Consider the following 144,179-nt stretch of genomic DNA (forward strand, 5'->3'; position numbering starts at 1 on the left):
ATCCAACAAAGGATTGCTATTTAGGATACATAAACAACTATCAAACTCAATAGTAATAAAACAAACCAGTTAGAAAATGGACAAAAGACATGAACACTTCACTGAAAAGCATATACAGGCAGCAAATAAGCACATTAAAATATGTTCCACATCATCAGGTATTAAGGAAATGCAAGTTAAAACCAAAATGAGATATGATTACTACATACCTATCAGAATGGCTAAAATAAATGATAGTAACAACACAAATGCTGATGAGGATTTAGGAGGCCATCATCCATACTTTGCTGGTAGAAATGTAAAACGACATGGTCACTCTTTACAACAGTTTGGCAGTTTCTCTTGAAACTAAACATGTAACTACCTACAACCCAGTGATCGTACTTGGGGACATTTATCTGAGTGAAATAGTACACAAAGCTCAATATCAGGGATGATGCTGAGAAAGAGACAGCGTGTTGTCAACCCTACCCATTGTACCTTTCTTCTTAAGCTCTAGTTCAACCCGAATATTTTTTATTTAAATGACCTGGACAAGAATATGTGGATGAAGAAGTGAGAAAGGAGAGAAGTTAGTTTTTTCTTAGATTGTTCAACAAATTTCAGAAACCTCTGTTTTCTATAACACATATCCCAATAGTTCAGTAAATAAAATATTACATATGGAAAAAAGTTAAATTTTAAAATAACAAGAATGTGTATAACAATGTTGCTCTTTGTAAAATAAATACTTTTCCTATAATTTTATTAAATAACATGCATAGTTTAAAAACTATACGACTTCAATTACATAGGATATTGCACATGTATGTTATTGAGATCTGCTAATATGACTGTAAAACATAACTTTATTAATTATTACAATGATATGGTATATTCTAAACAGATTTCAAAGGTAAATTCCCTCGGACAAGTGCTGTTTTCGAAATTGCTACCCAGTGTGAGAGGCAACAAATAAAATTATGTGAAGTGAGTCATATTTGGTTAAGGTAATACTTTTTATTTTGATGATACCCAGTTTATACTTTGCCTAAATTTAGTTTCAGAATAACCTGTATTTCTTTTGTATGTTTTTGTAGTATCGATTCTAAATAAGTCAGTTCTGTGAAATGTTCTGATTTTTATTAGTTTTATAAATATATTTTTCTAACAGTATAGTTTTGAGTTTGAAAGTGGTTGTGGGGGAATTTTATACACTGCCTCATTGTGTTTATAAAGAAACCATTCTCTTTTTTTAATTTTATTTATTTATTTTTAGACAGAGGGGAAGGGTGGGAGAAGAGAGGGAGAGAAACATCAATGTTTGGTTGCCTCTGGTGTGTCCCCTACTGGGGACCTGGTCTGTAACCCAGGCGTTTGCCCTGACTAGGAATTGAACCAGTGACCCTTTGGTTCACTGGCCAGCACTCAACCCACTGAACCACACCAGCCAGGGTTAAAGAAACCATTCTTATCAATAGTTCAGACAATGGAAAATGGGATAAACACTAATCAGCCACCTATCAATTAGTTATCTCTCTCATCTGCTTAGATAATTATTAATTACTTGTAATCACTTCATTGCCTGTCACCATATCCTAAATACTCATAAGAGACAAATTAATGAGCATTGTTTCCCTTATTACCCTTTGCAAATTGCTCTTATGAAGCTAATGATCCTTTTATGTTTCTTTTTTTTCAAGTAATAATGTTTATGTTATTAAACTCCCATCCCTCTTACATAAATTTTATAAATATTGGATAATGGGGTGCTTATACACAAAAACATTTTAAATAGAATTCCAACCTTGAGAATTATGCTAGCAAAATTGATAAATTAAACTCCACAAGATTAACTCATCTTTGAGCACTTGGAATGCCAAGAGTTACACTTTATTTTGAAAAGAAGTGTGTTTTTAAAGGCAGCAGGGCGGGAGGAACGGAGCGGCAGCCTGGTGAGGCAAGTGCTAAGAGTTTGACTGTCATCTCGGCCCTGGTGACCCCTTCAATCTCTTCCCTCAGCTTCAAAAACACAGAGAGCCGCATTGTCCTCGCTTACCCAGGGACATGAAAAGGAATCCATGCGATAAAAATGAGTGGAGGTCGGACCAGGCGGTGAAGTCCCGTGAGAAGAGGGGAGCTGAGGCCTGGAGGACCTGGACACTGGTTTAAACTCATCGGGACTCTGGGACCACAACGGGTCAAGGCTTTCATGTCTTTATCGCGAAATCGCTGTGATCCCAACCAACGAAAGTGACTGTGAAGACTTTTGGAAAAAAGGAATACTGTCAAAATTAGTTTAAAATCTAAATAAAGGCTGAATTAATTTGATGTATTATTATAATTACCAAATAAAAACAGAATAAGGTCCGACTCATAATTTCTTTTTGTAAGTTTAAATAGAAATCAAATAATGTTTAAGTCTTAAGGCAAATGTCCTTTAGTCAGAGGAGTTATAAAGTTTTACTTAATAGGGAATCAGATTACAAAAAAAATAAAAATTAAGTTACATTAAAAGAGCCTTTTAAGGGACATTCGTTCCTGGATATCAGATAATCTCTAAAACTGAGGTTGTGGTAACACACTGCATTGAAGTGAATCAGAGCCCTGTGGACTGTGTTCTGTCAAGTGATCGCAGGAAGAGGAGAAGTTCAATGATTGGAATTTCAAAAAAGGCACACAGAACTTCATGCCACATTTCTGGTATTGAGTTTGTTGTGATGAGTTGAAAACTGTGTTAAATAAATGAGAAAAGGCTTTAAAATAGCCACCACTAAAATATAACTATTACTTTTAACTAGATAATAACTACTACTTAGTTTTAGATCATTTGCTCTGTCATTTTTCAAACTCAAGAATTTGTAATGACTCCAGCAAACCAGCAGCTCACAACACATGTATTTATATGTACTGGAAATTTCAACACAGAACACTTAAAGTCAGTGGGAGGTAAAACCAATATCTGAGGAAGCTTGGAAATGGAACATCAATGTTTTCAACTTATCTACCTCTTTTCTTGATCAAAGACTACAAAATGCCACCTAAATTTTTGTCATTCATTCTCAATATTAATAATCATTATATCAGAACATCATCTTGGTTTTGTTTTTTCTCCTAACTACTTAATGAGTTTTGTTCTCCCAACTACATAAGGCTCTAGCATGTTTAGTATGAATGGTATTCACATTATATGGGTATATTGACATGAAATCGTTTTCAGGAAGAGTTTGATTTGAAATGAAAACAGAGCTGAAAGGGAAGGACCTGCTAGTTTTGCCCACACCCTGGTAGAGGCTGATCTTGTAGTTCTTTTTTCCTTGCTGAGCCATTTGCTCTTCCACTCCCAACATGGCCCACAAACCTTCCACATGTGCTCCTGTATGTTCTTTTTTCTCCGTCGATTGTCATAACACAACAAATATAGCCCTAGTGGGTGCAGATAGAAGCTGTACAAGCTGGAAAAGACCTTGTCTGCTGAAGGATTTTCTAGGCAGTCATAATCTGGACCACCCACTGACTGTTACTGATCAAGAAATAAACTTCTGTCCTTGTCTAGCCATTACTAGATTAAGTTCATTTTTTACCATAGGTTAGTGTATCCCAACTAAGGCATAGACCCTTCTGAGTTGATACGTTAATTAACCATTAGTTTCTATTCTATAGTCCTGATGCCTCCATGTGTCCTCAAGGAAGGAAATACAGTTACAGTTGCACTCCAATCCCCCAGATCTACCTGAAGTGCCTGAGTAACTGCCTGAGTTCACTCAGGAGAGCTGCCATCTGTCTCCCCTTTCTAAAGAACTCCCATTTTTTTCCTTGTGATACTTCTCCACTTTACTTCCCTCTTTCCTCCAGCTCTAGAAATCTTTATGGTTTTTGGTGGCAAGGCAGAAATTTTTCTGTTATTCATCAAATTCTCCTTTTTAAAATACATGTGGAAGAGATGAGAATATCATTAATTAAATATTTTGGAAATAAATAAGAAAATAAGTAATGCACTAGCTAGTAACCACCCTACTGTTGTCTGTTTCTATGAGGTTTTATTTGTTTTTCTTGCTTGTTCATTTGTTGCTTTATTTTTATATTCCATGTATAAGTGAAATCATATTGTTCTTGACATTTTCTGTCTGACTTCACTTAACATCATATTTTCAATATCCATCCATGTTGTTGCAGCTAGTAGTATTTCATATTTTCTTATGGCTGACTGGTATTCCACTGTAGATATGTACCACATCTTCTACATCCAGTCATCTAACAGAAGCCACTTGGGTTGTTTCCATGTCTTGGTTAACTGTGAATAATGTTGCAGTGAACATTATTCAAATTTTTGTGTAGATACCCAGAAGAGGGTTGCTAGGTCATATGGTAACTCTATTCTTAATTTTTTGAGGCAACTCCATACAATTTTCCTCAGTGGTTGTGCCAGTTTACATTCCTACCATCAGTGAATAAGGGTTTCTTTTGTTGCACAACTTCTCCAGCACTAGTTATTTTTGTCTTATTGATAATAGCCATTTTAGCAGGTGTGAGGTGGTGTCTCATTGTGGTTTTGATTTTCATTTCCCTAATAACTAGTGAAGTTGAGCATCTGTTGGCCATTTGTATGTCTTCTTGGGAGAAATGTCTGTTCAGTTCCTCTGATCATTTTTTTAATTAGATTTTTTTTGTCATTGACTTCTATGAGTTTATTATACATTTTGAATGTTAACCCCTTGTCAGAGCTGCTGTTTACAAATATCTTTTCCCATCCAGTTGGCTGACTTTTTGTGTTGATGGTGGTTTCTTTTGCTGTGCATAAGCCTTTTAGTTTGATACAGTCCCATTCATTTATTTTTGCTTTTACTTCCTTTGCCTTTGGTGTATAATTCATAAAATCCTCCCTAGAACAAGGTCCACAAGTTTAGTAACTATGGTTTCTTCTACATAATTTATTGTTTCAGGTCTTATAGTTAGGTCTTTTATCTATTTTGAGTAAATTTTTGTATATGGGGACAATGAGCAGTCTAGATTCATTCTTTTGCAAGTGGCTTTCCAATTTTCCCAGCACTGCTTTTTGAAGAATTTTGCATCTGTATTCATTAGAGATATTACTCTATTGTTTATGTGTGTGTGTTACTCTGCCACATTTCAGTATCAGGGTTATGATGGCTTTATAAAATATGTTGAGAGACATTATTTCTTCTACAATTTTTAAAAGAGTTTGAGAAGGATGGGGATTAAATCTTCTTTGACTGTTTAGCAGAATTCACTAGTGAAATCATATGGTCCTGGACTTTTACTTTGGGGGGATGTTTCAGTTTCCTCATTGTAGATTAGTCTATTAAGATTTTCCAGTTCTTCCTGATTCAACCTAGGAAGGCTACATAGTTCTTGGAGCTTATCCATGTTTTCTAGGTTATTGAATCATGTGGCATATGGTTATTCAGAGTATTCTTGTAGTATCCTTTCTATTTCTGGGGTGTTTTGGGAACTTCTCTTTCATTTTTTATTTTGATTATGTAAGTCTTTTTTTCTTTTTTCCTTAATGAGTCTAATGACATGTTTGTAGCCTGAAATTTGTGTTTTTATTTCACTTAACTCTGCAATAATTTTTATTATTTCCCTTCTTCTGCTGACTTTGGGCTGCCTTTGTTCTTTTTCTAGTTCCTTAAGGTGTAATGTTACGTTGTTTATTTGGGATTTTTCTTGTTTCTTGGGATAGGTCTGTAATGATGTAAAGTTCCCTCTTATTGTCACTTCTTTTGTCACACTCCAAGGGTTTTAATATGTTCTACTACCATTCTCATTTGTCTCTGTGCATCTTTTGCTCTCTCCTTTTATTTCTTAGGTCCAGTTGTGTTTTAAAAGCATGGTGTTTATTGCCACAAATTTGTGGATTTTTTGACTTCCATTTTTTTTGTAGTTGATTTCTAATCTCAAAACATTGTGGTAAGAGAATATGCTGGGCATAATCTCAATCTTCTTGAATTTGTTAAGGCTAGTTTCGTGTCCCAACATATAACCTACCCTTGAGAAGGTATAACCTGGTATTCTGGGATGAAAGTCTCTGTAAATATCAATTATGTCCATTAGATCTAATGTTTCATTTAAGGCTGAAATTTCTTTATTGATTTTCTGTTTGGATGATCTATCTATAGCTGTCAGTGGGGTATTTTTTGTTAATTTCTCCCTTTAGTTCTGTTAGTAGTTGCTTTATGTATTTTAGTGCTCACTTATTGGGTGCATATATACTGAGAAATATTATGTCTTCTTAAAGTAATGTCTCCTTTTTTATTATAAAATGTCCATCTTTGTCTCTTGTTACAATTTTATCTTAAAATATATTTTGTTAGATATAATTATGCCACATCTGTTTTTCTGTGGGTGCCATTTGCTTGGAGAATCATTTTCTACCATTTCACTCTGAACCTATATTTATCTTTGCAGCTGAGATTTGTCTCCTGAAGGCACCATATTGCTGGATTTTTGTTTCTTTTTTTCATTCTGCTACTCTGTGTCTTTTTATTGGTAAGTTACGTAAATGTAATTTACATTGGTAAATGTAATTTATTGGTAAATTACATTTAGGAGGATTACAGTATGATGATTTCTTAGTAATTTTTTAATTTTTTCTGTTAGCTTTGTGTTTTCCATTGATTTTTTTTTCCTATGTGTTTCTGTTAGTTGCTTTAGTTTGGTGATATTCTATAAATTTTTCCTCTGTTTTATCTTTAGTAAGTGATGTGCTTAAGGGTTTTTTTTGGTTAGGTTTCATTTGTGTGTGTAGTTACCATGAGGTTTATACAAAATAAAATGTCATATATTTGGTAGTCCTTTTTCTTCTGAATACATTACATTGCCATTCCCCCTTGCAAAATGTATCTCATCTCTATTCCCCTTTGCAAATTTAGACTTTTACCTCTCCCCTTTTATGTTTTTGTTATCACAAATTATCTCTATTTATACTGTGAGTTCATTTCCAAATTGCAATGGTTTTTCTTCTCTCCTATTTAATGTTTTTACCTCCTTTAACCTTTATGTGATATTTAAGTGTATAACACTTTATTTTTTCTGAAAAAGGGTTGCAATCTCCTGCTTCTGTCTGTTAGTAATCTTATTCATCATTCCTTTGTTTCTTTGTTTCTTTCCTTCTTTTCTGTATCTTTTGTTCTTTGTTTTATATAGCATTACTTCCTTGAGTATTTACTATAATGGAGGTTTTCTGGTGGTAAATTCCCTCAGCTTCTGTATGTCTGTAGAAAGAAAACTTTTCTGGATGTATTATTCTTGGCTGATAATTTCTTTCTTTCAGTAATTTGAATATTTGATTCTACTTTCTCCTTTCTTGTAGGGTGTCTGCTGAGAAAGCCAATAATAATCTAATGGATTTTTTAATAGATTACTTTCTCCTTTTCCCTGATTACCTTAAGTATTCTTTCCTGGTCATTAATTCCTGACAGTTTTAATGTAATGTGCCCTGGAGAAGGCCTTTCTGTATTGATATCATTAGGTGTTTTGGTTGCTTCTTGGATTGGAGGATCTAATGCTTTCCATAGGTTAGGGAAGTTATCATCATCTATTTGTTTGAATAGGTTCTCTGTTCCCTTCTCATTCTCTTCTCCTTTTGGTATACCTATTATTGTTATACTACTCTTTCTGATGGAGTCGGTTCTCATAGAGTTGCTTCATTCATTTTTTTAATTTCAAACCTCTCTATTCTTCCATTTTCATCATTTCTAGATTTTTATGTTTGATATCACCAATTCTTTCCTCCATTTGCTAAGTTCTATTTCCTAAGCTAGCTAGTTCATTCTTTATCTCTTTTACTGACCTCTTCATCTCCAAAATTTCTATTTGGTTCTCTTTAAAGTTTTAATCTCTTTAGTAATATACTTGTTTGTTTGTTTGTTTTTATTGAATTTATTTCTGAGTTCATTAAACAGACTATTTGTGTTGTCTTATATCTTGTTGAGTTTTTTCAGAACGGCAATCTTGAATTTTCTCTCATTTAAACTACATGCTTCTATGTCTTTAGGTTTATTTTTTAGATATTTTTCATTTTCTTTCTGAGCTGCCTCATCATCTTGGTTATTCATGATATTTGATGGATTCCTTCTCTGTCTGGGCTTAGGTTGAAATCTTTCTTTTGTTTCCAGTAGAGGGCACTCAAGCATAAGTTTGTTTGGGTTTTGATTTTTGTTTTTGTTTTGTTTTGTTTTGTTTTGTTTTTGTTTTTAGTTTTTGTTGCCACCACTCTGGCTTTTGGCATCTCTGTGGGGTGATGGAAGACATCCTGTGTTCCTTGGGTAGGTGGGTGCCTTCTCTGTAACCAGGTCACCTTGGTCTCAGGGCACCAACCCTGTAAGAAAATGTGATGAGCCATGGGGTTCCATGTCTGTGAAATGTGAGCACTAATGGTTGCAAGCAGAGGCTGCTGGCAGTGCAGCAACAAAAGGTGGGGGTAGGGTGAGCTGGGAGAGTCTGGCTTGTGACTTCGTGGCTTTGTTTTCCCAGTAATGGTGACTGGAAGACCTCAGTGGCCTCACCTCTGTGTCTCCACCTGGGATCAGTCCAAGTGCATGCCTGTTGCTCAGTGTAAAAATATTTCTGCAGCTCTAGTTCTCAGGTTTGCAGATAATGTGTTCTGAAAAGGCAATACTCACTGACACAGCTTCTTCTGGGATCTGCTATTAATTCCGGAAGAGTGAGGCTCTGTGGCTTTGTTTTTTCTTTCTAGAGATGGTGGTTACCAGTCTTGGCCACACCTCTGGGTTTCATCACTTCTTGGGTGACTGGGTTCAGCCATAGTGAGTACTAACCATTCCCATAGGAATGCTCTTTTTAGCTCTCTGTCCCTCCCAGCTGAAGAGAGCACCAGTGTCTCCCCTGAGACCCACAGTGAGCTCCAGATTGCATCTGTGGCACCATCTCGGCTCTTTTCCCTTGTCTCCTCACCAGTTTTTTCCCACTCACCCACCTTTGGGTTTTTCTATGCGCAAATCTTTCAGAAGAAGGTAATCTTTTGTTAAACTAAAAGTGCTCAAATTGTTATAATTTCAAGGCGAGAGGCCAAGGAGACTTCTGGTGTTACTTTACTCAATATATTTTGATAGTGCGGTTATCACTTAATGCACAAATGTTTATTTAATACCTACTTTTTAGACCAGTCACTATCATAGGTATTGAAATCTTGAGAAGAACAAATATTTGTAGTGAATTACCAAGTATCTCTAGATTCTCTCAAATGCAAGTGTCTAATGGAAGTATACCCTCTCCTTCAAGAATGACCCATATTGAGACAGATGGTGGGACTAGACAGAGACCATGGCAAGGTTTTCTAATTCTTTCTCCACAGATGTCTTTATGAAGTTTCTCCCATGTCTCTGGACATATCTAGCTGTGTCAATATGTGTCAGTATGTCAAAATATGAATGTACTTCTCCTTGCACTGCTCCTAGAAAGTTGGTGCCATGGGCCTCTCAAGTTCAGTTCTTGACTTTAGAAACATTTCCTTATCTCTCCACCTTGTGTGCAAAGTACTCACAAGATGTTGTGATTTAGGACTCAAATAGCTGAGAAAATTGTTCCTTCCTCAAATCCTTCTAGGGCTTGCTTCACTCCTTAAACCGGAACAAAGGAGCACATATTCGAACTGTATACTCGACACGTGCTTGGATAAACCATAATTTCTTGATTAAATATGCAGAGTAAATTCCAACACTGGTCCCAGGTGATATGTTGGGTGTTAAACTCCCTAAAATAAATTTTTACTGGTTTCATAGTTGTGATTCTATCTTGGGCTTAAATGTCAATCCATATTGTACAAACTCTCATCCCATCTGGCTAGGCTGAGAGAGAAATGAAAGCCAGATATGATTTTCCTGTAATAATTATAATTATTACAATAATTATCCAATTGTGAATTGGAACACTGGAGAACTGAAGGTTAGGGGATTTTTAGATTTCTAGAGAACTCCTTTCTTCCAAAAACAACCTGATTTACATGAGATGGAATATTTTGAGGTTTTCAGCTGTGGGTTAAAATAAAATCTGAGGGCTCGAAAGTCTGGTATAAAACCACAAAATTCTGTCTTAAATGAAATGTCTGGCAACACCAAGCTTTGCATGTTTTTCCCTGAAACCATAATGAGAGAAGTCAAGTTTGAATATGGGCAGAGAAAAATGAAAATAAACAAATGATACTTGTTTATGATATAACCAAGAAAGCAGGCAGTCACAGTGGTGCTGGACCTACCCAACACTTAAGCATGAATCCTGGAGAAAGTTTCAATGATCTACTATTGCTTCAGTCAGTGTCTCCCCCAAGATTTGAGCATGCACATCTAATCATTCTTGGGGAGGGCATGGGGTAAGTTTGCATAGTTGTGGACAGTGTGGCTGTAGTTGGGAAATAACATTGTGGGAACATGCTGGCAATAATAGCCAATGTGCAGTTTTGCCATATTCAGTCAAATTCATCTCTATCTGTCTCCCCCTCCCACATTTTTGGCTTTCTTATTACCTTACTTTACCCCACTCCCACGTGGCATTTTTGTTCATTTGTTTTCTTCAATATCTTTACTTTTTATCACTAAAATAAATCATTGTCAGTTTGGAAAGAAGGAAGAAAGAGATTTTTCCTCATTTTTCCCACTCAGTACAGCTAAATGCTCTGGAACATATATCTGAAGGGTGAAGAGAAGAAGACAGACTGGCAGAAGACTGTGGACCAAGGGGTGACAGGACAGCTTGGTCCCCAAGTTTTCTTTCTGCCTCATATATCCCAAATTTCAAGCTGAGGGAGCCAGCCAGCAGGAAATGTTAATGGGACAGACAATGAAATCACAACTAGAATCATTTTTTTCTACCCGGAGGACCATAAAAGGAAGAGCCTAGACAAGAACAACTCAACTCTTAAACAAACACCACAGGAAAAACAGCTCCCCTGTGCACACTTTACCCTTCACAAGTCAGCAAAAGCTGAGTGGGAAGCCTGGACTTCCATCCTGACCCATCAGCAAAAGTGCCCCTCCAAACCCTTCCCCTTCTGGCATGGTCTCAGAGAGGGCTGAGTGAGGAGTTGGGAAGTCTGTCTCCATCAGACAATATTTAATCCTGCCTTATTTGGCAGGTATCAGTGGGTACCACATGGGTAACCTGGACTTCTCCCCCCAGGCTATGGTAACAAGACACCCTTCCCTGTTCATGCTTCAGTGATGTCAGGTGAAGCTTAGTGAAGAGTCAGAACTTTTACCACTGCCCAGAGGTAATAAAGCTACCCCTACCTTGCCCCACGTGTAAGTGAAGACCGCATGGAAAGAAATAAGGAGGCATTCTAGCCAGAGAGGTATCAGTGAAGGTCTAGTGGAAAGCCAGAATATTTACCTTCAACCAGAAGAAATGAGGTTCCCTTCCACAAAGCCCCCACACTGAGGTGTCCACAGAGGCCCGATGGGAATCCTGGATCCCCACCCTCTTCTGGCGATATTGAAGGGAACACATACATCCCCCGCAGTTTTAGAGAAGGCCTGCTGTAACAACAGATTTATATAAGATCCAATAACATAAGACTCAAAATGTCCAGGATACAATTGCCTCACTCATCCTACCAAAAGCCAAGAAAAACTCAACTTAAATGAGAAAGGAGAATCCACAGATGCTAATACAAAGATGGCCCAATTGGTGGAATTATCTGACAAGAAATTTTTATCATTCTTAGCAGACTTACTATTACTGTTAGTTTCTCAATGAAGTGTGTGGCTCAGTTAAAGTATGTTTAATAAGTTATAATTCACATTTAATGAAATGTATTTGTAAAAATGGTCACCTAACACCAATAACCATTAAATTAATGATAGCAGTTGATGATGGATTATTACAAAATGAGATAAAATATAAGTGAAAATTTAAGAATCAGGGTAGTGAATTATCCATGTTTCATCTTATCTACATAAATTATTACCAAACCACCTTCAACTGAGTAACAGATTGGAGTTTTTGTCCACAAGTGTTTACTTCCATATTCTTACCGTCCCTCCCAACTCTTGCATATATACCCTACAGTCACTTAAAAGTGCCTGATACCTAATTGCTCATAAATTATAATTATTCAAATCTAGGCAAACATAATTATGAATATTATTTGTGAGATGGAATCTAGTGAAGATTTATTAGTCAGGATTCTCTAAAGAAACAGAATCAATAGGAGATTATCTATCTATCATCTATCTATCTATCCATGTTTCATTTATAGCTATATCTTGATCTTTACCTGTATCTTTATATCTTTATCTGTATATGTGTATACATATAATATATATACCTCTATAGCTATCTTTTTATCTGAAGAGATAGAAGGAAAGAGATTGATTTAGTTTGAGTAAATTAGCTCACATGACTATGAAGCCTGAGAAGTCCCAGAATCCACTGTCTGCAAGTTGGAGACCTACTGATGTAGTTCAGTGAGAGTGTGGAGTCCTGAACACCAGGGAAATCTGTGGTATAGGTCCAGCCTACAGGCAGAAGAAAGCTAATGTCTCAGCTCAGAAATCAGAAAAGGCAAAGTCTCTTTTCCTCTGTTATTTTTTTTCTATTTGGTAGGTTGACTGGTACTCATTCACATTGGCAAAGGCAATCTGCTCTACTGGGCCCATCATTAAATGTTAACATCATCTGGAACCAGTCTCACAGACACACCCAGATATAATGGTTACCCAAATATCTGGCTACCCCATGCTTCCATTAAATTGATACACATCACAAATGTCAAATGGCCCATCAAACTTTAATTTAAATAATTAATTTCCAATTTGTTTTGAACTACTTTCCTTTTTTAAGATTGTCATTATCTAGTTTCTTGAAAACAAAACTAAAAGTATTTCCTTAAACTTGATTGTTTTTAAGATACTATTTCATAGCAAATACTGTTTCTTCTCTCTCTCTTTTTACAGACAAATTTTGTCTTTATTTATGAGATAATGTCATGGTTCAGATGCAATACAAGGCTTTTTACAGAATTTTTTTTCTTCCTGAGATAAGACTATAAAACTCCTCATAAACCATTCCACTGTTAAAAGCAAGACTTGGCAGACCCTGCAAGGGTTTCAGAACCATTGGATACCTTCAACTTCATGGTCATTGACTTTCACATGATATCTTTCACCCGGGTTTTAATCTCAAGAGAAAAATGTAGATGACTAACTTTTCCATTTATACAAATGTAAAAAGATAAATTTGTCCCTTTCTACTGTTATTGGTTTGATTTAGAGGTTTGTGAATCTCATGGATAGGTTCTGTTAGGGTAAAAAGGGATGTGAATCATTTTGAATATAAAATAAAAGAAAGAAGGAAGGGAGAGAGAAGGAGAAAAGAAGGAAGGAAGGAAGAAAGGAAGGAAGGAAGGTTCATTTTTCTCTTATTTTGAAGCTCTAACATGTTGCCATATTTATAAGGAAGTGTTCCTCATTAAACAAATAAAACCAACTGACTACAATGAATGAGAGTTCTGAAAATGTTCCCAAAGACAGAAATGGAACTTTTCTACTGTGGACTCTGTAGTATTACAGAGTTATCTGGAGGAAAGTACACCAACTATAATTTTTTTTTACATTAATAAACCACAAAAAATGTTGCAAACTGAAAATACTTGCAAACAAAATGAAACCAGTATTTGCAGTAATTAAGAGATGAGGAGTTAACTTGAGGAGGGAGGAACCTCACTATGTGATTAGATGACAACACTATCATAGTGACTTCACAAAAACAAAACGTGTTAAGCAGCCCATGCTCCACTCTCTAGTATCCGACACATCTATGCTTTCAGCTGTACAATTTAGATGGAAATAAGAGATGCAAATGCTTTAGCTTTACCCATGCTGTATTTTTATTCTGTTTCAATTACAATTAATTGTTCATCATTGGAAAACACGGTAATGATATTCAGAAACTCTTAAGCTTTTATAAATGAACTCTGAGATACGGTTAATTTTTATGTTAGTTGATAAACTCTAGAAATCTAAGCACAAAAATAAGCTCAACTATATATAACATTCTGTCTGATATTTAAGATTTTGGCATATTTTTGTGTAACATCCTAAGAAATTGCAAAACTTTGCCCCAGTTTAGTTCTTCTTGGATTGGTTCTGCAACTACCACAAAACAAACTCTGGATAATAAAGATTCAGAACATTGCAAAAGTAGTATGTCATCTTTGAAGAACTTCCTGGGGTGAACAGCTGTCTGAATTTCTAATGATGTTCAGATACACTTGGGATAGAATTAGTTTTCCTATAGATTATGTTTAGAATCTCTTATTTTATAGCAAACTCCAATAGTCTCAGAGAACTACAAAGAGTAAATTGTAGATTGGCCCGCCTATTGAGTTCTGCAATATCACTTTGACGGTTTTTAAGAACCATTTCTACCAATGGAGTTGGAAAAATTTTATGGGAGTTAAATGACATTAGAAAAAACACAGTCAAAACAAAAAACCTTCTGGAACGTTTTTTCCATGCTAGTTTACAGTCTGTGATGTGTCGTACGTGCAACCTCAGCCAGTGGCCTGGGTGTTCCTGTCCGATCATGTTGGATGGAGTATGGTTCTTGTCTTAGAGGATTCAGCAGTACATAAAAGTCAGCTTGGCCCTAACCACACGAATACAATCTGAACTCAATTTTTAAGACACCACAGATTTTTTTTCTTAGGAAATGGACTGTTGGTGGGCAGGCTGTTTCTTTTATAAAAAAAAATTATTTTCCAACAGAGCATTTTCACAGGCTAAACCTGAAAATTCCAGTACTTTCCATGCTTAAGAACACTTAAATATTTCCAAGGAATACTCTCAAAACTAAACATCAGTGATTTTTTGTTTGTTTTTGTGGTTTAAACACCTATATAAAGTTCTACTTAAAATGATTTCAAGGACCAGTTTTCCTTATTGGATGTATCAGTGAGTTCCAAATCTTGCAAAGTCCCTTGCTTTCACTTAAGAAAAAGGAACCAATCTTAGCTAACTTGTGTCCACTGTCAGTTGTATACCTCTCATCTGCAAATCCACCTTCACTATCCTGCTTGTGATAGAGGAGCTGAAGCCTTAAGCATTTTTCTTTCCTCAGATGACATAATGAGTGTTGTCAGCAGATGGCTCTAGAGAGCTCTGCATGAAAAAACAGTGTTGTTTAGTGTGCTTTTCTCTGCCTGCTCCTGTCCTGCACAAATATCCAGCAGTACATGGGACACCCAGGGGTGCTCCTTCCCACCAGTGAGTTCTGCTGCTCAGCACCTCCCCCACTGGGCAACTTTCTCTGGCACTTTCGAGGGCAGCTTCACAGCAAACTCCATAGAGCGACATTTCCCTAAGGTCAGTTTTCCAAGTCTTCAGAAGTGTCTCCCTGGCACTTTTGGCTGGCAGTATGCAGGGGACTGGATGAAAGAAGGGGAAGAGAGTAGTCAAAGAACATACATGCATGACCCATGGACCCAGAAAACAGTGTGGGAAAGGCCAAGGGAAGGGGGCTAGGGGCTGGGGAGCAGGGGGAAAAAAGAAAGGAAAGTGGGGAGCATTTGTTATGGTGTCAACAATTTAAAAAAATCATTTTTTTTATTTTCTTAAGATTTTATTTATGTATTTTTAGAAAGAGAGAAAGGGAAGGAGAAAAAGAGGGAGAGAAACATTGATGTGAGAGAGAAACATTGATGGTTGCCTCTCACGTGTGACACCCAGGCATGTGCCCTGATCAGAATCGAACCTGTGACCACTCACTTTGTGGGATGATGCTCAACCAACTGAGCAACACCTGTCAGGGCTTGGAATCAAAACCTTGGAATATTTATCACCTTAACTGAAAGAACTTCAAATGTGTTTCAATGAAAACGTGATTGTAGAATGACAGTTGGAACAAACAATTGTTTGATAAGAAATATCAAACAATTATAAGGATTAATGAGCTGATTTGTAAATCATCTTGGCTATATAAGTTACTATTACATGTTAATAGTAACATGTAATTTTGAAAGTTAGAAAAAAATAGAACTAAACTACAGAGTAGCTATAGCATGTAAGTTGCCAATTATTAAATTTGAGGGTACACTATGAATTTAGATTCTACCTTAAGTACAGCAAAAATATGGCTGAGGATGTCAAACAAAATAAGTAAGTGAATAAATGAATAAACAAATAAAGTTATGAAATACATTGTCTCTTTCAACAAGCTATTCAAGTAATCAATGAAACAAAACAAACTAGCCACAGGAGCTGGTAGGCGGAGAAGGAATGCACTATTCTAGGCCGATTATTTGGCTGGACGTTCTGTATTTTGCCTATGGCTCTTGTTTATTCCTTAGCTGATCCTTTGTTCACAAGTATTCTCTACCCATGGAGCACTGGATGGTCATAATAACTTCATATAACTGTCTGCAGAAAGATCAGGATGTATACTCTGGAGAGAGGCAGGGAGGTTTGCTGTTCTAGTCTCTTAGATGGCAGGCTAGGTACTTTATGTTACCTAGGGGATGGGGTATATTTGATATGCTTTATATTCTATTGGTTCAAATTAACATGAACCTTATCAGTGCCTTTAGACTCAGTAAAATATATGTAATATAAATGTGTGTATGGTATTTTCTTTCAATAAACTTACAGTCCACTTGAAAAGGCAAGCATACCAATTAATTAAATTTGGTTAAGAGTTATAATTAGGGTATGACTATAAATCCCAATTTGTTTAGTTTATATACATTATTAATATTGTTTGTTTTACTTTTAACTGTGAATGATAAATTATATTACTAAGTTGTTTTGCTTATGGAACTCAAGGACAACTGCAACATAGATGAATAAAAATAAACATTTTAATAATTAAGTTTATAATAGGCTTTGAAATGAATACTTATGCTATCAAGAGGTCCAAAATACTGTCCTGTACTTTTATTAGACCCATGGTAGGCTTGAAGTCTATCACTAAAATTACTTCCCCTGAGTACTGACCCCTTAGCGATCAGCTTGAGAATTGTGGGTTTGTGGTGTTGTGACTGCTCATTTACTTTACAGGTCCTGAGGCGTTACACAGAAATCTCTCGTCCTTGCATGTTTAAAGAACCTGCAGTTACCCAACTTGATGGACAGGTTCTGGCAGGCTCTCAGGTTGCAGCTGGTACAAGTCCAATATTTTCACTTGCTATTCCTGCCGAACTAGGCTGGATTCCTGATGTAGATTAATTTTAAAGATTCACCAAATAACTATATGAACAAAGTCTATGCAAGTCTTTAAAAAACAGAGTGCGTTCTGGGATACTTGTCCTTAGCCTTGGGATGCTTCCATCTATTATAAAGTTTCAGCTTCATGAATGATGGAAGTTAGACAAGACCCCACATCCCCCTATTACCTGACCCAAAACTCCACCACCACAAGGAGGGTTTATTAACATGGTTAGTAATCTATGCTAATTGCATTAGCCTGGATTTTAACTAAGTATAAACTTCTTTAAACTTCTTATGAAACATTGTGACCAACCAGTCAAAAATTCATGAGTTATTCATAGCTCTCATTTAAGCTCTGATTTAGGTCACAGCAATAGACTTGCTTTGAGCACCCTGTGAAACCAAGATAATGGTATTGCAGGGTGAGGAAATACTGTGGGAGCTTTTAATTGCATCCTAGTGAGAGAGGCATGGACTGACAACGTATGTGTGTCTCCCAATCAGTGTAAGTGCAAGTTTCTACTGATATTGTAATATTTGGCTTGATAAGTAGTTTGGGGTTATTAAGAAATTCATATTACCTGAAAAGGTTCTCAGTCTACCCTTGTTCTGCTACTTATTACTCAGTATTAATGGAGATAGTTTAATCTTAGCACTGTGACAACACTGGAAAAAGGAATATGACAGGGTTCAAAGCTCTCTGTCTGGGCCTGATTTGTGTTCTCTTTGCCATTCATATTCATGTACCCATACCAAGCAACATTGAAGAACGCTGGAAAGTAATGGCCTTGGATGCAGTTGCTAGAATGTGTACATTTATGGTAAGATTATCATTTTTTCTCCTGAATATTGGTGTGCCTTGTTAACTGAAAACCAGTACTTTTGAATTTTCTATTAATTATCTTTTAAAATAAATACTGCTTGTGTGTTTGAATAAGTCATCTACATGAAGTTAAGTAAATTAAAATTGTTGCATCTGTACCAAACAGAGTGAGACAGAATTTTTGTTTCCAGAGTTTATGTCTAAATATAAAGACTCCATATGTTGTGATAGGCATAAAATAAATGGTATTGTTGAAGTGAAAATTTTTAAGTTTATTTGATAACTTGACTTACATTTGAGTTTTCAGGGACAACCTAGTCCTATAAGTACCTCGTAGTACAGAGATAAATGTGATTGATGTTTATACCTGTTTGATGTTTATACCTCTTAGTATTTCAGTGCCTTCTATTGTCCATCTTCAATTCTAAATTACTGCGTTTCAGAGATTGTCTGACTTGAAATATGCATGGTAGGTTGTGAGTTCTAGCAAAAATAGCTCCTTGGTAAGAGGGAAATATAGTAATAAACATTTTTGAGGTTTTACAATGTATAGACTTGTTATAATGTATACCTCTGCTCATCCCCACTATCTTTCAATTATTTTTATAGTTTATAGAGGAGGAAAGGGAGGTTCAGAAGAGTTTGTGCAGCTAGAAATATGACAACTCTAGAATTTGAACTCAGGACTGTCTTATTTCAAAACCCACACTCTCGCTGCAAAACCAAGAGGCTCTCGAAAGGTCCTCTGATGATAGTTACGTTAGGAGGCTGAAAGGAGAAGGCGACAAGAGCAGCAGATGATTAGAGAACAGGGAGCACTCCCTGGTATAAGAGGGAGAGGCTTTCCCATGGAGCTTTATAGAGTGGACAACAATTCTCTGAAATGCCAGCCAGTTCCTGTCTGTGTCTGCTAAAGCCTGATTTTTTTCTCTCATATCACGTCCAGAGGCTCACTTGCACCATAACTGTCTTTTCCCAATGCTCTCCTTCCTTCACTTCACATAAAGTGAAAGAAAGTGTGGGATAGCAAGTGCCAGTTCCACGGAGGAACTGCTGTTATCTTACTTGGCTATTTCATGTGTATTTAAACCTCAGAGTGACTGATAGTGATATCATCATTTAAATTACAACATTAACAGCACTGCCTACTCTAAAGTGCTACTTTTACTTTCTCAGCTACAAACTATTCTTACCCATTTATAATAAAATAATGTTTTATGTAAAAAGCATTTTATATTTTTGATATCATAATGTATTCCCCTTTATTTTTTAAAAAATTAAGGAAAGCACATATATAATTACTTTAAAGATTATTCTAGTAAAATTAACAGTCTAGCTGTTGTAGGACAATTGTATTGTTGTTAATACTAAATTTTGTAACTCAATGTTGTACCAGTAAGAAAAATTATATTTTTAACATATGATATGGAAGTAAAAAATTAAGTTCTTGGTAAAATGGCCTTAAAAATAAACACATTTCTATTTACTAATATGTTAAATTGGAAGACATAATTTGGTAGAAACATGCCCAATCCTAAAAACTTTCCTTAATTCTTCATGTAATTTTTTACTGTTAAAAGAAAATACTAATAATAAATACTTTGCAGCATTGCTCTGAGAATTGGAGATCTCATATGCTAGAAGAGCACAAAATAATCTTTAAAATGGTAGGTTTTGTTATTGTTCCATAGATACTTAAGTATTCATTAAAACCCAGGAAATTTCTTAGAAAATAAAAACAAGACATTTTGCCAAAAAACTAATTTTTAAAAGCCAGAACACGAAATGAAAATTAACTTAATTTAACCATTTACCAAAAACTTGCTTTAAGGGACTTTTATGTGACTTTATTCAAAAATTCATCTTAGTGAGGAATACTTAAAAAACAGCAAGACAAGATGTGTTGGGCCAGGGACTCTTCTCCAGCGAATTGAAAGTCCTAATTCATTTAAAACCTTCTAAAATTCACTGAGGAGTTTCATTATTGTTGTTATTATTACAGTTTTGCAGATCAAAGATATTGAAGTATACAGAGTAATTTGCTTAGGTCATAGCCATAGTAAGAGGTTGGTCTAGAAAAATGGATTCCAATTTGGCTTCAGTATTTACGGACTGTAATTTATAGTTTCTGTATGCTTCTTCATCATTAAAGTACAGAGCTTAGATGTTCTCTAAGATCCCATAATACCTTAAACTCTTTGGAATAATTGTAGTGGCAAAGGCTGTTTAATGTACTATTGACAATGTACTTTTTAAGGTTTTTCATTTGAATAAATTGTCAAGAGATAGGTCACAAGGATCCAGGAGAAGCTGGTCAGAAATACCAAGGAGAGATTTTCTCCCAGTGATATCAAATATGGGATTTGCGAATTGGGAGAGTAGATGGGCAGTAAACAGGAATCTATTTGTAATTGAAAACCAGGACATTTGAATCATTTGTAGAGTAGTCATAAAATGACACTTAAAATTCTGGATCAAATAAAATGAAAAATAATAAAAAAGCAAAGATGACAGTCAAAAGAGAAAGAAAAGAGACAGAGAGAGAAAGAGAGAGAGGGAGAAAGAAGAAAGATGTTATAAGACCTCAAAATTTTTCAGATGAGAATTTACAATTAAGTAATAATTATGACAGGCATAAAATAAACTGTCAGTAAATTGCAACTTTTGAATGAGATAGTTATTTATGAAAAATATAATTTTTGAGATTTTCAAAGGCAATCATGTTATGCAATAAGAGCTATGGAGCATTGTTTGGAAAGAATTTTATAAGCATTCGATTTCTGTTTATTTTGCTTATGTTTTCATTTTCCTTTTATATGCATTTGATATTATTTAAAGGTGAAAGTGTTTATTTTTGTTCTTATAGGGTATATGTTTTGAAAATATAGGTATTATGACATATGAAGAGTTTATTTCTATGATATTCAGGCTGGATTATATCCAACCACTCTCAGATGAACACATCACAGTGACGGATACGGTGTTTGCTGATGTTCCAGTACGTTTGTATTTGCCAAAGAGAAAGTCAGAAACCCCAAGACGAGCTGTAATCTATATTCATGGTGGTGCTTACTGTTTTGGAAGTTTCAGTAAGTTGATCATATAGGTAAAAAGTATAACTGTCTATATGTTTTTGCTATAAGAACTATCTTATATAAATATACATACTTAAGTGTACATATATGTATACATACTTATATATGTACTCATATACTATATGTAAGTATAGCTTTAAATTTTAAGTATCTAATAGAGACACAGACATGCCTAACAAAATACATCATGGAGATTGTCATCTCCATTTTTGTTTTGTTTTGCTTTTTGGTAAGCATTTTCTTCTCAGCTTTTTTTTTAATTGAAAGCATTTATCTCAAATGAGTAGGACATGAACAAGTCAATTAGTAAATTTTTTATCTTTGGGATCAAATTATATTCAGGAGCAAAAGCATGGAAGTGGTGCAGATGTGTTAAACAGTAAATCAAAAGCAAATGTTGTTGGTTGCTACAAGAATAGTTTGTGGTTACTGTTAATAATAATGCCAACAGTCGAAAAGCCTAAATAGGCTTTTTTTTGGCTCAATTATGAAAGAAACACACAAAATAGAACTATGTAATAATAAACTCTTCTCATGAAGTCCAGTGTCCCTACTTATATCTGGTGACGATTCTATGAGGCAAATATTAAAGATTCAAAACAAATACATGAACAAATTTACCTTTTTGAAAACTTTGGAAAAATCATAGAATGGTGGTAGTATATTAGGGGGGCTGTGTTCTATTTAATTGAAATAATAACATTAAACAAATGAATAGAATTGAGGACAAATAAATTGCTCATAAATGAATTCTTCACCTTTTGTCTTTCTCTCAGCCTCACTTGATTCTAAGTAGTTTGAGAATCTTAACATATAAGCAATATATTAAGCAACACTTAACTAAATATTAGCAATGAGGATTAGTCAAAGAGAAAATAAGCATGAAAAATTAATGAAGCATAAAGGCTTTGGTTAATATGCAAAATGCTAAAATAGTTAAGCTGCAATTTTGGCTTTCTAGTTTTCTCCTCTTCAGGTTTTTGACAGTTAACATACTGAGGGGGGATCCATAATCAATTTCAAACTTTATAGCGACTTGTTAAAATAAAATAATTTAGATGAGTCAAATAGAGGATAAAGACTTTATTCAGTTGAGCTTCAGGAAGCAGTTAAAGACCACATGGCTTCTCAGTGTACGGATTTTTTTTTTTTTAATAGGCTGGGAAAAGTCAAATATGTGCCCTTGTTTTAGCTCAGGCAGCGTCATTCAATTCTAACGAAAACCAGTGATCGAGGATCAGGCATGTATGTGCTCATGTCCCATGCTTGGTTTGCTTGGTAGAATCATGAAAACCAACATAGTGTATTGCTTTTGCAAGCCTTATGTTTTGTCAACTACTCAATGTTTACAGGGTAGGGAAGATGGTAGCAGTACAGGAAAAATAAGGAGGGAAATGTAGAAGGCCAGAGGAAGCAGGGCCCCTCTCTCATGTTTTATTCCTTTCACAGTCCACAAAGTGGAAACCAAACACAATATAAAACTAAACAATTTCCAAAATGAAATGAGCAATTCAGTTTTTTCATCCTAAGAAAAGACTTTCTATTATATGAAGAACATATATTGATTTTTATGATTCTCCTTATAAATATATGCCGGGGGCATGCATAACTATAGGAATATAAGTAAAAGCAATTTTAGGAGCAGGTAATAGGATGAAATAAAAGGTAAGGAATCTGTTGGGGTGTGATTCAGAGGTGACTTTTATCATAGCCAGTGAAGCAGGTGTTCTGTATTTCCTTTGGGAAATACTAGAAAAATTGTTTTCTTAAAGATTTTGAACAAGCCCCAAAAAGTGAATTCAAAAATACTGTGACAAGGAAGGGGACAACGGTCATTTTCTACTGCTAGTAAGATATAAAACCTGAAGACAATGGTACTCCAACTTTAGTGCCTCAGAATCAGCTAGAAAGCTTGTTAAAAGATTGTTGGGCCTCACCTGCAGAATTTTTTATTAAGTAAGTAAGTCAGTGGGGGCCCTGAGAGTTTGCTTTTCAAGTTGATTTCTAGTTTATGTCGATGCTACTGATCTAGACACCACACTACGCTGGGAACCACTGCCACCTGTTGTCCTGCTGTGGCTCAGACATCCTGTCCCAGGTAGCTCATCAATTCTGTTTCTCTTCTTGTCAATGACTCTTCTGAGTCTGTGTCACTCCGGGCCTCTACCTATGGTGTTACCATAGGTAGTTAACTAGTTATTAATAAGCCTCCAAAGGGAATTAGACTTTGAGTTTAACAAACTGGGAAGCATGCGACTGTTTGCTTAACCATGAAGCTATAGTTCACATGCAGGGGATCATAGCATTGCTCCACGAAGATTAACGCTCCTTGTTGCGTGGGTCACTGGCCAGCAGTGACCACGGAACGCTGTGGATGGCTCGACGGAAAACACCTGAGAAAAAAAACACACATGCACAGAGACAGACTAGTTTCTGTGGGGAAGTAGGGACGAAATGGCCACCCCCCCTAGTGGGGAGCGCACCGATTTACAGTCCATACCTGCTTTTATTGGGCTCATTTTGCATAATAATTCAGGTAAAGTACAGTACTCATTAGGGGGAAGTAAGGAATGATAGAAAACAAGGAACTCTGCTGGTCTATTTTGAGTCGGGGTAAAAGAGCTGTAAGACTTCAAACTAACTTCCTCCTTGGACCCTTCTCATTCAACTGAGAGCATTCTAAACAAAGAAGGTTTCACAGTAATTTACATATTCTTTCTTAGGCCTGATCACCCGGGGAATCCGCCCTTTTCAGCACAGAGCTGCACCACCCTGTCATTGTTTCAGGCTTAGGTGGAGCAAGGGAACTAAGGCAACCAAGAGATAAGGAGTTTTTCTCCCAGCCAATGAAATCTCATGCTATGTCAAAGCCGAGGAGCGAGGGTCCATCACCACCTTTTGCTGCAGCCCCCCAAGTCCTTCTTTTGGGGGGCCTCCCAAAGTGATCGTGCCTGTCTTAGGTCCTTCCCTCCTTGGGGAATCTTACCCGTCTTTGGCTAACCGACCAAGCTTTTGGGGGTTCAGTCATGAATAAAGCAGCAGAAGCAGCATTCCTGCCAGGAAGATAAGCTTTTATCTCCTTGCTGGCCTACGGTTCCAAGGGCGTTCCCTTAGCCTTAGCTAGGCGGGGGTTTCAGCTTCTGATACCAGTCAGGGCAGTTCCCAAGAGCTCCTCCCTTCTCCCTTCCAGTACAGGACTGTTGGAGGGCGCAGGAGGAGGCTCTTGACCATAGAAGCCTGTCAGTATAATTAGGGACTTCTACCAAAAAGCTCACAAAAGCTTAGGAAGTGATTAGCTATTTTTAAAAGGCACTTAGTCCATCCCAAATCCAAGCTAATACAATCCCAGGGGAACGAAAATACACTCTCTCTCCGCATCTGTGACCCACACTTGCCCTGCACATTGTGCACCTTCTCGCCCAGGATCACAAGACCATGAGGGTCTAGCAGCTACCAGGGCCAGCAGTAGACTATGTGGGGTCCAAAGGACTAAGCTTTAATATGAGGCAGAAACTCTGAACATTGGCTTTTGTTTTGGCCTTGCTGAGGACACAGTTGGACTTTTTCCATGGTGAGACGGAAACAGATGGGAAATTGGAAACCCAAGGGGCCGCTTCTATTTCCACCTGAATAAACTTTAAACATCACAATCTCCCATGTGTGGGTCCCTGGAATGCTTTTTTCATGATCCTGTGGAAGAGCTTGATTTCACTGGCAATATCAGCTCCTCCAGTTAGCAAGAGATCAAACTTACTGCAATTTCAGATGAAATAGAGGACATGAGGGAGTGTATATCCTCAAACTTTTGAACTCTTCATCACTAGCTCAATTACCCTTTTCTGTAAATTTGTTATCAACCAGACCCAATTTTTAGCTTACCTCTTTCTAATACTCTCAGAAGAGGGTTAACCCCTTTCACGAAATTAGTCTTTCTACCTTTGCTTTCTATCACAGGGCTCTTACCCTATTATTTGGCATTAGTATATCTATATCAATCCTCAGTCTTAAGGTTTTTGTTTGTTTATTTTTAATTTGTAAATGACTTCTCCTAAGTATTTTATGGTCATTTTTACCTTTAAAAAATGTCCCTATTTGACCGTGAATTCCTCTTTCGAGTCCTTTATCATTTTCCTTTCCTTTTCAGATTAATTTCTATGCACTCTAAGCTCTTGTTCTTCCTTATGTCCTTGTTTTTCCACCTTTAATTAGTTCCTCAAGCTCTATAATTCACTGCACTTGATGATGACCACTCTTTTCTTCTTTTTGATATTCACTGATCCTCCTTTTGTTTTCTCTGATAAAATATCTCCTGCATTTTCTCTGGCATTCATTGTTTTCTCAATCTCTCTTTTCCATCTCTCATTTCAAAAACAAACAAACAAAATGGCTGGCTGTCTATGTTTACTCCTTGTGTGTATTTTTGTCCTCCAGAATTTAAACCCTACCTTCCAGTTCCAACTCTACACACTCTCTTTCCTAATTTCTTATTTTCTCCAAATACCCACATGCTACTGACAACCAGCCTGGATCTGCTAAACAGCAATTATTGTCAATTCTTTACAGTTCCTTAGTGCTCACATTAAATTACAACATCCCATACATACTCTTTTTGAATTATTTGACCTCCTTGACACAAGTTAGTACTTCATGATCTTTTGCAGATGTTCCTTTCTGATATCTCTGCCTTTCTCCTACTCAACTTTGTTTCATCTTCTACATTTAGTATCTGGAACTCTCTAACATGCAAATCTGATTATATGATTTCTTTGCTTCAATTTTCAGGGACTTTCATCTTTGAATGAAGTAAATCTAAACCCTTTAGCATAGTGCTCAGTTTCCCATGTTCTTATGTTCTTTAACGTTCTTGTCCCTGCCAATGCAATGCTTCCCTTCATAGTTTTATTTCTACTATACTGAGCTGCTTTTAGTTCCCCAAACACTCCATGCATTCTCATTTCTCTCCATGACTATGTGTTCCTAGAATGTCTTTCAGATCTTACCTCTAGAAAACTCTATCTAGTCTTTCCGTATTTAGGTAAGATACATTTTCACATTTCACCTTACCTAAATTGTGAGCACGTGTGTGTGTGCATACATGTGAATGTGTGTATGCATTTGTGTGTGTGTGCAGGCTCCCCTGGTTCTAAAAGATTTTAGCAATCTTCCTGTGTGTCTTCCTGTGCAGCTTGTATAGGCTTGCTAGGGACAATTCTTGTTGTTTCATAATTGTGTTACATGCTTGTTTTAGCATCCCCCTGTAGGTGGCATCATCTCTTAGCATCTAACAAAGCACTCCCCATACAGTAAATATTCAACAAATGTCTTCTGGGAACAAAAAATTGAATGATTGAATGGACTTCTGTTATTATCCAAAATTTTTCCCAGTGCTTTTCTCTAATGTCTTTTTCATCCCCTTAACGTTTTCAGCAAATTAGATTTTATCTATAATCCAATCTATATAGGGCATTAAGATGGTCAAAATAGCCTGCTTCCTTTTAAGATATATTAAATGCCAAGTTAACTTCATTTGACTCAAAAAGAGAAAAATTAATTCTGCAAAAGTTTTGATAAGGTCTGTGAAATGTCCAAGTGTTCACATTCATATTATCTGGGACTCCCTAAGAGAAGAGAAATGGCCACAGACGGGAAGACATCACTTTGGAATTTGAAATTTGAAAATAACAATTTGAAAAATATTTAGAAGTATTCCTCATTATTAGGTCAATTTCCCTTTCATTTTCAAGGGTAGTAATTGTGATCAATAATTTCTAAAAATGTGAGAATTGTTATTATTCAAGAAATAACATTCCAACATCCTTCTCAGCTAAATTCCAGTTGTCTAGTTTTTGTATGTCTTTGTTTTATATGTGCATATTAGTTGTTTTGGGGTCTCCCATAATTCATATAGGCAAACTATAAATGACTTAGATACATTTCATTTTTTGAAAAATCAGGGCAGACACACAACAATTTTCTGGTACTTACAAATGTTGATTTCTCTTTTTTCCCTTACATTTTCTTTTTTTTTAATTAAAATCTGCCAAAGTTGCTTTAGGAATTAAGAAATACTTTTTAAATTACTCTACTAGAATTTTTACATACTTTTGTGCTTGGTTTTCAACATTTATCCTCATGTGTTCTTGTTTCTAACTGGTCCTAAAATTGCTATAAATTCAAAGTGAACATAGAGAAGAGGAAAATATGATCTGACAACTTATATCAGCAAATATTGTGAGCGTTTGGACAGTTTAAGATACAGAATGGAAAACAAAAATTAAATTGACTTATTGTAAGGACAAGAAAGCATTGGGAGATAAAAATAAAAATACGTTTGAAATACATCATTGAGTGACTTTAAATGCAAGTGTCTGAAGGTCCTTCTCTCTTGTACATTTTGGTCTTCATCTACACATTGCCTTTTCTCCATACTTATCACTTCCATCTTTAATGAAAACATTATTTTTCTTCCTAAAATGCTAGGTGATTCGCTTTTCTGATTTCAAGGTTGTTACATACCCAGTATTTAACTTGAAATTTTGATAATGTGCAGCAGACACTTTTAAAAAGTTTGGAATTTAATTACAACTCTAGAATTCTCTGAATTTCTAGAATCTTGTGATAAATAAAGTAATAGCAGATGTCACAGATTTGCCAAAGTGTTATGGTCAGGGCACTGGTAAATTGGGTTTGCGGGTACATGGAGATAGATGTGGGGGGTGTGTGTGTGTGTGTTCATGGGAGAGGAGATGGCCAAGCATGCCAAAACCAGTATGTACATCTAAGTCCACACACTGACTCGCCAGAGGAGCTCTCAAAATCTAGTTGCTTTTCCTTAGATCTGGTCTTAAAAGCCAAGGTTGTTGGGCCACTTCATTATGTGACGTATTTGGAGAAAATGAAGGTTTTAAGGAAACATGGTATTGAATGTTATAGTTTTAGACAGTATATACATCCATTATGTTGTTGTTTATCTGAGTTCTAAGTTATACACAGAATTCAAGTAAATAAAAGTCAAAACATAACCACTGTTTTTAGTGAAGCTTGGAGAATGTGTGTTTAGGTGTTGATGAGTCAGAGAGATTAACCCACCCGCAGTGACCCGCCCTGCTGAGCAATCCACACACCTCCCGCCTCTGAAATTTGCTTCCTGGAGGAGCAGAGCACCAATCCACGGCAGGTTCTTAGGACGATCATTGTGTGTAAACAGCAAATAACAAGAGAAAAGTAGAATGGGTTGCGTGTGCTTCAACTTCCCAAAGCACCAGCGGATGACTGGAGGGAGTGACTGAAGACGCACTCCTGTAGAAGGCCTCCTGTTGATTCAGGTCCCTCAGCATAAAAATGGGGCAGGAAAAGAGGTTGCTTGTAAGACTCAAATCACATTCCCCACCCCCACCCCCCAGTTTATAGCTATAACTTTTCTGTTGCTTTTTCATTACAGGGAGTACTTTAACACTGATTTCTTTATTTCAGAGCAGACGGGTTTTGACTCCCTCAACAGATGGACAGCCAACAAACTCGATGCCGTTGTTGTAGCAGTGGAGTAAGAGAATGATTTTCTTTGGCTACTGTGATTTTTGCTTTTAGAAAGTAGAGGTTTGATTACAAAATCAAGTCTGCTATGCCTCAAATATAATGTTTTTAAGCTAATGTATTTTATTTGTCACCATTATAATGTTAAGCAGCCTCAAAGGATTATCTCACCAACATTTAATATTAAGTGCAGATATTTCAAATTTTTACTTTTTGAAGAACCAAAAAAAAGTTAGCTCTGAGAAGTGTTCTGTAGAGGTGTTCTCTTGTTTTTACTTGTCCACATGTATGAGGAAATATCTATTTGTATCTATTAAAAGAATTTGGTGATGCTGTACCTTCTAAATGTGTTTACAAGAAACTAGCAAGGTTTCTAGCATATTTAAATGTCATTTTTATTTCAAAGTTTTTATCTAGATTCAACTCCTGGGCATTATCCATGATGAGTTAAGTGCATTATGGTGTTTAGAACTTTTATCTATTGAATAAAAAGACCTTGAAAAAATTCAGATCTTCTGCCTTTAAACATTGATGGTGCTTTACGAATATTTTTTGAAGTTTAGATCGCCAATTACATTGAGAATATGATGTAAGCTATAGAGTATCATCAATCCAAAATGGGCTAAAATTTATGGTTGCAATATCAGGCAGTTCATAACACTCCCCTTACCCCTCACATGCAATGCCATCCATGTACCTGAGATATGATGTTGCAAACTTTATGTAAGTTTTCATTTTTTCATATATTAAATAACTCAGGCTTGATTTTTGGAAGATAAGCGATAAAACATGGTGTTAAATTGCATCTATTTGGTACTTAAAAGCTACATAGACAGATAGAATCATGATGGTACTTTATTAAACTGTTCAAATTTTTTTTCTTTTTTTCTTAAAGCTATAGACTAGCTCCCCAACACCGCTCTCCAGCTCAGTTTGAAGACAGCATCGCTGTAGTCAAGTTTTTATTTCAGGATGAAATTCTTACAAAATATGGAGTGGATCCCACCCGAATATGTATTTCAGGAGACAGTGCTGGAGGCAGGTTAGCCACAGCAGTGACGCAGCAGGTACGTTACACTATTCTTTTTTATATATATTTTTCAATAAGTATTTTATTTATTTTTGGTTTTTAACTGTCTTTTTTTATTGTTGTTCAAGCACAGTTGTCCCCATTTCACCCTCACCACTCCCCTCCTCTGCACCCATGCCCTCCTCCCACCCTCAATCCAACCCTCCTTGGCTTTGTCCATGGGTCCTGTATACATGTTCCTTGATGAACCTTCCCCTATATTCCCCTATTACCCCTCTCCCACATCTGCTCTGGCTACCGACAGTTTGTTCTTTATTTCAGTGTCTCTAGCTATATTTTGCCTGCTTATTTCTTTTGCTGATTAGGTTTCACTACTTGGAGTTTTGGAAACAGTCTTTGAAGAATAGGGGTTAGCTCTACCTTAAATGTTTTGTAAAATTCTCTTCTGAAACCGTCTGGTCCAGGGCTTTTGTGTGCTGGAAGTTTTTTTTATTACTGCTTTGATTTCAGCAGCTGTTATGTGTCTGTTCCGGCTTTCTGCTTCTTTTTGATTCAGTTTTGGAAGGTTATATTTTTCTAGAAATTTGTCCGTTTCACCCAGGTTTTCAAATTTCTTGGCATATAGTGCTTTGTAGTAATTTCTTACAATCCTTTTTATCTGTGTTATATATGTGCTAATCTCTTTTTTTTTTTCATTTCTGATTTCATTTATTTGGGTCTTTTCTCTTTTTTTCTTGATGAATCTGCTTAATGGCTTGTTGGTTTTGTTAATATTTTCAAAGAACCAGTTCTTGGCTGTATTGATCCTTTGGGTTGTTGTTTTAGTCTCTATGTCGTTTAATTCTGCTTTGATCTTGGTTATTTCCTTCCTTCTACTTGCTCTGGGATTTGTTTGTTGTTGTTCCTCCAGTTCTTATAGATGTAGGGTTAGGCTGTTTATTTGAGATGTTTCTATTTATTTCGGTAGGCCTGTATTGCTATGAATTCCCCTCTCAGGACTGACTTTGCTGTGTCCCGTAAGTTTTGCACTGTTGTGTATTCATTTTCATTTGTTTCCAGAAACTTTTTTATTTCTTCCTTGATCTTATTATTAACCCATTCATTGTTTAATATAGCATGCTATTCAATCTCCATGAATTTGAGTGTTTTTTAGTTTTTTCTTTGAGGCTGGTTTCTAATTTCAGGCCCTTGTGGTCTAAGAAAATGCTTGATATGATTTCAATTTTCTTGAATTTGTTGAGGTTTATTTTTTGTCCTATCATATATTCTATCTTTGAAAATGTTCCATAAGCATTTGAAAAGAATGTGTGTCTTGCTTCTTTGGGATGAAGGATTCTGTAAATATCAGTTAAGTCCATCTGATCAAGGGCATTGTTCAATGCCACAATATTCTCATTGATATTTTGTTCGGAAGACCTATCTGTTTTTGACTGTGGGGTGTTAAAATCCCCTAGTATAAGTATGTTCCTGTCTATAGCTTTCTTGAAGTCCTCCAAGATTTTCCTTATATATTTAGGTGCTGCTATGGTGGGTACATATATGTTTATAATGTTTATGTCTTTTGATAATTTCTTCCCTTTAGTATTATGAAGTCTTTGTGTGTCTCTTTTTTTGACCTTTTTTTTGAAGTCCATTTTGTCTGATATAAGTATTGCTAAACCAGCTTTTTTTTTCCTTCTCACTTTCTGGGAACATTTTTTCCAACCCTTCACTTTCAGTCTATGTAGGTCTTTTGTTCATTTTGTCCAATTAATGTTCATGGTATGTCATATTTTATTCAGACCTTTCAACTTCTTTAGCAATGTTTTCTTTTCAGTTTTGCAAATATTTTCTCTTTGATCTTGCAAATATTTTCTCATATTTATTCTGGAGTTACTTTGGAAAATTCCATTTAAAATAACATTTTACAAAGGTTTATTGATAGTATGTAGAAATGCATTTGATTTTTAAATTAGCCATTACAATCATATTCTTGAAAAATTTACTTAGCTATTTTGGAAGATCTTTTATCTTTCCTATGATTTTCTATGCAATCATATCTTCTGAAATCAGAGATAGTTTTAAATCTTCCTTTCCAATTTTTGTGTTTTTATTTTATTTTCTTAATAAGTGCACTAGGTAAGGCTTTCAATAATATATTGAATAGAACTGTCTTGCTCTGAATCTTAGGAGGAAATTGTTCAACATTTCACCAATAAATATTATGCTAACTGAATGTTTTTCATAGCTGGGTTTTGTCAGATTGAAGAATCCATTCTATTCCTAGTACACTAATAGTCTTTGCATAAATGAGTAGTGAATTTGCTAAATGTTTTTAATGCATCTATTCAGATGACCATGCGATTTCTCACTCTAATTTTTTAACGTGGTAAATTCTGTCAATTGACTTCCAGATACTAAATTATGTGTACATTCCAGGCATGAACTTCATTTGGTCATGATGAATAAAAATTTTATATATTGCTTGTTTCCATTTGCTAAACTTAAAGATGAAATGTTGTTTGAAGGATTGATTTCTATTTTTTAATGTCTTTTTCAGATATTAATATAAGGGTAATTCTGGCCTAATTAAATCGTTTGGGGAGAATTCTGATTCCTTTTTTTGAAATGTCTTTTCTCTTAAATATGAAAATAAATTAGTCATGCTGGGAAACTTAAAAGAAGATTGCACATATGCACACAGAGACATACACATACATATGCATACTTTTACATATACTATACACATGTAAACATACATACACATATATGCATATGTACTTATGCCTGTATATATATACTACCTGTAAAACCATATACACACCTCTATATAAGACCCTACTGCGGGACCAGTATGACAGTGGCAGCAAACTTCACCTTTTGCTCTGTACCCTGGGCCTCTTTTAACCTAAGATGTGCCACTTGAATGCCCTTCACGTTTAGAGGACTTTATAAATTTTCTTAGGGGAAAAAAGAAAGTTTGTAAACCATTAGACTTGTATCCTGAGGTCTCTTTCAACCTGAACTGATCTGCTATGTATTTGAAATAATATGTCACTTATTTGAAGGGTGTTGCTGGTGCGGGTGGGATGTATGATGGGGAAAGAAAACTGGAGACTGTCCCCACCTTCAGATTCTTATACTACTTACTATGCCAAATCATGTAGCATTCTGATCTTGATTCTTATCAAAAGCTGGTTTTGTGGGTGTGGACATTCTGAAAATTGTCCAACAATTATCCAATAATTATAATGATTGAGCAACCCTTGCCACACCTATAATTTCTACGTATATACAATGGAATGTTTCCCTGGCTGTATAAGTGAAGAAAGGTTTTGAAATGATGATTAGATATAGTCATAGAGAGTTATGAAGACATAAAGACCCACCTCATAGCTATTCAGCAGGGTAATCTTAAATATTAACACAGCCACCCGAAATAAATGCAATTCCAAGTAAAATTTGTAGGGCAGTACAAATTGTTCTCTTGACGTACATTAAAATTTGGCATTATTTTATTCTTTGAATTAATTATATCAGAATATAGTATACAGTTAAGATTCTGACCTATATGTTCAAAGAAATTGTTACAGCTGACAATACTGCATAAAAAACTTAGTGCACTTTAATAATTTAAAAAAGTGATTTCCTTCACTCTTTCTGATATATTTTTTTATGATCACACTTTAAGTTGCTTGTCCTTCATGGTATGCTAAACTTTCTACATCCATTATATTTTCATTAAAAAAAAGTTTTATAGCCCTGGCTGGCATAGCTCAGTGGGTTGAGCTCGGGCTGTGAACCGAAGCACTGAAGGTTCGATTCCTAGTCAGGGCACATGCCTGGGTTGCAGGCCACGGCCCCCAGCAACCGCACATTGATGTTTCTCTCTCTTTCTCCCTCCCTTCCCTCTCTAAAAAAATAAATAATAAATAAGATCTTTAAAAAAAAGTTTTATTTTCTGAACTAGGTTTATCCTTTTTTAAGATTTTACTTATTTACTTTTAGAGAGAGGGGAAGGGAGGGAGAAAGAGAGGGAAAGAAACATTAATGTGTGACTGCCTCTCACGTAGCCCCCACTGGAGACCTGGTCTGCAACCCAGGCATATGCCGTGACTGGAAATCAAACCAGTGACCCTTTGGTTTGCAGTCCACACTCAATCCACTGAGCTACACCAGCCAGGGCTAGGTTTATTCTTGACATGGGTTAACAGAACTAACTTTTACTTTATAATTATTCTAAATTTTTTTTCTAACTTCTCATGAACTTGTAGCTAATAATATGTTTGGAATTACACATTGAACATCTCAGTTTCAATAAGAATGCAGCCCTTGAACAATGATTAAAAAAAAAGACAAACTAAAAAAAAAATGCACCTCAAAGAGATTATTATTGTTGTATACTTTGAGAAGACTACAACAGAATATGTTAGATTTATTTTCCTGCATGCATATAAAAATGACTCAATATTTCATATAGAATTCATAATACAAAAAGATGTTCTCATGGATTAGGTAGTTTCTTCTGTAATTTTCTTTTATGAACATTGTCTATTTTTTAATTATGTTCCCATTATTGAAAGTAAGTGAACTTAACACCATAATTCTGGGATTTTCTGGCAATGGCAAATTATGTATCCTAAGTCATTACTTAACTTGCCAATCACAACGATTTGGAAGTTCACAATAATTAAGGAAACTTCTCTGGACATAATTCCTCAATCTTTAATTGATTTAATCAAAAGGAACAACATTTTTTAAATCTAATCATAGCATTTAAATCTAATTTCATAGTCATCTCACCCAATTTTATTTTAAAGTAATCTGTGCATCGCTTTTTATTAATCTAGAGTTCTAAATATCTTTTTAACTTCAGAAAATAATGTGAATTTATTTATACTTTGAAGTAATTGCTAAGTCCCACTCTCTTTAATTTCTAAAAACCATATATTCCAATGTAGATAATTTAAAGAGGAAGCTGGATATAAAGTAGATGTATTTATTAAAGTTTGTAATCTCAGTCTTTCTTAATATAGCATTCTTACTAATTTGGATCATTTGTCTTAAGTTGGCAATGTGGCCTTGTCATATGACTTGCCACAATTCTCTGTGGCCTCTCCAGGCCACATTTCTACAGCCACGTATGATCTTACATGTCTGACACTTAAATTTTTAAAATACTTCTTTACAAAACAGCCTTAATAGTAAATAGTTATCAGAAACTGTAGTTAATGATGATATTTTAAAGAAAATTTGACATTTAGCACCCTTGGATATGGGACACTAGTTTCTGCCATTTTTATCTCTGCAATAACAACAACATCTCTGGGTTACACAACTACCTGACATCCATTGTAAACAAAAATACCTGTCTTCTGTTACTTTGAATCTTGCATCATCTTTGTTCTGGAAGCTTCTATCCATCTGTCCTAACAGGATCAAGATGAATTGCAGAGGCCACTGTACGTATAGTCCCAGGATAGCCCCTGTCACCATTAGTTAGATAATTATTTTGCTAAAAAATTCAGGCTAATTGAGTATTTTAAAAAAAATGTAATTGGTTACATCTTGAACTGAGTAACCCTAAGACCAAGAATGATTCCTCAACTCTTCTATCATGGATCAGTTAGCTCCCTCTGTCTGCATCTGCCCAATAGATTACATGTCTCGGGAAAGCAGCTTATCTTGGGATGTATATCCTCGTCTCAGAGAAAGAAATATCTCAGTAAAATTGCTACATTAAAAAAATTGGCTAACTTCTCCAGTCTGTAAAACTGAAATACCTTTATCAATAGTGCTGATGAAGGCTGAAATAAATAGGGCTTTGAAAGTGTTATCTTTTAACGTTAGAAAGCTATTTACTGACACACTATGATGGAGATCAGTTTGGCAGGGAAAAGAAAAACAATTATTTTGCTCCAAACTGACATTAGAAATTCAACCATCATAATTTTATTTTTCTTTTCAAATTTAGGTTGTTTTCTTCCTATGAATGGGACAATAGTTCACAATTATGTAATTAACAGGACATTAATTTACATGCTTACTATTTGACATGAACTCATAAGACATGAAGGATCTATATATTTTAATGCCACAGAATGTTAGATTCCAGCTGCTTCATAATTATGTTGAACATGTTTTCAATGAGACATTATTTTCTTTAAGTAGCCAGTTTTCTTTATATTAAAGTGTAAGGGTAAAAGACATTGAGGTTAGCCTGATAAAGAATAATTACGGAAAGAATTTCTCCCTATTTCTCTGTTTCTCTCTCTCTTTCCCTGGTCTTCCTCTTTCCCCCAAGAGACATCCAACTTGAAATTAATTTGATTCACACATTTATTTTTAAGTCAGTTGAGTTAAAGCACACTTTTTTTAAAAAAGATTGTGGGCAAATGGCCTCTAGTTACACACTCTTCCATAATTAACAATATAGCAAAATTCCTCTGCATGTTTATTGTCTTCTCCATTTATTTTACCATCTGAAATTATCTCACCACCTCTGCGGCATTACTTGCTTTCCATCTCCCATCTCCTTAGGGACCTTTCTCTAAAAGTTATTTTCTTTCTTTGCAATATCTTCAAGATCTCTAACTTTATTTGCTCTTTTACTTTAATATATAATCATATCTAAGCTTTTGTATCTTAAAATCAAAACAAACAGAAAAGGTTAATAAGGTTTTTATAACCCTTGTAATCTGCTCTATCACTAACCATTTTTGTACCCAACGTCAATTAAAAGCAAACTTTACTCTCTCTCTGCATACTTATAATATCTACTCTCCTCAGTTCATCACTTTGTGTCTGCCCTACAGATTCCTTTTAACTTTATGTGGCTAAGTGTGGCAATCAATCTTTTTTACCCCTAAAATCCACAGGAAATTATTGTTGTTGTTTGTGTATAATGTCTTTTCATCATTTAAAACACTTGACAACTTTTATCTGAGAAAACTTTTTTCTTCCCATGAAGTTGAAAATGGCATTCTCTCTGTTCTCTTATTTTTCTTCTATCCTGTTTTATGTGAGACAAACTCTTTGTTACTCTCCCTGGTATTTTCCAAGGCTCAACTCTTGGGTGATTCTGTCTTTTATCCTTCTGTCTCCATGGTGTCATGGCTCAACTCTGAGTTCTGATTGATCTGCTGAAGGCTCTTGAATCTATGTGTTCCACTGCCACTACTGTCCTGAGCTCAAAACCTATATACCTGGATAGATTTCTCCACCTGGATATTCCACACACTCCAGAACATCTCCAGGAAGACCTCCTCTATATACCTCTATATTGCCTGCAACAGTTTGCATATAGTTACCATATAGAAAATATTCCCAACTAAACTCAGAGTATTTTGAAATCTAGGACAATATCTTTAGCCTGTTTATTTCTAAATGCTGACATCATACCTGTACACCTCCTGTCTTCTTTCTTCGCCTTTCAAAATACCTCAGGGTTTGGCCTCCACCTCTCTTCACCCTGTTTTACCTGATTAACTGCTTTCTCTAGCCTGTCCCATTTGCAACAGCATAACACCATTTCACAATCTCCCCTCCATGTTTCTTTGTGGGGAAAAAATGTACAAGTGAAATAAAGACACTAATCCTGCACACCACTGGAATGAGCAGCAACTGATTACTCATCTTTGGAATGAGGTTGGTTTTGCCCTTTGCCTGAGAAGAGTGTAGGTGGATTCATTTTGTCCCCTACCTGTTTACATAGTCACTGTTTCTTTCTTTGGAACTTGGTAAAAAAGAAAATGGAGGAAGCCCATGAATGTTACATCAGAGGAAAAAGGAAAGTGTGGCAAATGATGAAGTAAGAAAGTTTCACAAGGGCAAATCATTGAGAGGTCTTGTTATTGGCTGATTTTTTACTTAACATCCAGAGCATTGCAAAGTCATTGAAACGTTTTAATCCCAGTTGTATTTTTTAAAACTATTGTCATTGCAAAATGAAGAGTGGATTGGAAGTGGGGAAAGAGTGGAAAGGAGATCATAAGGAAAGAACTTGCAGTGTTTAAGTAGAAAAAAGGGTGTTACAAATTAGGATGGTGGCTGTGGGAACAGAGAAAAGTGGATGAATTAGTGACATAAAAAGAGGTGACATCAACAGGCTTAATTTGATTTGGGGGGGAATGAAGAAAGAGGAGTCAAGTAGGGGTGATGAGAAGGGGGTGTTTTGTGACATATACAAGAAGAAATTCAATATGATTCACTAGCAGAGTACCCCACCTGTTCCAACTGCTCACTGAATATTAGTGATTATGATTTCTCAGAAAGTATATGGGTTCTGATACAAAGGAAACTTCAGGCAGTGAGGCTTGTGTTTGAAAGTAGAGGTAGGGGTGGTCAAAAGAAAATCTATTCAAGAGAAACAAGATGAGTGAAAATAAGGGAGAATTAGGTAGCAGACCAGATTAAACAAGTGATTGAAATGGTAAGGAGAAGCAGTGTATGACAATGCTCCTCTATTGTATAGTAATATTTAAATAGAGTTGAGGGGGAGGGTATGTTTTTCAGGAGACTCTACAGTCTGGGCCATGATTTATTCAGGAGTTACTGAGATGTTTGTTCAGTTCCGGCACCATCTCTGGCATCCTCAAACAAAAATGAAGCTGAGCATGCATTTCCTGTGGTGTGCCTGCTGAAGATCAATACATATTTTTTGAAGCATTCTTAGAATAGACTGTTGGGTTCCTTTTACCAATTTCTAAAATTATCTTTAATTAATTTATTTTTCAGTTATGGTTGACACACAATGCTATATTTTTTCAGGTGTACAACATGGTAATTAGATATTCATATATGAGTATTTTATGAAGTAATCAACCTAAGGCTAGTAGTTATCTAGCACCATATATAGTTAGTACAATACTAAACCAAGCTTGTACCTCAGGAAAAATTCCCACTGGTGTATGATCTTTTTAATGTATTGTTATATTCGGTTTGTAAAACCAAGTTGGCTGTAATTTTGGGGGTAGTCTTTTTGTGTGGTTTTAGTATCAGGGTAATACTGGCCTTATGAATTGAGTTTTAGAAATTTCCTTCCTGTTCAACTTTTTGGGATAGTTTGAGAAGGATAGACATTAATTTTCCCTTGAACGCTTGGTGAAATTCATCTGTGAAGCCATCAGGTCCAGGACTTTTGTTTGTTTACTGATTCTTTTTTGTTACTAGTTATTAGTGTGTTCAGATTTTTTGTTTCTTGCTCATTCAGTCTTGGATGAGCATGTGTTTCTTGGAATTTATCCATTTCTTCAAGATTGTTCAATTTGTTAGTATATTATTGTTCATAGTATTTTTATAATCCTTTGTATTTCTGTGGTGTTCATTATCATTTCTTCTCTTTCATTTCTGATTGTATTTATTTGGACCCTTTTTTTTTCTTCATGAGTTGGCAAAAGGTTTATTAATTTTGTAACTATTTTGAAGAACCAGTTCTTGGTTTAATTCGTATTTTCCATTTTTAAAAAAATTTCTATTTCATTTACTTCTACTCTTCCTTCTATGCACTTTGGTATTTGTTTATTGTTATTATTGTTGTTATTATTTCTTTCTGGTTCCATTAGCTCTAAGTTTAGATTGTTTATTTGAGGTTTTTCTTATTTCTTGAGGTTGGCCTGTATTAATACAAATTTCCCTCTTGGGATCATTGTGCTTTAATTTTCATTTGTCTCAAGGCATCTTTGATTTCTGCTTTCATCTCATTGGTAACCAATGCACTGTTTAGTAGCATGTTACTTAGTGTCAGTGTGTTTGTTGTTTAGTTTTTTCCTGTATTGAGTTATAACTTCATACTATTGTGACTGAAAAAGATGTTTGATATGATTTCAGTCTTCTTAAATTTATTGAGACTTGTTTTGTGGCTTAACATGTGGTCTATCCTGGAAAATATTCAATATGTACTTGAAAAGAAGGTATATTCTGCTACTTTTGGGTGACATGTTCTAAAAATACATACTAAGTTCATCTGCTCTAATGTGTTGTTTAAGGTCACAGTTTGCTTGTTGATTTCTGTCTGAATGGTCTATTCATTGATATCAATGGAGTATCAAAGTCTCCTACTATTACCGTGTTACTCTGGACCTCTTCCTTTGTGTCTGTTAATATTTGCTTTATAGATTTAGGTTCTCTGATGTTGATTGTATAGATGTTTATGACAGTTATGTGGCTTGTTGGATTGATTCCTTTATAGTTACAAAATGTCCTTCTTTGTCTCTGGTTATAGCATTTGTTTCCAAGTCTTAATGAAGCATCTGTGGACAAGTACTCACAACTTACTCTTTTGTCCTCCCTTAGGATTGTTTCAACTATTTATCATGAGATTTAAATGGCTGTGGTGATTGGAGTAGCTGAACTGATGAGATATTGCAAAACTACTATTATGTTGAGTTAATATGGGACTATGTATGTTAGCCTTACTGTTGTGAGTTGAGTATGGGATGTCACTTTGTCTAATCCCATGAAACCAATATTGGTCATTAAATAAATAAAATTTTTGTGTATGAGTAAAAATAATTATTTTAAGTTGATGATCACTTCAGTTTGAACACCTTCCAAAATCGCTACAATCTATACTCACCTCTCATGTTTGTTTTTAGTCATTTTTGTTTTGTTTGGTGTATTTGTGTATAGCCTCTAATTTATTGTTGTAATTACACACACCCTTCTTACTTTTGTCCTTTAATCTTTGTACTGGCTTTATAATTGGTCAATACACTGGTTTTACAAAATTTTTACTTTTGCCAGTGAGATTTTTTTCTTTGCTATATTTTCTTATTTATATTTTTTTATCTTTTCTTTGCCACTTAAAGCCTGTGACATTTCTTGTAATAGTGGTTTACTGGTGATGAATTCCTTTTAGCTTTTGTTTGAGACAGTCTTTATCTCTCAGGTCTAACTAATAGCCTTGCTGGGTAGAGTAATCTTGGTTGTAAGTCTTCGCTTTTTGTCACTTTGAATATCTTATGCTAATCCGTTCTGGTCTGCAAAGTTCCTGTTAAGAAATCAGCTGACACCATTGTGAGAGCTCCCTCCTACATAATTACTTTTCTCTTGCTCATTTTAAGATTCTTTCTTGTTTATAACCTGTGGCATTTTAATTATGATGTGTCCTGGTGTGAACTTCTTTGTGTTCAGCTTGTTTGAAATTTTTACGTACTTCCTGGTCTTGTATAGCTATTTCTTTTGCCAGGTTAGGGAGGTTTACAAGTCATTATTTCTTCAGAAAAGTTTTTAATTCCTTGCTGTTTCTCAGTATTAATAGAATGACCTTATGTAGAAGGTGTCCTGTAGAGCTCAGTGGCACAGTCTCCCTGGTCACCTGAGCTGGGTGCTCCAGGGGTGTCACCTGTGTGTGCCCTCCTTTTGTACTTGGGCCTCAATTGTTGTCTGTATGTCAGTGGGTGGGGCCAACTCTCAGGCAAGGTGACTGTTAGGACTGTCCGTGACTACCGTAGATGAGCTGTTGTGCAAGGGCTGACTCCATGGAGTGGGAGTCACTTTAGCAGGGCCTCTGGTTCCAGCCCAGTCTGCTCTTTTGGTGTGTCTATTGTGAAGTTCATTGGGTGGGACTCTGATGCAGTCTGAAGTCTACTCCTGCATTTGTTGGGTCTGGAACCTCTCGGGAAGAGCTCTGGTGTAGAACAAGTCTAGCCATTGCTTGTCAGGGCTTGAGACTGTTTGGTAAGAAACACAAAGTGACGTGTGTCTGGTTGCCACTTGTGCTGGACTTGGAGGCTCTTGGAAAAAGTTATACTGCAAACAGAAGCTGGCTGTGACTTGTGCTGGACTTGAGATCTTTTGGTGGATGCAGTGATGCAATCTGAGGCCTGTGGTCATTTATGCTACGCTTGCAGTTGCTTAGTTGGAGCTGTGTTACAGGCCAAGACTGGATCCATTTATGCAGGTTTGGGGCCACCTGATAGGAGTTATAATACAAATTGAGACTGATCGTCACTTCTGCTAAGCTTGTGACCACTTGGCAGGAGTTAAAATTTAAGCAAAGCCTTTTGCTGCTTGTGTGGGATTTTTGGACCTTTGAGAGTCTGTAGCATGAGCCTAAAGCAACTACTTCCATGGAATTTGTGCACTTTTAAAATAAGAGTCTTCAGCAGAAGCCTAGGGGATTCCCCACTCTTGTGGAGTTGGCAGTCCTTCGAGTGTGTCTGCAGCATGAGCGAAGATAGGCCATTCCTATCGAGGAACTTCTGGAAGAGGCTCAGGCCAGGCAAGGGAATTTGATTGGGTGGGGTCTCAGGGAGTCACAAGGGTAGGGTTGAATTATGTTTGCCAGGTTAATGGAGAGAATGGTTTTGGGCATTCTTCTATACTGGCCACCTGCTCATTGTTCAACAAAGGAACAATGGTACCTGCTAGTGATTCTGTTCCTGGAGAGAATACCCCAATCCCTGCACCTCCAGCTGTAACCCAGAAGTTAGTCAGTTTAGCTCCTTTCCATATATTCCTGCACTTTTTGAGTGGCTGCCTCTGTGCTGGAACTTAGAGTAAATGAGTTATTGCACTGGCCCTTTAAGAGCAGCACGTCTTAGGCCCCTGCAGACCTTTGTCTCTCTGGTATGCAATCGCCATTGGTTTTTAGAGCCAGATGGCATGGTGACTCCTCTTCCAAGCTCTGAACTTGGGAGCCCAGACTAGGGCTTTGACTGAGATATCACTCCTGTGTCTTACTCACCACATGTGGGCGTGGGACCTGCCCTTTCTGCCTCCCCACCCTGCCTGCCTGTCTCGATATGACTTCTTCATATCATTAGTTATAGGAATTCTGTTCTGATAGTCTTCAGGTGTTCTCAGTAATGGTTGTCCTATAATTTAGCAGTAATTTTGATGTGATCATGGGAGGAGGCAATCTCAGAGTTTACCTACTCTCCTACTCTGACATCCTGACTGAAAGTTTAAAAAAAAAGAAGTTATGCCTAAAAAAAATAAGAATTTTTACAAAGCTATAGTATTTAGTGTTTTCTCCCCTGATGATTTTTGACAAAAACAGTATAATATTTCTCTCTCTTGCCTACTCTACTGAACTCATTTTGTGCACTAACTCAATTGATGCTGAGGCATCCAATTTGCTAGAGCGAATCTGGCAATAGGTTGAAGCCAGGTTGCTGCTATTTCTGTCATTATCTCAGCTTGAAGATCTCACTGTGGTTGATGCTCCCAATCTTTCAAATCCCTCTTTGATACAGCTCAGTAGTGCCTAAAGTCCTGCCTTATGTTTTAGTTTTTTTTTAATTGAGACATAATTGACATATAACATTATATTCATGTCAGGTGTACAACATAATTGTCCCCACAATAATGTAGATATTGTGGGATGATCACCACAATGTCTAGTTAACTCCCATTACTTCACATAGTCAACTCTTTTCATGTGATGAGAACTTTTAAGATTTACTATCTTAGGAACTTCAAATGTACAATACAGTATCATTAATTATAGTCACCATGCTGTACATTTTATCCTCAGAATTTGTGTATCTTATAACTGGGAGTTTGTATCTCTTTCTCTTTCTCACACACAGTCTTAAAAACTTCACCATTAAAATTAGACATTTTTTTCATGCCACTGAAAGACATTATTCATGCTGTGAAAATAATTACAATATAACATTAGTTTATGTAGATTTGTTTATCTCAATATTGCTTAAACTAATAAAATAAAATATCCTCTTCCTGGTATTTTGAAAGTCTTTGCCTTACAAAATATTATCATGTGTTTTCCAGGTGCAGAATGATCTTGAAATAAAACATAAAATCAAGGTACAAGCTTTACTTTATCCTCACTTACAGATAATTGATTCATATTTGCCATCTCTCAGAGAAAGTGAAAACAGTATAGTTGTGACACGGGAATTAGCCATAAAACTATTGGGTTTATATCTCAGTGAGGATAAAACATTGCCCGAGGCAATGAAAAGAAACCAATATATGCCTCTGGAATCAGGACATTTGTTCAAGTTTGTTAACTGGAGCATTCTCTTACCCAAGAAATACAAGAAGGACCATGTTTATACAGAACCAATTTTTGGAAGAACTAATTATTCGATGCCAGCACTTATGGATGTCAGAGTATCACCATTGTTGGCCAGTGATTCCCAGCTACAGAATTTGCCATTAACCTACATTCTGACCTGTCAATATGATATTTTGAGAGATGAAGGACTTATGTATGTGTCAAGACTTCAAAATGTTGGAGTTCAAGTTGCTCATGAACATATTGAGGATGGATTCCATGGAGCCTTATCATTTATGACACGACCTCTGTATTTACATCTAGGTCTCAGGATAAGAGATATGTATATTAGTTGGCTGGATAGTAATTTATAAGATATATACAACCATCACTTAGTTGGTTGTAATTAGTGATATTTTGTAGTTGTAGTGCAAAGAACAATGTCATTTTTGTTGTCTAAATCTATATTTGAATCAGTTGTTATAATACTGCTTATCCTTGAACTAGTAAATTTTTTGACTCAAAAAAACCTGCATATGTCAAATGTTTATAATCCTGTCTATTTTGCATTACTTATAGTTATTATAAATATGTTTGTCTGAATAGAGACGAATGTTTACTGGAAAGTTACAGAAGACAATTCTAGGCAAGCACAGAAATTGTAGTAATAAATGGGAAGAGAAAAATAAGGGAAAAAATGCAAAGTAATTGTATTAGTTTCCCATGGCTGTTACTACAAACTTTGTGGCTTAAAACGACAAAAATATATTCTCTTAGATGTACTGGGTCTGACGTCCAATATTAGTATCACTGGGCCAAAATTAAGGCACTGGCAAGAGACATGCTCACTCTGAAGGTTCTACATGCTGCACCCTTTGCACTGTCATTCAAAAATACCCCCTTTTTAATCCCCATATAAGGTAACATTCAAAGGGATCAGGCTTTAGGTATTTTGAGGAGGCTTTTTTTAAACATTTCAGTCAAATTTTATTTTTTAAAAAGCAACACATCAATGTTATAATTCAACTTATCTAAATATGCATTTGGCAATGTGGTACATAGTGAAAAAAATTCTGCAAACACCCTCAAACATATCATCTCAAAATACCCAGTAAGTAAATCACGTCTGCAAGCCTTTTGTTAACTGGACTCATATAACTAAAATTGAATATTTATTGGTGTGAAAAATATGTGTAACACAGTAGTATGAATCTTGGGTATTGAGCATAATTGATTGAAACAAGCTAAGAAGTTAAAAATAAAAAGGTGGAAAAAGCGAGTGTGTGGGGGAGTGTGTATACCTATGGGAGGGGGAGGGGCGGGTGAAAATGTACAAGCCAATCGACCTAAAAGCCATGGAGATACATAACTTGTTCAGCTGAGACCAGACATTATGTCATTACTACCTTTTTCAAAAGGCAATTACAAATGACAATTTCAATAGTCCATAAACCATGTACATTTTAATGTAGAAAGAAATTATGTGCAAAAAGCTGTTTTTCTTCAGCTCAATTTCAGCACCCAAAAGATGAAAGACGCATTCATGATCATAGCAAATAAAAATAAAATGAATGGCATTGGAATCAGTTGTTCTTCCCCATTGAGATTTATAAAATCTATAAAGAAATTTGATATTAGAACAATCAAGTCATAGTTCTGATTTAATTTCCTTTAAACTCTTTTAGAATATTTTTTAAATTATTTTTTTTCATGATACTGAATCTAATTCCAGTCTTTTTCATCATTTAGTATACTGGCTACCAGTTCTAATCAGGGAAAAATAAAAAGTTCTTGGAAATGTCTTTGTTATGACAGCATGTTCAGCAGGAGTAACTGATGTGCAAGCAAACCACAAAGGTGCAGCTCCCCCAAAAGCACATTTTGTTGATTGTCCTACTGTCAACATTTTCCATAGTGATCTTGACAGAAGACTGTCGATCTTGTGAGCATTAGTGCACAGCCTCATTAGCATGCATTTTCACACCTTGGAGAGGAAGACTAGCTCACAGCTAGAGAAAACTTCTAAGACTTGAAGTCTTAACTTCCGAAAAACCTTACATCCTGCAAAGCAAGAAAACACTTTTCCTTTTTTTGGGGGGGGTGGGGGGAGAGGGGGCATCTTAAAAATATGTCAGAAATGTATGCTAAAGTAGCCCACTTAATCCTCACTTATTTTTTTTGCAAATTTGTTCCCAAAGTATTTCTGGAAGAGAGACATTTTCAAGGAGCCACCACTGGGCAGGCTTTCAGTGCAGCTGCTAACAGAACGAAGGCAGCTGGCTATCCTGTTCCGTGGCTTTGTCCAGGCACTGGTTACTGTTCACACACCATAGGGTTCATTTTACAGGGCTGTACCCCGGAAGGTGGTTGTCTTTTATGTTGTGGATTTGAGCATTGTGATAGAGGCATTAAGTTTGGAAATATCCAAATAAAAGTAATCTGTTCTAATTTCTTTATTGTCAGCATATGGGATGATCCGATTACATCCCACAGCTATACAGCTAAAAGTTCCAAACTTTCTGTCCTGTTTTATGGCTATACTATTCAGACATTGATTTATTTCCACATGTTGCATCTCTCCCAAAGATAGATAGTGATGCAGCATTTGAGAATCAGGATAAATATTATTTAGGTATCAAGAGGAAGATTTGCATTGTAGTTTGTGTCTTAGACCACATCTTGTTGATATATCTCCATAATCTACCCCTGTAACACCTTGGGAAATTATACAGAAGAAACTCTAGACTTCATCTATCCAAATTTATTCAAGACATCTGAATTTATTCTGTCTTGTACCTCAGAAACATAGGAAGCACAGATTTCCAAAATGTAAATAAGTAGCAAAATGTAAATAAGTAGCAACTTACAAAGTATGACTGCAGTGCCCAACATATAGAAAATTTCTGTGTTTACTCCTCCTCAAACACCCATTGTGGCATTGCATCAGTTGCTAAGATTGCCATAACAAAGTACCACAAACCAAGTGGCTTTATACAGCATGAATTTGTTGTCTTACAGCTACGAAGGGTAGAAGTGTGAAATCAAGGTGTTCATGGGGCATTTAGGGGAAAATTGAGTGTAGCTATACTTCCATCAGACGAAGAAGATTACAAAATAAAAAATGTAACAAATGACAAAGATGGGCATTCTATCATGATAAAGGGGCAATGCATTTAAAAGGCATAAAACTTATAGTATATATGCACCCAATCAGGGGGCATCAAAATATATAAAGCAACTACTAACAAAACTAAAGAGAGAAACTGGGAAAAAAAGCAGTCATAGCAGGGGACCTAACTAACCCATTGACAGACTGATATGGGTAGAGAATCCAAACAGAAAATCAATAAGAAAATATTGGTCTTAAATGACATATTAAAACAAATGGGCATAATTGATATTTACAGAGCCTTTCATCCTGAACACCAAATTACACATTATTCTCTAATGTATGTGGAACATTCTCAAGGATAGGTCATATGTTGCAACACAAAACTAGACAAATTTTAAAAGACTGAAATCATACCAATCATATGCTCCAACCACAATGCTTTAAAATAGAAAATCAACAGCAAAAAGAAAGTGGGTAAAGCTACAAATATCTGGAGATTAAACCACATGCTGCTCAACAACAACTGAGTCAAAGAAAAAATCAAAGGAGAGATCAAAAGATGCATAGAGACAAGTGAGAATGCCAACACAATGTATCAAAACTTTTGGGGTGCAGCAAAAGCAGTAATAATAAAGTTTATATCATTGTAGGCCTACCTCAAAAAACAAGAAAAATTCCAAATAAAAAACCTAACATTTCACCTTAAAGAACTAGAAAAAGAACAAAGCCAATAGAGAAGAAGTCAAGCAATAAAAAGCTGGTACTTTGAAAAGATAATAATATTGACAAACCTCTGGTTAGCCTCACTAAGGGAAAAAGGTAAAAGACTTAAACAAGATCAAAAATAAAAGAGAAGTTAAAGTGAACACCACAGAAATACAAAGAAACATACAAGGATAATATAAAACCAATGTAACACAAAATTCAATAACCTAGAAGAAATGGGCAAGTTCTTAGAAATATATAATCTTAGACTGAATTACAAAGAACTGGAAAATCTAAATAGACTGATGAATAGTAAGGAAATTAAAACAATCATCAAAACCTCCCAAAAGTGTAAGTCCAGGACAAGATGGCTTCACTAGTGAATTCTACCAAACATTCAAAAATATTTAACACCTATTCTTCCAAAGTTTTCAAAAAATTTGAAGAAGGAGCAATGCTTCCTAACTCATTTTATGAGGTCAAAATTACCCTGATATCAAAACCTGGCAAAGATAATACAAAAAAAGAAAACTACAGATACACATCTCCGTTAAATATAGATGCAAAAATCCTAAAAAATATATTGGCAAATCAAATACAAAAATACTTTTAAAAAAACATAATACATCACAATCAGTAGGGGTAATTTCAGGGGCACAGGGATAGTTCAACATATGCAAACTGATTAAAGCAATACTCCACATAAAATCATATGATATCAATAGATGCATAAACATGCATTTGACAAGATACTACATTAATTTATGATTAAGACACTCAGTAACATGGATATAAAAGAAGAGTAACTCAACGTACAAGGGGCACCCCCCCAAAGCAGATTTTTCTTTTGGAGGGTGGGCCCCTTATAGTACAGGCTTCCTCCCACTGGGTGAGTGACCTAGGAACCTACCTGTATCAGGGTACCAGATGGCATTGTTGTGAGAGGCTGTGTTCAACTTCAGTGAATTTCTTTGGACTCTTTCAACACATTTGCCCATTTCACGGTGGGTGATTTACGAGCACACCTGCCTACACCATACTGAGTGTTCGGCAGTTTTTGACCAACAGCGGCATGACTCCCATGCCCTACTCCCTATTCACCTGGTCTTGCCACAGCAACTTTTTTTTGTTTGTTTCCATGGATGGAAAAGTCGTCAAAGGGAAACATTTTACTGATGTGGAAGAGGTAAAACAAAATTGAAGGTGTTCTTCAAGTGGGCGTCAGTGGAGTGGGGGAGAGTGGTAGTGGGGGAATGGAGACCACTGCACTTGAACAACAATAAAAAAAGAGAAATTTGAAAAAAGCACAGTAAAATTCATTGCTGGCCATATGTACATGGAAAATAATAGATGAAAATTTGTTAACCCGGTAAAGCCTAAATTAGCAAACACAACAGAAAAGATTATTACAAATAATGAATGACTAAAACATTTTGAATTGAAATTGTAAATAGGAAAGGAAGTGATACCTATTGTCATTAATAGTGTTTATTCCTTGATTAAAATAACTCATGAGTCGATACTGGTATCTCTAATTCAAAGACAGGACCATAGGGTGTTTATCAACATTTCTATCTTACATCTTTATCTTCTTTTCTTGACACTGAACCTTCTGATTCTTGTATATACTGGAGATGAAAGAATTATGTCATGTGATTGTTCACCTGCTTTATCCCACATTACACAGAAATCATTTTCAGGATAATATACTACCAGTAATGTAGTTATTGAAAATGTTTGACATTTTTCTATGTACTTGTCCTATTTGCTTCCCATTTTAAAAAATAACCCTAACCCTAACCCCAACCTAGCCTCTCAGTTATCTCCACAACTGCTGTCTGCCTGCTTTCTAAGAGTCTGACTCTATTTATTTTGCTTATTAGTTCATTTTGTTCATTAAATTCCACATATAAGTGAAATCATATGGTACCTATTTTCTCTGACTGGCTTATGTCCTTTAGCATAATATTCTCCAGGTCCATCTATACAGTCACAAAGGATAAGGTTTCCCTTTTTTTACAGCTAAGTAGTATTCCATTGTGTAAATTAACTATAGCTCTTTTATCCACTCATCCACTGATGAGCACTTGGGCTGCTTTCAAATCTCTGCTAGCATAAATAATGCTGCAATGAACATAGGGGTGCGTATGTTCTTTTGATTTAGTGTTTCAGGTTTCTTTGGATAAATTCCCAGAAGTAGAATCACTGGTCATAAGACAGTTTTATATTTAATTTTTGAAATAACTCTAAATGGCCGTACCAATCTGCATTCCCAACAGTGCACGGGCATTCCTTTTCTCCACATCCTCACCAACACTCACTGTGTTGATTTATTGATGTTAGGCATTCTGAGAGACGTGAGGTGATATCTCATTGTGGTTTTAATTTGCATTTCTCTGATTATTAGTGACATTGAGCATCTTTTCATATGTCTGTTGGCCATCTATATGTCCTCTTTGGAGAAGTGTCTATTCAAGTCTTTTGCCCATGTTTTAATTAGATTTTTTTGGTGTTCAGTTGTGTAAGTTTTTATAAATTTTGGATATTTCCCCTTTATTAGATGTATTATTGGCAAATATAGTCTCCCATTCAGTGGGTTGTCTTTTAATTTTGTTGATGATTTCCTTTGCTGTGCAAAAACTTTTAAGTTTGATATAGTTCTGTATACCTGAGGAGACATATATCAGAAAAAATATTGCTATGTGAAATATCTGAGATTTTACCACCGATATTTTCTTCTAGGATTTTTATGGTCTTGAGTCTAACATTTAAGTCTTTAATCCATTTTGAGTTTATTCTTGTGTATAATATAAGAAGGTGGTCTAGTTTCATTCTTTTGCACATGTCCAAGTTTTTAAACACCATTTTATTGCATAGACTATCTTTATCCCATTGTATGTTTTGTTCCCTTTGTCAAATATTAATTGATTATAAAGATATGGGTTTATTTCTGTTCTCTCTATTCTGTTCCATTGATCTAGGTCTGCTTTATACCAGAACCATGTCATTTTGATAACCATGGCCTTGTGGTATAGTCTGATATCAGTTAGCATGATTTATCCAACTTCATTCTTTTTTCTCAAGATTGCTGTGAATCTTTAGGGTCTTCTGTTGTTCCATATAATTTTTTTGAATATCTCTTCTAGTTCTGTGAAATATGTCATTGGTACCTTTATAGGAATTATTTTGAATCTATAGATTCTTCTGGGTAGTATGAACATTTTAATGATGATATTCTTCCTATCCATGAACATAGTATATGCTTCCACTTATTTGTATCTTCTTCAATTTCTTTCTTCAGTATCTTATAATTTTCTAAGTATAGGGTTTTTACATGCTTGATAAAATTTATTCCTAGACTTTTTATTCTTCTTGAAGCAATTGTGAATGGGACTGCTTTCTTAGTTTCCTTTTCTAATAGTTCATTATTGCTGTATAAAAATGCCATTGATTTCTGGATATTTATTTTGTATCCAGCTATTTTACTGAATTCATTTATCAGTTCTAGTAGGTTTTTTTGGTGGGACCTTTAGTGTTTTCTATGTTCAGTATCATGTCATCTGCAAATAACAGTTTTACTTCTTCCTTTCCAATTTGGATGCCTTTTATTTCTTCTTCTTGTCTAATTGCTGTGGCTAGGACTTCTAGTACCATGTTGAATAGGCATGGCAAAAGTGGACATACTGTGTTGCTCCTGATCTTAAAGGAAGCACTTATAGTTTTTGCCCATTGAGTATGATGTTACCTGTGGGTTTGTCATATATGGCCTTCATTATGTTGAGGTTTGTTCCCTGTAAAACCACTTTGCTGAGAGTTTTTATCATAAATGGGTGCTGGATTTTATCAAAAGTTTTTTCGGCATCTATTGATATGATCATGTGATTTTTTTATCCTTCATTTTGTTTGTTTTGTTTATTACATTGCAGATATTGCACCAACCGTGCAACCATGGAATAAATCTCATTTGATTATGCTGTATGATCTTTTCAATGTAATACAGGATCTGGTTTGCTAATATTTTGTTGAGGTGAGCTATATTATATTTTTGGCACTCAAATTGCCTTGGCATTGTTCATTGGAAGCTCTTTCAGGTTGGCTACCCTTTAAACATATCTATCCTTTTGGTGTTTGAGCACCTCCTTAGTCCTGGGACTACAAGAAGCTCCAGGCTCATCTTGTATTTATCCTTTGCCAGTCACTTAATAAGCCATTTATTCAGGGGGCCCTGATTTCTTTCTTAAGTTAATGCTATTTAGAAACTAACATCTGGGGATTGGTATGCTCATTAGTACTTTTTAAATAGTTGTACTATAGCTATTTCTAAGCATGAAAACATTACTTGCCATACTTCCTCATATCCCTTATTTGTTCTTAGTTTCTCACATAAATACTGTATATTTAATGTTCACCACCAGTTTTTATTTTGATGTCTCTTTAGTATTTGGCTGTTTGATGAATTCTCAATGTTGTTTGATGTGTTCACATTAACATTCCAAAGGAAGAACTCAGAGGGATAATATTTCTTGGGTTTGTTGTTATTGGTGGTAGTTTTTCTTCAGCCTTTATACTTGAAATTAATTTAAACAGGCTATAAAATCATTGACATATGTATATACAATTTTATTTTGGCTTAAATATTGCTATAAAGTATCTGAAGACAATTTGACTTTTCTTTCTCCTATAAGTTATTTAGTCTTTTTCCTTCATATGCAAGAGATTCTTATTTTATAATTGAGAGTCTAATAATGTTTCAGTGTTGGTTATTCTGGTTTGATTCTTCTCAAGTATTCTCATGTACCTTATCAATATCTAGTTTCCATTTTTTTAAAAAATTTCAGGGACATCTTCTTGAATTATATAATTTTTTGTACTTAATTCCATTGCTTTAGTTTTTCTTCTATGGAAAAATTCACCGTATCGATCTTTGATGTTCTTTCTATGTGTTCATTATTTGTTCATTTAAAAAAAATCACTTTAGCCCTAGCTGGTGTGGCTTAACAGATTGAGCACTGGCTGGTGAACCAAAGGGTTGTCAGTTCTATTCCCAGTCAGGGCACATGCCTGGGTTGCAGGCTGGGTCCCCAATGAGGGCCACATGAGAGGCAACCACACATTGACATTTCTCTTCCTCTCTTTTCTCCCTCCTCTCCCCTCCATCTAAAAACAAAATAAATTTAAACATATTTTAAAAAATTAAAAATCATTTTAATCTTATTTCTAATCTCTTCTTTGCATTCACTTTTTTACACATATATTCTTTAAAATTAATTATATTTGGCATACAATCCTATGTTCTTGAAAAATGCTCACAATCACATAAATTCTTCTACAATGAAAACACTGAACAGCTCCATAAGCTGAAATCATAGTATTTTTCCTCCTAGCCCCTGGCAATTACTGATCTGATTTCTATCTCTGAGAATTTGGGACCATATAGTATGTACCATTAAATTCTTCATTTATTTTAAACTTTTTCCTAGTTTTCAAACCATATTTCCCCCATGATGTTATCTCTACTCCTTGGTCTCCCTTGTGTTCACTCTGCAAAACTGTTCTGTTTTGTTTTTGTCTTCTGAATTCTTTCTTGGCTGTTACTAATTAATTTCTGAGTTTTGTGATTCAGGTTTATGTTGCTTTTTCACATTGTAGATCATTTTCCTAATAACCTAAAGTGATCTTAAAACAATTCTTTCTAGTTTTTCATCTCCTTTGTGGGCAAAATTTTCTATTATTGTTTCATTGCCTATAGATAGCTTATTCTGTTTCTTAATGTGCTTACTCTTACATTAACTCTGAGTGATCTACTTCAGTCATTTTCTGCTGCTCATTTTCATGAATTCATTATCTTAACTTTCACTTTTTGCATATTTTTAAAATTATGGTTCTCGAGTTCCCTCTTCTGTTAGTGTGAAATATTACATTGTGTACTCACCATGTAATCTGCATCATCTTTTACCCTGCTTTGCTCAATCAGATTCAATTTTCAGCAGTTTCTTTAGTCTGGAGCTCTGTCCTGGCAGCAGTTTTGATTGGTTAATGTTGTGGGGTAATAGGGCCCAGACTGCTTCATTCCCTTCAGATCTAATTGCTGATAGCTTGTACTCACTCACCAACAGGATTCTCAAATTCTTGTTGGTTTCAACTGCTCTCCAATTTGTTACTAAGACTTTTGAATACGTGTCTGTAAGATCTTCTCTGCTGCTCTCCTCTGCTTCCTCCAGGATAAGGGGGCTTGCATGGGTGTTGAGGCTGTTAGTGGGCTGTCCCCACAGCTCATCCTTTGAGATCCGTGCAAGTTCTGTACATTTTGGCTTCTATTTGCTTTATGTTATGTTGCCCACATTTTGGGGGTTGTAGTATCCAAGTTTCTCTGTGGGTTCTCATAGGGAGACTGAAGGTTTTTTAAAAGCTAAGGACTCATTTTTCAGTAACTAATAGGATAAACATAAAAATTAATAAATAGAGGAGATTTTCAAAATATAAGTAATAAAATTGATTTAAGTTATACATATTGACCACAGTAGCAAATAATGTCATAATACACATTCTTAAGTACACATGGAAGTTTTAAAAACTATTCTTGGCCATAGGTAATTATTTTCAAATTTAAAATGATTGAAGCCAGGTAAAGAACATTCTTTGGCCACAGTGGGACTAAGCTAGAAATTAATAACAACATGATATTTAGAAAATCTCCAACAAATACCATATGATCTCACCTATAGGTGAACTTAATGAACAAAACAACCAAGCAAGCAAAATAGTACCAAAGACATGGAAATACAGAACAAACTGACAGTGACCAGAGAGGAGGGGGAAGGGGGATAACAGGGAAAAGACGAGGAAGGGACAAGTCAAGGAACATGCATAAAGGACCCACGGACAAAGACCACAGGGTGGGAAGGATTGAATATGGGAGGAGGTGGGCCAGGGAGAGTAATGGGGGAAATGGGGAAAACTGTGATGGAACAACAATAAAAAAAATGTTTTAAAAGAAGTCAAAAGAAAACCCCCATGTGTTTGAAAAAATAAATGTATTGCTAAATAATTTATGATAAAAACGATTCACTATAAAAATTAGAATACATTTTTATTTGAATGATAATGAAAACACCACATGCATAGCAAAACTTGTGGGATGCAGCTAAACCTGGCCTTAAAAGGGAGTTTACAACTAAAGCACACACACTAGAAAAGAAACAGGGACAGTCATCAGTGAGCTAAATACCCATCTGACTAAGCCTTCAGCTTGTATTTTACAGAATCCTCTTCTGCATTCCAAGGTCTACTCATCAAAATACCTTAAAACCTCCCAGTCACACCAAACTAGCATGCCTATAGACCTGTGTTCATACATACCCCTCTGCCTAGAAGACTGTCTTTTTACCTTATCTGTGCATCAGAAATCAAACCCCTGTTATGAATCTAATCTCAGGACATGATTTGCTCATACCGTTTATCAACTGACCATTGCTTCCATTTGGACTCCATGCTTGCTGTATAGACTTCTATCAGTGGCTATAGCATTTTAACTATTTGTGTAAACATATGAATCTCATTTAAATAGTTATATATGTTTAAATCCCCCACCATTGGGAGCAAGAGGAATAGTTCAAATGAGCAGCACAGAGTTTTGGGGGTGGGAGATAGCCTATGAAAATGCGGAAGGCTATGAATGGACTCTATGTCTTTTATATATATATAAATACGTATATATAACATATACACACATATGTACACATATATACACATATATGCATACATGAGTAGAATTGCTGACTCATAGAAAATGTAGTGCTACATTATTTTCTAAATAGCTGTAACAGTTTACATTCTCAAAAGCATTCCCATTAATCTGTATCTTTTCCAATAATTGCATGTTAGACCTCTTTCTTTTTGCAATTAAATTTGGGCAATGCAGTGTCTTTTGTGGTTTTAATTGTGGTTTTCTAAATTCGAATGAGCTTGGTTATCTTCCTATATTTACTGGTAGTTCTTTTTCATGAAGCACTTCTTCTTGTCTTCTGCTTGGTTTTCTGTTGCTTATTCTTTTCTCATTAATTTGTGCAGTGCACAAACATATTTCCATACACAGACATATATGTATATGTAGTATTCTGAATCTGGTACTTTTGTTCCTTTTCTTCTAAATGAGATCCTTCATGAGTAGAAGTTAGTAATATTAAAGTAGTAAAGTTGACCAATTATTTTTATGGTTAGTAGTATGGGTCCCTCATTTAAATAATTATTTAGAACCTAAGTTCAGAAATATATACTTTGTTTTATATATTTGGCTTTCTTTTTAATTTCAACTTCAGAAGTAATTCAAACACAATGTACCTGCATCTGGACAGGACTCCAATCCATGTCCGTGTTCCCCCAGGGACATCCGGGCCTTCTCAAATACTGTCACCACTGACAACATTGTCCTGGTAAGTACTGAGGAGAACAGTTTTTTATATTAATAATACTAGGATAATGATTCTCTGAGGAGAAACCCAAAGATTATGTCTGTGTGCAATACATGATTAGCTCGTTTTAATCAAACTAGCTAAAATCCATGAACTGGCTTGATCAACACACATTTGCTAAGAATAAGTTTGTCCAGGACCTCCAGATAAATTTTATAGATGCACGAGATAAAACTCTGCTGGGTGGACAATAAGAAATGCAATGTCTGTGGACTATATTGATGGATATGTATATAAACTTTGGTCCTGGTCAACTCCTGTACTTTGGGTTGCTAGAAATAATTCCACATTTGAGCGGAGTCTAGAACAAAAACAGGGCTGTGCAGAGGACTTCTGTGTTATCCCCTGCTCAGACACTTGTAGATGAAGTCAAGCACTGCCACCCAGTGGTGCTTTTGGGGATTTGGGATTCAGAATCTATAAGAAGCAAAGTGTTGCTTTTTCATAAAACTTTTTTATTGAATTTTGTGGGGTGACATTGGTTAATTAGATTATATGGCTTTCGATGTACAACTTTATCATATATCATCTGCATACTGTATTGTGTGTTCACCACTCCAAGTCAAGCTTCCTTACATCCCCATTTACCAACCCCATACCTTTTTCTACCTCCTCCCATGAAGTACTGTTTCACTGAATGTCAGTTGCTAGTGTATTATTGGGCCTTGGTGCAAACAGCTTCCATTACAGAACCCACCAGGTGATCCTTAAGACCTGAAAAATGTTTTGAATTGCATAATTTCAGAGAGAGATGTCTGGAGAAGCATATGGGTGGGTTTAAGTCATCTTGCTATATTTTCTATTTGTTCCATTTGTTCATTGCTGCAACATTTCCCTGGCTTTTTTTTTAAATAGATTAATTTGGTATTTTAAAGATTTAATTGTATCTCCATTATTGGGATATTGGCTTTATTATTTTTAGTGGTTGCTTTAAGAGTTTACAGTACTCATTGGGGGGCTAAGATGGCATCCCAGGAAGATGGTGGAGTAGGAAGGAGCAGAATTGGCTTCCCTCTGCTCAGGAGAGAAAATCCTGACCGATCTATGGAGTAGAGAAGCAAGCAACCAACATACTTCAGCATATGTGAAAATAGGGGACCAAGGATTGTGGTGGAACCGAAAAACCGAACCCTAAGAAGAGTGCTACAACAAGATAGGGTCCCGGGGACCAGTGTGTGGTCGGGGGGCTGCAGCCCCAGGCCCAGGGCCAGCTGCTGGGTTTGCCACAGAGTCCTTGGGAGAGAGCTGGGACAACTGCTCCGTCCCCAGCCAAACAAGGTCTGAGCAGCACTGGGAGGAATCCAGGTGCTAGCAAACACACAGGGGCTGTGAGCATCTTTGGAGGCTGTGGACACCAGAGAGGCTGGGTTGCACAGCAGGCCCCAACCCCCACAGTCACCGGTCTGGCTGGAGAGTTTGGTGGCGGTGGGAGAAGCCAGGTCACTGTGGGGAGCAGCAGGCTTGAACAGGAGGAATTTCTCAAAAGGAAGGAGTGAATAGTCAGACACTGTTTGGGGAATTCTCCTAAAGTGATCAGTCTCTCCAGCCTCACTGCCACCCAGCCGTGGGCACACACGCGTGTTCAGGGAGAGCATCCCCACCCCTCAGTCCACAGCAGTAACCCTGGGGAAAGACCTGATTCCCACGCCCAGGGCGCAAGGCTGAGGAGCCAGTGTGAGCTCCGCCAGCAAAGGAAGAAAAGCCATACCAATCACCCTTCAGCCTGCCCTGGCCAGCAAGAGCAGAAAAACCAGTTTGGCCACTTTGAAACCAAGAGGCTTTTTAACTTGATTCTATTTTTTTAACAATTTTTAATTTTTAAATTTTTATTGTTTTATTCTCTTTTGATTTCTTTTTCCTCTTTCCTGATTTCTTGTTTTATTCCTTCCTCCTTCCTTTCCTCCAATTTTATCTCTTCTTCCTTCCTTCGTCTGCCTTTTCTATTTTTACTTTTTAAATTTTTTTCTAAATACCTACAAGTGAGACAAAATCCTGAATCTGTGAAAAGACCAAAGTTAAATCCAAAGAAGGGGCATCACAATAGCTGGGACAGTGAGACACATTTCACTCTGCTATTACAGAGAACCTGCAAGTTATTGCATATTTGTATTATTATTTTTCCAGTATTCCTACATCTTTTTTTAATAGTATTTTTGTATCCCTCTTCTTTTTGTATAGTCTGCTTTGCTAGGCTGGATATATTGTATGACCTGACAGTTTTCCCCTGATATCTCTTTCCATACTGTATTGCTAATCTACTGTCCTTTAACTCACCTGTGTCCCATTAGTACACTACTCAAGGTTCTGTACTCCCTATTCTTGTTACCTAGATCTCATAGATTCTGTCATATGATTGTTGCATAATATTATTGTAAATAACTGCTGTTCCATGCAATTGTAATTACTTCACAACACCCCCCACCAGATCTTAGCCCATTTCAAAGTTTCCTGAACTCTATTATTGTAGTGGTTAAACCTATTCTCTCACACACTACACCTATTTACTATCCTTTACTCTCACGTTACCTCAGAATCTGGCCTCCCACAACCTCCCTGCTTTATAGATCCAGCTCACAATCCTTCCTTCCCCAACAAGAGTCTTATCTTCTTTCCATCCTTTCTAAAAATCAGCTAGCTGGGTGGAAGATCACGGTTAACACTATACATAGACAAAGGATCTCCTATCTGTTCCCTACTTGCTACTACTGTAAATATCATAGAATTCTCTGTTGCTGTCTTAAACCATTTTGCCTTCCCCCTCCAACTGATGACAAAAAAGAATAGATGGAGGTGGTGAACACCAGGATACCCACTGGAAGAGGAAACCCAACAACAAAGGAACCACTAACAGATAACAACAGAAGAAGGTGAAGGAGGGAGTGGTAACCACACAAACCTCAATCCAGGACCTATCTGGAAATACAGCTAAACAGTAGAGACAGTACCCAATACAAACAACTGAACAAGAGCAAGAGAGAATTCTTTAAACCTTATGCACACGGAAGAACCAGCTTCAACACAACCTGCCCCCACCAGCACAACAAAATACAGGAGGTGGTGGACAGAGTGACCCTCATTTGTCCAGCTGGTGGGAAGGAACCACCAAAGAAAGACTCAACAACAATCAAAACTCAAAGGCAAACACGAAGCCAACTTAAATGACAGCCCAAGACCAGTGAGCTTGGGAGATCAAGGAAACTACACCACTGAATCTCACTGCTATTCTACTAAAGAAGTTCACACCACAAACCCAGGGAGCCAGAACTGATCAACTGAAGAAGCTGAGGCTAACAAGAAGAGTCGCACAAACAATGGGAAGACAAAGAAACAATCCCCACATGAAAGGAAAGGAGGAAGCCTCAGAAAGAATGCTAAACAAAATAGAGGCAATTCAACTATCAGATATTGAATTCAAAGCAATGATCGTCAGGAAGCTCAGTGAGCTCACAATGAGCTACCAGAAACTACAGGGAAGCTACAATGAACTCACTGAAAACTACATCAGCATGAAAAAGGAAATAGAAACTCTCAACAAGGGCCAAGAGGAAATGAATAATACAATTTCTGAACTGAAGGACACAGTAGAAGGAATGAAAAGCAGGATCGATGAAGCAGAAGATAGGATCAGCGAGCTAGAGGACAAAGTAGAAGAAAACACCCAGAAAGAGCAAAAAAAGGAGAAGAGGCTCAGAAAGAATGAAGAGGGATTAAGAGAAACGCAAGACAATATGAAACATAATAATATCCATATAATAGGGATTCCAGTAGGAGAAGGAGAAGAACAAGGGATAGAAAACCTATTTGAAAAAGTAATGAAGGAAAACTTCCCTAATTTGATGAGAGAAAAAGTCACACAAATCCAGGAAACATAGAAAGTCCCAATCAAGAGGAACCCAAAGAGACCCACCTCAAGACACATCATAATTAAAATGGCAAAATTTCAAGACAAAGAGAGAATCTTAAAGGCAGCGAGGGAGAAACAGGAAGTAACATACAAGGGAGCCCCAATAAGGCTAACAGCTGACTTCTCAATGGAAACACTCCAAGCCAGAAGAGAATGGCAAGAAATATTCCAAGTACTGAGAACCAGAGGTCTGCAACCAACGCTACTTTACCCAGCAAGGCTGGGTAAATCAAGATAGAAGGCCAAATAAGAAGGTTCTCAGACAAAAGAAGTCTAAAAGAATACACCTCCACTAAACCAGCTCTGCAAGAGATTCTAAAGGGACTGCTTTAAGGAAAGAAAGGAAAAGAGGGAGTGAGAGAGGAACACATGTACATAAAAGGCAATGAATAAGTACCTATCAATAATAACCTTAAACATAAATGGATTAAATGCTCCAATCAAAAGACATAGAATAGCTGATTGGATAAGAAAACATGACCCACACATATGCTGCCTACAAGAGACCCACCTCAGGATAAAAGACCTGCACAGGCTGAAAGTGAAGGGCTGGAAACAAATTTTCCAAGCAAATGGACAGGAAAAAAAAGCCAGTGTAGCAATACTCATATCTGACAAAATAGACTTCCAAAAAAGGGCCATAAAGAGAGACCCAGAAGGTCATTTCATAATATTTAAGGGAAGAATCCACCAAGAAGACATAAATATTGTAAATATATATGCACCCAACATAGGAGCACCCAAATACATAAAGAAAATCTTAGAAGGCTTCAAGAAAGATATTGACAGCAACACAATTATTGTGGGGGATTTTAACACCCCACTATCAAAAATAGACAGATCTTCCCAACAAAATATCAACAAAGATATTGTGGCATTGAACAATACCCTAGATGAAATGGGCTTTACTGATATGTACAGAACCCTCCATCCCAAAGAAGCTAAATACACATTGTTTTCAAATGTACATGGAACATTTTCAAAGATTGACCACATGATAGGACACAAAACAAGCCTCAACAATTTCAAGAAAATTGAAATCATACCTAGCCTTCTCTTGGATCACAAGGGGCTGAAGCTAGAAACCAACCCCAAGGAAAAAAACCCAAAACACTCAAATTCATGGAGATTAAATAGCATGCTATTAAACAATGAATGGGTCAAGAATGACATTAGGGAAGAAATCAGAAGGTTTCTGGAAACAAATGAAAACAAACTCAAAACAACACAAAACTTATGGGACACAGCCAAGGCAGTCCTGAGAGGGAAGTTCATAGCGGTACAGGCCCACCTAAAAAAGTTAGAAACATTCCAAAAAAACAACCTAACCCTACATCTACAAGAACTCAAGGAACAACAACAAAGACAGCCCAGAGCAAGCAGAAGAAAGGAAATAACCAAGATCGGAGCAGAATTAAATGACATAGAGACTAAAAGCACAATTCTAAGGATCAATGAATCCAAGAGCTGGTTCTTTGAAAAGATAAACAAAATCCACAAGCCTTTAAGCAGACTCATCAAGAAAAAAAGAGAAAAAACCCAAATAAACACAATCAGAAATGAAAGAGGAGAGATTACAACAGATACCACAGAAATACAAAGGATTGTAAGAAATTACTATGAAGAACTGTATGCCAAGAAATTTGAAAACCTAGATGAAATGGACAAGTTTCTAGAAAAATATAATCTTCCAAAACTCAATGGAAAAGAAGCAGAAAGCCTGAACAAACCAATAACAGCAAAAGAAATTGAAGCAGTAATCAAAAAACTCCCAAGACACAAAAGCCCTGGACCAGATGGTTTCACAGGAGAATTCTACAAAGTATTTAAGGAAGAACTAACCCCTATCCTTCACAGACTATTTCAAAAAATCCAACAAGATGGAATACTCCCAAACTCTTTTTATGAGACCAACATCATCCTAATTCTAAAACCAGATAAAGACACAACAAAGAAAGAAAACTTCAGGCCAATATCGCTGATGAACATTGACGCTAAAATCCTCAACAAAATACTGGCAAACCACATCCAACAATACATTAAAAAGATCATACACCATGACCAAGTGGGATTCATTCCAGGGATGCACGTGGTACAATATTTGCAAATCAGTAAATGTAATACATCACATAAACAAAAGCAAAGACAAAAACCACATGATCATATCAATAGATGCAGAAAAGGCATTTGATAAGGTACAGCACCCATTCATGATAAAAAACACTCAGCAAAGTGGGAATAGAGGGAGCATTCCTCAACATAATAAAGGCCATATATGAGAGACCTACAGCCAACATCATACTCAATGGGCAAAAATTAAAATCTTTTCCACTAAGATCAGGAACAAGACAAGGCCGTTCACCACTTCTATTCAATATAGTACTGGAAGTTTTAGCCACAGCGATCAGACAAGCAAAAGAAATAAAAGGCATCCAAATCGGAAAGGAGGAAACAAAACTGTTACTGTTTGCAGATGACATGATAGTGTACATAGAAAATCCTATAGACTCCACCAAAAAACTGCTTGACCTAATAAATGAATTTGGGCAAAACAGCGGGATACAAAGTCAATATCCAGAAATCAAAGGCATTTCTGTACACCAACAATGAAACAGCAGAAGCAGAAATTGAGAAAAAAATCCCATTTGAAATAGCAAAAAAGAAAAAATAAAATACCTAGGAATAAACCTAACCAAAGAGGTAAAAGACCTGTATTCAGAAAACTACATAACACTGAGGAGAGAAATCAAGGAAGACACAAACAAATGGAAACATATACCGTGTTCATGGATTGGAAGAATTAATATCATCAAAATGTCCATACTACCAAAAGCAATTTACACATTCAATGCAATACCTATTAAAGTACCAATGGCTTATTTCATAGACATAGAACAAACACTTCAAAAATTTATATGGAACCATAAACGACCCCGAATAGCTGCTGCAATTTTGAGAAAGAAGAGTAAAGTAGGAGGGATCACAATACCTGACACTAAACTATACTAAAAGGCCACTGTAATCAAAACAGCCTGATACTGGCATAAAAGCAGGCACAAGGACCAATGGAACAGAACAGAGAGCCCAGAAATAAACCCAAGTCTTGACAGTCAATTAATATTTGACAAAGGAAGCAGCAACATAAAATGGAATAAAAATAGCCTCTTCAACAAATGGTGTTGGGAGAACTGGACGACTACGTGCAAAAAAATGAAACTCAAGCACCAACTTACACCTTATCCAAAAATTAATTCAAGGTGGATAAAAGACTTAAATATAAACTGTGACATCATTAAAGTCCTAGAAGAGAACGTAGGTAGGAAAATCTCAGATATTTCACGCAGAAACTTTTTTACTGACATGTCTCCTAGAGCAAGGGACATAAAGGAAAGAATAAACAAATGGAACCTCATCAAAATAAAAAGCTGTTGCACAGCTAAAGAAAAAAAGTATCAAAATAAAAGGAGAACCAACTGTATGGGAAAACATATTTGCCAATGATACCTCAGACAAGGGTTTAATCTCCAAAATATATAAAGAACTTACACGACTCCACTCTAAGAAGACAAGTAAACCAATTAAAAAGTGGGCAAAGGACTTGAACAGACACTTCTCCAAGGAGGACATACAGAAGATCCAAAGGCACATGAAACAATGTTCAATATCGCTAGCTATCACAGAGATGCAAATTAAAACCACAATGAGATACCACTTCACACCAGTCAGAATGGCCATCATAAACAAAGCAACAAACAACAAATGTTGGAGAGGTTGTGGAGAAAAGGGGACCCTAGTGCACTGTTGGTGGGCCTGCAGACTGGTACAACCACTATGGAAAGCAGTACGGAACTTCCTCCGAAAACTAAAAATGGATCTGCCTTTTGACCCAGCAATTCCACTGCTGGGACTCTATCCTAAGAACACTAAAACACCAATACAAAAGAACCTTTGCACCCCGATGTTCATAGCAGAACAGTTTACAATAGCTAGGTGCTGGAAGCAACCTAGATGGCCATCAGTAAATGAATGGATCAAAAAACGATGGTACATTTACACAATGGAATTCTATGCAGCAGAAAGAAAGAAGGAGCTCCTACCCTTTGCAACAGCGTGGATGGAGCTGGAAAGCATTATGCTAAGCGATAAGCCAGGTAGTGAAAGACAAAAACCATATGATCTCACCTTTAACAGGAACCTAAACAACAAAACAAAGAAACAAGCAAAATATAACCAATGACACTGAAATAGGGGACAGACTCACAGTGACCAGAGGGGAGAGAAGAGGGAATTTCAGGGGAGAATGAGAATGGTTTACAAGAACAAATTTAAAGGACACATGGACAAAAGCCAGAGGGAGGGTAGTAATGGGAGGGAATTGGGGAGGGTTGGGTGGGTGGGCTGGAATGGGAGTAAAAGGGAGAAAACTGTATTTGAACAATGATTAAAATAAAATTTGAAAAAAAATTTACAGTACTCATCTTCATGTTATGGCTTCAAATGTTATGGCATGTCAGCAGTAAGAAATTTCCAACAGTATAGTGCCATTTCTTCCATGTCTTCTATTAGATTATTATTGCCATATATTTCTATTTTATAAGTGTGATGAACCCAACATAGTATTTAAAATATTTTTGCTTTAAAGAGTTATTTATCTTGCCCTGCTCAGTGTAGCTCACTTTGTTGGAGCATCATCCTGTAAACTGAAAGGTCGCAGGTTCAATTCCCAGTTGGAACACATGCACAGATTGTGGGTTTGGTTCCTGGTCAGGGCACCTACTAGTGGTCCCTAGTCTGCAAGTGTTTAGAATAAGTGTTCACTTTTGTGAGAGATTTTCATCTGTAACTGGCTTGTTATTTTTCTGGACTTGTCAAAATTTGGGTTCAAGTCTGCTGGTATCATAAAATGATTTGTGAAGAATTCCATCAATATTTTTTCCTTCTCTGGAAAGTGTGTATAAAACTGGTATTTTCTTCTTTCAAAATTTTGAAGAATTCAACAGCGAACATCTTACCAGTGCTTTTTATTGTAGGAAGTTTTTTCAAATTGCAGATGAAATCTCTTTAATAGTTTTATTAGCAACCAGTTTGTTTAAAACTTGTTCTTAGATGACTTTACAGTTTTTAAGAGATTTATCCATTTTGTCCAAGATTTTAAATTTATTGACATAATGTTGTGTATAATATTTTATTTTTAAAACTGACATTCGAATCTGTAGTGATGTCTTATTGCTTATTTCTGTTATTTTTTTCTTGATGAGTCACTTAAGGATTTATCAATGGACTGAGCTTTTTAAAGGTGTTAGGGTTTTTAGTGGATCCTCTTTATCTCATGTTTATTTTTATTTCATTAATTAATGATTGTATTTTTTATTTCCTTCTACAGACTTTTAAGCTTTATTTACCACTTGCAACTTATTGAGGTGGATGATCGGATTATTGATTTTCATCTTGAGGAGTAATATCAAATGCACACTTTAAAAACATGTCTCATATGGATGTGAGGGTGATGTGGCTGCAACATCTGTCACCCCAGCGGTCACCAGGGCTGACTCGGCTGATCCCCCTGGCTAGGCCGGTGTCCCTTCCTCCCTCGCCAATCCCAGTGTGTCCTTCCCAGAGCTGCGCATTTGGTTGAAGAGGACGGCCTCCCCAACTGGAGGAGAGGATGGGTCTTTGGTCAAGGGTGTATACCAGGAGCTGTGCTCCACTGCTGGAACATCCAAACAAGCTCTCCAGAACATGTATCATTCATTTAGAGATACAGGTAACTGAACACCTTTCCAACATTTTAAAGTTTGGCAGCAATGTGGATTAATGAGGAATGCTTTCATGATATTATACTTATTTCCTTGTCAAGTGGTTTTCAGGTCTTATGATGAGTAAATGAGTGACTTAATAATTAGAAGAACATAATGTTGCTACATCTTTCATTTTGTGTACAAAAAAATAATTTAGCCTCCTGAAAATTAGCAATTCTACTGACTTTCATCAGAAAGAAAGGAGGATTATCAGTCTTGAGTCAAGAACAAACCAAAGCCCTGGCTGGCATAGCTCAGTGGATTGAGCTCGGGCTGCAAACCAAAGCGTACAGGTTCGATTCCCAGCCAGGGCACATGCCTGGGTTGCAGGCCACAGGCCCCTGCAACCGCATATTGATGATTCTCTCTCTCTTTCTCCCTCCCTTCCCTCTCTAAAAATAAATAAATAAATAAATCTTAAAAAAAAAAAGAACAAACCACCTTATGTACAACTAAGGGAAATGGCCTTAACAAGAACTTACACGGTAATTCAATTGAGACAGAATGATGAAACTGCATGTTTAATCAGCACTTTGACAAAAGATATCCTTTGTGTTATATTTCACACATAAAAATATCATATTGTGTTCATACTACCAACCAATAGTTATGTAAAGTCAAAATAACTTGTTTGCTAGGACTTGCTGAGCAAATAAGAAGTCTCATATGCCTTTACTGTTTAAACATGTGTACATAGTATTTACTATAAAAACAACTTTGTCATTTACTTTGAGGAAGACATTAAACTGATGTTAATACAAATCTGGATTTTACTTTGTTTAGATTTTTTTTTCTAAAAAAGCCACTTAAATATACCCAACACTTGGACAAATCTCAAAGAGGGTATGCTTAGTATAATAAGCCAGTCTCAAAATATTATATACTGCATGATTTCATTTATGTTCCATGCGAAAACAATCATGATGGAGAGTAGATCACTGGTTGCCAGGGTTTAAGGATGGAGAAAAGATGAGACCACAAAGGTATAGAAAATAGGGGGTTTGGAGCTAGTGGTTGTGTTCTGTGTTCGAACTGCATAGTATAGTTTAACAAATGTACCAATTTGTTCACCTCCATAAGACTATTCAACAAAAAGTCAACTTTAATGCATGCTCATTTAAAAAATAAAGTAATTTGAGTGTCACTTCTAGCATTAATGGGAAGAAACTTAACTTTTCCTCAGAGGCACAGGATTCTAAATGAAAACTATAGAAATGTGATCATATGACTTTGGAATAAGACAGCCTCTCATAATATTAACTCTTACATTTCACTGTTGATATGAGGGCTAAGTGATACAATATACTTAAAGTGATATAAAGATTAAATCACACAACACTTCACATTTGGCATAATATTTACTTATTGCTCAAGAAAATTCTATGGAGTTTGAACAACTGAACCCTTGGGCCCCTTCATTCAAGTTACATATATTTTGTGATTCTACCATTGCAAAAGATAGTGTGCAGGTCTTCTGGATTTTAAGTACTTCTGTCTGGAAATGGCATGTTAATTTCTATCAGGTGCGTTTGGCTAATACTAGTCTTAGAAGTTTACTTAAGTGCTAGAGAAGCTATCTAAAAATCATAGGGGCACATGTATATTCAGTGGACCATAATATCTCCAGCACAGTTACTTGGTTTTGTATGATGTTGGCTAGTTACACTGAATCTTAATCTCAGTTGCTTATCTATAATCTGAGACTAATCAAAGAACTGGGACAAGTGAGGTCTCAGTGTGCACTCATGGAGGACAGTACTGGCCTCACTCCCCACTACTGAATGAACTTGTACAACTTTATAAACTTTCCTCAGTCTGTTTATTTCTCTCTCACATGACAATAATACTATTGAGGATTAAATGAGATTTAATTGTTTGAGTACACCACCTGGGGTACAGGGTAAGTGCTCAAAAACTGTTAGTTATCTGTATGATTATTGTATAATTCTAACATAATTAGCATTACTTATTGGGATAATTATAGAGAGGCAATAAAATGTCATAAAATGCATGTGAGCATATTCATTTTTACTTTGTAAATGTTCTCAATACTTTAAAAATACTCATTTTCTTCCTTTCTGACATCTGTTAGTTGAAGCACATACAAGGTTTCTTGTTTTTTATTTTGGAAACTGTTTGTTTTAAATAAAGTATTCTGCACCTAGTAATTATACAATGAACTGACTGCCAAGCAATCATAAGGAAACTGGACGTGACAAAACCTGCCATCAGTAAGTGCCCTATGTTCACAGAGATCTTTGCACTCGTGCTGTTTATTTCTGAACAGCCAATGAAATCACACACTGAACAGGGGAATTTGTTTCCAGGAAGTTAGATAAAACTTGGGGATAGAGTCAAAAACTGCATGCAAAATTTCAGTCTCTGAAAATGTCAATGTGTTTGCTGTGCTGTTAAGCAGCTGGAGCAGAAGAGAAACATCATGGGAAAAAAGAGTGTTCTGCTGCTGCTGCTGGGTGTCCTCGGAGCGTATTATGTTTATACACCTCTCCCAGACAATATTGAGGAGCCATGGAGACTGGTCTTGGTGAATGCACAGTTTAAAACTCTACAACGTTTGGTAAGTATAGAATCTTATTGACTCAATATTTAACAGTTTAATCAGGAGAGAATACCTATTTTATATTTTTCACATTCTCCACCCTCTTGGTAGTTATGCTCTTTAACTTGCTCATTTTAAAGCTTTTTTCATGTTTTAAATATTGCTTAATGCAGACCACTAACAGAATGAATATGGAGGGAGTAGTCAAGGAGTTTTGATTTTAAATCGTAAAGGACAAAATGTGCTGGCTGAGAAAAACAGTCTTATTGTGAGTTTCATTGCATGAACACTGCAAGAATAAAGTGTGTTAAAGTATGAACACCAGAAATGGCAGGACTGAACCATGTTGTGATTCATTACAAAATTCTATGCAATAATCTTGTATTCAGACATGAAAATGAATTTTTACTGAGATATTTGGAAACAGGTCACTGGTAAAGGTCATGGAAGTGGGACATGTATGGTGTCCAGTGGACAGATGAACTGCTGGGGTAGCCTGGCCACTGCCCACATGGTGACCATGGCTGGCCTGCAAAGACCTGTGGTTCTTTCCTAGTGATGTTAATTGCTTAGAAATCAAACTATTGGTTATCTTCTTTAACCTCCTCAGTAGCAAATTGCCTCTAAAATCAAAGAAAATTAATTCAAGGTCCATTAGCCTGAGTAATAAAACACTTGGCTTTTTGCCTCCTTCCTGGTCTTTTTTTTAAAGGTGTTGTAACTCTCTTTTGTCATTTAAAGTGGTTCTGAACAAGTACAATATACAGGGTCTGGCTCAAATAATGCCAGTTTTTTTAAAGATTTTATTTATTCATTTTTAGAGAGACATGAGGAGAAGGAGAATGAGAGGGAGAGGATTATCAATGTGTGGTTGCCTGTCTCGTCCCTTGTACCAGGGACCTGTGCCAGGGATCTTTACCAGGGAGGGACCTGGTCCTCAACCCAGGCATGTGCCCTGATTGGGAATCAAACTGGCGACCCCTTGGTTCTCAGCCCATGCTCAATCCACTCAATTACACCATCCAGGGCCAAATAATGCCAATCTTTAATACAAAATCATAAGCATGTAATTCTGTAACATAATAATATCACACTTAAGCACCCTAGATGACATTTTAGGTGAAATGTTCAAATTAAAGCTACAAATTATTGCACTCATATTATTACCCTACCAACCACACTCAGGCAGGTGTTGCTTCTGCCGGACCCTGCATGCCTTACATTTGATCATTTTTAGTAACTTCATTAGCACATATTTTGTTGGATTTGGGTCCATTTTACTAGAATGTAGTTTCAAGTTTTATTTATTTAGGTTGTTATTGAATTTTGTCTAAAATGTTCATTTTGTTTTACTGTTTTGATTTCTGTTATTATTTTGATTAGTTATGCATGTATACCTACATACACACATTTATACACACACAGACTTCTTTGCATCATTTTCTCTCCGTACTTTTTAATCTTTCTCTACATTTTTCTTCCATTTGTTTCTGTAATTTCTATTAAATATAATGCTTTGAGTTTCTTTAATTTGGTATTTATTTCTGAAATTGCTTTGTCTTTTTTTCTGAGTTCTATCAACATCCGTTTTTAATTCTCGCATCTTTTGACTAGCAATGACCTCCAATAATCTCCCTATATCTTCCTTGAATATGTGGGGTTTTGCTTTGTGATATTGCTTCTTATGTTATTTTAAAATTTATCTTACAATATTGTGTAATGTATTTTGTTCGCTTTGCAGAGACTTTTTTCCAGTTTGTTTTCTTCATCTGGTGGAGACTTACTATTTTTCTTATTGTACCCAGTATATACTGCAATACCAAGTATTGGATATACTTGCAATATCCAAGTATGGCACTCAGTATACTGCAGTAGTACCCTGCAGTTTTGCAAGGTACCACTACCTTGCACGAATATTAAATAGACAACTATTGTATTATTTCCATTTGAATTAGATAAATTTTCTTGGACAAACTATTTTAAGAATGTCCTGGGCAACAGAGGTAGGGTAAAGACTTTTTTGTCATTCAGTTCTTGTGCTAAAGGACTCCTATCACTAATGCACATACACACACACATCTTTGTAAATGTGAACCCGCTAAATTCTCTCCAGCCCTCCTGAATGCTGAGTTCGCTGGTTCATCCCTGACTGTTGTAAGCACAGGGCACAGCCATGCTCTGCCAGTGCTGGACTCCACCCTAGAAGTTCTGAACGCACTAACCTCTGGACCTTCCTGAGTGATTTGTGAGTTTCTTTAGCAACCTCTCTCTAGAATCAGGTTTTCTCATGTTTCCTGCTCCTGGAGCCTTTGATCATGCAGAGGCCCTTTCATTCTTGGAATGAATGTTTGTGATCGTTTCCTTTCTTGCCTTTTCTCTTGCCCAGCACCATGGTTTTCTGTGCAATTCTGCAGGTTGCACTTGCCTTAATCTGACACTGCACATAATTTGTAGTTCATGGGTTTCCTATGACTCTTAGTTCTTGGAAGAACTAATTTATCTGTTTCATTATTGATTTGTTTTTTTCTTTCTCTGTGTGCTCTCCTACAGATAAAAAAAACACATAGATTTATCCTAAAACCTTCAATCCCATTTAAAAAAATAACAACTTATTTGCTAAGTACACCAGACTACCATATAATGGTATCTTTCCCAAACCTCTATAAAATGTATTATCCATTAAGCAGCTGAATCTCTACTAATTCTTCTTGCCTGCCAAAGAAAAAAACCTTAACACTTTTTTGCTTGAATTTAATGCCATCTGGTACTATTTTGTGCTTTATCAATTGATTTGAGCATAAAAACAAAAAATGGTAATTCAAACTTTTAATAATTGAGTGATGATGATAAATGGAAGGCATTGAATGGAATTAATTGTCAGCTGGTCTGCAATGCAGACTATCTCTGAAAACAGGACTATCAAACGCAGGTGCCCACTCTGAGGGTTACATTGCTCAGCAGTATCCTAAAAGGACTCTGAGGCTGCATATAGGCTTGGGAAGAAATAACACCACAGTCAAATAACACTATCAGACTTACCTGTGTTCAGGATTATATGCACTTGTGAAAAGTGTTTTTTACTCTTAAACAAGATTGTAAGGTTTTCCTGAGTCGCATTGAGACAGTTTAAAGCTTCCAAACTTGACATGATTTTTTAAAATATTACTTTTGTAATAAGTTGCAGCCAAGAGGAGGGCCCAGATAGGGCTTTAGAATGGGGCCCAGAACGCGGGGTGTCCAGGAAATATTAAAAAGACACATAAGATGCCCTCACCCCTTCCCCCTTCAGTTGTGGGGGGAAGGGACAAATGGAGCAGGGCCATTGAGAGCTGTTTTGCATAGCAACAGCTTTGCAGCTAACCTCTGGTGTGGTCATTGAACATATCTGTAACTTTTAAGTGGTTGCATAGATATGTTAAATAGCTGTGGCCAAGCTCTGAGCCAGGGGGATGGAAGTAACTTCCCCCTAAGACTTACCCGGGGAGGTAACTCTCCTGAGTTATAGAGCCTGCATGAGAGCTTGGAGAAGATTGGCTGGCTGCGTGACATGGGGCCACACCTGCCCAGACTCATATGGCAGCCCAGTAAAGCTGGAAGGATATGAGAATGCTGGCAAGTGTAGCCAATTGTGAGAGGAGTCAGAAATGGGACTGCAGAGGAAGATTGGCATGGGGATTTAAACCAAGATGTGGCAGCCCTTGGAAGGAGAGCCACACAGTTTTGGCAGAATGCAGACTCCCTCAGCCATAGTGCAGGGAGAGAACCACTCAGTCTTTAGTAGAGTGGAGACTCTGGTGGCCCTGTGAGAGAGAATCACCATGCGGCTTTAGCAAAGAATCACCACTGGGCTTTGGCAGAGTGGCGACCCCCACTCCTTGCAGCCATTGTGGATGGAGAACCACATGGCTTTGCCAGAGTGGGGACTCCCACGGCCATTGTGTAGAGAGGACCACTCAGCTGTGGCAATAGAAAGGGGAGCCATGTGTCTGTGGACATGTAAGAGACCCACGTGGCTTTGCTAGAGGGGGGACCCTGCAGCTTTAGAAGGGGAACCACCACCTGGCTTTAGCAGAGATCCTGGTGACACAGCTAATGGTTCTGGGAACCATGGAAGGCCTATCAGTTAAGCATGGATTACTAGGAAGAAGTGGAGGCTGCCTGAGCATCGGACTTCTATTTCTTTTCCTGAGATATGGTACCCCAGACTAGCAAAAGGGGGAAGGAATGACTGTGTGTGTTTGTGGGTGTTTTCAGGGACTTTGGGATTTTGATGAAGACATTAGGTCACTACTTCAAGTATCTATAGCATTACATAAACACTTCCTTTCCTTTTCACAAATCTCTGGCATTGAGAGATGTCTTTCCTATAAGGCGGCGGACATAAGAAACCTGGGGGTTCTTTTCAGTAATGCTATGTTGCCTTTGACCCCCCCCCTTGTGTTCTGTAACACTTTTATCATCTTCTCTTCTCCTTTTTCTGCATTTTTGCCATTGAGTCTCCCAGCCCTGCTTAGTTCTTTTTGCTGCTATGGCTTTCTCAGTGGTACACTGGTCTGTCTCCAAAAGATGAATATTTTGAAGTCCAATGATTACTCAAGTCTCCAAATTGCCAAATAACCACACTCTATATGCAGAACTCTAACTTGGGTGCAGTCAGTGGCACTGTTTCTCACCTTTGAATGAACAGAAATTCAACTACTTTTTTCCTTAACTGATAAATCTTTGTAGGACTAAGATACAAGAAACAATTTTGTCCACACACCAAAGGATATAAATTTCAGAGTCAGTCAAATTTTCCTTCTTTATCATTGGATCCTTCAAATTTACATCAAAAATTGCATTTAGGCTTTAAAGTCAGTATAAAGAGAGTAAGCTGATCTGAGATGATATGTCCATTATCCTACTGGTCTACCCCACCACACTTTACCAAAGGGAACATGGTCAAAGACATTTTAAAATTGTGATAATTCAAATCAGAATGCAGGGACGCTAGGCAATGGTTTTAGCTCACTGCTGATTTTTAGTCTTTTGTTTTAAGTTTACTACACTTCCTCATAGAATTTAAAGACTTATGAAATTATAAACTCATGTTAAAAATTCATACTTAGTATCTTACATATTACAATTTCTGTTTTCTTGACTAAATCCGTCTCTCTAATTTTTATAACATAGTACCATTCTCTAACATTTAAAAAATATTTGAACCTAAGCATTCTTTAATTCTTTGGAAATAAAATGCTAGAGTCCAGTGATTTGCATTTTGAAGAAAGGACTTGTACTTGTTCTTAACTTTAATTTAAAACCAGAAGGCCAACTAAATTGGTATAAATTACTTTTGTGGGAAAAGTTTTGACAGCTAGTGTATGTCAAAGGTTGTACAAATTTTAAATGTATTTGTTAAAATTAAGTAAGTAAACGTTCTGACCTTAATACCACTTTTCTATGTTAACATTTAAAAGCAGCAGGATTGATATTGATGTGATTTCTTTCAAGTCACATTGTTAATTGGTGGGAGTGCTCATACAAAAATCACATGCAGCAGAACCACGGGGAAACATAAGCAGACACTGTAGGAATAAAGAGGACAGAAGATGGTCTACTGTGGGTAGCAGTCTCCAGCCTTTTGTAACTGCAGAGGAGCAGGTAGGGGACACCCACTGTGCTGAGGCATGACCAGCATGTGAAACAGGCCACATGTGTTCAAGGAAGTGGATGTCCACAGGTTGAGAAGATCCATGAACATCTTTATAGCTGGAATAGCCTGTTTCCCAAAGCCTGTCAGATAGACTAGCATTGTCATGCTCTCATTTGCATGAGTTCCACCCTTCTGCTGGCAATTGCAATGTGAGGGCAGTCGTTTCTTTGTGGTGTGTGCTTGCTGTGCATCTAACTTCTGAAGTCCCTTTGGGATAGCTGCCAGGCAACAGAAGGAGAGGTATTTGTTTGCTAACTGAACACTTCTCCAGCTGTAGCATGACTGGGTTGGGAAGCACAGCTAACCTGGGGGAACAATACCATTCCACTGGGACCAGGACCGTAGCCCACATATTCTGAAATTAAAATTGGAAAACAATTCTTTTTACTTTTTGGAATCCCAACATTATAAAGTTCTTCATGATTGCTTGACACTCACTTCAAGGTTCTTTTTATTTGGTGCATCCCTCTGTAGACCTGACTTTATAGCTTTGCTGCACTACCTGCCTTTCTCTGAGAACTTCCCTCTCTGTATTCATAACAAAGTTCACATACTTGCAACCTCTTCCTCTAGGTGTCCTGTCCAGGACAATAGTTTACCTCCCTAATGACATTCACCAAAGTTCTTTGTCCATGTTTATGAGACAGGCAGTTACGTTGTTTCATAATTGCTTACATATCCATTTCTCCCACTTGACGCTGAGCTTATTTAGAATACAAAGAGTACTCTACTTCAGTGTCTTTGGTTATATTTTGCTTGTTTCTTTGTTTAGAGAATAAGCTGACAGTGTTCAGAGAGGAGAGGGGAGGAAATTTCAGGGGAATTTCTGGTTAAAGGGGAAAGGTTTACAGGAACAAGTATAAAGGACACATGGATAAAAAACTAGGGGCAGGTGGAAATGGCAGGGAGGAGGGGAGGGCTGGGTGGGTGGGCTGGGATGGGAGTAAAAGATAGAAAATTGAACTTCAACAACAATTAAAATAAAATAAAAAAAGAATACAAACAGTACATTGTTTATCCGTGTCTCAAGGCCCGAGGCATAGATTCTGACAAGTTGCAATACCTTAAGAATTCTTCATGTATCCTTTTTTAGACTGAGCCAATTATTATGGTAAAGATTCTGAATCTTGATATTGCTGTGTCATTCAGATTTACCTGTGATAAATGACACAGGGCTGTGGGGAGCATACACTCATACTTCTATGCTATAAACAACATTGGCATTTGCTGTTTGAAACCTGGTATTTGTTTTTCTCTCTACTTTTAGGCTGTGTTTGCCGAACTATTGGGAATCAACCATTTCATGGACACTTTAATGTTCTGTATGAGTTTTCAAGAAGTCCCACCCACATCTGACGAAAATGTCACTGTGATGGAGACCACTTTCAACAATGTTCCTGTCCGTGTCTACATTCCAAACCGAAAGTCGCAGGCACTGAGGAGGGGCTTGTTTTACATTCACGGTGGCGGCTGGTGTTTAGGGAGTGCTGGTATGTGGCTCTGGTTACAGAATTTGGCTTATCATGAGGCATACATTTTATTAAGATAGTTACTGTGATGTATCTGGTAAACATTATCACAGATAATGGAACACGTCAGCCAACTGAACTTTATTTCTTTGGAGCTATGTTAGTTTAAAAAATTGTTTTAAATTTCTTTCTGAGAAGAAGTAATACTGACAGCTGTAGCAAATCTCAGGTAAGAGGAAAAACTGTTTCATGAATGCAGAAATTTATGATTAAAATTGTGAATTGCCAGAGTGATGGAATGCTGTAATGAAGGCCAAGATGAAGTGAGTTGAATAATGGGTGAAAAATGAGGTAGTGGTGATGGCGACTCCAGTCTCTCAATATACTTAGGTAGAAAGGAAAGACACGGTTTGGGTTTGAAAAGAAGCACAGAGTGGATTAAGTACATGGTATTTTTTTAAATAAAATGTATGTACATTTCAATTTATTTTCTGTATTTCCATAAATGTATCTAATATATACCATTTTATCACATATAAAATGCATATTATATTTATGTATAAATACATATTTTCTGTTTATATATGGAAGGGCTGTGAACATGTTTATAAGCCGAAGGTAAGGCAGTTAACAGAAGTATGTTGAAGAAATTTGGGGAGGGGGAGCTGGAGAATGGGAAGAAGTTTGCCTGACCTACAGACTGTGGGAGGAAATTGGACTTTGTACAATGGTGAAGTATTAACAGCTCACAGCAGTAGGAACTTAACTTTCTTGTTGTTTTCTTTCCATGTTTTCAGGAGAAAGGGGTGTTAATGAGTATTGATGTAGATTGGAAACATGAATTGCAACAGTGAAGTGTATAATCCAAACATTTTCTATAAATTCAGGTAGTAAAGTCATCAGCTGGCAATGAAGCGATATTTTAAGACAAAATCGGACTATGCCATGTTTCAATTATTTTCCATGCATTCCTACTTCCCAAAGCAGTTCACTTAAAAAATCTTTCCATCAAGGTATACCTGAAGAGATGGAGTACGTTCCCCAAGGAAAAGGAACTAAACAAGAATAAACTCTGAAACAAAATAGTATTTACCTGATGTTTTCTCTTTCAACATTAAATAAAAACATAAAAATATGTGATTAATTTAAAATGTAAGCATGATTTCATATGGTAAATGTTAAATAAAAGTTGAAAACTAGTGTGTATGTACATTTTAAGAATATTCAGCACCCAACTTTGGGAACATCACAACAAAATATCTACTCCTCTTTCCACGGCCCACAGGATGTGACCTCTGTGACAACTTCTCATCCTGGTAGTCCACTGGTAGTATTTTATGATCTCTCCCTGCTCTTGTTACTGGCAAATTCTATTTTATTTTCTTAAAATGTTTGTATGTGCAGAAGAGTCTTTTTCCAAGCACAATAGCAAACATGTGTGACCTATCCCCACCCCACACACATGGCCAAAAACACCCCAGAAAACACAGAGCTTCTTGTCTGCCTAGAAAATATGAATATATAAATCAGGTGTCAACTCTCCCTATTTCCTTTTTACTCTTCTTTAACTTCCTGTGGCAGTCTTTGTAAAGTCTAATACTATTTCCTAGAGTACTTTCTCTGCCTCTCCATTAAAGCATGAAAGCAGCTACTGTATTGCACTATTGCTTTTCATTTCTATGCCTGCCCCTCCCTGCTCCTGTCCCCAGTACACTGTGACCCCCTCAAAGTCAGGGAGGTATATTTATGTTTTTTCTTTCAATGCCTGACATCTGCTCATTAGAGGGAGCACCGACTAATCTTGAAGAGAGACATTGGCTTAAGTTACACAGTGTGAAATATGGGAAGGACAAGAAAGTTGACCATATCCATGTAAAAGAATTGCTGAGCAAAAGACTTCATTTTCTATAGCTATGATGAGATATTAGAAATATTTTCCCAGAACAATTTTAAAGATTTTATTTATTTATATTTAAAAAGGAGTGAGGGAGGGAGAAAGAGAAGGGAGAGAGAATCACCAGTCCGTTCCCTGTCGCAGCTCCCCGACTGGGGAGCTGGCCTGCACTGCAGCACTGTGGCCTGACCAGGAACTGAGCTGGCCACCTTTCCTTTTGCATGATGACTCCCAAACAACTGAGCCACACTGGTCAGGGCATTCCCAGTACATTTTAATGAGGAAAAAGGTGCAGCAGTAGGCCATTTGTGGAAAGAAATATCCATCAGTTTACTTGTCAGTCTCTGATTTTATTTTCTTTATTTCAGCTTTGGTTGGTTATGACGTGCTCTCAAGACAAACAGTTAATAGCCTTGATGCTGTTGTCGTTTCCACCGAGTAAGTGCACTGTTGGTTTGTTTGGTTTGGCCAGGCCCTTCATGTAGTGAGCTGTCCTGGTCATTTCTGGGTTATGCCAGGTGTGTTTCAAATGAAAGTGAGGTGGTGAGAATTGAGAACGTGAGCTTGGCCATGGCCAGTAAAAAGACAGAGAGAAAAGAGTTGTATAGTTGGGTCAAGTGGGAAGTTGTTACAGTGAAAGTAAACTATTGAATTTCATGGGCAAAGGGTCTTTGCTGGATTTCTAGCCTATTGTTAATGAACAGAGTGAATAAGGAGGGCTTCCAAGTCAGAGAATCTGGCCCAAAGTTTGGTTTTTGAATTAACTGAGTGACTGTGTGCCAGTTAAATCTCTTTGTAGCTCCATGTTCTCATATGTCAACTGTGAGTCATATAATATCTTCCATATCACAGAGTTGTTTCGAGAATTAAGTGGTAAAATACATTTAAAGCAATTAGTGTGGCATATTTCATGGTATGATCCTTCTTTAAAAGCAATTAGTCACTAAATAACATGGAAATATAGGCAAAATCAATTCTAAAAATCATTTAACTTGATCAATAAATTATGTTGGAATACAATAATTCTTAAGATTTATTTGAAATTTATTGATTGTAGATAAATAAAATAAATATAAAGAAAGAGTAACGATTACAAAGGATAACATTCTTGGAGAAGTTTACTTAATTATCACTTGTGCTTTTTTTTTCTAAAGTCTACTCCAAGTTTCCCATTTAAGCCTTTACTAGTATGAAAATAATATTCGTGAAAGTTTTTATACCAAGCACTGTCTTTAAAAATAAGTCTGTGTTGTTATTCGCTAGGATTCAAACAATGTTTGTTTAAAATATTTACTTTTGATTTTAGTGTTACAGCATGCATGCACATTTTTATTAAAAGTGTTGACTGAAAGAACATGTTTTCCCACCCACAGTTATAGATTAGCACCTAAATATCATTTTCCCACTCAATTTGAAGATGTATATAATTCATTAAAGTGGTTCTTACGCCAGGATGTTCTTGAAAAATATGGTGTAGATCCTAAAAGAATTGGAATTTCTGGAGACAGTGCTGGAGGGAATTTGGCTGCAGCAGTCACTCAAAAGGTATGTTGCTCAAATTTGTCTCATTATATAAAATGTTCTACACATAAATGTATTTATTTAAAATACTAAAATATCAGTGTAAATATATTACTATATTAGAGTTACATAGAGATCATATTAGAGAAAATTAATATACCTACTGCTTCTACTTCTATCTCCTGCTGGATGTTTAAAAGAAAGAAATAATTAAATCCTCTGTATATATCATTGGTTTAAACATAAAGGATATGGTCAGGTAAGTAACATAGTGTTTTGTTATACTAGGGGATATATTTGTGTAAGCAATTTGTGTAAGCAATGGTACCAACCACCATCACTAAAGAATGAAATAATTTCAGTTGTCTTCAATGGAGCATGCTAAAACATGCATTAAAACTTGTTATCGGAATAATAAAATTACCTATTGACAAAATTGTTAGCGGGTTCATAAATATTATTTACTTAAAAAGGAACTATTATTTTCAAATATCAATTATTACACTATTTCTATGACATTTTGCTAAAACTGGACACCTATGAAGTATTGATTTTCATTGGTAATTAGTCCATAGATTATGAATAATATTATTTTTGATACTGGTTTATCTAACCTAAGAAATAAACTTGGCACTGAGGGCTTAGAAACAATATTCCTATATGAAAAAAATTATAGTGTATTTGCAAATAAATAATAATTTAATAGCAGATATTATCATAAATATTGCACATAAATTTATTGTGTAATAAAACAGGCCATTTGTTTTTATTATTTGTTTCCATACACACTTTAAAGTATATAAAGTTTGGCGATTGGTATTTTTAGGATAACCTTCTCATTATTTCCAGGTAAAGGGAAGATAAAAATCCTGTGGTTTTTCTTAGTGTACTATAGAACATATATTTGTTATTTGCAGAAGTTGAGTTCTATATCGCTACCCATTGTCTCTCTGAGAGGTACCTCGATGTACTGCAAAGAACAATCAGGAGCCATGGATTTTTGAAGCTAAAGTAAGGTCCAGCTGTGACCTTGGACAAGCCACTTCAAGCATCAATTCCTTTTCACTGTGTTGCATAATTGGCCCTTTGTTGTATGCAGTTCTGGTTTCTGCCATGGTGCACAAATTAATTCTGACCCATAATTATTAAAAATTGGGATAAGATATAATAATCTGAAATATATCAAAAAGTTCCTAAGATATGAGAAATTTCTAGGCCAAAAGTTTTTTTAAAAGATGAAGAAAAAAACCTACAAAAGAAACCCAGTACTCAATGTCCTCTTTACCCTAAAGGATTATGGCACTCAAAAAGAAAGAAAGAGAGAGAGAGAAGAAGGAAGGAAGGAAGGAAGGAAGGGAGGAGGGAAGGAAGGAAGGAAAGAAAAATTTTATAAGATACCTTTTGGAAGTCTTTCAGGGCTAGAGTGGAAGTCAAATGTGAGGACACCCCCGAACCGCTCTTCAGGTTAACTGAGGCCCTTCCTAGAGATGCTCTCAGGGCCAAGGTGAACCTGCTGTAATACAAACCTCACATGCATTTTTTTAACAGGAAGGTAATGCATATAAAGTTTTATTGTTGTTCTTCTTGCACTTCTAAAATTTTGTGCTAAGATACACATAACATAAAATTTTCTGTCATGACAATGAAGTGTATAGTTCAGTGATACAAAACACACCCCACTGTTACACAACCACGTGAATTCAGAGTCCTGCTTCACACCACCTGGATGGTGGGGGCGATCTCAGGCCTTCACTTCAAATATGAATGGCGTGAGTGGCTGATCCTCAGTTGTGCCTGACAGAGTCATATAAAAAGCCTCCCAGGAGACACACAGTACCATCATAGACTTTAAATTGTTCCTACAAATGTTTTTAGAAATTCAGTATCTAGCACAGAATAAAACATATCCAGGAAAACTAGTAAACAAAACAGCAATGAAGGAAAGCAAGCAGAATCAGCAGGCAGAATACTTGGCCGTATTCAAATGCGACAGTTACGGGCCACAGAATATTTAATAACTACCCTACTTTCTTCAATCCATTCACAACCGAGATTGCAAATTTCAGTAGAAAAGTGGAGTTTTAAAAAAAAAGAAAGTTCTAAAACTCAAAAATAAAATTATCAATATCAAAACCTTTATGAATTGCTTTACTGACTTTCACACAGCTGCAGATAATTTATAAACTGAAAGATGAGTCATATCCAACTCATACATAACTATGCAAAATGACGTATAGGGAGCCAAAAAGTTAACAAATATGAAAGAGAAGAGAAGAAATATAGCAGACATAGTCTGAAAATCCAACAGAATTCCTGTTGTCATACCAGAAGTAGAGGAGAGAGAATGAGATAAAAGAATGTTTAAAAACACAATAGTACAGCATTTTGTAAAACTCATTAACAATATCAAGCCACAGATAAAAGAAGCTACCTGAACCCTAAGAATCATTTTTGAGAAGCTTAACACTAAATCGATAACTAGAAAGGAATGTACATATAGACACAAGGAAAAGTGCAGAAGCCGGCAGAACAAAATGAAACAAAAAGAAACAGAAAAAATTGTAAAGCAGAAAAAAAGTAACTTCACAGAAGTACAAGCCATAATGGAAGCTTACTTCTCAATATCAAAAATGTAAATCTGAAGTCAGTGGGATGATAGCATAAAAGTGCAGCACAAAATGACTTAACCTAATTCTGTGCTCCACAAAATTTTTACTTAAGAATAAAGGAGAAATAGACTTATTTGGTTAAAACTAAAAGGACTTGCTATTAACAGAACACACTAAGGATTCTTTAAGTGAAATGTTTTAGATGCAATGAAAATGCAAATAAAAGTTTAAGTTTCAGGAAGAAACTAATAGCAAGAATGTGGTAAGATGTGGGTAAGTCTAATAAACTTGAATAATTTAAAATAATGAGATATATAGAATGAAAATATGAAAAAGGTCAAACTATAAGTTAAGGAGACAGAAGAGGATAAATTTCCAGTCTTATGAGGGTTTTTTTTTGTCTAATAAGAAATAAAGATTTGGAATTATGTTTCAGTAAGTTCATTAGTCTTTGAGATCTTAAGAATACACATTTTATGGGAATCACTTAGGGAATATAAACAAGGCATAACATAAACTACTAAAGCAGAAAATAGAATAATTAAAAGCTTAATCAATTTGAAAGAAGGCAAAAATAGAAAAAAATAAATGAAAGAGGATGGAGAAAATAAGGCAGTAGATCACCAATTATTTTACTAATTTAATATTTGGGGTCTAAATGATCTTGCTATAAGACCAAGATTGTCAGATTGAAAAAATAAATGAGCAGATTATTTGAAAGTAATTCATAGACAATATATATACCTTGTAATAACATCGGAAAGAATTGATGGATTAAGATCACATCATTACAGAAAAGGTTTAAATGACTAAGAAAATACAACAACTCTCAATCTGTATGGATTTAATTACATGGGGTTAATACATGAAGAAAATATTAACAGAGCTACAGGAGAAAACACAAGTTTATGTCCATATCAAGAAGTTTGAGAATACTTTTTTTAATAAGTAAGAGAACAAGTAGGCAAAAATAAAAAGTAGATAGATGACTGCAATAACAATCAATACATTTAACTCAGTGGAACAAGGATATAGCAAATGCACATGATCATTTTTAAAACTCAACCAAGTGGTGGGCCACAAATTTAGAATTTAAATTGTACTGCATTTGGACTCTTACTAAATGCAATAATGTAGGAAGTCAATAAGAAAAAGACAAATAATATGTTTTTCTTTGTATGGACATTTTAAAAAATACACTAAGGACCTATCAGTCACTATTTAAAAAGAATGTATATCTTTTATATGTTCTGTATATTTAAAAGAAATTGTATTTTCTCCAAAGCATATGAGATAAGAAGAGAGACTGAAATAAGCATCTGACTCAAGATAAAAAAAATAAAATAAAAAAGAGAAAAGATAATAATGACAAGAACAGAAATTCTTATATTCAAAACAAGCTTAGAGTAGGTTTGAACAAAAACAAAAAGTTAATTCTTTGACGGGACTAATACAATTTTAATTCTCTAAAAAGACAAAGGAGAAAAATCAAAGTTTAGCTACACGTGTCAAGATTTAATCACATCGTCTGTTTTCTATATCCATGAGGAAAGTAGTGCAAATCATTTTGTTTACCTTTACAGTATTTAAGTGTATACACCGAGTCTTACATATAATGTTGAAAATTGGAAAGTTCTTTGAGATATATTTTTTATTGTTTCTGATTACCTTTTTGAAACTTTGAATTTATCTCATATCAGCCTCATAAATGAAAGTATTTACTATCAATGAAAATTATTTCAACAACTGATTTTAAATTATTTCTCAGCTCATAGATGACCCAGATGTCAAGATCAAACTCAAGATCCAGTCTTTAATTTATCCGGCCCTGCAGGCTCTGGATATGGATTTACCATCTTATCGGGATAACGCACTATTTCCAACTCTGACCAAATCACTCATGGTCAGGTTTTGGAGTGAATACTTTACCACGGACAGATCACTTGAAAAAGCCATGCTCTTCAATCAGCACACACCAGTGGAATCAGCCCAGCTCTTCAAATTTGCTAATTGGAGTTCTTTGCTCCCGGAGATCTTTAAGAAAGGGCACTTGTATAAGAGTCCAACTCATGGTACTTCTGAGCTGTTTAAAAAGTATCCAGGGTTTCTAGATGTGAGGGCAGCTCCCTTGTTGGCTGATGACAACAAGTTACATAGCTTACCTGTTACCTATGTCATCACCTGCCAATATGACGTCTTAAGAGATGATGGAATCATGTATGTCACTCGACTTCAGAAGGCTGAAGTTAGGGTGACCCATCATCACTTTGAGGATGGATTCCATGGAGCAATTTCCTATCCTGGACTTAAAATTAGAGATAGAATCACAAATCATTATCTGAGTTGGCTAAATGAAAATCTGTAGTAAAATTATAGAGTCATCAAACTACATAAGCCTCAAAATCAGAAACAAATTAGTGAGAATCAAAAGGTTTGTTTACATTGATTATGTTCATCATCTGTGAACTTTCAAGGGTCCTCAGAGCCATTGTGTTGTGTTTTGATAACTTAATGGAACTGTGACAGGACATAGCTGAGCAGTAGCCATTCTTATGTAGGAGCTGACCAGCAGCCATTCCCAGATAAGCAGTTATCTCAAGGTCGTAGACTAACCCCCGTTTAGCAGCTGCACTCCTTCTCCTCCTGCTTCTGCCTATGTAACAAGCATATAAAGAAGCGTTCAGCTTAAGCTCCTTGCCCAGAATTTGGATTTTATCTCCTCTGGGTCCGCATGCGTGAATAAACCCCACTTCCTAAACTCCCAGGCCGTCTGAGTCATCTTTTCCGTAGCATTTTGGTTCCCTGACTGGAAACGACTCACAAGAGCAGGCTGTTGTCCCCGGTGAAGGCGGCCTTGGGGTGGCTGGTGGGGCTGGACTGTGATATGGAGGTGCGCACGCCCCGGAGATTTCGGGTCCTGAACATCCGGGGCACCGCAAGCTTGGCCCCCAGACCGCCCCTTGACCGGGGCTGGTGGGGTGCGAGCTGGTGGTATCTGGGAAGGCGCCAATCTGGAATCTGGTAAGTGCCCCGCGGGGACCAGGAGCCCCAAAACCAGGCCCACTCTTGGAGTGGAAGGAGGGACTGATCACCCCTCAGGCTGGAAGGCCCAGGCAGGGCTCCCACAGTTCGGGCAGGTGGGAACTTAATAAACTCGGTGTGTCCATGTGAATGACCATGTTTGTTGCTCCACGGGTGGAAGCCTACAGAGTGTGAGTGAGCCCTAACCTGCAGTTCCTCGGTCTGTCATACGGCATAACGGCTGGGGGTTTAACCCGAATCCTACATAGGCAGCCTTAGCTAAGACGGAACCCAAGTGCCCCAAGAGGGGTGAGACCAGGCTGGCGACCTGAGAGTCCCTTCCCTTGTCTGTCAGTGCCGATGGGGAGAATTCAGCATGGGGGTGGGGTGGGGGCAGGGAGGCGTTCCTGCCACAGTACTATATTGCATGTATGTTAGAGATCGGACAGCAAGCCATGTGGGTGCACCGGCATTTTGGGTAAAATAGAGGACGAGCCACGTAAGTGCCCCCCCATGGAGGGTGGAGCATACATGGTTGTCCTCCTCTTGGATGATGGGTCATGTGAGAGCCCCTCCATCTTAGAACTGGGCAAGGTGCCAGGCTAAGGGCTCTCTTCAGGTTATAGGCTGTGTGCTGCTGCTGTGTGGGCACCACATCAGTCTGGTTCTCTGTGTAACTGGTTCTGGTAAGAATGGCTCTGGTTCTGAAGGACATGAACTGAGGTCCAAGGGTGAACATCTGACCTATAGGGTGTTTGCAGGGTCTGACCTTCAGAAAACTGCAGGATGTCCCTGCAAATCTAGGGAATTTTAGTGGAAGGTACCTGCAGTGCCAGGGACTGTCGGCTGCCACATGCTGAGTTTAAGTATAGTCCTTCCCAGAGTGGGAAAGGAACCAGGATTAAAAGAGAATGATGGTTAAATCTGAGTGAGTAAAATTATGTATAAAGAATGTGAGGTTTTAAACCTGGAGTAAAGGAAACCTCAACTATTTGTTTTCTGGTTTTGTGGGAAAAGAGCAAATTTCTAACATTGGTGTTGTTTATGATCAGAAACCCTCTGTACTTGAAGACCTGTTTAAGGTCACCTGTAAGACCTAAGAGAAGTCGCCTGTAACTGGTTGGGGAGAATGCCTTTGCCACTCAGGACCCAGGAAGGGTCATTTGGGGCTGATGACTGCTTCAGCCAGAGGCCAAGCAGCATGTCTCTGCCAAAAGACTGGACCTGAAGGAGCATGTCTCTGCGAGGCATGGATAGATACATTGGTGCAAGAGAATGTCCCTACTTGTGTATTTTTCTGGAATTCTGTGTTTTGGATTTTGCTCTATATCTGCTCGAGAAAGGAAATTGAGGATTCCAGGGAAGGTTGAAACTTCATACTCTGTAGGAAATTAAATAAAAAATATAATATATATATATATATATATTTATATATATATATATATATATATATATATATATATATATATATATATATATATATATATATATAAATGAAGAAGGCCCGTGGGAAACTGCAAAAATAAATGGAAAGGTAAAAGTTTTAGGAAGGGACTATGTGGTGTTAGTTAATAATAGCAGGTATAAGTCATGGAGTTGCAGTCTTGGTGGATATCAGAAGCTGTATGAAAGAAAGAATAGAGGGTTTGTGAGTGTTGCAGAATGTCTGGAAGTGATAGTTTTGAGAAGCCCGGTGGATATCAGAAGGGAAAGGATTTTCCTTCCCGCTTTGTATTTTTCTCCCTACCTGATCCCTCCAGAATTTGGCATTCTGAAGGAGTGAGTGAAGACATAAGGTTTCTTTGCATAAAACCAATAAGATCAGTCATTAATAGTGGTTTTGTTAACCAAGACTTTGACTGGAATGTCACGTCTGAAGGAGGCATGTATGGGTTCTGGTCATCACCGGAAAGCCCTGAGGAACTGGGATTGACTTGTGAAGCGAGAGTATGCCCATGAAAAAAGCCTGGTACTTTGGTTGCTTGTGCAGTTCATGGCAGTCTTTCCAGGGAAGGAACGAAGGTTGCTTTCATGAAAGATGGCCTAAAAGGAACCTGTGGGCACAATGGAAGCCTCAAGGATCTGAGTGAAACAACTGGTACAGGTGAAGCCAGATGGCAGATGTGTGGCTCTGCCTCTGTGCCCCGAGGGGCCGACTGAGAAGTCAATCTAAAGGTTCCCTGTGTGAGTTCCAGCAAAGTGGAATTAAAGATCATAAGTGATCCAGGCTGCTCTTGGTGTGTTTATGCAAACAAACAGTCAAAATGAAAAGTGGAACTCAAAGTAGTCCCTTTAATAACAGTGAGGGTGATCTTAAGGAGAAAAATTGTGGTTCAAGGAAAATCACAATGCTCAGTATTGGACACCAGAATAACTCAGCTAACTGTCTTGAAAGCGTCTTTTTGTTTGAAAGTTGAAACTGGGTTTGTAATATCATTAAAGATATACAATTTACAGGTATGGAGGACCTGTCAAATTGCCATTGCTAAATGTCATTGCAGGAAGGACCTTGCAACTGAATGTCTCCCCAAAAGACAGTCTCACAGGCACAGAGACTGGTTTGGGGACTATTGTGTGAATTAACCTGTGTGTTCTTCTGTTTTCATAAGATGTATGCCTATGATTTCATTATCTGAGTGATTGGTTGCAATATAGGCCTCACTTAAGGAGCCCATTCTTCATCATCGCCCCCTGAAACTCAATGGTTTGGCTGAACTGAGTGGATGGGTTGGTGAGCAGTTTGAGCGATCTGTGGGCTTCACTTTAGAACTGATTTTCCCTTTTCTGTCTTGATGGCTTGGACAGGAAGGGTTCAGATATCTGGAAGGAGGGAAATCCTAGTATATTCCCCTCAGCCCAAGTGAAGTATAATGGGCCCCAAGAGTTTTGGATAGGTGTAGCATGCCTTGTACACCTTCCTCCAGATAAGCCATTCTTTACTTAAGTTCCTGCCTTTGTCATTTAGTGGTTATGATTTAATTGGGCCTTCCAACTCTTTCCAAATCTGTCATCTCCAGAATATGACCAGGATGCCAATGGTCCAGTAATGCCAGTCTTTGGACACTAAGCCTGCGACTTTCTGGTGCAGGCAATTCACCAGGATTCTGTAAGGTCCTTCCCCTTACAGGAAGGACTCCCTCCATGCTGCACCCCCCACCTTCAGGGCACCCCTGACCCACGGGGTAGGTAGGACAATGTCCATTTCCAGCCAGAAGTATATACAAGAAGATAAGACCTTCGCCCATTGTCCTTTAAAAGAATTTAAAGTGGGTGTATATCTGAAATGAGAGGTTGTTACAGGGTGCAGCCAAGAGAGGGGACCCCAAATGGGCATTTAAAACGGGGTCCAGAACTCAAGGCATGCAGGAGATTTTAAGATGTCTTCACCCCTTCCCCCACAGTTGTGAGTTGGGGGAGGGGCCACAGAGCAAGAATATGCAGGGCTGTTTTGTACAGCAACAGCTTTATAGCTAATCCATGGCATAGTCATTTGACATACCTATAGTCTTTGGCTGGTCACTTAGATATGCTGAATAGCTGTGGCCATGCTCTGAACCAGGGAGATAAAGAAAGACTCCCCCGCGCAAGATGTGACTGGGAGGCAGGTCCCCCAAGTTACAGTGCCTGCGTGAGAGCTAGGAGAGGACTGGCTCCATAGCATGGGGCCACACCTGCCCAGACCCATGATGGCAGCCAGACGGGAGCGGGTATCGGCCCATCCAGGATCTGCGGGCATCGGCCCATCCAGGATCTGCGGGCCGTCAACGAAGCAGCTGTCACCCTCCACCAGTGGTCCCAAACCCGTACACCCTCCTGATCCAGCTTCCCCCAACAGCAACGTGATTTACCTGCTTTGATCTGAAGGATGCCTTCTCCTGCATTCCTGTGGCACCTTCTAGCCAACCCATTTTTGCCTTCGAATGGAAAGATCCACACACAATGGTCAAGACTCAGTTAACCTGGAGTAGACTGCCTAAGGGGTTTAAGAACTCCCCAACCTTATTTGGGGAAGCCCTAGCAGGAGACCTGAAGCCCCTCGCTAAGGGGGGGCTGGCTGTACCTGACGATTCTGCAGTACATGGACGACCTCCTCCTGGCAACCCCATTCCAGGAACGGTGCTGGGTGGGAACGCACATGCTGCTGAAGCACCTGGCTGAATTAAGGAAAGAACACCAGAAGCACATCCTGAACACACTTCTACTCTTCACGTCGAGTTGCAGAGGGCACACGCTGTGTATCTGAAGTGCCCCCATAGCTGTCCGCGCAGTCCTCTCTCATGGCCCTTCACGGTGCTCCATCGGGTTTACCTGCCCCAGCAGCCTACGAGCTCCCTGGGGTTCTGGTGCGTCGCCCAGCGCAGTGCTCAGCAACCAGACTTGTCAGAAGTACTCATGGTATGATCAGGGGCTCAGACGGAAAATGGAACCTTAGCTAAATTCTACCAGGAAACTGGACTGCCCTGGACAGACTTGTTGCCGCTAGCATTGCCTAGGTTGCAGGAGTCATCCCTTGGATCCTCTACAGGCGGGCCCAAACAGCAGCAGATCCCGAGGAGTCGAGGACCCGAGGACCCGAGGACTAGGCCTGCACCTAGAATACCCACGCTGAGACACCGGAGGATGCCAGCCAGTAAAGAAGACACCAAGGAATGGACCATTGTTCCGCAGGGTACCTGACTTTAATTGGCATCTTTGCAGGAGCATTGGGAATTGGACTAGTGACTGTGAACCCTGCAGAATGGAATTCCACGGAGCGGATCACCCTAGGAATAGTTTGTCTCTGTTTGGTCTCTGCATTTGGGTTTATTGTATGCTTCGCTTAACAAATGCGGCCCCTGTCTCAGCCCCAGCCTGCAAATGTAATACCCCCGGGCATAGGATTATGCTCAGCAGTAGAGTGGTCTCTTACTATCTCCTAAGGTCAGCTTTCAGCTCCTCCACTGACATACCGTCAGGTTGCATTCAGCCACAGCAATCCCTCTGCACTTGGGGAGGGAAGGTATACTGGACTGGAGTAACATCCAGGAGCATAGGATACCACCCGGAAGTGTCAGGCATATGGGACTCTGCATCCTCCGAACCTTGGTCCAACACCTGGGGCCACAGTGACTTGTAGGGCAGCCACCAAAGTATTAGCACTCCAGTGGTACCAACACCAGTATCAGCAGTTGCAACCCTCCCAAGGACCTCAGCCATATAGCCAGGTATATAGTGATGCTAAAGGGATAAAACACCTTATAGCATCAAAGGGGATGTGACAGGACATAGCTGAGCAGAAGCCATTCTTAGGTAGGAGCTGACCAGCAGCTGTTCCCAGACAGCAGGCATTCCCAGATAAGCAGTTATGTCAAGGTCATACACTAACCCCCGTTTTAGCAGCTGCACCCCATCCCCTCCTCCTTCTGCCTGTGTAACAAGCATATAAAGGAAACTCCAGCTTGAGCTCATTGCCCAGAATTTGGATTTTTTTTATCTCCTCTGGGTCTGCATGCGTGAATAAACCCCACTTCACAAACTCCCAGGCCGTCTGAGTCGTCTTTTCTGTAACAGGATCATATAGTATGTACCATTAAATTCTTCATTTATTTTAAACTTTTTCCTAGTTTTCAAACCATATTTCCCCCATGATGTTATCTCTACTCCTTGGTCTCCCTTCTGTTCACTCTGCAAAACTGTTCTGTTTTGTTTTTGTCTTCTGAATTCTTTCTTGGCTGTTACTAATTAATTTCTGAGTTTTGTGATTCAGGTTTATGTTGCTTTATCACATTGCAGATCATTGTCTTAATAACTTAAGGTGATCTTAAAACATTTCTTTCTAGTTTTTCATCTGTTTTGTGGGCAAAATTTTCTATTATTGTTTCATTGCCTATAGATAGGTTATTCTGTTTCTTATTGTGCTTACTCTTACATTAACTCTGAGTGATATACTTCAGTCATTTTCTGATGCTCATTTTCATGAAATTCATTAACTTAACTTTTAGAAGTTTTTGTATATTTTTAAAATTATGGTTCTCGAGTTCCCTCTTCTGTTTGTGTGAAATATTACATTGTGTACTCACCATGTAATCTGCATCATCTTTTACCCTGCTTTGCTCAATCAGATTCAATTTTCAGCAGTTTCTTCTTAGTCTGGAGCTCTGTCCTGGCAGCAGTTTTGATTGGTTAATGTTGAGGGGTAATAGGGCCCAGACTGTTTCATTCCCTTCAGATCTAATTGCTGATAGCTTGTACTCACTCACCAACAGGATGCTCAAATTCTTGCTAGTTTCAACTGCTCTCCAATTTGTTACTAAGACTTTTGAATACGTGTCTGTAAGATCTTCTCTGCTGCTCTCCTCTGCTTCCTCCAGGATAAGGGGGCTGCATGGGTGTTGAGGCTGTTAGTGGGCTGTCCCCACAGCTCATCCTTTGAGATCCATGCAAGTTCTGTACATTTTGGCTTCTATTTGCTTTATGTTATGTTGCCCACATTTTGGGGGTTGTAGTATCCAAGTTTCTCTGTGGGTTCTCATAGGGAGACTGAAGGTTTTTTAAAAGCTAAGGACTCATTTTTCAGTAACTAATAGGATAAACATAAAAATTAATAAATAGAGGAGATTTTCAAAATATAAGTAATAAAATTGATTTAAGTTATACATATTGACCACAGTAGCAAATAATGCCATAATATACATTTTTAAGTACACATGGAGGTTTTAAAAACTATTCTTGGCCATAGGTAATTATTTTCAAATTTAAAATGATTGAAGCCAGGTAAAGAATATTCCTTGGCTACGCTGGGACTAAGCTAGAAATGAATAACAACATGATAATTAGAAAATCCCCAACAAATACCATATGATCTCGCCTATGGGTGAACTTAATGAACAAAACAACCAAGCAAGCAAAATAGTACCAAAGACATGGAAATACAGAACAAACTGACAGTGACCAGAGAGGAGGGGGAAGGGGGATAACAGGGAAAAGACGGGGAAGGGACAAGTCAAGGAACATGCATAAAGGACCCACGGACAAAGACCACAGGGTGGGAAGGATTGAATATGGGAGGAGGTGGGCATGGGTAGGGCCAGGGAGAGTAATGGGGGAAATGGGGAAAACTGTGATGGAACAACAATAAAAAAAATGTTTTAAAAGAAGTCAAAAGAAAACCCCCATGTGTTTGAAAAAAATAAATGTATTGCTAAATAATTTATGATAAAAACGATTCACTATAAAAATTAGAATACATTTTTATTTGAATGATAATGAAAACACCACATGCATAGCAAAACTTGTGGGATGCAGCTAAACCTGGCCTTGAAAGGGAGTTTACAACTAAAGCACACACACTAGAAAAGAAACAGGGACAGTCATCAGTGAGCTAAATACCCATCTGACTAAGCCTTCAGCTTGTATTTTACAGAATCCTCTTCTGCATTCCAAGGTCTACTCATCAAAATACCTTAAAACCTCCCAGTCACACCAAACTAGCATGCCTATAGACCTGTGTTCATACATACCCCTCTGCCTAGAAGACTGTCTTTTTACCTTATCTGTGCATCAGAAATCAAATCCCTGTTATGAATCTAATCTCAGGACATGATTTGCTCATACCGTTTATCAACTGACCATTGCTTCCATTTGGACTCCATGCTTGCTGTATAGACTTCTATCAGTGGCTGTAGCATTTTAACTATTTGTGTAAACATATGAATCTCATTTAAATAGTTATATATGTTTAAATCCCCCACCGTTGGGAGCAAGAGGAATAGTTCAAATGAGCAGCACAGAGTTTTGGGGGTGGGAGATAGCCTATGAAAATGCAGAAGGCTATGAATGGACTCTATGTCTTTTATGTATATAAATACATATATGTATGTACACGCATATGTACACATATATACATATATATGCATACATGAGTAGAATTGCTGACTCATAGAAAATGTAGTGCTACATTATTTTCTAAATAGCTGTAACAGTTTACATTCTCAAAAGCATTCCCATTAATCTGTATCTTTTCCAATAATTGCATGTTAGACCTCTTTCTTTTTGCAATCAAATTTGGCAATGCAGTGTCTTTTGTGGTTTTAATTGTGGTTTTCTAAATTTGAATGAGCTTGGTTATCTTCCTATATTTACTGCATGAAGCAGTTCTTTTTCATGAAGCACTTCTTTGAGTCTTCTGCTTGGTTTTCTATTGCTTATTCTTTTCTCATTAATTTGTGCAGTGCACAAACATATTTCCATACACAGACATATATGTATATGTAGTATTCTGAATCTGGTACTTTTGTTCCTTTTCTTCTAAATGGGATCCTTCATGAGTAGAAGTTAGTAATATTAAAGTAGTAAAGTTGACCAATTATTTTTATGGTTAGTAGTATGGGTCCCTCATTTAAATAATTATTTAGAACCTAAGTTCAGAAATATATACTTTGTTTTATATATTTGGCTTTCCTTTTAATTCCAACTTCAGAAGTAATTCAGACACAATGTACCTGCATCTGGACAGGACTCCAATCCATGTCCGTGTTCCCCCAGGGACATCCGGGCCTTCTCAAATACTGTCACCACTGACAACATTGTCCTGGTAAGTACTGAGGAGAACAGTTTTTTATATTAATAATACTAGGATAATGATTCTCTGAGGAGAAACCCAAAGATTATGTCTGTGTGCAATACATGATTAGCTCGTTTTAATCAAACTAGCTAAAATCCATGAACTGGCTTGATCAACACACATTTGCTAAGAATAAGTTTGTCCAGGACCTCCAGATAAATTTTACAGATGCATGAGATAAAACTCTGCTGGGTGGACAATAAGAAATGCAATGTCTGTGGACTATATTGATGGATATGTATATGAACTTTGGTCCTGGTCAACTCCTGTACTTTGAGTTGCTAGAAATAATTCCACATTTGAGTGGAGTCTAGAACACAAACAGGGCTGTGCAGATGACTTCTGTGACATCCCCTGCTCAGACACTTGCAGATGAAGTCAAGCACTGCCACCCAGTGGTGCTTTTGGGGATTTGGGATTCAAAATCTATAAGAAGCAAAGTGTTGCTTTTTCATAAAACTTTTTTATTGAATTTTTTAGGGGGACATTAGTTGATAAGATGAAGTGGGTTTGGGGTGTACAAATTTATAATACATCATCTGCATACTGTATTGTGTGTTCACCACTCCAAGTCAAGCTTCCTTACATCCCCATTTACCAACCCCATACCTTTTTCTACCTCCTCCCATGAGGTACTGCTTGGCTGAATGTCAGTGGCTAGTCTATTATTGGGCCTTGGTACAAACAGCTTTCATTATAGAAACCCACCAGTTGATCCTTAAAACCTGAAAATGTTTTGAATTGCATAATTTCAGAGAGAGATGTCTGGAGAAGCATATGGGTGGGCTTAAGTCATCTTGCTATATTTTCTATTTGTTCCATTTGTTCATTGTTGCAACATTTTCCTGCTTTTTTAAATAGATTAATTTGGTATTTTGAAGATTTAATTGTATCTCCATTATTGGGATATTGGTTTTATTATTTTCAGTGGTTGCTTTAAGAGTTTACAGTACTCATCTTCATGTTATGGCTTCAAATGTTATGGCATGTCAGCAGTAAGAAATTCCCAACAGTACAGTGCCATTTCTTCCATGTCTTCTATTAGATTATTATTGCCATATATTTCTACTTTATAAGTGTGATGAACCCAACATAATATTTAAAATATGTTTGCTTTAAAGAGTTATTCATCTTGCCCTGCCCAGTGTAGCTCACTTTGTTGGAGCATCATCCTGTAAACTGAAAGGTCGCAGGTTCAATTCCCAGTTGGAACACATGCACAGATTGTGGGTTTGGTTCCTGGTCAGGGCACCTACTAGTGGTCCCTAGTCTGCAAGTGTTTAGAATAAGTGTTCACTTTTGTGAGAGATTTTCATCTGTAACTGGCTTGTTATTTTTCTGGACTTGTCAAAATTTGGGTTCAAGTCTGCTGGTATCATAAAATGATTTGTGAAGTACTCCATCACTATTTTTTTCCTTCTCTGGAAAGTGTGTATAAAACTGGTATTTTCTTCTTTCAAAATTTTGAAGAATTCAACAGCGAACATCTTACCAATGCTTTTTATTGTAGGAAGATTTTTCAAATTGCAGATGAAATCTCTGTAATAGTTTTATTAGCAACCAGTTTGTTTAAAACTTGTTCTTGGATGACTTTATGGTTTTTAAGAGATTTATCCATTTTGTCCAAGATTCTAAGTTTATTGACATAATGTTGTGTATAATATTTTATTTTTAAAACACTCATTCAAATCTGTAGTGATGTCTTATTGCTTATTTCTGTTATTTTTTTCTTGATGAGTCACTTAAGGATTTATCAATGGACTGAGTTTTTTAAAGGTGTTAGGGTTTTTAGTGGATCCTCTTTATCTCATGTTTATTTTTATTTCATTAATTAATGATTGTATTTTCTTTATTTCCTTCTACAGACTTTTAAGCTTTATTTACCACTTGCAACTTATTGAGGTGGATGATCGGATTATTGATTTTCATCTTGAGGAGTAATATCAAATGCACACTTTAAAAACATGTCTCATATGGATGTGAGGGTGATGTGGCTGCAACATCTGTCACCCCAGCGGTCACCAGGGCTGACTCGGCTGATCCCCCTGGCTAGGCCGGTGTCCCTTCCTCCCTCGCCAATCCCAGTGTGTCCTTCCCTCTCTAAAAATAAATAAATAAATAAATCTTAAAAAAAAAAAAAAAGAACAAACCACATTATGTACAAATAAAGGAAATGGCCTTAACAAGAACTTACACAATAATTCAAATGAGACAGAATGATGAAACTGCATGTTTAATCAGCACTTTGACAAAAGATATCCTTTGTGTTATATTTCACACATAAAAATATCATATTGTGTTCATACTACCAACCAATAGTTATGTAAAGTCAAAATAACTTGTTTGCTAGAACTTGCTGAGCAAATAAGAAGTCTCATATGCCTTTACTGTTTAAACATGTGTACATAGTATTTACTACAAAAACAACTTTGTCATTTACTTTGAGGAAGACATTAAACTGATGTTAATACAAATCTGGATTTTACTTTGTTTAGATTTTTTTTTCTAAAAAAGCCACTTAAATATACCCAACACTTGGACAAATCTCAAAGAGGGTATGCTTAGTATAATAAGCCAGTCTCAAAATATTATATACTGCATGATTTCATTTATGTTCCATGCGAAAACAATCATGATGGAGAGTAGATCACTGGTTGCCAGGGTTTAAGGATGGAGAAAAGATGAGACCACAAAGGTATAGAAAATAGGGGGTTTGGAGCTAGTGGTTGTGTTCTATGTTTGAACTGCATAGTATAGTTTAACAAATGTACCAATTTGTTAACCTCCATAAAACTATTCAACAAAAAGTCAACTTTAATGCATGCTCATTTAAAAAATAAATTAATTTGAGTGTCACTTCTAGCATTAGTGAGAAGAAACTTAACTTTTCCTCAGAGGCACAGGATTCTAAATGAAAACTATAGAAATGTGATCATATGACTTTGGAATAAGACAGCCTCTCATAATATTAACTCTTACATTTCACTGTTGATATGAGGGCTAAGTGATACAATATACTTAAAGTGATATAAAGATTAAATTACACAACACTTCACATTTGGCATAATATTTACTTATTGCTCAAGAAAACTCTATGGAGTTTCAACAACTGAACCTTTGGGCCCCTTGATCCAAATTACATATATTTTGTGATTCTACCATTGCAAAAGATAGTGTGCAGGTCTTCTGGATTTTAAGTACTTCTGTCTGGAAATGGCATGTTAATTTCTATCAGGTGCGTTTGGCTAACACTAGTCCTATAAGTCTACTTAAGTGCTGGAGAAGGTGTAACTGGAAAAGACAACAACGTTCAGGATGCCTGTCACTACCAAATCCAATAAGCAATGACAGTGATTGCATCTTTTATAAGAGCTTTATTCAGATGGCCGGCGATCCGAGAAGATGGCAGGTTCATACCCTAACAAACCATCTTCTCCTTTCTTTCCTGGCCAGATCTTTTATAAGGGGGGTTGGGGAAGACAAAAAAAGAAGTCAGTGAGAGAGAGTCCTTGAAGTTCCCAGCTGCACTTCTATCCTAGCGATTAGCTGTCTCCAAGTTGAAGGGATAGTTGCCTGCTTCTTCCCAATAGGGATGTCTCCAAGCAGTAATCTCTAGCCAGCACCCCAGGAGGTCAGCCGCTTTTTCTCAGGTGCCAGATGGGCCTTATCTGTAGTTTCTGAAACAAAGAGCTTAACATACCCATTACTTGCTAGATTTATGGCTATTTACCTTAAGCTAAAACTTTCAAAGTCTTAAGACCCCTATCAAAGGTACCTAAAAATCATAGGGGCACATGTATATTCAATGGACCATAATGTCTCCAACAACACAGTTACTTGGTTTTGTATGATGTTGGCTAGTTACACTGAATCTTAATCTCAGTTGCTTATCTATAATCTGAGACTAATCAAAGAACTGGGACAAGTGAGGTCTCAGTGTGCACTCATGGAGGACAGTACTGGCCTCACTCCCCACTACTGAATGAACTTGTACATCTTTATAAACTTTCCTCAGTCTGTTTATTTCTCTCTCACATGACAATAATACTATTGAGGATTAAATGAGATTTAATTGTTTGAGCACAGCACCTGCGGTACAGAGTAAGTGCTCAAAAACTGTTAGTTATCTGTATGATTATTGTATAATTCTAACATAATTAGCATTACTTATTGAGATAATATAGAGAGGCAATAAAATGTCATAAAATGCATGTGAGCATATTCATTTTTACTTTGTAAATGTTCTCAATACTTTAAAAATACTCGTTTTCTTCTTCTCTGACATCTGTTAGTTGAAGCACATACAATGTTTCTTGTTTTTTATTTTAGAAATTGTCTTTTTTAATAAAGTATTCTGCACCTAGTAATTATGCAATGAACTGACTGCCAAGCAATCATAAGGAAACTGGATGTGACAAAACCTGCCATCAGTAAGTGCCCTATGTTCACAGAGATCTTGACACTTGGGCTGTTTATTTCTGAACAGCCAGTGAAATCACACACTGAACAGGGGAATTTGATTCCAGGAAGATAGATAACACTTGGGGATAGAGTCAAAAACTGCATGCAAAATTTCAGTCTCTGAAAATGTCAATGTGTTTGCTGTGCTGTTAAGCAGCTGGAGCAGAAGAGAAACGTCATGGGAAAAAAGAGTGTTCTGCTGCTGCTGCTGGGTGTCCTCGGAGCGTATTATGTTTATACACCTCTCCCAGACAATATTGAGGAGCCATGGAAATTAGTCTTGGTGAATGCAGTACTTAAAACTGTACAAAATTTGGTAAGTATAGAATCTTATTGACTCAATATTTAACAGTTTAATCAGGAGAGAATACCTGTTTTATACTTTTCACAATTCCCACCCTCTTGGTAGTTGTGCTCTTTAAGTTTCTGATTTTAAAGCTTTTTTCATGTTTTAATTATTACTTAATGCAGACCACTAACAGAATGAATATGGAGGGAGTAGTCAAGGAGTTTTGATTTTAAATCGTAAAGGACAAAATGTGCTGGCTGAGAAAAACAGTCTTATTGTGAGTTTCATTGCATGAACACTGCAAGAATAAAGTGTGCTAAAGTATGAACACCAGAAATGGCAGGACTGAACCATGTTGTGATTCATTACAAAATTCTATGCAATAATCTTGTATTCAGACATGAAAATGAATTTTTACTGAGATATTTGGAAACAGGTCACTGGTAAAGGTCATGGAAGTGGGACATGTATGGTGTCCAGTGGACAGATGAACTGCTGGGGTAGCCTGGCCACTGCCCACATGGTGACCATGGCTGGCCTGCAAAGACCTGTGGTTCCTTCCTAGTGATGCTAATTGCTTAGAAATCAAACTATTGGTTATCTTCTTTAACCTCCTCTGTAGCAAATTGCCTCTAAAATAAAAAAAAATAATTCAAGGTCAATTAGCCTGAGTAATAAAACACTTGGCTTTTTGCCTCTTTCCTGGCCTTTTTTTTTTTAAAGGTGTTGTAACTCTCTTTTGTCATTTAAAGTGGTTCTGAACAAGTGCAATATACAGGGTCTGGCTTGAATAATGCCAGGTTTTTTTTAAAGATTTTATTTATTCATTTTTAGAGAGACATGAAGAGAAGGAGAATGAGAGGGAGAGGATTATCAATGTGTGGTTGCCTGTCTCGTCCCTTGTACCAGGGATCTTTACCAGGGAGGGACCTGGCCCTCAACCCAGGCATATGCCCTGACTGGGAATTAAACTGGCGACCCCTTGGTTCTCAGCCCATGCTCAATCCACTCAATTACACCATCCAGGGCCAAATAATGCCAATTTTTAATACAAAATCATAAGCATGTAATTCTGTAACATAATAATATCACACTTAAGCACACTAGATGACATTTTAGGTGAAATGTTCAAATTAAAGCTATAAATTATTGCATCCATATCATTACCCTACCAAACACACTCAGGCAGGTGTTGCTTCTGCCGGACCCTGCATGCCTTACATTTGATCATTTTCAGTGACTTCATTAGCACATATTTTGTTGGATTTGGGTCCATTTTACTAGAATGTAGTTTCAAGTTTTATTTATTTAGGTTGTTATTGAATTTTGTCTAAAATGTTCATTTTGTTTTACTGTTTTGATTTCTGTTATTATTTTGATTAGTTATGCATATATACCTACATACACACATTTATACACACACAGACTTCTTTGCATCATTTTCTCTTCGTACTTTTTAATCTTTCTCTACATTTTTCTTCCTTCCATTTGTTTCTGTAATTTCTATTAAATATGATGCTTTGAGTTTCTTTAATTTGGTATTTATTTCTGAAATTACTGTGTCCTTTTTCTGAGTTCTACCAACATCCGTTTATAATTCTCTCATATTTTACTAGCAATGACCTCCAATTATCTCCCTATATCTTCCTTGAATAGGAAGAGGTTTTGCTTTGTGATATTGCTTCTTATGTTATTTTAAAATTTATTTCTGAAAGTACTTTGTCTTTTTTCTGAGTTCTACCAACATTCGTTTTTAATTCTCTCATATTTTGACTAGCAATGACCTCCAATAATCTCCCTATATCTTCCTTGAATATGTGGGGTTTTTCTTTGTGATATTGCTTCTTATGTTATTTTAAAACTTATCTTACAATATTGTGTAATGTATTTTGTTCACTTTGCAGTTACTTTTTTTCCAGTTTGTTTTCTTCATCTGGTGGAGACTTACTATTTTTCTTATTGTACCCAGTATATACTGCAATACCAAGTATTGGATATACTTGCAATATCCAAGTATGGCACTCAGTATACTGCAGTAGTACCCTGCAGTATTTGCAAGGTACCACTACCTTGCACGAATATTAAATAGACAACTATTGTATTATTTCCATTTGAATTAGATGAATTTTCTTGGACAAACTATTTTAAGAATGTCCTGGGCAACAGAGGTAGGGTAAAGACTTTTTTGTCATTCAGTTCTTGTGCTTAAGGACTCCTATCACTAATGCACATACACACACACGTCTTTGTAAATGTGAACCCGCTAAATTCTCTCCAGCCCTCCTGAATGCTGAGTTCGCTGGTTCATCCCTGACTGTTGTTAGCACAGGGCACAGCCATGCTCTGCCAGTGCTGGACTCCACCCTAGAAGTTCTGAACGCACTACCCTCTGGACCTTCCTGAGTGATTTGTGAGTTTCTTTAGCAACCTCTCTCTGGAATCAGGTTTTCACATGTTTCCTGCTCCTGGAGCCTTTGATCATGGAGAGGCCCTTTCATTCTTGGAATGAATGTTTGTGATCGTTTCCTTTCTTGCCTTTTCTCTTGCCCAGCACCATGGTTTTCTGTGCAATTCTGCAGGTTGCACTTGCCTTAATCTGACACTGCACATAATTTGTAGTTCATGGGTTTCCTATGACTCTTAGTTCTTGGAAGAACTAACTTATCTGTTTCATTATTGATTTGTTTTTTTCTTTCTCTGTGTGCTCTCCTACAGATGAAAAAAAACACATAGATTTATCCTAAAACCTTCAATCCCATTTAAAAAAATAACAACTTATTTGCTAAGTACACTAGACTACCATATAATGGTATCTTTCCCAAACCTGTATAAATGTATTATCCATTAAGCAGCTGAATCTCTTCTAATTCTTCTTGCCTGCCAAAGAAAAAAACCTTAACACTTTTTTGCTTGAATGTAATGCCATATGGTACTATTTTGTGCTTTATCAATCAATATGAGCATAAAAATAAAAAATGGTAATTCAAACTTTTAATAATTGAGTGATGATGATAAATGGAAGGCATTGAATGGAATTAATTGTCAGCTGGTCTGAAATGCAGACTATCTCTGAAAACAGGACTATCAAACGCAGGCGCCCACTCTGAGGGTTACATTGCTCAGCAGTATCCTAAAAGGACTCTGAGGCTGCATGTAGGCTTGGGAAGAAATAACACCACAGTCAAATAACACTATCAGACTTACCTGTGTTCAGGATCATATGCACTTGTGAAAAGTGTTTTTTACTCTTAAACAAGATTGTAAGGTTTTCCTGAGTCGCATTGAGACAGTTTGAAGCTTCCAAACTTGACATGATTTTTTAAAATATTACTTTTGTAATAAGTTGCAGCCAAGAGGAGGGCCCAGATAGGGCTTTGGAATGGGGCCCAGAACGCGGGGTGTCCAGGAAATATTAGAAAGACACATAAGATGCCCTCACCCCTTCCCCCTTCAGTTGTGGGGGGAAGGGACAAATGGAGCAGGGCCATTGAGAGCTGTTTTGCATAGCAACAGCTTTGCAGCTAACCTCTGGGGTGGTCATTGAACATATCTGTAACCTTTAAGTGGTTGCATAGATATGTTAAATAGCTGTGGCCAAGCTCTGAGCCAGGGGGATGGAAGTAACTTCCCCCTAAGACTTACCCGGGGAGGTAACTCTCCTGAGTTATAGAGCCTGCATGAGAGCTTGGAGAAGATTGGCTGGCTGCGTGACATGGGGCCACACCTGCCCAGACTCATATGGCAGCCCAGTAAAGCTGGAAGGATATGAGAATGCTGGCAAGTGTAGCCAATTGTGAGAGGAGTCAGAAATGGGACTGCAGAGGAAGATTGACATGGGGATTTAAACCAATATGTGGCAGCCCTGGGAGGGAGAACTACACAGTTTTGGCTGAGTGCAGACTCCCTCGGCCATAGTGCAGGGAGAGAACCACTCAGTCTTTAGTAGAGTGGGGACTCTGGTGGCCCTGTGAGAGAGAATCACCATGCGGCTTTAGCAGAGAATCGCCACTCGGCTTTGGCAGAGTGTTGACCCCTTCTCCTTGCAGCCATTGTGGATGGAGAACCACATGGCTTTGCCAGAGTGGGGACTCCCACGGCCATTGTGTAGAGAGGACCACTCGGCTGTGGCAATAGAAAGGAGAGCCACATGGCTGTGGACATGTAAGAGAGGCACGTGGCTTTGCTAGAGGGGGGACCCCCGCAGCTTTAGAAGGGGAACCACCACCTGGCTTTAGCAGAGATCCTGGTGACACAGCTGATGGAACCGGGAATCGTGGGAGGCCTACCAGCTTAGATGGATCACTGGGAACAACTGGGGGCTGCCTGAGCATCGGAATTCTATTTCTTTTCCTTAGATATGGTACTCTGGACTGGGCAAAGGGGGAAGGAAGAACTGTGTGTGTTTGTGGGTGTTTTAAGGGACTCTGGGATTTTGATGAAGACATTAGGTCACTACTTTAAGTTTGTATAGCATTAAATAAACATTTCCTTTCCTTTTCACGAAACTCTGGCATTGAGAGGTGTCTTTCGTATAAGGCGGTGGACATAATGAGCCTGGGGAGTTCCTTTCAGTAATAGTATATTGCCTTTGACCCACCCCTCCCTTGTGTTCTGTAACACTTTTATCATCTTCTCTTCTCCTTTTTCTGCATTTTTGCCATTGAGTCTCCCAGCCCTGCTTAGTTCTTTTTGCTGCTATGGCTTTCTCAGTGGTACACTGGTCTGTCTCCAAAAGATGAATATTTTGAAGTCCAATGATCACTCAAGTCTCCAAATTGCCAAATAACCACACTCTATATGCAGAACTCTAACTTGGGTGCAGTCAGTGGCACTGTTTCTCACCTTTGAATGAACAGAAATTCAATTACTTTTTTCCTTAACTGATAGATCTTTGTAGGACTAAGATACAAGAAACAATTTTGTCCATACACCAAAGGATATAATTTCAGAGTCGGTCAAATTTTCCTTCTTTATCATTGGATCCTTCAAATTTACATCAAAAATTGCATTTAGGCTTTAAAGTCAGTATAAAGAGAGTAAGCTGATCTGAGATGATATACCCATTATCCTACTGGTCTACACCACCACAGTTTACCAAAGGGAACATCGTCAAAGACATTTTAAAACTGTGATAATTCAATTCAGAGTGTAGGGACACTAGGCAATGGTTTTAGCACACTGGTGAGTTTTTAGTCTTTTGTTGTGCGTTTATTGTACTTCCTCAGAATTTAAAGACTTACGAAATTATAAACTCATGTTAAAAATTCATACTTAGTATTTTCTTACATATTACAATTTCTGTTTTCTTGACTAAATCCGTCTCTCTAATTTTTATAACATAGTAACATTCTCTAACATTTAAAAAATATTTGAACCTAAGCATTCTTTAATTCTTTGAAAATAAAATGCTAGAGTCCAGTGATTCGCATTTTGAAGAAAGGACTTGTACTTGTTCTTAACTTTAATTTAAAACCAGAAGGCCAACTAAATTGGTATAAATTACTTTTGTGGGAAAAGTTTTGACAGCTAGTGTATGTCAAAGGTTGTACAAATTTTAAATGTATTTGTTAAAATTAAGTAAGTAAACGTTCTGACCTTAATACCACTTTTCTATGTTAACATTTAAAAGCAGCAGGCTTGATATTGATGTGATTTCTTCCAAGTCACATTGTTAATTGGTGGGAGTGCTCGTACAAAAATCACATGCAGCAGAACCACGGGGAAACATAAGTAGACACTGTAGGAATAAAGAGGACAGAAGATGGTCTATTGTGGGTAGGAGTCTCCAGCCTTTTGTAATTGCAGAGGAGCAGGTAGGGGACACCCACTGTGCTGAGGCATGGCCAGCATGTGAAACAGGCCACATGTGTTCAAGGCAGTGGATGTCCACTGGTTGAGAAGATCCATGAACATCTTGATAGCTGGAATAGCCTGTTTCCCAAAGCCTGTCAGATAGACTAGCATTGTCATGCTCTCATTTGCATGAGTTCCACCCTTCTGCTGGCAATTGCAATGTGAGGGCAGTCGTTTCTTTGTGGTGTGTGCTTGCTGTGCATCTAACTTCTGAAGTCCCTTTGGGATAGCTGCCAGGCAACAGAAGGAGAGGTATTTGTTTGCTAATTGAACTCCTCTCCAGGTGTAGCATGAATGCATTGGGAAGCACAGCTAACCTGGGGGAACAATACCATTCCACTGAGTCCAGGACCGTAGCCCACATATTCTGAAATTAAAATTGGAAAACATTTCTTTTTACTTTTTGGAATCCCAACATTATAAAGTTCTTCATGATTGCTTGACACTCACTTCAAGGTTCTTTTTATTTGGTGCATCCCTCTGTAGACCTGACTTTATAGCTTTGCTGCACTACCTGCCTTTCTCTGAGAACTTCCCTCTCTGTATTCCTAACAAAGTTCACATACTTGCAACCTCTTCCTCCAGGTGTCCTGTCCAGGACAATAGTTTACCTCCCTAGAGACATTCGCCAAAGTTCTTTGTCCACGTTTATGAGACAGGCAGTTATGTTGTTCCATAATTCCTTACATATCCATTTCTCCCACTTGACGCTGAGCTTATTTAGAATACAAAGAGGACTCTACTTCAGTGTGTTTGGTTACATTTTGCTTGTTTCTTTGTTTAGAGAACAGGCTGACAGTGTTCAGAGGAGAAAGGGGAGGGAATTTCAGGGGAATTTCTGGGGAAAGGGGAAGGGTTTACAGGGACAAGTATAAAGGACATATGGATAAAAAACTAGGGGCAGGTGGAAATGGCAGGGAGGAGGAAAGGGCTGGGTGGGTGGGCTGGGATGGGAGTAAAAGATAGAAAATTGTACTTCAACAACAATTAAAATAAAAAAAGAATACAAAGAGTACATCATTTATCTGTGTACTCAAGGCAGGAGGCATAGATTCTGACAAGTTTTAATACCTCAAGAATTCTTCATGTATCCTTTTTTAGCCTGAGCCAATTATTATGGTAAAGATTCTGAATCTCGATTTTTGTGTTATTCACCTTTACCTGTGATAAATGACACAGGGCTGTGGGGAGCATACACTCATACTTCTATGCTTATAAACCACATTGGCATTTGCTGTTTGTAACCTGGTATTTGTTTTTCTTTCTCTACTTTTAGGCTCTGTTTGCTGAACTATTGGGAATCAACCATTTCATGGACACTTTAATGTTCTGTATGAGTTTTCAAGAAGTCCCACCCACATCTGACGAAAATGTCACTGTGATGGAGACCACTTTCAACAATGTTCCTGTCCGTGTCTACATTCCAAACCGAAAGTCGCAGGCACTGAGGAGGGGCTTGTTTTACATTCACGGTGGTGGCATGAGTTTAGGGAGTGCTGGTATGTGGCCTTAGTTACAGATTTTTGCTTATCATGAAGCATACATTTTATTAAGATAGTTACTGTGATGTATCTGGTAAACATTATCACAGATAATGGAACACGTCAGCCAACTGAACTTTATTTCTTTGGAGCTATGCTAGTTTAAAAAATTATTTTAAATTTCTTTCTGAGAAATAATACTGACAATTGTAGCAAATCTCAGGTAAGAGGAAAAACTGTTTCATGAATGCAGAAATTTATGATTAAAATTGTGAATTGCCAGAGTGATGGAATGCTGTAATGAAGGCCAAGATGAAGTGAGTTGAATAATGGGTGAAAAATGAGGTAGTGGTGATGGCGACTCCAGTCTCTCAATATACTTAGGTAGAAAGGAAAGACACGGTTTGGGTTTGAAAAGAAGCACAGAGTGGATTAAGTACACGGTATTTTTTAAATAAAATGCATATACATTTCAATTTATTTTCTGTATTTCCATAAATGTATCTAATATATATCATTTTATCACATATAATATAAAATGCATATTATATTTATGTATAAATACATATTTTCTGTTTATATATGGAAGGGCTGTGAACATGTTTATAAGCTGAAGGTAAGGCAGTTAACAGAAGTATGTTGAAGAAATTTGGGGAGGAGGAGCTGGAGAATGGGAAGAAGTTTGCCTGACCTACAGACTGTGGGAGGAAATTGGACTTTGTACAATGGTGAAGTATTAACAGCTCACACCAGGAGGAACTTAATTTTCATGTTGTTTTCTTTCCATATTTTCAGGAGAAAGGGGTATTAATGAGTATTGATGTAGATTGGAAACATAAATTGCAACAGTAAATAATCCAATAGCTGGCAATGAAGTGATATTTTTAAGACAAAATCGGACTATGCCATGTTTCAATTATTTTCCATGCATTCCTACTTCCCAAAGCAGTTCACTTAAAACATCTTTCCATCAAGGTATACCTGAAGAGATGGAGTCCATTCCCCAAGGAAAAGGAACTAAACAAGAATAAACTCTGAAACAAAATAGTATTTACCTGATGTTTTCTCTTTCAACATTAAATAAAAACATAAAAATATGTGCTTAATCTAAAATGTAAGCATGATTTCATATGGTAAATGTTAAATAAAAGTTGAAAACTAGTGTGTATGTACATTTTAAGAATATTCAGCACCCAACTTTGGGAACATCGCAACAAAATATCTACTCCTCTTTCCACGGCCCACAGGATGTGACCTTTGTGACAACTTCTCATCCTGGTAGTCCACTGGTAGTATTTTATGATCTCTCCCTGCTCTTGTTACTGGCAAATTCTATTTTATTTTCTTAAAGTGTTCATATGTGCAAAAGGGAGTCTTTTTCCAAGCACAATAGCAAACATGTGTGACCTATCCCCACCCCACACACATGGCCAAAAACACCCCAGAAAACACAGACTTTCTTGTCTGCATAGAAAATATGAATATATAAATCATGTGTCAACTCTCCCTATTTCCTTTTTACTCTTCCTTAACTTCCTGTGGCAGTTTTTGTAAAGTCTAATACTATTTCCTAGAGTACTTTCTCTGCCTCTCCATTAAAGCATGAAAGCAGCTACTGTATTGCACTATTGCTTTTCATTTCTATGCCTGCCCCTCCCTGCTCCTGTCCCCAGTACACTGTGACTCCCTCAAAGTCAAGGAGGTATATTTATGTTTTTTCTTTCAATGCCTGACATCTGCTCTTTGAAGGGAGCACAGACTAATCTTGAAGAGAGACATTGGCTTAAGTTACACAGTGTGAAATGTGGGAAGGACAAGAAAGTTGACCATACCCATGTAAAAGGATTGCTGAGCAAAACACTTCATTTTCTATAGCTATGATGAGATATTAGAAATATTTTCCCAGAACAATTTTAAAGATTTTATTTATTTATATTTAGAAAGAGAGTGAGGGAGGGAGAAAAAGAAGGAGAGAAACGCCACTCCGTTCCCTGTCGCAGCTCCCCGACTGGGGAGCTGGCCTGCACTGCAGCACTGTGCCCTGACCAGGAACTGAGCTGGCCACCTTTCCTTTTGCATGATGACTCCCAAACAACTGAGCCACACTGGTCAGGGCATTCCCAGAACATTTTAATAAGGAAAAAGGTGCAGCAGTAGGCCATTTGTGGAAAGAAATATCCATCAGTTTACTTGTCGGACTCTGATTTTATTTTCTTTATTTCAGCTTTGGTTGGTTATGACGAGCTCTCAAGACAAACAGTTAATAGCCTTGATGCTGTTGTCGTTTCGACCAAGTAAGTGCACTGTTGGTTTGTTTGGTTTGGCCAGGCCCTTCATGTAGTGAGCTGTCCTGGTCATTTCTGGGTTATGCCAGGTGTGTTTCAAATGAAAGTGAGGTGGTGAGAATTGAGAACGTGAGCTTGGCCATGGCCAGTAAAAAGACAGAGAGAAAAGAGTTGTATAGTTGGGTCAAGTGGGGATCAAAAACAAGCAGTCGAGAAGTTGTTACAATGAAAGTAAACTATTGAATTTCATGGACAAAGGGTCTTTGCTGGATTTCTAGCCTATTGTTAATGAACAGAGTGAATAAGGAGGGCTTCCAAGTCAGAGAATCCGGCCCAAAGTTTGGTTTTCGAATTAACTGAGTGACTGTGTGCCAGTTAAATCTCTTTGCAACTCCATGTTCTCATATGTAAACTGTGAGTCATATAATATCTTCCATATCACAGAGTTGTTTCGAGAATTAAGTGATAAAATACATTTAAAGCAGTAGTGTGGCATATTTCATGGTATGATCCTTCTTTAAAAGAAATATAGGTAAACTCAATTCTAAAAATCATTCTAGATCAATAATCAATAAGAGAAAATGAAAAAACATGGGAGTGACTGCTTGCCAACTTGATCAATAAATTATGTTGGAATACAATAATTCTTAAGATTTATTTGATATTTATTGATTGTAGATAAATAACAATAAATATAGAGATAGAGTAATGATTATAAAGGATAACATCCTGAGAGAAGTTTACTTAATCATCACTTGTGCTTTTTTTTCTAAAGTCTACTCCAGGTTTGTCATTCAAGCCTTTACTAGTATAAAAAAGTATAAAAATAATATTTGTGAAAGTTTTTATATCAAGTACTGTCTTTAAAAATAAGTCTGTCCTTTTATTCATTAGGATTCAAAATATGTTTGTTTAAAATATTTACTTTTGATTTTAGTGTTACAGCATGCATGCACATTTTTATTAAAAGTATTGACTGAAAGAACATGTTTTCCTGCCCACAGTTATAGATTAGCACCTAAATATCATTTTCCCACTCAATTTGAAGATGTATATAATTCATTAAAGTGGTTCTTACGCCAGGATGTTCTTGAAAAATATGGTGTAGATCCTAAAAGAATTGGAATTTCTGGAGACAGTGCTGGAGGGAATTTGGCTGCAGCAGTCACTCAAAAGGTATGTTGCTCAAATTTGTCTCATTATATAAAATGTTCTACACATAAATGTATTTATTTAAAATACTAAAATATCAGTGTAAATATATTACCATATAGAGTTACATAGAGATCATATCAGAGAAAATTAATATACCTACTGATTCTACTTCTATCTCCTACTTGATTTTTTTAATAAAATAATTAAATCCTCTTTATATATTGTTGGTTTAAACATAAAGGATATGGTCAGGTAAGTAACATAGTGTTTTGTTATACTAGGGGATATATTTGTGTAAGCAATTTGTGTAAGCAATGGCACCAACCACCATCACTAAAGAATCAAATAATTTCAGTTGTCTTCAATGGAGCATGCTAAAACTTGCATTAAAACTTGTTTTTGGAATAATAAAATTACCTATTGACAAAAATGTTGGCAGGTTCATAAATATTATTTATTTTAAAAAGGAACTATTATTTTCAAGTATCAATTATTACACTATTTCTATGACATTTTGCTAAAACTGGACACCTATTAAGTATTGATTTTCAGTGGTACTTAATTAGTCTATAGATTATGAATAAAATTATTCTTGATACTGGTTTATCTAATCTAAGAAATAAACTTGGCACTGATGGCTTTTTTCATATAGGAACAATATTCCTATATGAAAAAAATTATAGTGTATTTGCAAATAAATCATCATAATTTAATAATAAATATAATCAGAAATATAGCACACAAATTTATTGTGCAATAAAACAGACCATGTGTTTTTATTATTTATTTCCATACACACTTTAAAGTATATAAAGTTTGGCGATTGGTATTTTTAGGATAACCTTCTCATTATTTCCAGGTAAAAGAAAGATAAAAATCCTGTGGTTTTTCTTAATATACTACAGAACATATATTTGTTATTTCCAGAAGTTGAGTTCTATATTGCTACCCATTGTCTCTCTGAGAGGTACCTCGATGTACTGCAAAGAACAATCAGGAGCCATGGATTTTTGAAGCTAAAGTAAGGTCCAGCTGTGACCTTGAACAAGCCACTTCAAGCATCAATTCCTTTTCACTGTGTTGCATAATTGGCCCTTTGTTGTATGCAGTTCTGGTTTCTGCCATGGTGCACAAATTAATTCTGACCCATAATTATTAAAAATTGGGATAAGATATAATAATCTGAAATATATCAAAAAGTTCATAAGATATGAGAAATTTCTAGGCCAAAAGTTTTTTTAAAAGATGAAGGAAAACACCTACAAAAGAAACCCAGTACTCAATGTCCTCTTTACCCTAAAGGATTATGGCACTCAAAAAGAAAGAAAGAGAGAGAGAGAGAGAAGAAGGAAGGAAGGAAGGAAGGAAGGAAGGAAGGAAGGAAGGAAGGAAGGAAAAATGTTACAACAAGATACGTTTTGGAAGTCTTTCAGGGCTAGAGTTGAAGTCAAATGTGAGGACACCCCCGAACCGCTCTTCAGGTTCACTGAGGCCCTTCCTAGAGATGCTCTCAAGGCCAGAGTGAACCCGCTGCAATACAAACCTCCATGCATTTTTTTAACAGGAAGGTAATGCATATAAAGTTTTATTGTGGTTCTTCCTGTACTTCTAAAATTTTGTGCTAAGATACACATAACAAAATTTTCTGTCATGCCAATGAAGTGTATAATTCAGTGATACAAAACACACCCCACTGTTACACAACCACGTGAATTCAGAGTTCTGCTTCACACCACCTGGATGGTGGGGGCGATCTCAGGCCTTCACTTCAAATATGAATGGCGTGAGTGGCTGATCCTCAGTTGTGCCTGACAGAGTCATATAAAAAGCCTCCCAGGAGACACACAGTACCATCATAGACTTTAAATTGTTCCTACAAATGTTTTTTAGAAATTCAGTATCTAGCACAGAATAAAACATATCCAGGAAAACTAGTAAACAAAACAGCAATGAAGGAAAGCAAGCAGAATCAGCAGGCAGAATACTTGGCCGTATTCAAATGCGACAGTTACGGGCCACAGAATATTTAATAACTACCCTACTTTCTTCAATCCATTCACAACCGAGATTGCAAATTTCAGTAGAAAAGTGGAGTTTTAAAAAAAAACAAAAGTTCTAAAACTCAAAAATAAAATTATCAATATCAAAACCTTTATGAATTGCTTTACTGACTTTCACACAGCTGCAGATAATTTATAAACTGAAAGATGAGTCATATCCAACTCATACATAACTATGCAAAATGACGTATAGGGAGCCAAAAAGTTAACAAATATGAAAGAGAAGAGAAGAAATATAGCAGATATAGTCTGAAAATCCAACAGAATTCCTGTTGTCATACCAGAAGTAGAGGAGAGAGAATGAGATAAAAGAATGTTTAAAAACACAATAGTACAGCATTTTGTAAAACTCATTAACAATATCAAGCCACAGATAAAAGAAGCTACCTGAACCCTAAGAATCATTTTTGAGAAGCTTAACATTAAACTAGAAAGGAATGTACATATAGACACAAGGAAAAGTGCAGAAGCCAGCAAAACAAAATGAAACAAAAAGAAACGGAAAAAATTGTAAAGCAGAAAAAAAGTAACTTCACAGAAGTTCAAGCCATAATGGAAGCTTACTTCTCAATATCAAAAAGTAAATTTGAAGTGAATGGGACGATAGCATAAAAGTGCAGCACAAAATGACTTAACCTAATTCTGTGCTCCACAAAACTTTTACTTTAAGAATAAAGGAGAAATAGATTTATTTGGTTAAAACTCGCCCTGACTGGAGTAGCTCAGTGGATTGAGCACAGGCTGCGAACCAAAGCATCGCAGGTTCGATTCCCACTCAGGGCACATGCCTGAGTTGCAGGCCATGGCCCCCAGCAACCGCACATCGATGTTTCTATCTCTCTCTCTTTCCCCCTCCCTTCCCTCTCTAAAAAATAAATAAATAAAATCTTTAAAAAAAGCATCTACTTCAATAAAAAAAAACTAAAGAAAAACAAACAAACTGAGAGGACTTGCTATTAATGAAACACACTAAGGATGCTTTAAGTGAAATGTTTTAGATGCAATGAAAATGCAAATAAAAGTTTGAGTTTCAGGAAGAAGCTAATAGCAAAAATGTGGTAAGATGTGGGTAAGAATAATTTAAAATAATGAGGTATATAGAATTAAAATATGAAAAAGGTCAAACTATAAGTTAAGGAGACAGAAGAGGATAAATTTCCAGTCTTATAAGGTTCCTTTTTTTTCATCTAATAAGAAATAAAAATTTGGAATTATGTTTCAGTAAGTTCATTAGTCTTTGAGATGTTAAGAATACACATTTACGGTAATCACTTAGGGAGTATAAACAAGGCATAACATAAGCTACTAAAGCAGAAAATAGAATAATTAAAAGCTTAATCAATTTGAAAGAAGGCAAAAATAGAAAAAAATAAATGAAAGAGGATGGAGAAAATAAGGCAGTAGATCACCAATTATTTTACTAATTAAATATTTGGGGTCTAAATGATCTTGCTATAAGACCAAGATTGTCAGATTGAAAAAATAAATGAGCAGATTATTTGAAAGTAATTCATAGACAATATATATACCTTGTAATAACATCGGAAAGAATTGATGGATTAAGATCACATCATTACAGAAAAGGTTTAAATGACTAAGAAAATACAACAACTCTCAATCTGTATGGATTTAATTACATGGGGTTAATACATGAAGAAAATATTAACAGAACTACAGGAGAAAACACAAGTTTATGTCCATATCAAGAAGTTTGAGAATACTTCTTTTAATAAGTAAGAGAACAAGTAGGCAAAAATAATAAGATAGATGACTGCAATAACAATCAATACATTTAACTCAGTGGAACAAGGATATAGCAAATACACATGATCATTTTTAAAACTCGACCAAGTGGTGGGCCACAAGTTTAGAATTTAAATTGTACTGCATTTGGACTCTTACTAAGTGCAATAATGTAGGAAATCAATAAGAAAAAGACAAATAATATGTTTTTCTTTGTATGGACATTTTAAAAAATACACTAAGGACCTACCAGTCACTATTTAAAAAGAATGTATATCTTTTATATGTTCTGTATATTTAAAAGAAATTGTATTTTCTCCAAAGCATATGAGATAAGAAGAGAGACTGAAATAAGCATCTGACTCAAGATAAAAAAAATAAAATAAAAAAGAGAAAAGATAATAATGACAAGAACAGAAATTCTTATATTCAAAACAAGCTTAGAGTAGGTTTGAACAAAAACAAAAAGTTAATTCTTTGACGGGACTAATACAATTTTAATTCTCTAAAAAGACAAAGGAGAAAAATCAAAGTTTAGCTACACGTGTCAAGATTTAATCACATCGTCTGTTTTCCATATCCATGAGGAAAGTAGTGCAAATCATTTTGTTTACCTTTATAGTATTTAAGTGTAGACACTGAATCTTACATATAATATTGAAAATTGGAAAGTTCTTTGAGATGTATTTTTTTATTGCTTCTGATTACCTTTTTGAAACTTTGATTGTATCTCATATCAACCTCATAAATGAAAGTATATACTATCAATGAAAATTATTTCAACAACTGATTTTAAATTATTTCTCAGATCATAGATGACCCAGATGTCAAGATCAAACTCAAGATCCAGTCTTTAATTTATCCGGCCCTGCAGGCTCTGGATATGGATTTACCATCTTATCGGGATAACGCACTATTTCCAACTCTGACCAAATCACTCACGGTCAGGTTTTTGAGTGAATACTTTACCACGGACAGATCACTTGAAAAAGCCATGCTCTTCAATCAGCACACACCAGTGGAATCAGCCCAGCTCTTCAAATTTGTTAATTGGAGTTCTTTGCTCCCGGAGATCTTTAAGAAAGGGCACTTGTATAATAGTCCAACTCATGGTACTTCTGAGCTGTTTAAAAAGTATCCAGGGTTTCTAGATGTGAGGGCAGCTCCCTTGTTGGCTGATGATAATAAGTTACATAGCTTACCTGTTACCTATGTCATCACCTGCCAGTATGATGTCTTAAGAGATGATGGAATCATGTATGTCACTCGACTTCAGAAGGCTGGAGTTAGGGTGACCCATCATCACTTTGAGGATGGATTCCATGGAGCAATTTCCTATCCTGGACTTAAAATCAGAGATAGAATCACAAATCATTATCTGAGTTGGCTAAATGAAAATCTGTAGTAAAATTGTAGAGTCATCAAACTATATAAGCCTCAAAATCAGAAACAAATTAGTGAGAATCAAAAGGTTTGTTTACATTGATTATGTTCATGATCTGTGAACTTTCAAGGGTCCTCAGAGCCATCGTGTTGTTTTTCGATAACTTAGTGGAACTCTTCTACACTTTATCCTAAATGTTATTTACTCTCTTCTGCACCTTTGAAAATACTACTTTCCTCTATATTTTTTTCTTCCTACTAAAGTATCTAAGAGTCATTGGTATTAACTTTGGTATCCTAGCACAGCAATAGGCTTGCTTGCATTAAGAAGTGAATTTTGTAATAATAGACAAATGGCATTAAATTGAGGCAATTGCTTTGAAAAACAGTTTGCACATAGGTCATATTCCTGCCTACAAGGATGTTTCAAGACTCCAAATCCATGCCAGTGACAGCTCTGGCATTTTACAAGCCAGATGTGTTTGCTTAGAACTTTTGTCTCAACAGTAATATTTTTAGGCAATAAAAAAACTAAGGTGGTTAATTAGAGCTACAAGAAATGAGTAACTTTATTTTTCTAAATAAACTGTTTATTGTAATGTGTGTATTTGAATATTTCATGAAGAAAGCAGCATACTTAATATTTTTGTAAATGTTAGTTAGAAATTACATTCAAGCAGTTATTTTCAATTCGGTCATTTTTCTACCTTGAAAAAATAAGTTGGACACATTTTAACACCTAAAATGAATGCATACTACCAACGCATAGTCAAATGGAGATGCACAAGCTGACACAATTCCTGGAACAGCTACTACAACAAGAGACTAGAAGACCCTGTACTGAAAACTTTATAAGAAGTGGCAATTTCAATTTTCTATAGCAGATTAGAAAATAAATTTAAAAAATAATAAAGTTGATAGTATTATAGACATTATTAGCAAAGTCATAATTTTTGTAAGTTCTTTTTCAATGGTTAAAAAAATCAGCACATTTCTTTACCTGAAAACAGAATTAAATGTTCAAGAAAATTTTTATAAATGATTTTTAACATTATCTGAGCTCATAACTTTGGATAGTAGAAAATAGTTTGGATTCTCACATAAAAAGGCAAATCATTTTTAGATGGAGATGTGATAAAACTATATATACACATACATTATGTATGGTATATACATTTATTATAATCATGGTGCTTGTATTTGAAAATTATGAAGACTAAAAAAATAGTTTAAAAAAAGTATTTTAATTAAGCCACCAAACAATTATATGTATAGTACAAAATATTTGTAATAATCAGTTACAAATATCAGTTAACCAAACATCAGTTAACTAACAAACTTTTAAAATGCAAGCACTTTTAGTTGTAGGTGACTTTTGCAGTACAAGAAACATTGCCCAATTAATACTTAGGTATATTCTGTGTCAAGAACAACAACAACAAAACAAAACACTCCAAGTTCACAAAACAGAAAAATACAGTTGTCAACTTACAACTAAAAAATTGAAAAAATGTGAACTCCAGACATGGATATATTTGAATATTTTACATCCACCAAAGAATAATTTTAACTAGTTATGAAAAAAATTATAGTGACAGAAAGTGCTCTAATTATGCTTGTTAGGTCAAGATCCCAGATTTAATGGAAATGTAAAACAAGAGACATTTTCCTATTGCTTCATTCCCCTGTGTGATGCACGCTGACAGTGTTTGGACAAGCTTTCTAAAGATGATTGCGAAAAGTGGGGTGGTTGGTGCTTTTGGATTGCTCAGTATATATGTGGAATGTTATATTATAACTCATTGCCAATTTATGCCTCTATTGAAATGAATAGAAAACCATGAGTAATGGGGGAAAATGGGGACAACTGTAATTGAACAATAAAAATCTTTTTTAAAAAGAATATAATGAGTTTAATCATCTTGTGTTCTTTAAAAATGCTCGTTGATGAGTCATTAAAGAGGTTTACAAAGGCTTATTATACTGTTGAAGACTTTCTTGAAAGAAAAGCAATATTTGTTAAGTATACAATTCTCACATGCAAAAAATGGCAGTGTGACTTTTCTTATATGAATGAGCTAATTCTGAAGCTCCAAGTAAAGCTTATCTGTAACCTGGCTAGACAGGTACAAAATTTTGTATTGAAATTCACTCTTTTTTGTAATAAGAATCAGTGATAACGATTTTCACACATTTCTAACAGGAATCAATATACAGAAGATGTTAATGTACAGTGAATTGACAGCATTATATAAATTGGCTGCAAAAAGAAAAAGAAATAGTGAACATGTAGAAGATACTGACATAGAGATACTTTACAATGTAGTCACTACTCTTAATTTATTGTTAATTATATTGACACAAGGGGTTTTGAATTTATTTACATTGGGCAGATATTATTTTGAAACAGTTATATTTTTCTTTAAAGTCAAATCAATTATTTTTCATAAGATAAGGCAATTTGTCAATATGGATGGATGTGAATATTAAAGGGAAATGATATTTTGATGTTCAATTTGGTTACTGGAAAATTTTTCAGTTTGCTTATAAAACTTTGGGTATGTGATTCTATAGTTTCGATCACAATTTCATAAAGGCTTTATACAAAAATATCTTATCACTTAATTTTCATATTGATTATCATGTATTACTAAGGTTAATTTAAGCTATTTTTACCTTTTATTAATGTTCATTCTAGAAAATCTAAAATTATATGTGTGTCTTGTATCTGTAGCTCACATATTTTTAATGAAAAGCAGTGATATAGATTATTTTTAATTTGTTTTTATTATGTGTGGGCTTTAGTAGAAAGTTTAACACATTTTTTCTTTAAACTAGTTATAAATAATATGAGTTCATTTGGTTGGAAGGTATGTGGGAGTTTCAAATAATTTAGTTATCTTTGGCTAGGAAAAGACACTTGGGGTGCATTTGACATGTTAACTTAAATATTTACAAATATCTTGATATATATTTTACTGTACTATTTGTATTTGAATGTTTTATTTTATGAATAGTTGCAATTTATTAGAAAAGGTATATAGAGATACTATAAAGAAAGAAAACATTTTTTAAAAAGAGGTTTAATTTCTTTGTCTGCAAGAGAGGTGTTATAATTCATTTACAGTTAAAGAAAAAGTCATCTACTGTACAAACCTGCACTGAAAAGCTTTTGGGCATCAACCTCTGAGGGTGGGATTGGGCAGACAGCCACGAGACCAGTTCTCAGTGTAAAATCTCTGTTGATAGAGAAGAACAGAGATCAATTGAACACAGCATGTGCTTTGACAGAAATATATCTGTAAGTGTTTGGGTGCATGGGTCAGACTTCAGCCTGTTTGGATGATCTCTTCGGTGAGACAGAGATGTTAACTTACATTATAAACCCCACTGACCTTACAACATTTTCTAAACCACAGAACTTGCCACTTGCCACACTCGGGAAATTGCAAAGAGAGCTGATGACATCGGCTATGTCTTTAGCCTTGCTTAAGCGTGCAAAGTCTTGGCCCTCAGAGGCTGAGCATGCAGCTGAAAATCCTGACTGTGGGAAAGAAGCTCCCCAAGACTGCTTGTGCTGCCTGACCTAGAATCCTGTGGCCCAGTCCACAAAGGACATAGCCAATTCTTCACTCCAAAGTCCACAGTTCTGCCCTGCTTCCCATCATACAACTGGTGCTCCTGCCAAGTTGAGGCACTGCATTGCAATATTAATGATTGCCATCTTTCTCATGACTTGTGGGCACACATTGCGACTTATGTCAGTGTTGGCCTTGTGTCTTTCTGCAGCAATAAATATCACTTTAGTTAAATCCCCTTGGTCCATCAATAACTAATGAGAGCCCATTTGATAACAGAGTGCTTAGAGTCAAGCTATTTTTCCTAGATGGGATGAGAAGATTGAGGGGAATAACTGCAACCACTCTCATAATGGTCTCTCTCTATGAGACCTTTTATAGTAGTCACAATATTTCAAGTTTCTGAGCAGCTTTCTGAATCCTTGCAAAGAAAAATATATAGCAATTGAAATGCTGAGATGAATTCAGTGAGAAATATATACTCTTATATCACAACCATTTCTAAGCATGTGAGAAAAGTTGAAGAGATATTTAAATATTAGCAACTAACTGGGTCACAATGAATAGGATCCTAGATTATAGATATTATTTAAATTCTGAAAGCATTGTCAAAACATTTTGGGAACTTATTCACACCTGCAAGATTAGACAAGATACATTTGTCCTGACGAGGTGAGAGTTTCTTTGAATATGAATGAAATTGGATATCAGAAATAAGTCAAGAATTTAGTTTACCAACAAACTCTTATGTCAGTATTTTTACAGTGTAGTGGAGGGTGGCTCCGGTGTGCCATTCTTTTTATTTCCTTTCTTTTTTTGGTAGTGGGGAAGGGTTCTCTAATACACAGATCTACGTTAGGGGAAAATGTCCTTTTCCTAATGAGCAACATTCTTTCCTAACGTACTTGACTATGCACCACGCTTCCCTATGCTCAACATTTGCTCTCAGGTAAGGAGAAAGACTTTTCCCATCAATTCACTCTTGGAAGCATACCTTGCTTAAATCTTACATAGTGAGTATTATTTAAAAGGGACCGAGTGATCCATGTGGACGATGAGGAAGGTAATCAACAAAAAAGTTTTTAGGTTCATGCAAAAGCTGCATTCCTTTAATTCACAGAATTTCACTGAGAATGCATTGTGTATTTTCTCCACTCGTAAAAGGACTAATAATCCATTTTTAGTCAAGGTGCAGGAGGTTTTGATTCTCATTGGTCACTATGCCTTTACTCACCTACACTTTCTGCACTGTACAAATTAGCCTTTTCTATGTTACCACCCAGTTTACTGGAGCAGTTCCTAGGGTTCATGCATTAAATTGTCGCCCTTCATATTTCAATCCAGCAGTTTAGCCAAAAGCCAGGAGTAAATTTTGGGGGGTAGGTTAAGTCAGATCCATCTGGGCTTCAATGTACATTGTGATCCTTTCTCACTGTAATGTCAACAGGAGTATTTTGTACAGCAATAACAATAGTAGCTACAACATTAGGATTTATTGAGGACCTCCTGGATGCCAAGAGCTATACTTAGTTCTTTATGAGTGGCTTAATTCAAACAATGCTAGTAGATATGAATTAACATGACTTTATCGTAATGAAATCATTGCATCAAGAATAATTTAAGAAATTCACCTTTGATCATGCAGCTAGTCATTAGGTAATTTTCAATTACAACATCTTTCAAATGATAAGCATAATATAGTCTTATCACATTTTTTAAACAATAAGTGCCTTTATTACAGAAGCTATTAAACAGAGAGGGCATATTTAGCTTTCTGTACATTGATCTAACTCAGAACTCCAGTTTCTCAATTTCTAACATATTGCAAAATTTTGAAATTGAACTGGCCTCCACGTGATGAGTGCCAGAGTGCACCCTGCTAGGTTTCCAGCTGAGATCCACTGATCTTAGCTTTCTTTCTTCATATGGCTTTTGAATTCCTTTTCTTCTTTCCTGGGGTTGTGTAGATGAAACATAGAGACTGGTTAGATAGAATTCACTAGGGCTTCCCCCTCAGACAGTGAAACGCATCAAGCAGACAACCTGCTCAAAATTGTAATATTTGAAAATGCTCACACATATGCATGATTGGGAGAATCTGTTACGGTGCAGTCTTGGGAGGAAAATAAGCAGCTGCTGACAAAGAATGATAGAAGTAGATCAGAACTTTATCTCCTGTTTCTCTTATAAAATAAAACCTTAGAAAGCAGGAGGGCACCACAAACGGTTTTCCTTTGGGCACTGGTGAAAACGTACTGCAGCTGTCATAAGTGAGCAAAAAACAGCAGCAGCAACCACAAAAACTTTTACACTGTGGGAAGAAGAAGCCTTTTATTTTTCTGTTGCTCTTGTTTGATTACAGTTGTCTGCATTCTCTCCCCACCACTCCCCTCCACCCCAGCCATCCCCACTTCCCTCCCCTGATCCCACCCACCCTTAGTTTTGTCCATGTGACCTTTATGTGTCCATGTGTTCCTGACAGCCCTTCTCCCCTTCCCCCCATTATCCACTCGCACCTTCCTCTGGTTACTGTCAGTTTGTTCTTTATTTCAACGTCTTTGGTTGTATTTTGCTTGCTTGCTTGTTTTGTTGATTAAGTTCCACTTATAGGTGAGATCATATGGTATTTGTCTTTCACCGCCTGGCTTATTTCACTTAGCATAATGCTCTCCAGTTCCATCCATGTTATCACAAAGGATAGGAGCTCCTTCTTTCTCTCTGCTCAGTAGTATTCCAACGTGTAAATGTACCATAATTTTTTGATCCATTCATTCACTGATGGGCACTTAGGTTGGAGAAGCAGCACTTTAAATGAAAGTTACAGTTTATGAAATATCTATCTACTATATTTATTACTGTAACATTACCAGTCTTTGGTGTTCTTTAAATTATAATACATATTTTTAAATGTGTTCATCAAGACAAAATAAATGAAAGACAGAATAGAGGGAAATGTGGTAGGTGATCTCCAACATATTTCCCTGGGCCTCAAGCTGTCATTTATTTCTATCTGATATCTTCTCCTTACTGTAAAGAAAAAAATCAAAGACTATATATTATATTTGTCTATATCTATCAATATTTTTATATATCTATCTATTATCTATCTATCATCCAGATAATGCTGTGTTAATTGCTGGATAGACAAAAAATCCAGCCCTGGCTGATGTAGCTCAGTGGATTGAGTCCTGGCCTGAGAACCAAAGGATCACCAGTTCAATTCCCAGTCAGGCCACATGCCCAGGTTGCATGCCAAGTCCCCATCTGGGAGTGTGAGAGGCCACGCATTGATGTTTCTCTCCCTCTTTTCTCCCTCCCTTCCCCCTCTCTAAAAATAAAATAAATATAATCCTTAAAAAAAAGAAATTCACTGAGTCATTTCCTGAGTATAAAAAGAAAACATTTTTAAGTATTAAACAGTAAAGTGTTTTGTATTGCTGTTGACACTACTACAGGTGTGCCCCATATTTTCCCCTTTTGCAACCCTCCACCCAGCTCCCGCCCACTCCTCCAGGATTTCCCCACACTGTTGTCTGTGTCCATGGACTGTACGTACATGCAGATATGATCTTTGGCTAATCTCTTTCAGTCCCCCTCATGGCCTTCACCTCTGAGACCTGTCAGTCTGTTCTGTGTATCTATGCTTCTTTGTTCATCAGTTTATTTCGTTCATTAGCCTCCACATATGAGTGACATCATTTGGTATTTATCTTTCTCTGACTGGCTTATTTCACTTAGCATAATAGTTTCCAGGTCCATACATGCTGTCACCAAGGGAAAGAATTCCTTCTTTTTTATAGCCACAGAGTATTTGATTGTGTACATGCACCATGTCTTCTTTATCCACCCCACTGATGAACAACTGGGCTATTAAAAGGACATTAATATATTTATTTCAGAGAGTGGAAAACCAGGGTCCACAGCAATAATATAATTCCTTCTTATTCACTGCTGTATACTCAGCACTTATGCGTATGTCTATCATATACTAGGTCTACAATAAATATGTATTAAATGAAAACAATAAAAAAGTGAAGGGGTATACTCCAAATTGGCTGTGACAATTAAGAACTGAAAACAAACTCCCCATGTAGTACAGATGAGTCCATCTCTCTGTACACGGTAGGTTAAAACAAGTCCCATTGATCAATAGTAAGTGAAGAATCTTCAGTTGGATTTAGAGTTATTTATAGTTTGTGGTTATTCAAGAGCATTAAGGTCAAGAGAGTTCTAGTAAAATACAGCATTCAATTTTGATTCTCTTCGGGGCAAGCACTGCTGTAAGTTGAAATTGTTACTTTTATACTACCTACCTTCCATGGGGGAATTCTCTTGACAACATAGAAAAAGGTGGATATCCAGATTTTTCCCCCAACTTTCTAGAAAATAAAACAGTGACAAAAAAACGCTTACATTAGAGTCAGCAGAATTACCTTAAGGACACAACTAGGATGTTTTCATTTCTGATATGATTCAATTAGTTACTTAACCCTGTGTATATGCAGGTTATATACATATTAACCGAGATTGATTTTTTAAATAGTAAGAAGTTATATATTAAGCTGAGAAATGTACTTTAAAAATTGGACTTACAAAGTTTACTTCAATGCCTTTTATTTTATAAGTTTCTTTATCTTTCTCCAGTCTATCAAACAATGGATATTTCTAAGACTCGACTCAAAGTTACCTTTGAAACAAAGTTTTCCATTAATCACTCTAAACTACTCCAATCACTCTGTAGCACTTAAGATATTCAATTTCTATATAACTATTTGGCTTTTATTAAAGATAAAAGAAAAAAGAGCCCTGGCTGGCATAGCTCAGTGGATTGAGTGCAGGCTGCTAACCAAAGTGTCACAGGTTTGATTCCCAGTCAGGGTACATGCCTGGGTTGCAGGCTATGACCCCCAGCAACCAACCACACATTGATGTTTCTCTCTCTCCCTCTCTCTCTCTCTCTCTCTTTTTCTCTTCCTTCCCTCTCTAAAAATAAATGAATAAAATCTTTAAAAAAGGATATAAGGAAAAAGATATACATGTAACATCAAAAATATTTCAAATCAATGTTTGAATCCCTTTGCTTTCCTGTCTTCTAAGGTTAGTGTCCTTCTACTATTTTCCAAATTCTTTGAGAATTAATACACTTTTCTGCAAGTTGGTGTTGCACATATATTTGTCCAGTGACTATCTGAAGATACAATCACGTGGTCAGATTTAATAGAACCTGCCATAGTAGAGTGTTGTCTGCTACAAAGTGAACACTGAAACTTGAGTTTTACCAGCCACACCACCTGTTGGTATTTGCTACAGGACAATCTGGTGTTCTAATGAGGAACTCTGCTGCCTGGGAAGTTAGAAAATAGATGGGCTTGCCCATTGTCTATTTAGTTGCAGCACTGGAATAAAGTGTAATACTGTCTTGCTAAAGAAACGGTAGAGTTACAATGTGGGGAAAAAAATCCTTCTACTTTTGATATTAGGAGTTATATATCCTCCTCAAAGCATGTTAATTTATAAACTATTTCCAGATAATGTTGAGGAACAATAAAAAATAATGCTGTTTAATGCCATTATAAAACCTGCATCATATTTGATAAGTGAAAATATTTATTAACCAAGAGAGACATGTTTTCTAGAATTCTAGTTTTTAAGTTCTAAATGCTTTTGGCTTCTTATCAAATTTTGCTGATTTTTTAAAATATATGTCTGAATGATCTCAGAGCAAACCACTAAAAGATGACCAAGGTGGCATTTGGGTTATATTTCTAAAATGATTCATTCCAGTAAGAGTAAAGTATTTTGTGTTTGTTGTTTTACTTTCTCTACTAATTGTGATTTCAAAATTTTATGCAAAAATCAAAAGTCATGTTTGAGCATGTTCAGCATTAATATTGCATTGACTTGTATAAGAAAAATAAATACTTGTTATGCTGCAGTCTTTACATTTTTCTCTTAATTACATATCCTACAGATGTTTCCATATCACATGCCAATCTTCCTCATTCTTTGACATACTGCATAGGATTCATTTTGTGTGTAAGCCACAGTTTAATCAGGGCTATTTAGGTGAAAACTTTTTTTTAAATGAAATGATAATACATGTATAACATTTAGAATCTGTGTTTGTCTATAATAAAGCCACACAGTCAAATTTTTTGTAATTCTGCTAATTATTACAAAAACTTCACTATAACAATTTCCACTCTTACCAATAAGGCAGATATTATATCTGTCTCATAAGTGTGTCAATGAAGTATGTTGTTAGTTTTTTGGATTTTGTTTTTCTAATATAGGGTAAATTATGTCATAGTGCTATAACGAGGGGCCCCATCCCTGGAAATGGGGGAGGGGTTAAGCTGCACCATGCATGCATCACCCTGGCAAACAGGACCATGCGTGCTGAGCTGCAGAGGATTCTGGGGGAGATCATTTAAAAGGAGCACAGGGAAACACCACTTCCTTTTTTGGATCTCCCCTTCTTCCTGCCTGAGGACTGGAAGTCCTGGGCCATGGACATTAGGGAAGGTAAGAAAGAAGGGGAGAAGGCTCCAGCCTGTCAGTGCTAGGTCCCTCCCCAAAAATGAACCTGTCAATGGCCCACACCCTGTGCATGTCAAATGTCACCAGCATGCCCCCGCCAATGGCTGCAAGCACAGTCCTGTGAGCAGTGCTGGAAGAGGACAGCATGCTGCAAGTAGGAGGCCTAGAGGCACAGACTCTGAAAGATGCCTGAAGCTAGCAGTGACAGAGGATGACAGGGTGATTTTTCTTTGAGTGTCTTAGACCAAAGTTTTTGTGCCTTTTTCAGATGTACAGATTTCTGTTCTTGCATTATTTTCATCTTGAATCTATTTAGTAGTTGTAATGACAAATACTTAAATCAACTTTTTTGATTGTTAAAAGATTTTTTTCCTTTCCACTGAACTCTGTCTTTGGAGTTTTGTCTGGTAGGTGCTCAGTGGTAGGATCTCTCTACTGGTTGGGTTCTGTAACACAATTACATATTAAAGATATCTGTGAACCTCTTGATGCTTTCATTAGAGGACAGTGACGGCTTATTTTAGCCAGACAAAAACAACAATTGAACTTCATTAGTCTGCAATCATTTAACAATTAAGGAAATATTGAATCATTATGTTGTACACTGAAATTAATATGTTATATGTCAGTTATACAACAATGTTAAATTAAATTAAATTAAAGTTGGTTGATTGGATTCTTGAGGTTGTTAAAGAGTCAATATGAGAAAATAGTTTTAAATATGAGTGGCTAAATTTGATGACACAAACATATATATGTGTGTATGTATATGTGTATGAACACATATACATGTTTATATACATATATTGACTTATAGCAATATATATTTTTAAATAATTCTAGGAAAATGAGTAAGAAATAAGTAAATTTGAGGATGTGTTATGTGAAATAGGTTGATTTTTTAAAAAATTCTGTGTATACCTACGTATGGAGACTTTCTGATATATTACAAACCCAATAATTTGAAGACAAAGTCTTTAAAAAGTCTTTTGTTGAATCCATCCATGACTGGTTTTCTCCAGTTATTCATCCTCTGCTCACCTTAAAAGAGGATGTGATGCTACAACCAACAGAAAAAAACAGCATTTAAAGCCATGCCAGTGTGAATTAGAGTTAAGCATATTGAAAATATTTGCTTAACTGAATCATTATATTATTATATGAGATATCTTTACATAAAACAGGCAAAATCATTGCTAAGTGAATGAATGGATATGGATTGAACAAGAACAGAAGTCCAGAGACACAATTCATGTAACTGTACTTATGTATATTTTATTAAATTTATGCTAGTATATTTCATGTTTGAGGCTGTTGCAAAATGTAATTTTTGTAATTTCCATATCTAATTGTTCATTTCTAAAATATAGAAACATAGTTGATTTTTATATATTGATCTTGTATCCTGTGGACTTTATTGATTTACTTATTAGTTAATAGCTTTTAGTGTATAATTTATAATTTTCACCATAGATAATCATGTATTCAATTCAATCAAACTGAATATGAATTAAAACAAAAAAACCTAACCATACATCACATTGGTAACATTACACAAAGAGTGATTTTCTAAGAACTTTATTGAATACTTAACTCAAGTGGAAGAATTTAAGGTAAAAATATTATAAACAAATTTTATTTATCCTTGGGTGATTTGATTGATGGTAGGAATATTATTATTGAAATTTTTAGATAATTTCTTATATTTCTGTGTAAAACAAATATGAAAATATATTAGCAAAAAATATCATGACAATAAAGGTATACACTTAATAGGTGGTGAAGTCAATGCAAATCCAAGCTGTCTTGCTCCAGAAAGATTATAGGGTGAGCCAAAACATAACTTCATGTTTTAGAAATGGATTTCTCCATTGGTAATAAGAAACTATTATGGTAGGACAAGATAATTAACTATGTGCCTTTGGTGAGTTAATTAATCTTTCTGTGCTGCAGTTTCCTTATTCTTAATATTTAGATGGTGCCATTTTAATCAATGTTTGTGAGAAGAATTGACAAAGCCAAATAATATCATTAACAATGGCTTTAATTGTTTTTTCCCAGTGATCAATTTCCTTGTATGAAGAAACCAAGGTTACTGGAGTAAAGAGTCCATAAAGAAAAGACCTCAGGAAACCTTCAAATGGTGAATAATCCCTAAGGAATTTAGGAATGTGAGGTTCAATGATAAGTGAAACAGATTCAACCCATTTTAGTGGAAAAAAAAATCATCACAGGACAGTGGAGCAACAAACAAATAAACAAACAAACAAAATTACAGGCATACGTAACCCAGATTGTGCACAAGTAGAAACATCATCAAGTGAGGTTGCTAGAATGAAAATGAGACAGAACTTCCATTAGTTTTCTATTATTTATTTAACTTTATACTTACACGATTATTTCTAGATAGGCAGTGGAATTTATACCTTATTGTGCCAACCCTAGAACTAAGTGAGCCACTCTGTGTTCAACAATCAAATAAAGCTCCTAGTGAAGCACACTGGCTAAAAACACTATGTTGACATACTAGTTGGGTTTAGTTTCTGTGTTTCTAAAGACAGAGTGTAACCAGAAAAGACACCAGCATTTGGGCTGCCTGTCACTACCAAACCCAATAAGCAATGACAGCGGTTGAATCTTTATGAGTACTTTATGCAGACGGCCAGTGATCTGAGAAGATGATGGGTTCATATGCTAACAGACCATCTTGTCTTCTTTCCAGGACAGACCTTTTATAAGGGGGGTGGAGGATAAACCAGGTACAGTAAAGGCTTTGAGATTTAGAAGCTGCAACATCCCTGTCCTGGGCAGTTAGCTATTCCCAGGGGAGGGTGGTTCTCTACTCTCCCTGGAACACAATGGCCAGGATGCCTCCAGTTGTCCTCAGGTGTTAATGTTTAGCAGTGCCCCAGGAGGTCAGCTGTTTTCCCAAGAGCCAGTATGGACCTTATCTGCAGTTTCTGAAATAAAAGCTTTAACATACACATTACTTGCTAGACTTACAACTTTTTACCTTAAGCTAAAATTTTCCATGTCTTGAGTCCCCTATCAAGAGGAACATAGGAACTAGATGATAGCAAGAAAATCCCTGTACCTTCTGACTGTGGAGGTCCTTGAACCATATTGTTTATTTACCTCTGCCAGATGATTTTGAGGAGCAGTAGACAATAATAGGATTGAACACATATTTGAAAACTTTAGTACATTTGGTAAGTATGGAGTTTTATGAAGCCAGATGTGCACATGCAACCTTTGGATCTGGAAAGGTAACATTTCCAGGATTTTGCTTTTCAGTGTTTTGACTGATATATTGTTTGATTGATTAATTCACCCCTTTACAAGCAAGTGCCACATCTTTGTCTACTTACTATTTAGAAAAACTGCTGCCTTGTTTTTTTTTTGAATTCTAGTTTCTGTGTCAGCATTTAGTTTAAAATTTTAGAAAAAAATAACTGAGGAGGTATTTGAAGAGCTTTTACTAAAAATGCTCTGTTTAGGTAGTATTACTGTTATGTGAGTGATGTTCGTTTGAAATTAGATCTTGTTTGCTCTCTTAGATGTTCAGTAGATAATTCATCAGCAAATCAAGGATCGTCTGACTGTGCAAGCACGGCGTTATAGACTTGTATGCCATCGTTTTGGGATCCAGAGTATAGACTAAGGACCTATAAGTAAGTTCTTAAGGAAATCCAGTGTGAGCTTGCCGGTGGGCTTGCCGGTGGGCAGGGTTAACGATGAGAGGCATGATGGACGGATATGGAAGAGGGGAGACCATGCCTGGCTATGGCTCTGGTGCTGGCCAGAAAAAAAAAGATGTGATTATTTCTGGCTTCTCGGGGATGTTTCCCTATTTTTTTTATTTCCTTCATTAAAAATAAATCCCTTTCTAGAAGTTAAACTTTATGGGTGCTGTAACTCCCAGATTGTCAAAAACACTCTCTCTCTCTGTGGTTAACAGATCCAAGGTTTTGTTCTCATCAGAATCACCTGGTCCTGCTTAATGCATAAGGGAGTGGTCATGCAAGCGAAAAGGAAGCAGGTGGGTCAGGGTGCTGGGTGGACCAGTTTGAATCAGCTATCCGTGCCAGTTTCCTCATTCCACTTGCCAAGGAATTTTCTTAGCTTCTTACTACCCTGCCTGAGTAGGACAGTTTTCAGGCAGCAGGCTGGCCTTCCCTTTCCCTCCCACCCATCACTTCACCACTAACCCTACCTCCCACCTTCTCGTGCATCCAGAGTTACAACCATACATGCCTGAATCAACAAAAACCTCTCTATCTGCAAGCTATACTAGTTGCTTTTTCTGAAAGGAATTTTCTTTTCTTGTTCAACTAGATTCTTAGGGAAATGTCTGACTTCTAAAACTCAGTCCAGGTAAAATTTCCTGTTTGAAACTCATTTGCACTTGCTACTCCTGCAGCTACACCTGCTGCCTGCTCCCTAAGTACCACGTGCCAAGTTCTACTGCAGCATTTAAATTGTGGGGTAGTTTACATATCTATTTTTCCCATTTAACACTGAGGTTCTTGAAAAGAGCATTTCTAATGTTATAATCTGTGTAATTTCAAAGCTTAGTAGAGAACTAAACACATTTTTGTGGATAAAGGACTAAATGTGCACATAATCTTTGCCCTTTTGGTTCTTCCAAAAGGATGAAAGGGGATTTATTTTATTGCACTTGAGCTTATGGAAGGGTAATGTGTTAAAGGAATAAAAATTCCTGCCACCCAGAAGCTTCTTTGGGGGATAGTGATTTTAAGCCATTTATTAAGAAACAAAAGATGCAGGAAGAAGTTCTGACCCCCTTTTATGACCAAGAGATTCAGAGAAACCTGCTTCAGGATGGAAATTTTAAGATGTTCTCTTTAGTCTAATTTGAATTAAGTAAGTGAGCATCAGGCAGGTACCTGTTAGCTTCATACTCACTGTGTCCCATTGTTTCTGACTTGCCCGCAGGGATTTTCCTGCCACTGTGGTCTGGGCTTCCTCAACTACCTGTTAATCACGGATTCTCACTTCTGAAATCTGATGCCCTGGGCCCTCCTTTCTGCTTTGTCCAAAGAAGCTTATATACCCGGTGCTGCCTCACTCTCCGGAATTTCCATGCCTGTGTGAACTCCCCATTCACATGTAATAAATTTCATTTTCTGCTGTTAACCTGTCTTTGTTAATTTGGTTATCAGCCCAGCCTAGAAGTACTTAGAAGGTGGGAGAAAAGTACTAATAACTTTTTGCTCCCACAGGGTATTTACGTGTCTATAGATCTCTGATATTTGGAATTCGAATTCTAAAACGTGAGTGAATTTTATTTTCAGGCTGAATTTGCCAAGCTCTCGAGAATTAACCATTTTCTAAATTGCTTGACAATTTCTGGACTTTAAAACACATTCCACCAACCTCAGAAGAAAATATCACTGTGACTGAGACAGCTTCCAGGCACGTCCCTGTCTGTGCGTATGTGCCAAAGAGGAACTCAGAAGTACTGAAAAGACATGTGTTTCCTCTCCATGGCTGGTGTCACAGAAATGCCGGTAAGTGGCACTCTCAAGTTCCTCTCACGGGGATAGTGTGCAAAACTTTGCTTAGAAAATAATGTCTCCAATAGATATTCAATGCACTTCAGTTTACACATTACAGTTTCTTGTTTTGATCTGGAAAAACTTTAAATTATTCTTTTCTACATATGCTTTTCTCATCAACTGGAATCCAGAAGACAGAAGTTTTCATATTTGTTGCCAATGCTCTAAGAGTGTGTACTTTGCTGTTTATTTTTCCCTTTGACATTAGAGGACTATCTAATGTGTTAACTAATTTACTCACATATTTACTACATTCCTGGGAATAGCCTAGGAGCTTACATTCTAAAAGAAACAATCTCTATCAGTTAATAAATATATATATATAAACATACTGTGATAAATGTAGAAAATAATTGACCAAGATAATCCAGACAGAGCATGTCCATTGCAAATTTCTCAACATACAAAATTACAGTGGAAAGAGCAATAGATTTAGAAGTGGAGTACTGGGATAAGTGTCTCCATTGTACGAATTTGAAAAAAATCACCTAACTGTCTTAACTGAGTCTAAGATACTTGATATTTATATGTTTACTTGAGACGAATTTGATATGTAAGTCAACTAAAGGAATGGATATTGGACTAGGGTGTAATTTAAGAACTCTGAACTCTGGAGAAATAGAATAAATTAGTCTAAAAAAGACATATGTTACAGTCTAGAAATTTATTTGATGTGGGTAGTTGAGAGAGAGAAAGAGAAAGAGAATCTAAGGTGATTGTTTTGCTGCTGGTAGAATGACTGAATAGGGGAAGTCAGGTCCCTGGGGAGTAGAGACATACTGCTGGGTAAAGAATTAGCAACCAGCAAAGCACTAGAAGTGGTTCCAGTGGTTAAAAAAAAAAGCCAAAGGAGGTAAGATTCTTAAGAAAGGTTAATAAAAAGCACCAAATGGTGTGCCGATACCAAATAGTGAGGTGAGGAAGTGATTGCTGGCCTTAATGGGACTTAGTTGTGACAGGAAGAAGCAAGTGAATGAGAGACTGAAGGAAGAGTTAATTTTGGTTTTTCTTTTTATGTGAGAAATACATCAGCAAGTTTATAGAACTAAAGGAAATAAAGTAATCAATATAAATATGTTAGGTAGATAAACATGTTACCAAACAAAAGTGGGGTTCAGCTGCCTGCCACTGAACTCAGATATGACACGAGATTGGTGAGAAGGAAAACTGTCTTTATTAAAATGTTGCACAATTTGGGGGGAAGGGGAACTCCCCGGCTCCAGGCTCCTCCCTTCCACAAAACACAGAAATCCCCGAAAGACTGAAACCCGAAACCATGCCCGGAAGTTCCACTCTATTCTTATCTGTCCCTCTGGAGCCCCAGGCTGGTAGGCGACTGCTCTCCAGCTTGCCCTCCCTGGAGTCCACGCGCGTGGGGCGGGCACCACCATCACCACACCGCAGCTTCCCATTCCAGGGCCCAGGGCCGCTACCCACCTCTGCAGCTGGCCTCGTAGGGGCTCAGTCCATGGGCCCCAGCATCTAAGGCTGCTCAGCATACAGGGGTGGAGAGTGTTCTGGCCACGTGTCTGTGCGTGGATCCCAGAGGGAGAGAGGGTGGAGTGGGACTTCTGGGCATGGTTTTGGGTTTCAGTCTTTTGGGCAACAAATGGGCTTTTCTGTGTTTTGTGGAAGAGAAGGGCCTGGAGCTGGGGAGTTTCCTGTTCCCCCAAGTGGTACAACATTTTAATAAATACCTTTTTCTCTCCCCACCAATCTTTGTCTTATGCCCGTGTTTGGTAGTAGACAGTTGAACCCCACTTTTTTTCTGTGAGAGGTAGACTGAAAGTGTTGGCCAAGGAAGAAACACACCGCTGAAAAGAAGAGGGAAGATAGTTCAGACCATTGGTAAAAGAACTGGATGTGGGTAGGAGGATCAGAGATGGATAAGAAGGGCATTGGGGCTTCTCCCAGACAGGAGAAGGAGTCAAGGTCAGCGTTTAGCTGCATACCTTTTGAGGACAGCAGTGCAGAGGCAAGCAGGAAATAAGGGAGTTGCAGCTTCATGTTTTAAAGGAATGTCATCTCCCTCACTTAGTTTCAAATATTTTTCTATTGTCCCATGCAGATTTAGGTGGTCCTCCTGTGTTACCACAATTCTGTTTATATCTCTTTGGCTTAAACATCCAACAGCACATTGGCCAAATCAGTGACTTTTTTCTTAAGATTTTATTTATTTTTTTAGAGAGAGGGGAAGGGAGAGAAAAAGAGAGGCAGAGAAATATCAGAGTGTGAGAGAAGCATCAATTAGTTGCCTCGTGTACTCGCCCAGATCAAGGACTGAACCCGCACCCCAGGCGTGTACTCTGTCCAGGAATCAGACTGGTAGCCTTTTGCTTTGTGGGATGATGCCCACCGGCTGAGCCACACCGGTCAAGGCATTGTGACGTGTCTTTTTATTTTTAAATATCCATCATATAAAACTGCGTCAAATCAATATATCTTCCAAAAAGTTTCTAGAAAATGAAACTGACTTTTTGTTTGTTTCCCTGGGTGAAAAATGTCTTCAAAGGGAAATGTTTTGTCGATGTGGAAGAGAAGAAACAAAAAAATGGCAGAAGCACTAAAGGCAGAAGCACTCATCAATCGTAATTGACGAGTTTAAAAACTGTTTTGAACGGTGGAGAAAACCTCTTGGTAGGTGTATTGCATCAAATGGAGAATTCTTTGAAGGTGACTGAAGTTTAAACATGTATGAATAAATACACAATTTTTATAAATGAATTCTGGGTTTCATGCTCCTGTCGTAATTTGCTTACATGTGGAATTTTAAAAGCAAAACAAAAATATACTCACAATACAGAGACAAAACTGATACTTGCCAGAGGAAAGGGGTATAGGTAAATGGGTGAAGGGGGGTGAATGGTACAAACTTACAGTTATAAAATAAATAGTCACAGGTATGTAATGTGAAGCATAGGGAATATAGCCAGTAGCACCATAATAACTCTGTATGGTGACAGATCATTATTAGACTTGTGATGGTGATCATTTTGTAGAGTATATAAGTGTTGAATAACTATGTTGTACACCTGAAACTCATATAATAGAGCATGTGAACTATACATTAATTTTAAAAAATGTTCTTCAATTAAAGAATATCTAGTTGAAGAGACCATTGCAAATATTTGAAAGTTTGTTGAGATGGTACAGTTCAATTATTACTGAAGTCTTTTAGAGATTATACATTAATATATAGCTTATTTTATTACAGTTATTTTATTGTTTTAAAATAACAATGTTTTTTGCTAGTGCTGTCAATTATTTCTCTGCTCATAGATGACCCAGATGTTGAAATCAAACTCAAGGCCCAGTCTTTAATTTATCCTGCCTTTCAGATAGATCCTTGACGTAGATATACCAACAAATCAAGAATATTCACATTTTCTACTTCTGTTCAGATCAGGCATTGTCATGCATGGAGTGAATAATTTATAATGGGTGGATCACTTGAGAGAGCTATGCTTTCCCACCAACATATACCTGTGGAATCAAGTCATCTATTGGTTTGTTAACTGGAGTTCCTTGCTCCCTGGGAGATTTATAAAAGGACATGTTTATAATAATTCAACTTATGGTAGTTCCTAGCTATCAAAACAAAATGTAGGTTTTCTGGATGTGAGAGCATCCCCTTATTGGATGATGACAACAAGTTGCATGGTTTATCTCAGACTCATGTCATGACCTGCCAGTGTGATGTCTTAAGAGACGATGGAATCATGTATGTCACCTGACTTTGAAAGGCTAGCATTGCGGTGACCCATAACCACATTGGATGGATTCTATGGATCATTTCTCCTTTCAGAATTTAAAATTAGTCACAGGATGATAAATCAGCATATAAGTTGGCTAAGTGAAAATCTATAGTAAAATATATACCAACGATATATTTTATAAAGTAAATCTCATGACATCAGAAAATCTAGATGTTAGAAATTTTGCCTTTGTTGGAATGGTTTGTATAAGAAGAGTTGAGGGTTTATATTAAATGTAATGAACATGTATGCTCAGTCTGTGGTCGCAAATTGGACACCTCTGTAATGTACACAAACAAAAGTCTGTGTTGATGTCTTTGAAATAAACTCTTAAGTTCATACATTACTGGCACTTGGTGGTGTTTCACCTGCTTCTTCTTCATGGGTGGGAGGCAATGAAACTAATGCGAACATTTACAAACAAGCATCTTATTGACCAGAAGGCTGACTACTCAAATATCAGCCATGACATTGTCGCATTAAATAAATATTCTCTTTGACAATTAAAGTTATAGAGGGCACAAACAAATAAGAAGAGTGGGCCAGAGAGTTAATTTATTGAGATTTGGGAACTAACATTCTGAGAATTTCATTATATCTTGTTAAAAATGATAACATTTTCAGATCAGTTTAATTTTTTAGCAAGATTTAATGGCAGTAGTGCAGTTTCAAAACAGGTAATTCCCTTAGGAAAAAAAAATAAACAAAAAACAAACAAAAAATCCTGGAAAATTTCATTGATCCAGCAATTCTCTTTTAAGGCATTTTCTCAAAACAAAACTTAGGTTCATTAAAAAAACTGGTACAAGTATGTTCATTTGAACTTTATTCAAATCAGCAAAGGAGTTATAGGGCGGGGGAACAGGACTCCTTAATTCTTGTCTTTCCCTTGTCTTAAACAGCCAACAACTAAAATGTAGCACTGGAAGACATCGTTTCCCTTAATTTTCCTGATACCACAAGAGCTATAGATGAGGTAGGGCTTTCTTATCGCTCCTTATAGATCATTCCCTCCAACCCCAGCCTTGTTCACAGGTCAGTGAACTACAGCCTATGGGCCAAAAAACAGGCTTTTTTTTTTTGCCTGTTTTTATACAACCCTGGACTAAGAATGGCTCATACATGATGAAGCATTGTACCTGGAATAAAAGAAGAAAAAAGGACAGAATTTGGAGAAGGACATATGTGACTGGAAAAGCCTAAACTATTTATCATCTGTCCCTTTACAGGAAAAAACTTGCAGCAGACCACACCACCACAACCCTTCCTCCTTGCAGTCCTCTGCTGAGCCCTGCATTACTCCGCCTCATGTCTCACAAGATTTCATCTTGGAGTTCACCGACAATAGCTCACGACTGCATTTATTTAGATGACCCTTTAAGTACCTTGGATTCCCAACTATCCGATGGTCTTGTTTTCTCTTTCAATAAAACATGCTCAGGTCATGCCCTGGAATGTGTCACAACCAACAGCGGTGATCCCTCTGTAGTCTCTGTACCAAGCTCTCCAACTCATTCCTGTTTTGCCCCCAATTTCAATAAAATTTGAAGTTTCATTTGAAACATATGAGACTTAAAATTTTCATTGATTATAGCCACATTTCACTTTTCCTCACTTCTCTCATATAATTTCTTCTCCTCCTCACCTGAAATATGTTCTATGGCTAGTCAGAGCGATCCCTCTCTTGTGCACACTGTCAATTCCCTTGACTCTCTACTTGTTTGTTATAACCCCGTCCCAAAAACATCCATCCTACTGCCTGCTCTGCAACCTACCGCTGCAGATAAATGTGGTTGATGAAAGCAACGAAGCACGCTAACATTTCCCACTTTAATCAAGACTACAAACTCCACAAGTCCCCTTAACGGTTTTCAGTAATCACACTACAGCTTTACCATCAACTGAGCCTTTTTATGTCCATACCTACTCAGCTCTTCCTCACCTCCTGACTTTGCTTTTTATATCACTAGGAAAGCAGAAGTAATTGTAGCAAACTTCCGCACATTCTCATCCCGTGTTGACCCAAGCACAGGTGTCCTTACCCATACAGTCTTTCTCTCTTTTTGTTACCATAGATGAACTGAGGAGTTGTATTCCCTTGCAAATATTGTTTCCCTCTCTTTGTGCACTTGGTTCTATCTTGCTGTGAATTCTCAAGGGCTTCACTCCAGGAGTCCTCTCTTTTCCATCCTGCATCATCAATTTTTCCCTCTCTACTGGATCATTCCCATGAACATACAAATATGTTTCTTTTCATACACCTTAAAAAACAAATAGCAAACAAAAACAATACAATTTTCTTGACATCATATTTCTTTCAGCTTACTCACTAGAATGCTCTGTATTTCCTGTCTCTATTTTCTTTCACTTCATTCTCTTTTATATTTACTCTAATTAGTCCTGTTTTGTTCATCAGTTACCAACATTGTCTTGTCAAGGTTAATGATGATATCTACGTTGTTAAATTCAATCAGTCACTCTCTCTTCCTTAAAATACTTTTCTTACTTGGCTCCAGGTCATCAAAGAATCCTAGACGCCTACCTCTTGGGCAACTTGTTCTAAATCTCAGTGGCTGCATTTGTCTACCTTTGAAGTCTTCTCAGTGGAGTGCTTTCCGTCTCAGGAATTGAACTTCTCTGCCTGCACTCACTTCTCTGATATGGCTCCCGGTATTAAGGCTTTCCATGGTCTGGAAAGAGATGTGAACCTCAGCTCACATCTCTGGCCTGGATTTTCTCAATTCAAGATGAATGTATATCCAACTGCCTACTTGACAACATTTGGATGTAAAAGGGCACCTGAAATTTAAATTTCTGATTTTTTTTACATCAAATAACCACTAATCATAGGTTATCTCATTTTAGTAAATGGAAATGCCCAAATTTCTCCGGTTAGCTCATGTCAAAAGAACACTGAAGTAAACTTGACTGCTTTCTTTCTGTCACATGTCAATGCATTGTCGAATCCTTTTGGGTGTACCTCCAAAGTTTTGGAAAAAGCAACCATTTTTAACAGGTCCCCTGTTAGTACCCTGTATGATACAATATCATTTTTCACTTTTATTATTCCCGTAGCATCCTAATTGTTCTCTCTGGCTTTACTCTGCCTCCTTAGATACTACACACCAAACAATATGATCTTTTTAAAGAATGGAAGACAGAACATGTCACTCTTTTGCTCAAAATCACCCAAAGGCTTCTCGCCTCAGGCAGATTGTAAGGTAAATCCTTACAGTGACTGTCAGCCAGTTGTTACAATGGCCTGCTGTGTCACACACATTATCCAGGCCAGTATTTATCTCTACGTTCAGTTCATATTGTTTGCTTTCTATACTGCAACTGCTCTGAACTCCTGGCTGTTTTTCAAATTCCAGTCTCATGGACTTTGCTTTCTTTGTCTTCAATAACCCTCCCATTTCTCTCAGATAGTTACCTCCTCAAACATCACATTCTCAGAAAGGCCTTTCATCATCACTCTGTTTAAAATTACATTCTGCCTGTCCTGTGCCTACTGCACATCTGATCCATTCCTTTCTTCAAACAGGTCAAACTTAACCCCACTTGTCTGACAGCTTCATGATATTTGTTATTCTTTGAGGTTACCTTGCCCCTTTATTCTCTCAGATTACTGGCACTGGTTTTTATTATTTGTACATGTTGGCATTTCTTTATAAAAGAATAACTAGCGCATAGTTCAATCTATTCTTCTTTAATCTGTATCTAAAAAGAGATTGCCAGATCTGTTAATCTACCTTTTCTCATCAACATTCTCATTTCCAACTGAGCAAATCCAACAAGTAATTCAACAAACAAACAAAAATTGTTTATAAAGATATCATTGCTGGAAATTTCCCTCAGATTTCTTACACCAAGGGGACCATAATAATGGGCAAATTTTAAATAGTGACTAAATTGTAACTCTAATACTGTCAATTTATCCGGGCTGGTGTGGCTTGGTTGGTTGGAGCATTGTCCTGTGATCCAAAAAGTCACAGATTGGAATCTGGGCACATATGGGAGGCAGTCAATCAATGTTTCTGTCCCACATCAATGTTTCTCTTTCTCCCCACACCCAACTTCCTCTCTCTTCAAAATCAATGGATGTGTCCTGGGGAAAAGATTTTTTTAAAATGTCCAAGGTTGAGATAATATTGGAAATAGAACTCCAGTAGTCTCAGTGTACTCTGCTATTGTGGTCTCAATTCATGAGGAACCCATGCCCATTAGTTCTCTTACCTATCTCAAAAGAGCAAGCATGGACAGTTCTAAATAATAAAGCTTTATGCAGGGGATTTCATGGCAGCCCTGTAAACCTGGAAGGACATGAGTGCTGGCAGGTATAACTGAGTGTGGGAGGAGTTGGAAATGGGGTTGCAGAGGAAGATTGGTGTGGGGATTTAAACCCAGATGCAGCAGCCATTGGTGAGGGAGAACCACATGGCTTTGCCAGGGTGGGGACCCCCGCAGCTTTAGCAGGGGGAACCACCACCTGGCTTTAGCAGAGATCCCGGAGACACAGCTGATGGTGCTGGGAACCGAGGGAAGCCTACCAGCTGAGACGGATTACTGAGAAGAACCGAGGGCTGCCTGAGCCTCGGACTTCTATTTCTTTTCCTGAGTAGTAGTGCCACATACTACTCCCTTAAGGCAGTTATTCATTTTAACATTTTGGAAAGAATAAGAAAATTTATTCTTTTTCGTAAGAGAAAAATAGAGCTAAGAAACACAGCCTTAGAGAGTGAGCAATACCCCTTGTTAACAGACAGAGCTCGAACACTAGCTAAATGAGCTCAATTTCCCAGTCATAATTAAGTTTCATTTAATGAGCGGTTAAAATGTGTCAGACATTACTTTAGGAGATACAGATCTTGGTTCTTACATGCATATCATAGAATTAAGTGAATATATGCGTATAAATATAAATGTAAATATAAACATGTATGAGGACACATATGTGTGTATAAATGGATATATATTTCCTCACAACTTTATGAGGTATATAGTAATATTAATTTGTAGTTTTCAGAGAAATAAAACACGGCCATAGGTTATGTGGGTTCCCGAGATCACATGGCTAAAAGTGGCAAAGTGGGAAATTAAACCCCAGAAAGGCCAGCTTCAAAGTCTGTACTCTCAATTACTTAATGATAGAGGAAGCTACTCTTTCCTTCCTTAGGGAGGGTAATGGGGAGAGGAGGGATAAGTAGAAAACAGTTCATTATCTAAGTAAGGTTAGGGTCCTGGATCTGCCCTGAAGCTCCACAGTTCCATTGTGGATAGTGTATCATGTAGATCATTAGAAGTTAATGATGCTCAGTTGTTCACCATATAACCAATCAACACCTTCACCTAGAAAATATTTCTAACAATATTACTCAATAGTGTAAGCAACATTTGACACTCTGCAAAATAACCACAATAAATTGTAGTATGTATTCTTCCTAATCTACCAAATAGGCTCAGATTCTTGCCCTAAGTGAACATGTTGGGGGAAGCACAGGAGAGTGTTCGAGCTGCACAAATACCCAAGGTATGAAGAGGGTGCTCAGGTATTAGAAGCTCACCAGAGTCCAGAAGGGCATAAGGTACAGAAGCTAGGAGCCAGGGGCTAGAAGAAAAGATGTGGATTTCCTTTATGCTCTGAGTATTTCAACTGTAACTTAAAGAGAATCTGCCTAGCAACTTAAGGGAAATAGTGGGAAGAAAATCACAAAGTGGAATCCGGTGAACTCAAAACATTTAAGCTCAGTCACTGTAACAGGGTGCAGCCAAGAGGGGGGCCCCAAATAGGGATTTGGAATGGGGTGCAGAACTCGGGGTGTCAAGGAAATATTAGGATGTCCTCACCCCCCACCCCAGATGTGGGTTGGGGGAAGGGACACATGGAGCAGTGCCTTTGAGAGTTGTTTTGCATAGCAACAGCTTTGCAGCTAACCTCTGGTGTGGTCATTTAACACATTTATAACCTTTAACTGGTTACATAGATATGTTAAATAGTTGTGGCCATGCTCTGAGCCAGGGGAATGGAAGTAACTTCCCCACCAAGATGTAACTGGGAGGCAGGTCCCCCGAGTTACTGTGCCTGCATGGGAGCTTGGAGAAGACTGGCTGCATGACATGGGGCCACACCTACCTGTTGTGCGTGGGTCACCGGCCAGCAGTGACCACGGAACGCTGTGGATGGCTCGACGATAAACACGCGAGAAATAACAACATGCACAGAGACAAACTAGTTTCTGTGGGGAAGTAGGGACGAAATGGCCACCCCCCCTAGTGGGGAGCGTGCCGATTTACAGTCCATACCTGCTTTTATTGGGCTCATGCTACATAATAATTCAGGTAAAGTACAGTACTCATTAGGGGGAAGTAAGGAACTATAGAAAACAAAGAACTCTGCCCGTCTATTGAGTTGGGGGTCAAAGAGCTGTAAGACTGAGGAACAAACTAACTTCCTCCTAAGACCCTTCTCATTCAACTGAGAGCATTCTAAACAAAGAAGGTTTCACAGTAATTTACATGTTCTTTCTTAGGCCTGATCACCCCGGGAAATCCGCACTTCTCAGTACCGAGCTGTACTACCCTGTCATTGTTTCAGGCTTAGGTGGAGCAAGGGAACTAAGGCAACCAAGAGATAAGGAGATTTTCTTCCAGACGCTGAGAACTCAGACTTTGTCAAAGCCGAGGAGCGAGGGTCCATCACCCCCTTTTGCTGCAGCCCCCCAAGTCCTTCTTTTGGGGGGCCTCCCAAAAGTGATCGTGCCTGGCTTAGGTCGTTCCCCCCGTGGGGAATCTTACCCGTCTTTGGCTAACCGACCAAGCTTTTTGGGGTTCAGCAGCAGAAGCAGCATTCCTGCCAGGAAGACAAGCTTTTGTCTCCTTGCCAGCTTACGGTTCCAAGGGCGTTCCCTTAGCCTTAGCTAGGAGGGGGTTTCAGCCTCTGATACCAGTCAGGGCGGTTCCCAACACCTACCCAGATGTAAGATGGCAGCCCTGTAAACCTGGAAGGACATGAGTGCTGGCAGGTATAACTGAGTGTGGGGGGAGTTGGAAATGGGGCTGCAGAGGAAGATTGGTGTGGGGATTTAAACCCAGATGCAGCAGCCATTGGTGAGGGAGAACCACATGGCTTTGCCAGGGTGGGGACACCCGCAGCTTTAGTAGGGGAACCACCACCCGGTTTTAGCAGAGATCCCAGTGACACAGCTGACGGTGCTGGGAACCGAGGGAAGCCTACCAGCTGAGATGGATTACTGAGAAGAACCGGGGGCTGCCTGAGCCTCAGACTTCTATTTCTTTTCCTGAGAAATGGTATCCCAGACTGGGCAAAGGGAGAAGGAAGGACTGTGTGTGTTTGTGGGTGTTTTAAGGGACTTTGAGATTTCATGAAGACCTTAGGTCACTACTTTAAGTTTATGTAGCATTAAATAAACATTTCCTTTCCTTTTCACAAATCTCTGGCATTGAGAGATGTCTTTCCTGTAGGCAGCGGACATAACAAACCTGGGGTTTCCTTTTGGGTAATAAATATCGCCCTTAGGCCCCCACCTCTTTGTTCTGTAACAGTTCTTTGCTACCGAATGCCAGGAAATCGCCTGGCATTTGTTGATTGGGTTGCATGATTTATAACTAACTTCTAGTCTTTCAATTTTTCTGTGTTTTGTCATACTTTTCAAGTTTTTAACATATGTATTACTGTTCAAAGTGGAGTCTAATCCTGATAAGCATTCTCTAGATAGGGGTGTCCTTCCAGAACTGGTATATACTTCTTTCTTTAGCTCAGGACTGAAATTCTTTCTAGTGATATTTCTAAAATTCTCAGCTCTTCTTTTCACTAGACTCCAAGCTAGAACATCATTATAAAATAAAAATATAACCTGTTGTAGACAGCCTAAGTTCCCTTAAAACTCAAATGCTTTGAAAATATAGTAGAATTCTGAAAGGAGGCTGAGGGTGGGATTCTCACTCATTTGTCAGTTTCTTGAAAACAGGAGTTTTTGTTTGTGTGCATTTAAGGCTCTGAAGCAGAAGAGGTATCTGCATGACAAGAGTAACTGTTTTATTCCAGTGCAGTTTTCCCTCAGTAAACATCTGCTGACTCCATTGGAGGGTGTATCTGATCCTTTTCAAAAGTAAAGTCTTGAATAACTGACTCCATCAACAAACATACACTCCCTTTTGTCTCTTGACTACGGGATGTCTTCTCTTCCAAGCTGGGGCCTCAGATTCTCAAAAGGCCTTCACCTGCTGCGAGTCCTCAGGAGGTGACTCACTCTCTAGTGAGCCCCACCCTACTCTCATGTCAATGAGAGGACCCAGCAAAACTGGGGTTTCTCCTACTTTCAAGATCTGGAGAGACATGTTCCAACTCCTTCCGGATGAACCAGGCATACTGTGTGAGTTCATGTCAGCCAAAATGAAACTATATATTCTTTTTAACACTAAGCTACTAAAGCTTAGAGTTACATTCCTCTGATTCTGTCAGAATTATGCTGCCTGGTAGTGAAACTCCCTTTTATCCCCCAAAGGCGCCATCCTATGCAATGATTGTTATTTGTCAGCTTATGTCTTGAGCTTTAAAATGCTACACCTTTAACACCTGGAAGTAAGAGAACATATTTCTTCCTTTATAAACCCTTCTCCCTAACTTGGGAGGCATGGGGCCAGTTCAACAAAATGGCACGTGAGTTGGCCTTTCAGCTATGAACGGTTTAAATTTCAATCACTATCTGCTCTTTCATTTTCTTTATCCCTATGTTTAGATGCACAGTGTCTGTTTAGGAATCTAACTACAATTTTATAACTTTTAAACCTTTATTCTGTGAATTAAACACCAAATATATATATATTTATATTTAAAATTTCAAACAAAAAAATTGGCAGTAAGATTAAATTTTGACTATTTGGAGTGTAGGAGATATTATATCTGTGTTAGAGATCAATCAATATTTTTGAATTAGAGATGCAGCAGGTGAATTGGAAGGCTCATACTTTACCTATAATAATCTCAGTAAAACACCTTACTTGAATATATTTATGTATGTAGGCTTTTAGAGAACTTCAACTTTTAAATCTAGTTGAGATAAGAAATAATATAGATTAATAATATATTGCCTAAATTTGAGTTATCTTCAATGAAGTTTTTTTAACGTGTCTTTAATAGTTAAGAATTAAAGCAAATGTCTCTTTCCATCTTTGACAAAGAATGGTTTTCAGTGGTTTAGTCCCACAGTTGTTACACAATAGTTATTATTTCTAGATAAATGAGAACACACAAGAAGAATACTTCCCTAAAAAAATAGCTATTGTTAGAAAATGTTTTCCCTACTAATCAAATAATTTTCAAGTAAATATAGAGAGATATTTAAACGTTTCAATTAAACTATGAGGCAATAATAAGAATAAAAGAAATACAAGAGCACCCAAGCTTTTTACTGTTAAAATATTGATGTATATAATTGGTATGAAAACAAATAAGACATTAGATACAATCAGTATCACTTTAATTTTCTTTTGAAAATAAACAAACTATTAAAAGGAAAATTAATTAGTGAAAAATAATGAAGTAGAAACAAATTTTATGCCTTCAGAATAATGTATGACTTCAACATAATTATTCTGTCTCTTAAAAGAAAATAAAAGATAAGATTGTCAAATGAGTTTAGATGTTTAACACTCAATTTTCTAATATTGTGCAAAGAAAGTAAAATTGCTTTCACAGTCAGGAGAAAGCAAGGTAAATTTAAGCAAAAAGAAACTAATAAAACCAGGTTCATTTATTTCATTTATTTTTCCACATTTTATTTATGTATTTATTAAATTTATTTATTTATTTATTTTAGTGTATTTTTTCCATTACCATTTCATCCCTTTTTTAAATGTGACTCTTTTTTACCAAAATAAAACCAGCTACAGATTGAGAATTATTTTCTTTCGTTTGTTCTTAGTCTGATCCATTGTGGTCTCCAGAAAGCTAAAATGGCAAAACTATATAATAGTCTTATCATAAATTTCCAATAAGATCAAGTTTTAATATATCTTTTAAAGTGGTTTAGAAAAGTGTTTGAGCGTACTTCAATAATAAATATCTTACAAATTTAGCCCTGGCTTATGTGGCACAGTGGACTGAACACTAGCCTGTGAACCAGAGGGTTGCTGGTTCAATTCCCAGTCAGAGCACGTGCCTGGTTTGCAGCCAGGTCCCCAGTAGGGGGTGGTGTGTGAGAGACAACCACACTTTGACAGTTCTCTCTTTTTCTCCCTCCCTTCCCCTCTGTCTATAAATAAATAAATAAGTAAGTAAACAAATAAAAATATTCATTAAAAGTTAAAAAAAGAATTTACATATATTTCTATTTTTATGAACTTTATAGAAATTAGATCTCTGAAGAAACTGAAAAATTACTATATTAAACAATTTGGCTGAGTTGTTTTCTGCATTTATTCAGTGTCCCATGAATAGATTTTGAAAGCATTTCTTTTGCCCTTCCTTACAAAATATACTGGGTTATTATTAACTGTAAGAGTAAGAGACATATTAACTAGTGCTCTGGCTTGTTGTCCTTAGAAAGTGTCCTGATGGAGAAATGGCAAGCAGATGTGGACTCCATTGCTGGTACTGTCGTCATTCCTCAGTTCATTTAAATATTAAATGCTAATGTTTGTAAGTTGTACAACATGTCCAGTGATAACTAACTCCTGACATACTTCTATAATGAATAGGTTGATATTTAGGTTGTACTCTAAGATCTTAAATTTTGAATATTTAAACAGACGATCTCTAAACTACGATATGATTCATGAACATTATACTTGATTTAGTTTAGTTTTGATTTAGTTTTTATTACTTATTCTATACTGTTCATTTTAACTTGTACATGGCACACAGTTTTCCCATGGGTTAGAGGATTTGTTTTTGTTCTGTTTTCCTTTTTAGTGGGGCAATTGGTTTCTAGCTTTCCATGATTAAATGGGTGACTGGATTCTTAAATGAAGTGAAAAAAGGAAAGAATAAACATGAACACTGTCATTGCAATGCTATTTTTCCAAGTGTTGTCCCAGGTTTCAATATAAC

At 36.9% G+C, this 144,179-nt stretch overlaps 3 protein-coding genes and 1 pseudogene across 6 annotated transcripts; all 4 read left to right on the top strand.

Moving 5' to 3' along the window:
• Nucleotides 1–17,560: 17,560 nt before the first annotated feature.
• Nucleotides 17,561–44,881, top strand: AADACL2 (arylacetamide deacetylase like 2). 4 transcript variants are annotated; one of them, XM_045851495.1, is made up of 6 exons: nucleotides 17,561–17,664; nucleotides 17,917–17,980; nucleotides 20,849–21,071; nucleotides 28,551–28,620; nucleotides 29,506–29,677; nucleotides 43,357–44,881. In XM_045851495.1, the coding sequence occupies exons 1-6, from the start codon at nucleotides 17,645–17,647 to the stop codon at nucleotides 43,957–43,959; spliced, it is 1,152 nt and encodes a 383-aa protein (XP_045707451.1). In that variant the 5' UTR covers nucleotides 17,561–17,644; the 3' UTR covers nucleotides 43,960–44,881. The 4 variants fall into 4 exon arrangements, with proteins under 4 accessions (XP_045707451.1, XP_045707450.1, XP_045707453.1 ...); XM_045851494.1 differs by having other exon boundaries at nucleotides 17,561–17,980; XM_045851497.1 differs by lacking the exon at nucleotides 17,917–17,980 and having other exon boundaries at nucleotides 20,911–21,071.
• Nucleotides 44,882–67,893: 23,012 nt separating this feature from the next.
• On the top strand, nucleotides 67,894–83,964 carry LOC123827087 (arylacetamide deacetylase-like). Its single transcript, XM_045851394.1, has 5 exons — nucleotides 67,894–68,153; nucleotides 75,098–75,320; nucleotides 77,562–77,631; nucleotides 78,567–78,738; nucleotides 83,092–83,964. The coding sequence occupies exons 1-5, from the start codon at nucleotides 68,016–68,018 to the stop codon at nucleotides 83,686–83,688; spliced, it is 1,200 nt and encodes a 399-aa protein (XP_045707350.1). The 5' UTR covers nucleotides 67,894–68,015; the 3' UTR covers nucleotides 83,689–83,964.
• A 13,517-nt stretch (nucleotides 83,965–97,481) lies between these two features.
• LOC123827220 (arylacetamide deacetylase-like) lies at nucleotides 97,482–113,706 on the top strand. The gene is made up of 5 exons (XM_045851661.1): nucleotides 97,482–97,723; nucleotides 104,826–105,048; nucleotides 107,255–107,324; nucleotides 108,320–108,491; nucleotides 113,082–113,706. The coding sequence occupies exons 1-5, from the start codon at nucleotides 97,586–97,588 to the stop codon at nucleotides 113,676–113,678; spliced, it is 1,200 nt and encodes a 399-aa protein (XP_045707617.1). The 5' UTR covers nucleotides 97,482–97,585; the 3' UTR covers nucleotides 113,679–113,706.
• A 15,593-nt stretch (nucleotides 113,707–129,299) lies between these two features.
• LOC123826936 lies at nucleotides 129,300–133,220 on the top strand (annotated as a pseudogene).
• Nucleotides 133,221–144,179: the final 10,959 nt, after the last annotated feature.

This window comes from Phyllostomus hastatus, unplaced genomic scaffold (assembly GCF_019186645.2).
Source record: "Phyllostomus hastatus isolate PE091 unplaced genomic scaffold, TTU_PhHast_1.1 phas_contig_86, whole genome shotgun sequence".
NCBI lineage: Eukaryota > Metazoa > Chordata > Mammalia > Chiroptera > Phyllostomidae > Phyllostomus > Phyllostomus hastatus.

Excerpts from the sequence above, each read along its gene's own strand:
- LOC123827087 (XM_045851394.1), top strand. The coding sequence starts at position 68,016 with ATGGGAAAAAAGAGTGTTCTGCTGCTGCTGCTGGGTGTCCTCGGAGCG. Across the intron at positions 75,321-77,561 it reads CTGGTGTTTAGGGAGTGCTG|CTTTGGTTGGTTATGACGTG; the intron begins GTATGTGGCTCT and ends TCTTTATTTCAG. Across the intron at positions 78,739-83,091 it reads CTGCAGCAGTCACTCAAAAG|CTCATAGATGACCCAGATGT; the intron begins GTATGTTGCTCA and ends ATTATTTCTCAG.
- LOC123827220 (XM_045851661.1), top strand. The coding sequence starts at position 97,586 with ATGGGAAAAAAGAGTGTTCTGCTGCTGCTGCTGGGTGTCCTCGGAGCG. Across the intron at positions 97,724-104,825 it reads TTAAAACTGTACAAAATTTG|GCTCTGTTTGCTGAACTATT; the intron begins GTAAGTATAGAA and ends CTCTACTTTTAG. Across the intron at positions 108,492-113,081 it reads CTGCAGCAGTCACTCAAAAG|ATCATAGATGACCCAGATGT; the intron begins GTATGTTGCTCA and ends ATTATTTCTCAG.
- AADACL2 (XM_045851494.1), top strand. The coding sequence starts at position 17,840 with ATGACAGGGTTCAAAGCTCTCTGTCTGGGCCTGATTTGTGTTCTCTTT. Across the intron at positions 17,981-20,848 it reads CTAGAATGTGTACATTTATG|GGTATATGTTTTGAAAATAT; the intron begins GTAAGATTATCA and ends TTGTTCTTATAG. Across the intron at positions 28,621-29,505 it reads GCCGTTGTTGTAGCAGTGGA|CTATAGACTAGCTCCCCAAC; the intron begins GTAAGAGAATGA and ends TTTTTCTTAAAG.